Genomic DNA, 125,182 nt, shown 5'->3' with positions numbered 1-125,182 from the left:
ATGTGTGCAGTGATCTGAAATAGTTTTCAATTTTGCCTCTTGACTCCCAGTATTGCTCCATACACAGAATCCATTTTGCAAGTAGTGAAAAGCAAATGACATTTAAGACGCAGCCAGTTTTGAAGGTCACGTGCACAGCAATAGCATTTATAATAGTGGTACCCAGGAAACAGAATAGTGTTTCCAGAATCCTTCTTGTGTCCCCCAAAGGTCTCGAGCAAATGTCTGCTAAACGTTTTTTTCTCCTTTTATCTTTATGTCACAGCGAGACCAAAGCGGCGCCTGTTGCACACTGACGAAGCAGGTTTAATGTCATGTGTTTGAACAGATAACATGGACACTGATTGACAAGAGAAAAAGCTAGAAGTCTATCCAGGTTATCAAGCAGGGGTGGGGAAACAGTTGACCTAGCTGGCCAAAAATGTTATCTTTGTTTTTTTTACATTTCTTATACTTTTTTCTTTGCTATAACTGGCTGCCAAATTTGAGTGGGTGTGGCTAATTCTTCCAAAAGTGCTGTATTTTATGAATGAATCAGTCTACAGTAACCAAACTTGGTGGACATGCGCAAAACATGAAACAGGAATTGACCTGATGGTGGCGCCATAACATCAACAGGTAACAGGTACACTTTGGTAGAATCCAAAGTTAAATGGTTTGTCAGTAGGTTGTCGTGGTGTGACCATCGACTAGTCCATGAACTGTTAAATTAAATAATTGAGAGATGGAGTCATAATTGGACGACGACTGAGCCATGCTGCTTTCTAGTTGACTATTTATGAGCTAAACGCATTTGATCAATGTTAATGGCAGCATTAATGTCAGCTACATCATTGGCATCAGAGATTTCAGGCTTTCAGTCAGGCCATCACCTGGAAACCAAGAATAGACCGAGAGGAAACAACTTCCTGAGACGGCTTGAGGTAACAACACAGTAGAAGCACAAAGCTTTGAGGAGCTGTATTTTAAGCAGGATAAAGGCAGGATCTCTTACGTAACTGGGTGGATTTACTTGTTCTGTGTCATACGTGGGCCCCTCAGTAGGTAGCTGCTCTGAGGAAGGGGTTGAGTTTGGAAACCTCCTGATGCTGCCGGCCAAACACAACAGCCGAGAGTGAGATATTGAAGAACTGGCCCCTCTTATAGGGGAGAGTTAGAAGAGCTGTGAGAGCTTCTCTTAGGTTCAACGGCTCACACTCCAAACTTCAACAGTGATAATATGTTGCCTTTTCACTACAAGAGGTTTTTGTTCTTTGATTTGAGCTGGAGGAGAGTTGAAGAAACCTTACAGAATGAGCAATACATTTAATAAACTCAATCACCTTTAAAAAAATCCTGAAAGTCGACTCAAGCCCCAATGAATGAGAGAAAAAGCTCTCTTGTCGAAAAGGCAACACATTAACTCTGCTGGGGTTCGGAGTGTGTTTGTGGGTATTGGACCAATGGTACAGTAGCAGTGTCCTCGCTCAATGAAGTCGTTCTGGGTGTTATTCCAATTCATCATTTTGGCCTGTCTGAGGCTCATCAAAATAAACTCAGCTGGGCTCTTCTTTCCTTGCTCTTGACAGATCAAAAGCACCAACGGGAGGCGCAGAGACAGTTAGCTGGGGGAGAGGAGCTGCTGTGTTGCTCTGTCGAGCTACAGGAAAGCTGAACAAACAACAGTGTTTGTTCATCACAAAGCAGCATCGTGATAAAGAGATGTGATGAGAGCTGAAGCATTAATGATGCTCTCAAAAGACCAAGTGCCATGAATCAGGCTTCTGTTAGCGCTCAGAGAAATGTTGACCACCGGGGTACAAGTGAGGTTTTGGACAAAATATGTTGAAATCCACTGACAAAATATTCAGAATAAGGACATGGGTCATAACGTGGACTAAACCACATTACTGAGGCACAAGGCTCCAGTGGCAGATGCCAAGTTTGCTGAACCATCGGGAGAAAAACAAGGCACAAGGTCCTTATCAGACTGAAGACTCAAATGTTTCCTCCTCAAACTACAAAAAAGCTGTTTTTTCTCTATTATGACTCTGCTGCCCACGATTATCTGAGGTATATCCGCTGTAACAATAGACCATTGTATGCTTACAGGAAAAAACACAGAAACTTCTTTTGACTGAAGCACTCTCCCCAAAAAACTCCAACAAAATGCAAAGAACCAAATCATCACAGATAAGTTCAGACTGGAGAAGACCAGCTCTGTTTATGTGCATCATACTGCTTCTTTGCATTCCGATTAAAAAAAGAAAAATAGAGCTAGAAAGCTAGAAAAACATTTCTTGAATCATTAAGCCATGTGTACAGAATGTTTGTGTTCATTCACTTGTTCAGTGTTCAGTCACTAAATGCTGAATCAAATTTACTCCATTGCCGTTTACAAAGAAGAGCATAAAACAATACTATGTAACAGGAACATAGGAATGGTGTGCTACTCTCTCACAGTTTACGAAAGCTTTTACATTTAGAACTAGTTTGCCAATGTAAAACAATGCTCTAAATTTGGTGCAGAATTGAGTGATGTAAGCCCAAAATGAATACACACGACTCGAGAAACCTTACTGATTATCCTATAGTGCAGAAAAAATGATGCTCTCTGTTACCAGAAGCTGTGTGAGTAGTCACTGTAGATGAAAAGACAAATTTAACAATGTTTTAGAAAGAAAATTATGAAGTACTGTACAAAGGGGCCGATAAAGATCAAATTTGGAGAGAAGTCAGAACTGTATCAAAATCAGAGTCAAAATAGGACTTCCTATGAGTGAGTTTGTAATCCAAGTCTGGGTTGTGGAGGCAGTAACCCAGATTCCCCTCTCCCTAACCACGTTCCCGCTCTTTCAGAGTCGTTCCAAGGCCAGATGGGATACATAATCTCTCCAGCATACTCTGTCTGCCCCGTGGTCTCCTTGCAGTTTGTCAATGACTAGACCAGCCTCCCTAAAGACCCATCCTGATTATAAGTCTGAACCACATAAGCTGTTTCTTTAGGAAGTCAGCGGGGCAGCATCACTACTAAGATTCCACCTGATGTCCAACCTTCTCCCACATCCGTGAGGGAGAGCTCCATCACTCTGTGAAGGAAATGAACTCAACCTTTCTTATCTGGTCACTACTAAGATCTCATGACCATAAAACAATCATGATAGTAAATGAAAATGATATAGAACATCAAGCAAAAATTCCGACATGGGATCTCAGCTTAATTTTAGACATTTATTTTCCAGATGTGAATTTGCTTCCATATGTTGTGGCTTGAATCATTTCAGTACTGCATGCTGCTGCATGTCCACTCAGTGGTTTGATTTAGGGAGTCAAAGCACAGCACTGTTAATGCTTGTAAAGCTAAATGCACAAGCCGCTGGAAAAACTGTGATCTCATTTGCACAGATATGAAAGAGGGTCTGTAGTAAGAGGGAGACCGGGACTGCAGGCGCTGCAGTAGTAGGTGGGAGTGTGAGGAGGGAAAGGAGGGTGATGAGTGGGTGTGTGCAGGGTTGAACCAGTCAAAACGTTTTTTAAATATACCAGCTAACCAGAAGTCTCCTCGGCTGCTGTATACGTATGAGCGCCACTTATTCTTGTCGTGTTAGTGATGGATTTCAAATACCAAAAACCCTTGTGAGCTTGATTTGTCACGGCCTATGCACGTTTGAGTGCAAATGTGTGTGAGAGGGACACGCACAAGAACATCTAGTATTTCTCTCTCTCCATGCATCAAATTACTTTGATTTGTGGTAAGTGGCAAGTATGTATGAAGTTTATGTATAGTACACAACATGAAATGTTTCTGAAAGTTAAAACTATGGAGCTTTTGCCTTCTAGCTTAGGCATGAATGAATAAGATATTTGTGGTTCAGGGTGCACCCAGGGGTTACCCTCAAAGAATGTTACAGCTCCAACTGCTTAACCAGGAGCGAGAACTCCACTGTACTCCATGCAGGCAGGTCTGTTCATTCTGGAGAGTTCGGCTAATTAACTTTGCTCTTGAAAGCTTGTGAATAACAATTAATTACTTTGGGAAAGCACAGGAAAGATGGTCAAACTGTACTTACTTAACAATAGTGCAGCACTTGTTAGTATTCAGGGCTAAATGTTGGGAATAAATCAGTGATTAAGTACTTTACTAGTATAGGTACCAAGTGGTTCCTTTGGTAAATTCTTTGTTTGCATTGCTGCCATGCTTCAAGTGCTCTGAAAGTTATGAAAATGTAGAGATGTCTCTTTCCGCTACATTTTTGTGAATTTAGATTTTTGGTTTCATTTATCTTTCACTGCTTCGTGTCATGAGTGATACATAGTCTCTCTGGATGCCCTCATGTGCATAAATGGAGGGACTTGTACCTTCTGTTAAGGAAAGCTGCAATAAAGTCTAAGTCAAATAAATACGATGATTGAGGCGTGGTGGAGAGGTAGGTGACTGAAAACAGACAGGAAACGCAAAATCTTAAATCCCCATACCTTCTGTTAATCCTCATCACTTGCTGCATCATCATATGAAACAAGTAAAATAGCATTTTTGTTTTTTATTCAATAAGCTGGTTCATAAATTATAGCACATAAAAGATTCTTTTCAATAGTTACAAAGTGGGTAGCAACTTCAGTTAGCGCCTGGAAAAAATACAACAAATGAAAAGAAGGTTGACAGTGAGGGAGGGGGGTGGGGGGGTTGGAGCTCAATTTGGACCAATCAGGAGGTCATACAGTGGTGGCGACGAGGAACAAACAGGAAATCCAACCACTGCTGGATTCCTGTAACAAATAGTTGTCCTCAGACTAGCAGCAAACAAAACCGTGACATGCGTTTCTTATTTCAAAGCACATGCCGAAAAAGAACAGGGGGGGAAACGCTCGTTTCTCTTCGCCAGTGAATTCAAAATAGTTTGAAATAAAAGTAATAGGTAAGTTAATAAAACAATAAAAACACTAGCTACATGAGAGGCTCACAAAAACATACTAAAATGTGTGAAGTGGCATCTTCTTGGCTTGACTTTTCCTTCCCTTGACTTTGTCACTTTGCAGGAGTGACTGGATGAGCGGCGGCAGGGAGACGACCAGCTGGCCGGAGGAGGTTGATCAATAATTCAGATTTGAACAGGAACAAATCCTCGCCACCTGATCCAGCAGAGTCCTCCTTCACCTCAAAAGGTCAAACCAGAGATGACCAATGAGCTTGGTGGGCAGGGTTGAACAGTTAATAAGGATGTTGGCAGGAAGGGGAGATTACCCACACTTATCGGCACCTCGCTGGGTGTCCGTCAATGGCTAACTCTAGTTTTCAAATCCTTCACTGTGGTTTGAGAATTGTTTACAGCTTTAAAAGTCTCTCTTGGTTTCATGGGAGCCTACTTGGATATTTGCTGCTGAATGTGCTGGAGGAATTCATAGTAGGAGGAAGCGGTTTCAGACCGATCCTCTACCAGGTACTGGAAGAAGGAAGCTTTCATCGAAGCGTCGTCTCTGCAGGAGAACAAAGGAGTGTTAGAGGGATAGAAGGACTTGGTTTGGAGCTTTGACTGATTACTGCTTTGTGTTGAATAAATACACTGATTTGCATTGCATTTCAATTTACAAACTGATGTGTCAAAGTTTCAAAATGAAGAATAAATGAGGCTGCTCTGGATGCATGAATGAACAGTTTGTATTCTTTTCTTGTTTTTATTCTGATTCATGTTATTGATTACTTGAATCTAAATTCCTGTGCCACTAATGGGATTTCCATGACTCGTGTTGAGTGCAATTGGTGGTTTTGAATTGAAAAATTGTTCAAATACTTTAGAGCTTGCATGAGATGACTTTTGTGGTGAACTGCAAAAAAAGTTACAGCTTCATTGTAATGTAGGATATGACGTCTAGTGTTTCCCTTCAGGGTTGGCCATGAGTGCTGTGATGTAATGTGCAGAAGCATGGTGTGTTTAGTTTGTACCTATGAGATTTTCTTGAATTTAATCAGAAAAACAAGTTAAAGGTATACCAGACAGAAAGCAACAGCACATCCTCTTTCCATAGCATTTTCATAACTTTCCCCAAAACAGAAGAATGATGTTTTACACTCCTGCTTCTGATGGATTCTCTCTAAACTCTCTCATCTTCTAGCATCCAAGCTGGATGTTGGAAAATGGAACAGTGAGGCTGGATCCAGAGTGTTCACTATAACCAAATGCGAGTCCAGATGCCAAGTGGTGCTTACTTGAGAATGTGCAGAGTGGAGCTGAACGCTCTGTTGTCCTGCAGCCAGTCCAGGAACGCTCGCACTCTCTCAGACAGAGGAGTCTCCAGTTCAGGAATGTGACTCTGGGATGTACAGAGAAAAAAAGAATCCAAACATCAACAACATTGTTTCTCTTCCACTGGGACTTAAGGGAAGGAAATTCACACATTCACCCAGGCCAGACAATGTGGTTAAAGAGAAATATGCATGTGGTTTGGAATGTGGGGTACGTAGGTGGGATTAGATTAGATTAGATTCAACTTTATTGTCAAGAGCAAGTACAAGCTGATGAAATGCCGGGATGCAGTGACCCTGTCATTCATAATGATACAGACAGCATAAACAAATGCTGTGTGGTAATGACAGAGCTTTTTAATGTCACAGCACTATTAAAAAGCAGGAAAGCTAAAACAACAAGATCTGATTTATTGCTTGGCGTTTCCTTTTTCATGACAATATTACACCTGAGTTTTGTCTTACTGACCATGTTGGCTGGTATTGAAACATAGTCGGGGCAACCAAGCACATCTCGGATAAACATCTCATTGCAGCATTTGCCGATCCACAGGTAAAACACCTGGAAAACCAAAGAAAGAGACAGAATAGAGTGTTAATATATTGCAGACAATCAACACTGCATTTATTGCTTTTGTACTTTGTACTAAGATTCAGGAACAGCGAACACACTTGAACATTCAGTTTCTTCTTAGTATTTTATACTTGTTAGAGTGGAAAATCTCCTTTAACAGATTTAACACCATCATGAGACACTCATGTACCACATTTAACCCCGACTAATGCAAATTATATGAAGAGACAGGGTGAGGCAGATTTCATACACAGACGACATGATGCTATCCTCACCTCTCACAGTATAAGACACTGAATAAGAGACTTCCGTTTTTTAATTAGAGGCAAAAATGTTGATCTACACCCCCATACCTATACCGCGATTCCCTGCGTTGCTTTTAGAGGATTTAACAAATTAAAGACCTTGAAAGAACAACTTTACATGCCTCTACAGAGTGACAACAGATACAGATAACGACAAACACTTACATTGCCACAGTCCAAAAGAAAAGCTCCATCTCTACTCAGTCTCTCAGCAGACAGATGGAGCAGTTGGGGTTGGGGAACAATTGTGTCATTCAGATGGAGGGCCCCCTACAGGTGAAACAGAAGCAGTGCAACATATAAGCCGAAGAAGAGGAGAACACACTTTTATCATCTCAGCCCCTGGGAGATTTCTCTTCCAAATACATGCACTTTTTTTACAACAGCACTTCACATACAATGACAAATCAAATGTATACACACACACACACACACACACACACACACACACACACACACACACACACACACACACACACACACACACACACACACACACACACACACACACACACACACACACACACACACACACACACACACACACACACACACACACACACACACACACACACACACACACAGAATTAGAATATTGTAGTCTTCCCCATGATTGTGTCGCCTACTGAACCAGACAGAGTAAAGTAAAGGCTCAGGAAACCTCAGCAGGTGATTTGAGTTAATTAGCTGATTAGAGTGTGACGCCATAAATCTACAATATTGAACTTTTGCACAATATAACAATTTACTGAGATACTGAATTTGGGCTTTTTATGAGCTGTACGCCATTATCATCTAAATTAAAACAAATAAAGGAAATAAATAAAGAATTACTGAAATAAATTAACTTTTTCCACGATATTCTAATCTATTGAGATGCACCTGTACTGTATTTATGGCTGAGTGTACTACTTTGACGATTGAAAACCAAACAAATCCACATCAGCTAAGCTGGCTTTGTCAAGTCACCCGTTCAGCCAAAGAACAGCTTCGATCTTGGCCGTGTCCTACCTGGTCAGATACGTTGTCCAGTCGGTAAAGGTCGGGATGTACCATGCGCATCATCTGCTGCAGCGGCTGTGTCTTGAACTCACACATGGCGAAGACCCGCTCATCTAGCCGCGTGCTGGTGCCGGTTCGCAAAGCTTTCTGCAAGGAATCACAGACATTGCTGCTGTGTCAGAGACTGAAAGTAGTGGAGGAAACTACAAATGATGTTGTTACAATTCTATAGAAAAGCATGGTGGATGAATACAGCCACTGAACATTTGCTTGAACAACAGCTTTTATTATTATTAGTTTGTGTGAGGACATGGTATAATTGAGGTGGAGGGTGTATTTCAGAGTGCGTGTGTAGGGAGAGGTAGTAGAAATTTAAAGAGTAATGGCTTTGTAGGAGTGGGTTACTCTGTGTGTTTACTGAGCTTGAACATAACTGCTGTTACAAGAAAAACAAAGAAAAAAGCTGACTCCATAAATCAGCACTATACTCAAACATTAACATTATTTCTGCTTCGATGTCAGCTGCTTCTCTAAGAAATGCTGGTCTAACTATAGGTGGTAAGTGTGTGTTGTGTGTTTGTCTATTTAGCTTTCGGGCTTGAAATGTTTGTCTTGGAATGCATAAAGCGCGTGTATAAATGCCTGTGATTATCTATTTGACATGCGAGTGACTCGTGAGGCAGCCAAACCTGTTTGAGGAGAGCCAGGATGTAGAGGGGAAAGAGACACATGGAGGCGGGGACAATGAGGCCTGACTGGAGGTTTGACACATTGCTTTTGTAGGCACTCAGCAAGTCCGTGATTGCGTTGATAAGAGCATCCCGGGCGTCCGATAGGTTGGATGAAACAGACCGGTCGATGGCTAGAAAGTGAATGCAGAAATAACTACATGAAAGAGCGTAGGACACCACAGACTGATGAAAGTCACTAACAGGGTTACAGATTTATAGTGTTCAACATTTTTCTTGCTAAAAAGTCAATTAAATACAATTAAAGTGCTGTACTTGCAAAGGTTTGAGACAATTGATGTCTGTGCTGGAGACTCACCCATGTTGGCTAGCAGACAGGTGATAGCCTGGACATCAGCCCCTGCATACACATCACTCAGCTGGTTGACAACCGGCAAACACAGTGTGTGGACCCTGATACGCCTCTTTCCTGGGGAAATAGATGGGCGGACAGTCCGAGCTTTTAATATGTTCTGTAAAAAACTGGAGATTTAATACAAATATGAGTTTGAATTTAATTCAATAAAGGGAACTCGAGTCAAAAAAATTGCCCCATATTCTACTTTCTTTCACCTAATAACTCAAATGAGGTGGTGAAAACTGCTCCTGTGATCACGATTGCTGATATTATTGGAATGTTCAAGGTCCAGGGGACCGTAGCCAAACCTCCCAGCATGTGGCCGCAAGAGGAAAATTGAACAGAAGAATAGTTCAAATGGTAGAAAGAGAAGCAGGGAAAACTTAAAAACTGTCTGATTGCACCGTCGCGTTCTGAATAAAAGTTGGCTCCATGGAAGTGGACTTAAAAGGGATTTACAGTGCTGTGACAAAGTATTTGCTCCCTTAAAGATTTGCACATTTGTCACACTTAAATGTTTTGGATTATCAAACAAATTTTAATACCAGACAAAGATAACATGAGTAAATAGAAAAAGCTGTTTTTAAATCATGATTTAATTTATTAAGGGATAAAAGCTATCCACACCAACCTGACCCTTAGTGAAAAAGTAATTGCCCGTCTATGTCACTGCTGTTAAAGTGGTGGATGTTGATTACTGATGTTATTCTCAACAGTGTGAATTTTTTATTGGAATGGGGTACCAGAACCTTTAGCCACGTCTGTAATGTAATGAACCAATATGAATGTATTCATCTACTCTAATGCCTCTTTTTGCTACCCCTTACTGCTGTTATACCCGACATTTCCCCGCGTGTCCTGATAAAGGTTAATCTTATCTTATAATTCTAAAGTAATCAAGAATGAGTGTGTGAATGAATGACTGCTGAATCATCATCAATTGTGTTTTGCCAAGGGTTTTTTCTTCTGAGGTCATGAAAAACATTTATTTGATGTGAAAACAAGTGTCCGTGTTGCATTTGATCTTTAACTTCTGTTTGACTAAATAAACAATCTGAAGTAGTTGATCACAACACAAACGTTTACAGCACCGAGCTGGTTCAGATCCTGCAACAGATGAATTCTGCTAAGCTGAACTTACAACAATTAAAATGTGTTACTTCCTGTTATTTCCAATTTATGAGTTTGGATGGTAAATTTCTCTATTTCACATAGTGAGTGTGATTAAAATCCTGACATATTTCAGATAATTTCCTACCCTGGTTTACTGTAATCCATGTGGGAGCACACAGATACCACATCGATATCCTCTCCGTAATTCAAGTGTGTGTGTACCTTTACTAGACGTGTACAGTAGTGCGGCCTGAAAGCAAGCCAGAGATGAGTCTGCCAATGAGTCTTCGATTGACATCTGGACAGCAAAAGCAGAGTCGGGGTTCACATTGGCCAGTGACAGCAGATCAGTGGAACGCACAAAGAAGTTGCCATGGAACGTATGGATGGATAAACCTGAGGGCAGGGATAGGGATAGAAATAAATAAATGTTAAAACGGGAGCAGGAAACCTTACAACTGTGTAGTAACAGACATTATGCACACTCTAGCTGCTTGGCAACAGTGTTTAGCATCAGCTGCCACTCAATATCAGGGGACAGCATGTCTGGCAGCATGTCCGTGAGACCTCTGTCCCCGTTACCTTTAGTGCACCGAATTCTCATGACCGCCTCGAAGCCGATCTTCCTGGTGAGGTAGCGCTCAAGATCCCTCTGGAACTTCTCCAGCTGGGCTGTGTTGTGGATATGGTGGAAGGAGGGGTAGTAAAATATACTACCAGCTGAATACTTGGAGACACAGGCTGGAGAGCAGGAGAAGAGAGAGAAGGGTCAGTTTAATCTGTAGAGCCAGGTACAGTTCAACCTGTGAGTGGCAAGATTTCGGGAACATTCTGCTGTCGGTTGAAGTTTTCATTGACCAAACACAAAGCAGATGACCAGCTTACTTTCTTATTTTTACTTCCAGATAAGATCTCAGAATTTCCCGACATTAAAAGACAGAAAAGGTTTACACCCATTTAACTGTTGCCTCATGCTCCAGGGTTCTGACCTCATCCGGGATGTATTTTAGATTTGCTCATTATTATGACATTTTGCTGGCAATTTTCCAGTGTGCCACCCCATGTCACTGACTCCTCTTGAAGTATACACCCTCCAAGTATACACACCTCAAAAATGTACCAATTCACTGAAAATATACATAAAGTAAACAGACAGAGACTCTTAAATTTGATCTATGGCATTCTTACCCAGTGATGCAAGGTCAGCATACTGGGAACTCAACAAGAACAGATCCACTCCAATCTGTTGCCCTGAGCAGTCCAGTGCAAGTTTCTTATAGAAGTCTGTGGCAGGGCCCAGGTGCTGCACTCCCTGAAAAGAAACAGATTATTAAATCAGAACTATCATCTCATTGTACAGTTTTCTTCTCTGTGGCTAATCCAGTAGATGAAAAAAACAATTGCTCACTGAGGTTTCATCCTCCCTGAGGCTTTCTATGTTTTGGACAGAAGGGTGCACCGAATAATTCACAGCCTGGCTTACAAATAATGATTAGTTGATTGCAGGATTTGTTAGAGATTATAACTTTCTCAACTAATTCCCTACCATCTAAAGCCTACTGAAAGGAGAGGAGCAAAAGAAGAGAAAATCATTCCTCCAACGGCTGCTCACATCTGTTCCTGGTTCCTTTGTTCATGACTTTTGAAAACTATTGCTAAAACTTCTTGGCAGATTCGATCTGCCAAAGCTGGAACGCAGATGATGCCTGGTAGGAATCAGGAACATTAATAAATCACAGTCCCGGGAGGACAAGAATCTAAATTTCTGCTTACGCTGTCTTGCAAATGTGGCGGGTCATAAAACAGAATAACGGTAAGACCATAGATATGACACAATACTGAAAATGGCAAATCCACATAAAATTAGACACATGGTATGTCATATGTTTCAGTCGGGCTTTGTGTACCACCATTAAGAAGTGTTCTGATCAGCGTACTTTCTTGATAAAATGGCACCATTACCGCCTGGTGTCACTTAATTAAGCAATTACCTTCAAAAGTGCACAATAATAGTGCATTTGTATATTTATGTTGTTACATATATGTGGGTATTCAAAGCTCAAGGATCCACACACAGAGCCCCACCTACAGAAACCCATCGATACCTTAGTGCTTGAGCGCTGATTGGGGTCTTCACGAGAATGCAATAGGCCAGCACCCACGGTTGGTAACTGCGTCTGGAACACGGATATGCGGCCCCCGGTCGGTGACATGAGCTTGAAAGCTGCTTGTAATGCGGGACCCAGGGCACTGTGAGTCTCCCTGCTCTGGCTGAACATGGCAGGCAGGGAGGTCAGCAAGTCCGTCACCAACTTAAAATAGAAATAAGAAAGGAGTCAGTTAAAATGTAATGGAGAGAAAGAATGTGACGGTGTGAGCAAAGGACCAGTGGCTGGGGAAAAAAAGAAACATGAATAAACAACCTCGAGCACACACACAAACCAAAAAGAAGAAACTGTCTACCTCTTTGCTTTCTTTCAGGTTCACGATCAGACTTTGATGAGACGGTATGAAGACATCTGAAATAAGCAAAAGGGACATAGAAAACAGAATATGAAGGTCAAATTAAGTCTGTAATGCAGCTCTTTTCCAGCTGCAGAAAAAAACATTTCACAGCAGCATTTCTATAATGGTAGATTGCATCAGATGAAAGTAATTCATATTCTTGGAGGGTGCTGCTGTGCACGGAGTAAAGATCATAAAATTGGTTAAGCCATTGTGTGTTTAGCATGGACCAAACGAATGATGCTGAATTGAACTGTTGTTCCTCTAACTTGGTTAACGGTTCATCTCTCCATTTTATGCCATTATGCCAAGATGACCTAGCTGTTTTAAATTTGAAACATAACTACGGTACTGTATATTCGTGCACCTAAATCTCTAAATAAAACAGAACTGAAATGGGTCATCATTAATGGCATAAATTGGAGATGTGGACCGTTACCATGTTAGAGGAACATACAGTTAGGTCCATAAATATTTGGACATTGACACAATTTTCACAATTTGGGCTCTGTACACCACCACAATGGACTTGAAATGAAACAATCAAGATGTATTATAAGTGCAGACGTTGAGCTTTAATTTGAGGGTATTTACACCCAAATCGGTGAACGGTGTAGGAATGACAACCATTTCTATATGTGCCTGCCCATTTTTAAGGGACCAAAAGGAATTGGACAAACTAACAATCATAGATCAAATTGTCACTTTTAATAATTGGTTGCAAATCGTTTGCAGTCAATGACAGCCTGGACCGTCTGGAACCCATAGACATCACCAGATGTTGGGTTTCGTCCCTGGCCTTTACTGCCACTGTCTTCAGTTTCTGCTTGTTCTTGGGGCATTTTCCCTTCATTTTTGTCTTCAGTAAGTGAAATGAAAGCTAAATTTGATTCAGGTCAGGTGATTGACTTGGCTATTGCATGACATTTTCACTTCTTTGCCTTAAAAAAAACTCTTTGTTTGCATTCATTGTCCATCTGCACTGTGAAGCGCCGTCCAATGAGTTCCATTGGCAGGAGGTGGTATGCTTTGGATCATGAGCAGTTCCTTTGGACCTCATGTTGAGAGCTGACAGCAACAGATTCCAAATGCAAATACCACAATTGAAATGAACTCTTGAACTTTTGACCTCTTTTCCTCATTTCATTCTTTGTGAATGAAATAATGAGGGAATTACACACACCTGGCCATGGAACAGCTTAGCAGCCAATAGTCCAATTACTTTTGGTCCCTTAAAAACGAGGAGGCACATATAGAAATTGTTGTAATTCCTACAGCGATCACCTGATTTATATGTAAATACCCTCAAATTAAAGCTAAAAGTCTGCACTTAAAGCACATCATGATTGTTTCATTTCAAGTCCATTGCGGTGGTGTACAGAGCCAAAATTGTGAACACTGTGTCAATTTCCAAATACGTATGGACCTAACTATATGTATGTGTGTGTGAGTGTGTGTGTGGAAAGCAGAGTCATCAATTGGTGACCAGACTTACCGTCGATGTCTGGCACCACCAGCATTTGTGGTTGGGACAATCCGTCCTGAAGGTTGTAGAAGTGGATGGTGCTGTCGAAGGTGAGGAAACCTACCCTTGTCCGTGTATCCCCGGGCAACCTGAAGCACATACCATCCAAACCCCCACAATGGGTTAACATACATGATAATATATAGGTCATGTCTGCCTGTCGTGAACATACTGTACATATACCGTAAGACCATGAAATGTATTCTACAGAAATAACTATAACAACCACCAACACAAATAGCATATTTTCATCTTCTCTAGGGTTGGAGAGGGATGCCATTTCAAATTCTGTTTAATTTAAAACGTCACTGCTTAGATAAAGAACTTACTTATCCAAATTCTCCAGGAGCAAATCACAGAAATGCTTCAGGTAGCCTGCTTCCACCGCGTTGTGAGACACATCGAGCACAAAGAGGTAGACAGCCGGCTGAGGAGGTCGCAACTAAACAGATAAAAAGCAGAGTCTGACTACTTCACCCTTTGTGTGTGTGAACAAAGTGAGAACTCATTCAAAGTGTGTGTTCATACAGATTCATTTAGTTTTTGAAATCCGCTAATATATCACTTAAGGGATGTGAGCAAGTGAAATATTGTATCGCCAACCACTGCCTCAGGATATTGCGGCACAAAGAGCAAGCCTGCCCTCTAGTGGTACAACAAATCAAAACATTAAACCCACACCCTCCACATGTAGAGGATGTACAACCACTACCAGATAAACAGTGTATGATCTTCAAAAGGGCCTGCTAAATGCAAATGGATTGTCTGTCTTGGAGTGTGAGGGACAAAGTGATTCCTGTGGGAGTTGACATTAGTGTGTGATATGATTTGAGAGTGACAGGACACACATGATTACACCATAACAACAATATGTTTTTATATTCCCAGGCATCATCCTCAAAACCATTTCTTCTTAGGTACTTGCAAGTCAAACACTTTTTCCTTCTAAGGAGAGGAGTAAGCACTTACCATGTAGTCTGAGGAGGCAATAAACTCCACGGTGGAGTTCTGGACCTCTGGTCTCTTGTGGGGCTCACCGTATGACCTCGTGACTGGGTTGTACATAAACTCATCTGGAACTGAAGGAGAGAAACAAAACAAAGAAGGTCTGACATCAGAAGAACAAGTGAGACATTCTACATAGAAACAGATGCACAAGACAGGATAGAATAGTTATTAGGGAACAAGTCAGAGGTAAAACATTAATATGAAAAACAGTTGATCATTCGGCACATTGGTTCTTGCAATTAATTCAATGGGAATTCACTAATTTCAAAAACTGAATACTGAATGGAAGTGGAAAAGGATCATACCATCATTCACTCGGTAACAGAGGTTACACTTCCACCTGCGCTGGTCTAGGAAGGTGACAAACGGATTGATGTATGTGCGACAGGAGCGACAGCGCACTATTGTGTTTGATGTGATCACTGGTAATTGCTGCAGGACAGTGGGGAAGAAGATGGAGAAAATGAGGAACTGAATGGCTACTGGGGCAAAGTTCAAAACAAGTCTCGTGAGCAGATTTTTGACCAGTTTAGTTTTCCCATCTCGCCTCCCTGTAAATGACCTTTCAAAACATTCTTCATGTGTCAGCAGACAATTGAAAGGCTTTGTTTCAGCCGCAGGAAATGTGGTCGTACAAATCTATGCAGCTGGAGCTTTTTTGGACCCACTAATCTACAGTTTTTCTGTGAGCATTGGCTGTCAAGTATCAAGATCAGATGTTACTTTAGATTTTGAAAAATATTTTAGCCCTACTTTTGGTTATTAAATCACACCTGTAAGTCTCTGAAGGGGTGGAGGAGGAGGCCCAGAGGGAGTCTGGCTTTGTTTAGCAGAGCCTGGTTCTGAGGGATGCTGGTCAGGGTACACCTGAAGGTTCTATTTAATGAAGAAACAGGGAGATTAGGCTGTTGACAAAGTGAGATGTTGACAGAGAGAGAAGAGAGCGAGAGAGATAGAGAAATAGTGAGAGTGTGTGCAAAACTGTAAGAAGGAAGCGAAATAAATACTGAGAGAAGAACAAGAAACCCAGGAAGAAAAGGTGTCAGGAAAGACAGAGAGCAATAGAATTTTCTGCCGCAAGCTTAATTTGCTGTCATACAGCCGTTCTCCTGACTTACTGTGGGCTGCAGTTAACCTTCTTAAGGTCAGAGCTGAGGTTGGGTTCAGGGCCCTCCAGGGGCCTGGGGGGCAGAAGGTTTCTCTCCTGCAGCAAGTTGATTGGTCTCAGGCCCTCCACCTCCAGTTCTGGAACCCCACTCAGTCCTCCCAGGGCTGCAGACAGCTGGGACAGGTTTGGGAATGGCTGCAGAGGAAGGAGACGCAGAGATATGAAGGTTTCCTATCATACCCTGGGCTTGTTTAACAACGCTGCTTCTGCAGCTAGAGCAGAGGAGTCAATGCAGAGCTGAGGCTGATGATAATTCAATCATTATTTTCTTATAGATATCTTGTCATGCACAAAAAAAAATGCACAAATTGAAATATTGACCCAGAAGTACACCTTGATAAAAACCAAGTCCAAGGTCATTCATCATCTAGGACATGAATGTCTGTAACCACATTTTATGGCCATCAATCCAATCCAGGTCTTGAGATATTTCACTGTAGAAGTGTTACACTAATAAAGAAATGGACACGGACAACCACTTGAGTGACACTTTTGATATGACTAAAATATAAAGCAGTCATCCACAACTTTGACTTCCTAAGTAGACAATCCCTCAATGGCTAAATGGGAACTATGATGTTTAGAATTAATATTCTATGATGAAACTTCCTCAGTATCATAATTGACAAGCTTAAGATACCCACAAAAAACGGTTATAAATAGAATTAAGATAGGATTCAGACGCTGCAGTTCTCATGGCTGCACATAAAAACACTCATCATTTGCAGTTTTGCATAAGCAGTTTGGTGGCCTCACCTGTGTGTACTGCTGGTAGTTTGACTGGCTGTATGGGCCGTGAGAGGGGGAGGAGTCAGTGCAGGAAGCCGGCCCCTGCTGATAGGCTGGCTGCATGCTGGAGTAACCATAGCTACTGTAGGGCGGAGTCTGGTTGGTCACGTTGTCGGAGGGGGGCATGGAATCTGGTAAAGAGATGGTAGAACATTATTGTAATCTGCGTATGAAACAGCTGAGTGCTTTCAAAGTGTTGACATGATTACAAGGATGATAATGATGATGCAGATAAGCAGAGCATTTAGGAAATATGAGACTCATGTGGGAAGTGTGTTCTTGTGTGTGTGTGTCTTGATTCCATCACAGACTGAAAGTTCATCATTTCAGAACCAATCACAACAGAACATCCAAATAAATCACCTTTATACTCTATTATTTTATTTTTCAGTATTAAATTTGAGGTTTGATTTTCTGTTAAGCTCTTCATAACTTACCCGTCTTAAAACGATGTGCGTTTAATGTTACAAAACACCTCGACATAGGCAGCAGCTAAATCCCGAGAGTAAAATTAGGAAAACTCGGGCAAAAATTGCTTTCCTCTAGTTTCACACCTGTCATCCCTGCCCTCCCCATTAAACCTACTGATCTCCAAAGTATTATAAAAGTGCGAGTGTCAACTGTATGTCAAATAAAACAAAATAAAAGTGGAAATGTCACGGCTGGCCCTTTTGCAAATGTCAGACACTTGCACAATGTTTCTAGTAGGTTTGGAGGCGACTGGAGGGACGGTGCTTGTTGCAACTCAATACGTGTACACACACACACACACGCACATGCAGTAACATCTCCAATTATAGAAGTGTATAAGATAAGATTGGGAACTTTCCCCTGACCCTAAACTTCCTCACCCTCAATAAAAGCTCTCTTTTTCTTGCCGACACTCCTGAAACATCTCATCACCTTCAATGAAAACTTTCCCACAGCTGGCTCTCTTTCCCCTCGAGAAGGCTGGTTGTGAGCAAACAGAGGCTAAGGAGGGGTCGCTGTCTACTCACTCATTCTCTTGAAGCTGACCTTTCTTAATGGTTACTGCAGAAGCCAGCCTGAGTGAGAACTTAGAGATCTTCTCCAACGAGTTCTCAAACCATTCTGTTCCTCCAGTTGCCCTGGCCCGGCACAGCCTTTGAAAGGCAATCCCGACTTACATTGTTCTCCGATGTGGTCTCAAAGAAGTGCGGTGAATCATTCATGATAATGTCATTAACAACTGTGACATAATTTGCGGTGATGTCATCAGCAACCCCGTCTGTGTCATCCATTCATGTCTCCAATCTCTAACTACTATAATTTGCGTAACTTGTTTATTGCAAATAAAAACACAACGCAAAAATTTAAATTACATGGAAAGCTCTCCTGTGTATATGTCGGACCCCTGATCAATCAAGGAGGAAGCCCCGAAAAGAATTTTTGAGGGTAATATGAATGTGAAGTACATTTGTGTAATTTTAACATACAGTAAGTATAAATGTAATGGAGCTATACCTGGATAGCTGCCACCTTCCAGGGAATCATAGCTGTTGGGCACTGGAGAGGCACTGCCAGTAGTAGAAGAGGAAGTGTCACCACCTGAGAGAGGCAGAGAGAAAAAACATGAGAGAAGAACAAGAGCTGAACTGAAAAAACTGAAACAAAGAGCAAAAACCTGTGAGTGAATACATGTTCAACAAACATAAGCAAAAGAAGGGAGAGGAATGTTAAGATTGAAGGCGACTGTAAATGAGCTCAGTGTAGGGGGGGAAGGAGGGGGGGCAGGTTCAAGCCAGGAGACGAAGAACAAAGGAGAAAATAATACAAATGACAGAAGATTGCCGCTTCTTGAGCCTTCAGCAGAGGAAAAGAGAGAAATGAGAGAGAAGAGTGGAGAGAACATTCTTTCGCAAGATACACTAAAGGTTGTGATTGCCGGGGTTGTGTGTAGGATCACACAATTCTTTGATCACCATACAGAGATTCGCCGACGGGTTAGGACTCACACACACACATTTCATTTGTCCTTTTCGTCGCTCTCCAACAAACTTTTTCAAAATAAAAGGGGGGCACAGCTCTCTAGTGGAACGCTCATTTGACAGTTCAGTATCCAATTATATCCAGCTAAATCCCACCTGAAGACTACTAGATAATCTGCTATGGAGGAGGACACCAGCATTGCTCGTAAGCCTACTTACTCACCCTCTCCCACTCCCACCCTCCTTTTCTCTTAGTCATTGAAAAAAAAGGAACTAGGAAGAAAACAGAAGTAAAAAAAAATATTCCTCCCCGATTGAAGGGTGGTACCTTCCTACAGTACAGCACTGATAGAGGCAGAGGCAGAGGGAGCTTGGCGATTGCACAATTTCCTAGGAATTTGAAATGCCCTTATTATTATTGGACCATAGCAACTTGTCTGTTGTTTAAAGCAGTAACTGAGCAGTCATGGCTGAAGCTGGGCAAAAGGTATTGAACTGGGCATGTTTCAAGCTGTGATCTAATCCTGTTTAAAAAAAAAAGCCTGGTCCCTGCCTGGTTTGATCTTGAGAATGTGTTCCTATGACAACTCCAAACACTTCTTGAAAAAGAACGGAGAGATCCAGGATCGTGCCAGGTCGTCCACAATTAAATCACGCTTACTCAACCTAGACTTGTTTGGACTTGTTGCCTCCCAGCTATTGATTGGCAAAACACAACTTTAGCTAATGCGGTGTGAGCAGAGATGGAAACAATGCAATGGGTAAAGTTGAAGAAGTGACAGATTAAAAACAATAAAAATGGTTGTTGTTTGCAACTCTTAACAATCTCTGGAGTGTGACCGTAGCTTTAAGATGCAGTTAGCATGGCATCCAGCGATCAACAATTGGCCTTTGCAGCATTGCAGCAGACAACGTGCAAGACAAAAAAAACACCAGGGAGATCTAAAGGAGAGCACGAGGGAATAACACAGAAATCTAAAACAAGCAATCTGTTTTTATTAAGAGATGTGTTAATGAGTGCAGCCTTCACCCGTGCTCTCCCTGTGGGTGCACCTGCGAGTCCTCACATACACACATTGGGAGCCTGGACTTGCTTAGCTGGTGAGTGACTATATTTGAAAACCTGTTAACCTCTGGATGATGACACAACTCCTTGGGGATGTCATTAGCCTGAGTGGCAATATGGCTATACTTTTTCCACATTGACCATTGTAATTCCTCTGACATGTATTAAATGAAGGAACATACTGTATCTGAAAGAAGATTAGAGAGTGAGAGAGAGAGAGACAGACACACACACAACACATTCTTCCAGAGCCTAATGAAAAGACGTTCCTGAAGGGTGGAAATGTGAAAAGCGTTTGAGTAGGAAGCATGAAGAGGAGGAACTAAATCTGATTAGCCTGTTACAGGGGAGGATACAAATGATAAGTGGCAAACTGTTCGTAATTGGAGGAGTGACAGAAGGCCATCACACAAAATGGAAGGTGGCAAATGTGACACAGGATATTATGACGGGTTTATAAAACTTTGGGGGGTAAGGGATGGATATACATGTAGATAAGTGAGTGTGTGATGGTGAATGAAATGAGAGGTTCGTCAAGAGGTAACGGCTAAAGCAGACCTGCTTCCTCATCCTCATCCTCCTCCTCATCGTCCTCGTCGGAGCTGGATGACGAGGGGTCTGCTGCGGGTGCTGTGACAGGGGCGGAGGTAGAGCTAGCGCCGCTATTAGCAACATATCCATAGTGCAGGCCTGTTTGGGGGAGAGGGAGTAGGAGAGACGCATAAGAAGACAACATGTCTAACAGAGGTATTGGTGCAAGAAAAGGCAGTGAGCTTCAATCCAACTTGTGTGTGTGGGTGTGTGTGTTACAGCGGAAAATACCTTTTAGTTTTAGTGACCGCATTTGTTAGTTGCAACTTACAAGACAAATGACCTTACAGATCGAATCAAGCTTGCAGCCAGTTGCATCATATAAACATGAGATTCAAATCAGAACAAAGGAACTGAAATCTTCTTCTGCATTTGACCACCAGTGGATAGAAAAACAGGCTAAAACTTGAACACAGGCTTTACTTAAAATGATAATGAAAACTGGAATATAAAAAGAATCAACCAGACGGCACTTTGATTATATTATTTCTTAATACAGAAGTATTTGGGGCAGGCGTTCCTCCTCAGTGCTCAAACTATAAACAATGATGCAACCACCACAGGGACCAACCAACTTGCCAATGATCTACATGATTTTTTTTGGATGCCGTGTCCTGAACAGGAACTTGAATTTGCCTAAGAGACACGCCACATTTGCGGTAGTCAACTAGTCTGAGGGCGACATTGTCACGACTTGTTGCATTCACAATGCTTAACCGACACTCTCACTAAACCCACATGGCAAAGTCACCAGGTGAAATACAAACAAAAGCAAAATTTATACTCCACCACTACCAATTTTGAAGTGTGTATTGAAGATCTTTTTGTGCTGTAACTTCATTTGGTAGCAAGAGATTGTGAAAAGGTCAATGTCCTGGAAATGAGTAGTCTGGTTTAAGTTATTAGTGGTGGCACTATGGAAATGTGCAACTATAAAGTCAAATTTTACACATTATGACACAGCACATTTTGTGGAACTTGGTGTAAGAGTTTTCTGGTCTTCTACCTGCCGAGGAGGCTGACTGAGCAGGTAACAGGATGTCAATGCCAAAATTAAACTGCAGCTGCCTGAATGTTGGTGGTGACTTAAAACTTTAAAGCCTCAAGATCATCTGCTTGTTTCAGACAATGCCTGGAGTGGCATGACAAATGGAAATCATTCACACAGAAACCAAAATAAGGCTACTATTCCGCAATTTAATGTTATGGTGTAAGATAGTGGTCATCAGAACCAACAGATTGAATAAACAACATAACAGAATACAAATACACGTTTAGTGATGTCTTTCACCACTCCTTCTTACCTTGGTGGTGGCCCGGTGAGGAATGGACTGAAGTGGAGGGGGTTCCTGAGGGCTGATGGTGTCCATTTGGACCCTCAGTACTGTGAGTAACCCCACTGTAAGGGTCGTACTGCAGAGAAGCCTGGTGGCTTTGGTCGAAATGTTGGACTGTGGTTTGAGGTGCAGCAAAAAAGGAAAGCATAAGTTAGTCAGAGGGGATTCTGAACATAAACATGAATGGGAGGAAAAAAAACACAACACTGAAGAATTAACATTGCAATACTGTGTTTGTTCTTTCAGATGCACCAATATGATTTGATAACTGTTCAAAGCGCATCGACTGACAACATTTAGAAATGTAGGCCTCGTAACAAATACACAAATGCCGGTGTAAAGCATATCTGAATACAACTTGGTGTCTTACTATAAGTTGAAGAAAGTTTCTCCATCTCACAGGGAGAAAAATCCCGAATCATCCCAAACAGAACATTTGAACATTGCTCGCTTTCCTACCAAAACTATTTTCCCACATCAACAAGCGCTACCCACCTGTGCTTCCTTGACCATTGACTGCGGCCAGCTGACCGGCGGGGGGCACGCTGTAACCAGGCTGCTCTGCTGTCGCGGGGGTTGAGGAAGGGGTGCCGTAATGATGTAGGGGTGCACCTACTGAGGTGGGCACAGCGGCATGCGAGGACGGGATCTGCGAGGACCCCATGGTGAAATACGGGCTACCCCCTGTTCCTTCGTACAAAGCGTTGGGGTAGAGGGGAGCTCCGGATACAGGCACTGAAGTGGGCTGCTGTGGAGGGGGCTGCACTTGGGGAGCATGGAACGTCTGTCCATAATAGGTTCCCGGAGTGCCATAGCCTTGCTGCTGTTGCTGCTGCTGAAGAGGAGGCTGTTGGTTATACCGGGTGTTTGTTGGCGGGGGTGCTGAAGAGGGCAGGGAGGCAGGGGTGGTGGCATAGGGGGGCTGGGGGCCACTGTACGGGGAAGAGGGTGCTACATGGTGCTGCTGTTGCTGATGGTTGTGGTAGTAGTCACCGCTGTGGGTGTCTGTGACAGGTGCTTTATTTGGAACAGGCGCACACTGGGCAGGAATAGTGGGACAGGTCTGTTGTTGAGGGTGGGCTCCATAGTAGCCTGGAGGTGAATACATGGATGGACCTGTGTGGAGACAATAACCCTTATGTTATTGAATTCTCAATTAACAACAAAGCTACCAAATTGCCATGTTGGCCATCCATTAAAGAAGGGAAAGATAACTAATGCTAAACAACAAGTGTAGTCTGAAACAGCCATGAACAAGCTTTCTGAGCAGTTGTTATCATGTCAATTAAATCAAATGCACCTGCCATCGTGAGAGTTAATCTCGTTCTTTTGACTTAAATTGACTTTCTGTTTATCAAATGTACGTTTGATGAATGGACACTGTGAAACAACGGTACACAACCTGTGTCATGGCTAATACCTCGCTTATTCTCATTGCGTTAGCTTAGCATAATACAGTTGTCTCTTTTGGATGTCAATGCCGATACCAAGTAAGCTAATATTAGCAGCTAGCTAACCGTACCGAAACCTTATAGTAAACCCTGTCCGCTGTTAAAGAATTACCACGTCATCTTCTTCTAAAATGATTAAATGCTGTATTTATAGTAAATAACAACAGCTACCACTTCACACCAGGTGACAGTTGAACAAATTAATGTGGCGATAACCCGTTTTGAGATCACATAGGTTACCATGCTAACACTAGCACGCCGGCTAATCCCGTCCACCGGCCTGTGTTACCGTTCTGATACTGGGGCTCAGCTCCTCCGTTCGGCGTTGAGTTCTGGCTGTAGCCGACAGAGCTGTTCAGGTTCGTGGACCCCGGCGCAGACATCGCTCGGTCCTCTCCCGTTCCTCTACGCCCACAGACGCGCGGCTGGGTAAACACACATGAGAGTCGCCGTCTGTGAACCTCACGTCCAGAAAGATGCCTTGCTTAAGCGGCCGTTGGTCAGTGCGAGACCCCGGCAGCCCTGACAGGTCTCTCGGCTGGTACTGTCTCAGCTTCAGGAAGGTTCATTGATTCCGAGCAGTAGTATCAGCACTCCCTCTTGTGGATTCTTTCTGCCACGACACCCACTTGTTCCCAGGCGATGAGAGGAACGCCAAGGTTGTTCCTTTTGTGAGTACAATGTAGTGAAAAGTATGAGATCCAGGGCAACTTCCCAGTTTAGGGAGTGAAATATAAATATGTGTGTGTCTGTGTGTGTGTGTGTGTGCTCTGGGGTTTATCTTTTGGCCTAAAGCCTGTTTGTTTGACTGCCCTCTGATTTCAAGGTGAAGGCCTGTTTTAGGGTTGTAATCCTAGGTCTTGTCAATTTTTTTACCATAATAATAACACTGTTTGGACTAATACATGTATGCAAACTGGACTTGATGTTTTTAAAGCTGTTAATGTTACTTTACCTTGAATGAATCTCCCATATCTCTACAGTTTTCCATTTTCTCTAGACCTGCTCAAATTCTTAAAATGTTATTTATATTTTTTTTATATATTTTATTTTATATTATATATGCTTTTGGGTGGGATATCTTGTCTTTGTTCTGCTCTTCTTTTCTTCATCATAGCCTATGATGCAATCTGTAGTTGCCTACACTGCTGTACTTATGAGATCATCCAACATCAATGATGCCAACTGGGCTCTGTGTCCACACTTCTGTGCAATGTTCTCACAACCTTCGACGGCCATGGCTTCCTGCTGTTTCTGTTACAATTTAATTGTACCTCAAATTGCATATTTTACCTCAGGGTCTAAGTTCTCCTTTCTCTCTCTCCCTCTGGCTCTCTGCCTCTCTTCGAAAAAAAAGTTAAACAACAATAATTATACAACCTTTTTTCCTTTTCTCTTTCTCTCTCTCCCTTTCCACCTCTTTCTGTATAAAAAACTATCTCCAAAATGTCCCATAGAGAGAACTGAAACCGTGGAGAGAACTAGGCTATGTTTCCTAAATTGATACCAAATCTGGTAAAGAGTATTGAGAACCACCAACCAGTCAGAGAAAGCCCGGTGAAGCCCGGTTCTGCATTTATGAAAAACGAGGCACTTGTAAAAAACACAAAAAGGACAGTTCTGTTGTTGTTGTCATTGCCTTTAATTTGTTGTTTACCAGTAGCAGCAGCTGCCTGAGGAATTTCAGAATTTCATTCAGATCCCAAGTTAGTGGAAACACACATGGGTCTGTAGAAGGGGCGAGATCAGTGGCAGCCATGTACAGGGAAAGCACCAACGTTTTGTTGGAAAAGGTAATAAACTTCTGACATATTGTTGCACACCTCGCTGTTTGTGGAGGAGGAATCTCACAAGGTTTCTTCCCGTTTACCTGATTTTACAAACACCTAAGGGTCTCTGGGGTCAAAATGACCCCAAATGGTTTGACAAGACTTGTTAAAAGTAGGTAAGGTAAGGGAGGTATTTGGGATACTGCTGGCACCGCATGCTGTCCATATCTTTATTCCATATTTCCCTGGTTTACTCAGGATGTACTGTTTGAATGGACAGCGACCTTTGAAGAGGACCAGGCACTCATCCACAGTCACATCAGTGCCTGGATGGTGCATGAGCGACAAGAGAGACACCCACTTGTCCCATACATCTCGAATGGGAGAAAGTTTGTCTCGTGCACGGCGATCTTCTCTTGTGTCTTTATCATCAAAGCGAATCACTCTTGAGATTTTATGAAACATCTCGAGTGTCGTAGTAGCACGAAAAATTGTCCTACCAGACTCGGCATGCCATAAACTAAGCTGTAGCTTCTTCTGGATCGATACACGCCAGTGTGAATCAACGTACCCAGATATGCCTGCAGATCCATTCTATCCATCTTCCTCCACTTTTTGCCATGCACATGTCACCCCTCCTTGTTTGTCGTGTTCAGCACCACCTCTTCAATAGGCTTGGGCAGAAACATGTCAAAAGACTTTGTCAATGTCAATACAAGTACTTGCATATGTGGTTGGACCGTGGTGGCTTGTCTCTCTGCTGTCATGCGTCGTCCGTCACTGGGAGGGATGGAAGACCAGATCAATGTTTCATCTTTTCACTGGACATATCCTTCTATCTGAGCTGGGTACTCTTCCTCTGGTTCTTTATCATCAGTTGATTCTTCCCCTTCATCATAATATGTACAGTCCTCCACAAATTCTTCCATTTCAGCTTCAGATTCTACCTCATCTTCATGTTCATCATTTTCCTTCACTTCATACCTTTCTTCAATTTCTGCAGCAGGCGCTGTGGGGGCTTTTTCAGAGGAAGAAGTAGCATGTGGTCTGTAGGTTGGATCTATCACCTCATCATTATTTTACTCCTCTTCTGACCCTGAATCCTCCTCATCAGTTGATTCTTCCTCCTCTGTATGTTCAGCATCGTCCTCCTGGTCATTCTTTTCCACAGCGGGATTAAAAATGAGCTCACAAGCCTCCTGTGCAGTATAGCGCCTCTGCCTCATCTTGTGCTGCCTGTCTCTCTCAGACTAAAATGTGAAATGCCCCAACACCTCTTGTTGTTGTCATAACTATTGCTTGAACACACACCTCAAACATCAATGATCAAGTGTGTCATCATGTGTTGGAAAGCAGTATGGTGTGACAATTTGCCCCATTGCACCACTTTGTGCTGCAGGGTCATTTTAACACCCACAATTCAAATTACTTCAAATTTCTTCTGACTATGAAGAGCATTCTCTTACCCCCGGCTTGATTCTAGTGAATTTAATTGATTTTGCTGTGTTTTTATTTGTATGTGTCAAAGAGCTTTCTAGGCTCATGCATACGTCAATAATCATGTGTATAAGCCTCCCTCGTACATAATTCCCAACCTCCAATCCACAATCCACGCAGTATTTCCCAGGAGGCTGTAAGTAGGCGATAATATCCAATGAACACGTCTATTCTAAAACATCCTGAGGGATTCTGGGACGTCCATCGGTGCACTCACACTCCTCTTTGTGCTGTGGAACAGTGGAAGACTCCCTGCTCCGAGCCTTCCCTTTGGTTTGGCAGGTGGGGCAGCAGGCAGTGTGTCCATCCTGTCTGCAGACGGGACAGGACAGAACCAGCTGGCAGCAGAATTCAGTGGAGCACAGCTGGTACCGGTCCCAGGGACAGCCACAGTACCTGCAGTCTAAACAGGGACGTACAGGAATTACCTTCTAAGACCAAATATGAATATAGCAATATTTTGAACGCCCGGTACACACACTAACCCGAGATGATGTCATCATTGGAGGAGATGGCGTAGCGTTCATCGAAGACGAAAAGTTTCCCCCGATAGAAGCCCTCTGGGAAACGCTCCAGGTACTTCTGAATTCCACCTTTCAGCTGGTAAACCTCTTTACACACATCCTACAGGCAGGAGAGAAATAACAAGGTCATCTAAAAACAAACTACTAGCTTTTATAGTGAAAGCAACATCCTATCCTGTCATACCAAACAGGATGCTTTTCATTTCATTACAGTTTTATTTTGTGTGATTTACATTACCTGAATGAAACCACTTCAGAACCCCTATAATGACATCATTCATATGACGTTGGAGAATATCTCTAAAAACGGAAAAAACAAGCCTAATTCCTTTGTTCCTTTCCAAAGATAAACCATTTGCATCTGGTAAATTGGAGCGTGTCTGTCTTGTTTGTCTGTAAATAATGTAACGTTTCGGAACCGGAGGGTTGCCGGTTCGAGGTCCCTGCCGAGGTGCCCCTGGGCAAGGCACCGAACCCTCAATTGCTCCCCCCTCTGCGAAGGGTGGTAATGTAATGTAAGTCGCTTTGGATAAAAGCGTCTGCCAAATGATCGTAATGTAATGTAATGTAATGAACAGACAAATCAACCCACTTTGGAGCGGAGATAGGCAGAGCCGCGCTCGCAGCGGATCCCTCCTGTGCAGTACATCAGGACCTTCTTGTCTCGGAAGATTTCAAGGTTCTGGTCCACATAGTCCGGGAAGTAGCTGAACTTGCGGATGTTAGGGGCCAGGCACTGAGTAAACTGCCCCTAAAGGAAAATTAGGGATTATGTTTGTTTGTGTCAGCAATGGACATCATGACCTGGTTTTAGTGTTGTTATCTAAGGTAGTTCTGTCAAAAGTCAGGTTCAACCACAAAATCACCACTGGTTTAGTTCTGTATCAGAAAACACTTGAAAATTGAAATTGAAATGAAAGCTCTGCTGCTACACAGTACTGGTCATGATTTCTCCACTGCCTCGCTTACAATTTTACTCTCGTAGAAGTTGCGGCAGTCCAGTAGAACGGTGTCATTGCACAGATCTCCTTTATCCATAAGAGCTTCGACTTCTCTGTGAAACTCTTCAGGCTCCAGGTGAATTCCTTTGGCAAAGAAGATGCACAATGTAACTGTTATGGAAACGCTTCAAAATCTGTTAGTGCACTTCATATACTGTACAAAAGTGAAACCTCCAGTGAAGCATTTGAATTGAAATTATATTGAAGACAGAAATACCTAAAGACACCCCCGTCCAACTATAAATAACTATGTATTCACTCAGTAGCATTTTATCATTTAGTGAAGAAGAAACGATTAAACCTTACTTATTTGCATTTGACAGGAATTGATATTAGACATGCACTGAGTTATCAAACTATTCATTTTCACTAATATCACATTTGAAAACTTATTACCAAATACTTGTTTTGCGTAGTAGACACTGATGCTAAAATTGTTATACTTGATGCATTGTTAAAAAGCGGTGTCTAACATTAGCGTTTGGCATTTCTAACCATTTAAATTGAGTCTACAATGCGCCACTGCAAATAACTTCTTCTCAGTGGCTAAATCAAGTTATACCATGTTGTGCCATTTAATAATTTAATGATAATAGTTGTAATATCACTTATAATAATAACAATAATATCAATATTACCTGAATGTCGGTAAGAAATGACATCAGGCTCGACTCCCATGGGGACGATCTCCTTATGGACCCCAACCCTCAGGTCTGAAAAACACTCTGCACCACCATCGCTTGTCTGAACACACAGAAGACGGAGCATTTACACCAAGAGAAGATGAAGAAGAAAAAGAGCAGCGCTTTACTGATCTCATGATGGAGAAATTCCCCTTTTCAGCCACATGCATTCAAAATATTACTTGCACAACACACAATGCAATACACACACACCACCAAAATTGCGGCCCTCCTACACACACATGCACCGGAGGGCATTTGTTGGAATGATTTGCTTGAAATCATAAACACTTTATCTACATATCCTTCATAAAATTGACATTCATCTGATGAAACATAAAGAGGCCACATTGCTTTGATATTCTGTATTCTGTAACAGCCACAGGTTGGTGGAATGAAAGTGTTAAATGTGGATTTATCACAAGGTAATATGTTCAAGCAATACAACAACCCATCTACAGGGGAACCAGTCGTCAGCTTTGTACCACTTCTCACCTTAAAATCCTCTTTAAACATGATCTTGAAAAGAGGATGCGAGCACATGGCCTCAATGTAAATGTCTGTGGCCACTTCAGTGCCGCCAACTGTTCCATTGACACCTTCTCTGGCCACCCTCACCTGATGGAGAACACAGTTAAAATATGAGATTGCAATTCATTTGAGATTTCATTGAATAATCACACACGGTAATGTTTCCTGTTTTCCATTATAAAGCTATAAAGGTTCCAAAAGTGTAACCATGTCTCCCGGTATGTGGGAAATAATGAGTGACTTCACCTTGCCAGTTAAGTGGAGCTTCTCACACAGAGCTCTCTGCCAAGCACAGATGACATGTGGGTCTTCAACGTGACAGTAGCAGTAATACAGAAGAACCTTGCCTGGACCCCTGACAAAAGAGCACAATGCACAAATAATTATACACAGAGGGAGTCACGAAATTGGGCAACTTTTAACTAACTATCTATTAATGGAAATGTATGAATGACACCCCAAGATGCAGCAGAGCACTGACATTCTATATAATTACGTCATCAGGTGATCAAGCAACACTTTTTGGAACATTTCATTAAGAGTATTCAGGACCCTCCAGAGGACCGATCTTCAGTGACTAGGACTTCTTGGAGGGACCTGGATCACAGCTACACAGTCTATGGAGTATCTTCACAAGGACTATAATGTCTGTATCTTTGTTATTTGAGAAGTTAAAACTGAGCTGTGCAATATCATTACAAATACAATTTTGGGTGTCCTTGTACTTTCACACTGAATAAAGCGTGTAAAAAGGATTGACTGAACCCAGGTGGGAGAATCAAAGCTTAACAAGTACTTCTTTAGCTGCTCATCAGAGATGTGACTGATGTCGGGTATCCATGCAAACATATCCACAGGCTCCGTCCCAGGTTCATCCGTCTGCTGTGGTTTAGCTTCTTTTTCCAGCTGGCTTAACAAACACTCAAAGGTGGACTTTGTGAGTTGTTGAATTTCAGCATCATGAGTCCTGGACACGTGTTTGTGAATAGCAGAGTGTTCTTTGAAGATCTGGTCACAGCAGCACCAGGATGTTTGTATGCTTCCTTCCTCCTGGCTGCTGTGCCTCCTGGACACCACAAAAGCACCAAATGTCTGTAAAGCAAGAAGACAAGTCAGGATCTGTGAAGTTACGTTTATACTGCAAAGCCTGCAAAGCCCCACGAGACACTTTAGTGACTCTTATGTCTTGCATACAACAAAAAGACTCCAATTCAAATGACCACGTGTAATTACCCTACTTTTGTTTTCACTCACCTTTCTCCTGCAGAGGCTGTAGTATTTTCTTAATGGCGCAGAAAGTTGTTTTTCTTCTTTTAATCGATTCAACGAAGTGTCAAAATCTAAGTCGATTAACTCCGTGCAAGGTTCAGGTGACGCCATGACTTTAATGGGTTTGGAAATATTTCAAATGTAGCTAGGTGAGCTTAAGACTTTAGCTATTATGTTTTAAGCTATAATTTATCGTCTATAAGTTTATGATGAACTTCCAGACACACCAACAACAATAAATACTCACTGGGGACGAGTACATTTAAGCGTTTACTATCGCAAAACAGTAATTTTCTGTTTATTTTCTGGGCAGAAAACATGCAGCGAAAGTCGGACGAAATAGTCAGTGCACAACTACCTAACAACTTCCGCTTTATATGTACTTGAACCGGATGTGCATCACTTGAATCTGACCGCTGTTATTTTTCTGTAATAACGGCCACTGGGTGAATAATCGAGAAGCTAGTTAAGGAGACTTCTTATTGAACATTAACTTTCATTTAGCTGTCGAGTTACTTTACACTTACATCTGTGCGGCGTCTAAAAATGTCCCGGAGGCGACACAGCGAAGAGAGTGACGGTAAGCGCACCTCGGGGTAGAGGCATGAGTAAATCTGATGCTAGGCTAACAAGCGGTGGCTAGCTAACGTGTTGTTGGGCGCACGTTGATTCACTACTTCGACGTTAACATTAAATTCATCTCTCGTCAGAATTGTTCCAACTACACTCGACAATAAACGCTGTCTATAATATTTCAGCACAGCCATTAGCTCTTTTGGGGATTTGGACTTGTGAAAAGGGAGTTCCAGTAGAATGTCGCGTTATGCGTTTTAGCCGCGTATGGCGTTCGATCCGTTTGTATTTGTTTATTTGAGAAACGCCAATCAAAATAGACGTTCCATTATGGTAGTTCAACTCGGTGATAATGAAAATAATCGCGTATTAATGTCCTACTGTTAATTTAAAGGGACATTTAGTTTCCCGAGTTCAGCCATTTGCGTATGTCAGTATCTTCAATCAATAGCTACATCAATGTTTGTGCAGGTTTTGTCGTGATATTAGAATAGCTGTCATTCTCCATCTCTTGTTCAGTTAAAGGAGAATCTTATTCATTGTCCCAATGCAAAACCAAGCTATAGATTAGAGGACATTTTTGGGATTTCTGTTGTGCAGGTTTTGTCGTGATATTAGAATAGCTGTCATTCTCCATCTCATGTTCAGTTAAAGGAGAATCTTATTCATTGTCCTAATGCAAAACCAAGCTATAGATTAGAGGACATTTTTGGGATTTCTGTTCTGTATGTATATTATCATGTGCTCATAATAACATCAAATGTTTGCGCTAACACTTGTGGTCTGCTGTTTTTGTGTTGCTCCTTAACCTCTTCAGGAGGCCAGGCCCGCAAGAGGAGGAGAACGTCCGAGCCCATTGAGATTGAAGACCGCCTGGAGTCGCTGATATGTCGTGTAGGAGAAAAGGTAAAGAGTCTTGCTCAGCAAAGAACTTCATGTAATGAAATTCGGGATCGGGGCTACAGCGTGGTAGGTGATGATCTTGTGACAAGAAAGTTAGGAAAGGCTGTATTACCCTCTCAATCACTTTCAACAGTGAATTGTTGTGCTGTTTCCCCCGTATACGTAATTCATTATGTGATTAATTGGGGTTGAGATTGTCTAAACAAAGACACACAATGCCTCCCATCTCTTTGACAGGGAGCTTCTCACTCCACTTTCAAGTGTGGACATTCTGGTTACATTCCAACTATCTTGGTACAGATGCTTTATTTGCGCCATATTCATTTCCCTCCAGAGTACATCATCCTTGGAGAGCAACTTGGAAGGCCTCGCTGGCGTCTTAGAGGCAGATCTTCCCAACTACAAAAATAAAATCCTGCGCATTTTATGTGCTGTGTAAGTTGTTTCCTTTGACACTTTAGTTAGTTCTCACCTTTTTTTTTTTTGTGCCTTGAAACAGTCTCTCAGCCTTTAAGATGAGTGTTCTCACTCGGTTGTCTTTGTTGACAGTGCTCGCCTCCTACCCGAGAAGCTGACCGTGTATACCACTTTAGTTGGTCTCCTCAATGCCAGGAATTACAACTTCGGTGGCGAGTTTGTCGAGGCCATGATCCGACAGCTCAAGGAGACTCTGAAGAACAACTTGTACAATGAAGCTGTTCACTTGGTATGTAAACTCACCAGAATCTTCAAGCATTAATCACTACTACGACGACTGTGTGTGTGTTTTTAAGTATCTCCCCCTGCCCCTTTTTTAAAATTCCTAGGTGCGTTTCCTCTCTGACTTGGTCAACTGTCACGTGATTGCGGCTCCTTCCATGGTGGCCATGTTTGAAAACTTCATCAGTGTTACTCAAGAAGAAGATGTACCACAGGTATGTAGAAGGGATACATTTTTAAGTAACGCAGATTCTCTTTATGTTTCATCAGTTGAGTGTGTCAATTTTATGATAGATATATGTATACTGTCTATGATTTAAAGGAAGTTAATTCTATTGACAAGTAGTGTTGATGTGGCCTAGGGAGGGTATGTTTCCCTACCTCTTGTTGATAAGGGTTTGTATGGAGTGTTGCATGTCCTGTCTGTGTCCTCAGGTTCGCTCAGACTGGTTTGTGTATGTGGTCCTGGCCTGTCTACCTTGGGTCGGTAAGGAGCTTTACGAGAAGAAGGATGTTGAGATGGACCGGCTCCTCAGCCAGATTGAAGGCTACCTAAAGTAAGATGCTTTTTCTGTTATGTCTTATTTATTTATCTTTTATCTATTTATCTAAGACTTCTATTTACTTTTTCTGCCTGTTGCTTTTCAGTCTTTGGCATTCTGTCATTTTGTTTTGTCGTCGGACTCATTTGTTTGTAATATCCACATTTATTCGCGTGTCCATGGTGTCACAATCACTTCTCTATAAACTTGAACAAATGTTTTTCAGGAGGCGAGTAAAGACGCACGTTCCCATGCTGCAGGTGTGGACGGCAGAGAAGCCCCACCCACAAGAGGAGGTGAGACACAGGCGGCAGTTTCATTTCAAATGCAAATTACCACCTCATTTTGTGGGTTCCCCGAAAACGAAATGAACAAAACGGTGTGCCAGGACATGTTCACATTTGACCTTTCTACCTGTCCCTCTCCCAGTACCTGGACTGTCTTTGGGCTCAGATTCAGAAGCTCAAGAAGGACCGCTGGCAGGAGCGCCACATCCTGCGGCCATACATCGCCTTCGACAGCGTGCTGTGTGAAGCGCTGCAGCACAACCTCCCCCCCTTCACCCCGCCAGGACACATGCCGGACGCCCAGTATCCCATGCCTCGAGTCGTCTTTCGCATGTTTGACTACACTGATGCCCCTGAGGTATGTGAACCATAAGGCTCGGCAAGCATGTCGGGATGTTACTGATTTCTATTTTTATTTTAAGATATTACAAAAGTATTAAGTGTATGGCCCTGGCTTTGTTCGAATTAAGAAATTACGTTTTGAGTTCTAAGAGCAAATGCATACGTATTTTGCAGTGTATACAATTTACACCTCATCGTTTGTATAAGTTTGTTACTCATACATTATTAAATACATTTCAGGGCATATCAAAGTCAAATTTAAAACACAGAAACTACACAGACATAGAGCATATCTGCAGAAGTTAAAGTAAAGGAGCCAGTGATGATTACCAGTAGTAATTACATCAAACGTTATGCTTGAAAACATTGTTCAGGGGCCAGTATTTGCATGTGGTACTTTTCCTTTAATTTGCATAAAGTTAGCATACATGATAAAGCAAAAAAAAACCCCACAGTGACAAAGTTACATGAGATATAAATGGAACCACCCTAGACTAATGTCAGTAACTGATGTCACAGTTGCACTCATAATGACATGAATGATGTCAGTCATAATAGAAGGAGTAACTGCAACACCAGCGGTGTGCCAGCAGGGGCATAGGGGAGGAAGCAGGGCCGGAGGAAGAAGGGCCAGAGGAGGCCGGTGTTAGGAGTGATAGGTAGGGCTTGGGTGAAATATCAGGGGGCGGGTGTTACAGTAGGGTCAGGTATGAAAAGTTGAAGCGTGGTTGTTGTTTGTGTGGAGTTGCAACGAGCAGCATTCCTAGAATCGCCTCCAACGATCATCACTGTCAGCAAGAAGACGCACCATGCCCGAAATGAGCTTCCCTTCATCTTTGCCAGGTGGCAGCTCCCTGTCAGCCTGGGTTTCGCAGTAAACATTAACAAAGGTCAGGGTCAGGAGAATTACCGAGTTGGCATTTACCCTCCTCAGCCTTCTCTAGGGGAAAGAAAGTTAGCAGCGTGAAAGTTTTCATGAATGTGATGAGGAAAGCGCCCGAAGGCCCCTTTGCCCTAGTTTTCTATTATACAATAATTATAAAGTTTCCTCTTTTATTCTCAGGGTCCTGTTATGCCCGGCAGCCACTCTGTGGAGAGATTTGTCATAGAAGAAAACCTGCATTTCATCATCAGGACTCACTGGAAAGAGAGGAAGACTTGGTATGTAGTGACCTTGATCACACTTCTATTGGTGAAGCATGAATGACCTCGTTAACTCTTGCCTGGATTTTTACATTTTGGTGTTTGTCCTCCCGTTCAGTGCCGCCCAGTTACTCAGCTATCCAGGGAAGAACAAAATCCCTCTCAACTATCACATTGTGGAGGTAAAGAATATTTTTTCACAAATACGAGAAACTCCAAAGCAGGTAGAACATATTAATCAAATTGTTTTGTTTTCTTCCAGGTGATCTTTGGAGAACTTTTCCAGCTGCCAGCTCCCCCTCACATGGATGTTATGTACACCACATTGCTTATTGAACTGTGCAAGCTGCAGCCAGGATCCCTGCCCCAAGTTGTATCCTTTCCTTCCTTCTGAGTCCATTCACTGTCTTAAGTATATTTTAAAGATGTTTGGTATTTTGCCAATGACCTTAACCCCTGACCGCCAGCTGGCCCAAGCCACAGAGATGCTGTACATGAGACTCGACACCATGAACACCACCTGCATAGATCGGTAATGTTCCTGCTCGTATACCGTTTGACCAAATGACCGTCTTGTCTGTGAAGTTTCCTGTCTGACAATGTCATAACATATCATCTTTCTGACATTTTCAGGCTAATCAACTGGTTTTCTCATCATTTGAGCAACTTCCAGTTTCGATGGAGCTGGGATGACTGGTGAGTAGTTCTGTGAAATACTTGTACATTGTTTTACATAAGCAGACAGTGATGTGTGTTATGAACTCCAAAAAGGCTTATTCAGTGAGATCTCAAGCTTTTGTTTGACAATTCTTTCCCAATCTTTTGAGTTTTGAAGAATTGGTAGCGGCATGGTCTTTTCAATATTGACTGCCGTGGTCGCTGGATTTTTGTGTTGATCTTACTTTGGTTCTTTGTGTAACTTAGGAACAGTAAAGTCATTTGGCTTGTTAGTGACTGAGTAGGTTGCAGGATCTTTAAGTATTGTTGTGTAGGGCATATACTGTTTAAATAGACGGTATGCTCTATTTAAATAAGCGTAGAGGGCTCTTGTTAACCTAGCAGGGAGGACTAACATTACACTAACATCCTTGTATGCATAAACATTGCAGCTTACATTATGTATGGATCCTTTTTCCAGCGTTAACTTAGAATATTTTAGAAAATACAATCGTAGAAAGAATGTATGCATGTGGATTTCTTCTCAACACCTTTGGACAACTGTGTCTTGTAATTAGTAGCTTGTTTCCATTTGTTTTCTTAAAACCCAAATGCAGTGAGCCATAACAATGTGATGATGTGTCTCCTCTGTTAAGGTCTGACTGCTTGACCGTGGATCTAGACAAACCCAAGCCCAAGTTTGTCAAAGAGGTTCTGGAAAAGTCTATGAGGTATTCAAGCTCGATGTATTTCTATGTAGTGACTTTTGAATGTTAGATTTTCAAAGCATCGCAAGCCAAGCAGACTGGCAATGTTGATTATTGACCTTGTAATTTCTAGTTAGGATTAGTTTAATCTATTTACTCTGAATCTATCCTTGTGTCACCTAAATTGAACGTTACTTGTGCTATCCTGTCACTTTGTTCTTAAAACCATGCACTTAACGCCTCCTTTGATTAGTTTTGCTTTCCTTTTTTCCGCAGGCTGTCGTACCATCAGCGGATCGTGGATATTGTCCCGCCGACCTTCTCAGCCCTCATTCCAGCTGAGCCCATCTTCGTTTATAAATACTTAGACGAGAGCGCTTGTGAGCACACTTACAATTACTAACTTTAACTTTATTACTACCATTACAACTGCTAATCATCATTCATTACACCTCAGTCCATCCCTGTTCCCATTATCACTTTGTTTAGCACCAAACAGCTCCACAGAATTTTATATGATCACCTTACGGTAGTTTGATCTGAACAGTAACACAACATGTCCCTCCCCCCTCCTAGCTTCATTACCAGGTTACCCAGTATCTATTACGGTTGGAAACGCCATCAAGAACCGAGCCACCAATGAAGAGATCCTGGCGGCCCTCAAAGAAGTGCCAAACCCAAATCAGGAAGACGATGACGGTAGGTCACTTATCTACAGAAAAGTACTGTTTATTCATAAAGTTCCAACTTGTGAGGAAGTTCATTTATAAACCCCTGTTTGTAACAAGACAGAATAAACAAAGACTGGTAGCTGACATTTTCTATCAACGTGGAAAAAAGAATGCGGAAGGAAGAGGCAATGATGTTTCAACTTGTTTTATGTGTGTGTCTTATGTGTTACCCTTGAGCTGTTTGTTACTTAGTAAAGCAATTTTTTCTTTTTCTCATTTACTTGTTTTGCTGAAATATCCATCAAATAGCTTTTTTTGAAAACCTCAGTTTTTTCCCTCTTGTGTCAAAATTCTCATTCCACGTTTGCCCGTGTCTGGATTTGTCTGTTCCAGATGAGGGAGAGAGCTTTAACCCTCTGAAGATTGATGTGTTCCTGCAGACTCTGCTCCATCTCGCCGCCAAATCCTTCAGCCACTCCTTCAGTGCCCTGGCCAAGTGAGTTTACCCGCCATGAATCAATCCGTCCCCGCCAGACTTCCCTCCTCTGACAGTAGCACCAGAATCTCAGTCGTGCCATAGTTAATCTTATTTTCAGGGGGGTTTTAGAGCTTTAGATCTCCAATACATTGACTGGCAGTACAGTTGACCAGCATCCTTGCCCTCTATAATTCAGCAGATGAATGAAAACCCTGGGTTAGAATATAAAGTAGTTAAATTCTACATAAATTCAGCTGATGCCAATCTCGCCCTATTCCAGGTTCCACGAAATCCTGAAGGCTTTAACGGACTGCGACGAGGGGAAGCTGCACATCCTCAGGGTGGTTTATGAGGCGTGGAAGAACCACCCACAGGTATTTAAAGAAAAACCTCCAGTCTGAAGTCTGTCAGTCACTTGGTCCAACATAAAGATGGAAAGAGAGAAGAGAACTAAAACCGTAAAGAGAACCAGGCTGTGTTGTGTTCATGTTAATCGAGACAAGGGGATGACAAACAGAGCGACGGCAGCTAGCCACAGCCAGTACAGGTTATGTTGAAATGACAGAATAATGGAATCGCAGAGTTTTAGGTTTTAGTACTGGCGATATTTCAGAGAATTAACTTAATTAGTTGTAATTTATCCCCTGTGTCATGGACCTCTGTCAAGCCAGAAAGATGTCCCCCGCCTTTTTTCATTCAAACAATTTGGTGTTCTGGCGATTAGAAGTACAACCATGTGTGCTCAATGTTTCATTGCTAGTGTCACTACATGTGAATGGATGTGGAAGAGTTGTTTTAAAATGAACTGTCATTGTTGCCTTTCAGATGATTGCAGTGTTGGTAGACAAAATGGTCCGGACACAGGTTGTCGACTGTGCTGCTGTGGCCAACTGGCTCTTCTCTCAGGACATGGCTCACGAGTTCACCAGGTGGGACCTGATACACAAGCAAATCTCACAACATCTGATATGAGGACATATGTGTAGTTCTAGTCATTGGTAACTATTTTTGTCAGTGTTCTTAGAGCGTTATTGTGAAGGGACATTTGTTTGCCCCCTGCCTTTCACCAATAAAGTCAACCGTCTCTGAACTTGATATAGACTTTTCGTTTGGGAGATCCTGCACTCAACCATCCGTAAGATGAACAAACACGTCCAGAAGATCCAGAAGGAGCTGGAGGAGGCCAAGGACAAGCTGGAGAAACAGCAGCATAAGAGGGTAACTGAAGTTGTTTTTTGTTTTTCTGTTGCACATCATTACCTTTTCTATTTCATTGCCTCGGCTTCCAATCAGTGACCAATATTGCGATTCATGGTGTAACTGGCTATGTAACATCTCTGTACCCTGCTATACCCTACATTTCTGAACGGTGTTGTCATTACCAAAAGCCAAATGAATTATATTGAAAGTAAAGCTCAGACAAATTTGTTGCCCATTGTATGGATGCCGTTAGAAAATCTTGGACTGATTTCAACCTGCACTGTTTAAGAGAAACAAAAGAAGTGAAATTACAGTTAAATTAATGTCAGGCTACAGCGCAGAGATTTATAATGCTTTTTACAATCACTTTGCAGTCTCTTTAATGGAAATTTGTGTGCTATTGTTGTTGTTGAGGAAATTGACTTGCGCTGACAAATTAGACGCTTATTTTCTGAAGTTTCTGCAACATCATTATCTGAACATATACATGTGGAAGACTGCCTGTGTTCCTGGGGAGGTCATTTGTAAATACTCATACTTATAATTTTGTTGTGTGTGTGTTTCTTTGTTTTTACCAACAGAGGGACAGCGGTGATGACGAGGACATGGACAAGAACAGTGAGGACGAGGAGGGCCAGCTGGAGGAGCAAATTGAGAGACTGCAGGAGAAAGTGGAGTCGGCTCAGAGCGAGCAGAAGAACCTCTTCCTCGTCATTTTCCAGGTACTAATGTGTTGCTTTGTTATTTTCCACATTTTTTTCTATTCTATTTTTCTATTAACATCACTTGACACATTGTTACACTGAAGTTGTGCCCTGTTAGTGCAGAGTTCAAAGATGTTTTGTCTGCCACAGCGGTTCATCATGCTGCTGACGGAACATCTGGTCCGCTGCGAGACGGGCAGCGTGGACATCAGCACTCCCTGGTACAAGAACTGCATCGAGCGGCTGCAGCAGATCTTCCTCATGGTAAAACTCAAGACATGCGCACATGCACGTATATATGGCGGCAACAGTGACAGGATGACATACTTAATTCCTGTCTTCGCAGCATCACGTGACCATCCAGCAGTACCTGGGCACCCTGGAGAACTTGCTGTTCACCGCTGAGCTTGACCACCATATCCTGGCCGTCTACCAACAGTTCTGTGCCCTGCAGCTCTGAGAGAGAGAGAGACAAGTGAACGCACGCACCCACATACACAAAAGTACCTACGCTAGATCAAAATTGAAACACTCACGGACACGCACATGAGAACCTACCAGCTCTTGCATCAAGAATCTCATTATACCAGTTTTGTTTTCCTTTTTGTTTTTGTGTAGGTACAATTCAGCATGTTGGCTGTGTGGCCATGTTGAGGACGCTTTGAGAATAGAAACTTAGACAAGAATCTGTCTTTAACTTACTGTAGTGTTCTTTTATTTGTATTGTTTGTTTTTTCTGCTCAGTTGTGAGTTTTGATCATTTTCGTCACGCTCATGTTATTATAAATGGGTCTTTTTTTTTTAAACGATGTGCTGTCTGAGTAGAGATTGAGCTGGAAAAAATGTCCGCATGGAATCTACGACATCTGGTCAATTCTGAATATAGAGAGCCCTCTACTTTTTTACATTTGTTTTATGTGAAATTGGGAAATAATTAAAGCTCTTTTAGAGTCTTTATCCAACTGGTTTGTTTGTACCGCATCATCTTTCTCCCACTTTGACACTGATTATGACCCCAATGAAATATCTTCCTCCGTAGTTTTTCGCATTCTCTAAGGTATGTAAGAATGCTGTCACCTGTGAGGAAATGATCTTAAACGAGTGTTATCTTGGTTGAATCATTTTATCTTGAATTTTCGTGTGACATAGATGCCTTTTTTTTAGGACAAAGAACTGTTAAAGTGATACTTCAGTAATTTTACAAATGGGGAAATGATGGGCAAACTCGGAAGCTGACATTAATATATTTCTAAAAAAGTAGTAGCATCTGACAATATTTGCCATTCAGTTACCTGGTCCATGTCAGACTATATACATACTATTTTGTAGAATGGACACCCATTGAACCACAGATATCAACATTCAGCTACTCTACCTGAAGCTATATGTTTAGTTTGTTGCTAACATCTTCACAGCGGCCTCACAAAGTGTTTTGTTACGATATTCTACCCTACAATTATTAAATTATCAAATGTATTATTATCCCATACTAGCTGCCTTCTCAGTTCACTGCTGGAGTACAATGCAGAGAAAAAATGGCTACCAAAGAAAATAGATTTTAAAAGTCGTTTTAGCACAAAGAAGAAGAGCATGGGATTCCAGGTCCACTTCAAGACAAACAGACCTGGTAAGTGAATTGCAAGTATCACTGAAAATGGTCCAACGTACTAAATAAAATGACGTAGTTGGAAAATAATGTCCACAAAAATCTTTTTATTCAGTATTGGTTATATATCGCAGTAGTATCTTGTTTTGTCTAGTTCGGTTGCGCTAGTTCAACACATAAGTTTGTAACAAAATATCTCAGAGGCTAATGAACATTTATAACGGTCGCCTTTGTATTAATGCTAACATGCTAAATGTTGACATGTTAGTAAACATAACTGCTCACATTTAGGGTATCAGTATGTCAAAGAAAATGTGCTGTATTTGTAATTTAACATTTTGCACAAACACTTTCCTTTTAACATGTTCAGTGTATAACAAGGAACATACTGAGAGCTGGAGTGGAACAATATGTATGTTTAAATCATAAACTCAAATACACTTTTGGTCATGTCCCAACGATCATCTTTTTGTCCAAATCTTGCCCATGCTAACCAAATGCTTCCCACTGCTACTTCATATTAGAGGTCGAGTTCATGGCAGCAAAGTGTTATGATGGTTTGCTGCTTTTTTTTTTTTTTTTTCTTTTTTTTTGGGTGAATATTTTTATTAAAGAAAGCCTTTGATATGAGCATGCAGCTATGAGACATTTTGGAGATTGCTTTTATACACAGAGAGGGGAATATTCTGTTCCATAGGTCCGAGTGTGTAAAACTTGGACCTAAACTTGGGTTATTTTTATACATTCGGAGGGGGAGAAACAAAAACACAAAAAGAACTGAAACAAATAACCAAGCTGTGTAATGTACATCTGAAGGCAAAGGGATGACAAACGGAGCATCTAACCACAGCCAGCAAAGGATATGTTGAAATGACATAATGTAACCGCAGAGGTTCAGATGACATCACTGTGTCTAGTTCAATGATTTCGTAGGTAGGCTTTTTTACAGGATGACAGCATAGAACCGTACGAAACGCATCATGGGTCAGAGAAAAAAAGGGGGAGTCACAGGGAAATAATAAAAGGTTTAAAATATAAGTGAAAGTTTCCTTAAAATAAGACCATTATAAATACATGAAAGCACTGAGTAAAATTGCTGAGCTTTGTAGTCCTTAGTTTCAGAACAGTTGGGATCTCGAGTCATGCGACTCGTACACAACTCTCATGTGACCTGGCAAAATGTGACCTCCCCAACTTAGAACCTTCACAGATGCAGCATATTCATGTCATGACTCACTACCAGCAACCAATAGAAACAAACAGTTGAGGAACGCCACGATCAACTGCTAAGGTCTTGGTGATGGAATAATATCAATGGAGATTCTTTGCTGCATTTGTGTTGGCTGATACATCCTGTACTTTAATATACTTCACTGGTCTGCTATCCTGTGGCTGAAGTTCTCACTATATAAAATAATCAATCTCAAGGCTCAGTCAAGAAAATGACGAAGGCACCCTTTAAATGTACAGTATGCCATTTATTTGCATCAGTTAATTTGACAGTACCATGTTGTCTCCTTTTCCTACATGCAAAATAAAATTCATTTACAGGCAGCAGGCACTCATTGCACTCTTGATCTCTGAAACACATTAAAAACAATACAAAGTATTTCGTATATTTTGTAGAATTGTTTGACTTTGAGGAATATATGTGTTCTTTCTCTTATTTCTTTCATGTGTTCATGGAAACAGACTTGAGTTCAACAGGAAATGAAAGCTCTTATTAGTGAATTGGCCTTTAGATCCATTCAATTTCAATTCAAATTTAGTTCCTAACTTAATTTTTTGGAATTCTTAGACAACCTGCTTCAGTGGCAGAATTCAGTAAACTGTATTCTGTTAGTAAAGTGCAACTTCTAGTGGTTTTGTGAGAATATATAAGGGGGAATCCACCTAAAAAATGTTCTATACTTGAATACATATATGACAGAATTACATTTGGCTTGATTAAAGGATCTAAGCAGGGGTTTTCCTTTAAATCTATCTTACACCAGTTTCTTTGGAGGTGAGTTTGAATTAAAACACATCTGTCAGAAGGCACAATAACTGTTAAATTAATGGCAAAAAGATTAACTTTTTTAACTTCCTTTCAGTGGTTTTTACCACAGAAAACAGGTAGATGGGTTTGTGAGAAAAAAAAACATTCTTGTGGAATTTTTGATCAAAGCCTTTGACAGTCAAGATGATCAATCATTACACATATAATTCCACTTTCTGTGTGTAACATGTACTTTTCTTCAGTTTGTGATCTCCACTTAAGTATGCACTTGGTAACTCCAACCTGAGTTATATAGGATTTACATTTAATCTTGACACTATTTAGTAAGTTAAGTAGTTTTATATATATACCAGCCCAGGTACTGTATTACCTGAAAAAGTGTCTTACACAGGAGATTCTTACATGAAGAAGTTTGATCATCTTATATATAAAAAAGATCATTAGCATTCCAAGCAAATTTGTTGTGAGTTTTACAAATCTGAAGTAACCGTCAGCTTAATCAGAAAGACTTTCACCTCTTTCCTCATATGGACTGGAATGAACATAAAAAGAAGGTAAGACTATGACACAGAAACATTTCTAACCTCACAGTGTGTAAAGTCAACAATCGTCGTTCCAAGTCAGCAGGATTGACATACAACAAACAAACCTCGTACAACAAAATAAACATTTGAACATTTGTGGTCTGTGCCGTAGGGAATGAACTGGAGTCAGGATTGTAATCATACTTTTGTAAGGCTATTTACTTTTGTTAGGCTCTTATCTAATTGTAATGCCCTTTATTACTTTGCACTATCCACTTTGCTGCTCCAACAATTAGAATTTAGGATTATCTTATTTTATCCATAGACATTTCTTCTTATCCCAAGCAGCATCACGTGTCCCCACAGGGTGAAGAGTCACAGGCGGTGGTGCCATTGCTCTGTACGGTCCCATACGTGTTTTTTTCTTCAGCTTCCAATCTTCTGTACCGCGTGTTGAAGAAAATAACAAAGATGCAGATAAAAAAGCTACACAGGCCGGCCATCACCAGCACCGGTACTGTGGAGGAGGAGCACAGGTGGATACGTGAGTACAGAGAATGGATGGCGGGTGGATTTATATAAGGAACATGAAATGATATTAAGGTCGGAGTACGATGAGTAAGATGTTACATACTTCTCCAGCTCAACACCTCCTTCCCACAGGTTGACAGAGGAGAGTAAGCGAGTGGTTTGGTCAGACCCTGGAGCAGAATGATGTAGATAATTGACTGAATCTGTCTGGGAAAGATGACAAGCAAAATATATATGATTAACCTGGAAAGAAGAGTCAAATGATTACTGTAGAATCATAGTGAGTTCTCAGTGTAATGTCCATTCAATAGGTAATTATAGTGCAGAGACTAGGTTATGCTCAGAGGTACCCCGATACGAAGATGAGTCCAGCTGATGTGGCCTCTCCTACTGGATAGGAACACTCTACAGACAGCTCCATGGCAACCGGGTAGGTGGAGAACCCAAAGAAGCCAAAGAGAGAGCATACAGCGGCCACAGCCACTTTCTGTGCCGGCATCTGACACACCTGAGAGGAGGAGGAGTGCAGACAGAGGAGAAGAGGGATTGATTGTTCTGGATAAGCTTCAATAACACAATAGACTCGGAGTATGCTAGAAGTGCTGCGTGTGATAAATCAATACACCGGCTGCATCTTTCTGTTGGTTTTACAGAGGACGTACAAGAGAAGGACAGTGAACGCAATCAAGACCTTTGTCCTGCATCAGTTTCTAGTTTAAAAATCCCCACATAAGAAACATAATGACTTCTTTTTACCCCATATTTGGAAAACACACCTAATTAAGAATATATTATTTGTGTGAGTTAATCTCAAATTGGAACTTTTTGACAACAATCACTACAAATTTACTGCAATTGTACAATTAAAAAATGAAGAACATAACAAAAAACATGTAAGCATTACTTGTATCCTTTTGCACAGCAATTTCCCTCGAGATAATAAAGTTTTATCTTATCTTATATCCCTGTCTCGTGTTCTCACCACTGAAAAGGCGATGCATGCCAAGGCTGTAAGCAAGAGGTTGATCTTGACGGCTTCAGTGAATTTCTTTGTCTTGTCGACGTAGAGGCCCAGCAATGCAGCACCAAGTATGCCAAATGCAATGAAGAGCGCACTGCACAAGCCCGCAAAGTCCTGCCACACAGAGAGAGAATGTTTATTCAATATAAATGTGTACAAAAATAAAGCAATAGAGATCATTTACATTGAAGAGCAACTCATATTCTAATGTTTGATGTAGTGTGCTTACGTTGTCGTATCCTTTCACACACAGGATCTGCTCCAGCAGTGTGGAGAAGCAGGAGATGACGCCGATGCCTGCACCGAAGCTCAGCAGCAGGAGAAGGTAGGCTCTGTTCTTCAGTAACTACAAAGGAACACAAACACACAAACGGAACTTTTTACAAACTCACACCCACAGCAACTACTGTGGTCCTTTCTACTTTAAATGCATCTTTAACATTCGCAATTTTAGCGTTTTTCCTTCAAAACAAAGAACTGCATACACATTACATTACATATCCAAAGCGACTTCCAATTATTGCAGGGCAGCCATTATTCGGCGCCCTGGAGCAGTTGAGGGTTCGGTGCCTTGCTCAAGGGCACCTCGGCAGTGCCCTGGAGGCAAACTGGCAACTCACCAGCTACCAGTCCACTTACTTAGTCCGTACGGGACTCGAACCGGCGACCCTCCGGTTCCCAAGCGGAATCCCTACCTACTGGGCTACTGCCGCCACAGTACACATCTGTGTGTGTGTGTTTTCTGCATGCCCGTGTCCTTACCAGTTTAATTCCCACTAGGAAGGGCTCCAAACAGGCGGACTCGGCACTGGCTGAGGGTGGCGTGGGGGGAATGCTGTTCCGTATCCCCACTGTTGCTAGGAAACAGGTGATGGATGCTGGGATCGCATAGGTAAGCAGCTAGTGGAGGGGCAAAACACATAATGTGGTGATAAATGGATTTCAGCATATTAAAAAGAGACCATTTATCATCATTAGCAGATGAGGTCTGTAGATCTGACACAGATACACAAAGTCTGGCTGAGGCACTTATTTTTATATTAGCATCTGGAACCAAGACCAACCGTCCAGAGTCTACAGCCCGTTTTTGTCATTTTACTTTTCATTTACTTCACTAAACAAGACTTTTTAAATTTCTACCAAACCTAAAAAAAACACAACATAATGCAATGGATCACAAATAGTCAACTGTGGAAATGGTAAATAAAAGTTAACAAAACTTTACGTTCCACTGTGTAACCTGGCTAAAGACACTTATCAATCATCAATTTGACAATATATTGTGTTTAAAATCAACACTGGAGAGTGCTATAAAGTGAAATGCAATCCTAAACAGGACAAGGAACCCTTTTCCATCCATTCTTCACAGGTGCCAGCTGAATCCAAACTGAGCAGGCCCTGTGTGTAGATTTCTGAAGTTTTTAGTGTAGTTCCACTCACCAGGACGGGGATTTGGTTGTAGTTTTTCGCTAACTTAGGAGACAGGATGCCAGTGATGAGGAGACCCAGGGGATTGGCTGAGAGGAGAAAAGAGAAGTGAGTATTCCTTTTAGTTCTCTATTTCAGCCAAATCACTTCTTTTATTTGCACTTTGCTAATGACATGAATGAAATCAAAACCTTACACTAACACCTCTGTACTGAATTATTTCTGCCCTCTAACAGCTTTTTATTGAATAGAATAATAACTTTTAAATAGAGCACTTTTCCTAACAAAGCTTAATACAAGAAACAAAAAAACTATTGAACAGAATAAAATGACAAAAAATAAAATACAGTAAAATGAAAGAGCAATAAAAAGCGATGCAAGAGTGTAATAAAAATTTGGGATAATCATTTGGGTATTATAGACCAAACCTCTGCACAGCAACCAATTTTTTACAGGAACATCATGACATTTCTACCCAGACTACGATGTGTCAGCAAATGCTTCATTGTGGCAAAAAATCTACAAGGAAAATTTGAGGAAATCTGAAAAAATCTAGACAACAAAAGAAAATCGAAAAAGAATTATGAGTCTTTATTCTCAAATTCTACCTGATGACCAAGGAAATTCTAGAAAAAAGGTGTGAAATTGTAAAATTGACTCTAGTTGGTTAAAATTGAATCTTATTCTGATTTGATCTGATTTTCTTTCCTTAATTTAAAGGGGGTTGTAATCCAAAAATCCATTTTTAATTCATGTAGCATTTCATACTGCATTTGGCAGACTTTCCTGTTCTGATACACTTGCTACAATAAAAGTGCAGCTGGGATATGATAGATTTTTATGCAATTGAAATGCAGCAATCACCAGGGGTAGATACAGTATTAAAGTGTAGGTCACTCACACATTGAAGCTAACATGTTAGCCGTGGCTCGCTGGTTGTCGGGGAACCAGAGTGCTGCCAGCTTGGTGGGGGTGAAGAAGATGAGGGGCTGCGCCACACCACAGAGAGTCTGACCAAACATCACCATTGCATAGTTACTGAAACCATTAGAAGGACCCAAACACCCAAAGAAGCGGAACAGGGCCCCTAACATATTCAGCCAGGACCCCAGGATCAGCTGCAATGTCAAGATGACAACAGTCAAAACACCACTTTTACATACTGTATATGTAATACAAACATAATGCACATGATTCTGTAGTCTATTAGTCTGTAGTCTATTAGTCTGGGAAGCAAAGTAGCTTTTCCTTTGAATTGCTTGTCTGGAACTGGACCATCGTTACCAGGTCTCTGAGAATTGGTTCAAAACTGCTTCAGATCATTGCCGAACCATGAAACAAACCACTTCAGAGATCAGAGTCCGATTCAGCTAGAATGAACTATACGAGCAGAAATGCATCCTGAATGTCTGAAAGCAGAAATTGCTCCCCTAAAGATAGTCTAGTTTATGGCTACAGCTGATCATGTAAGAAGCAAGCTTAGTCAAAGCTTAGTTTAAGTTTTGGTCTTTCATTATTGCATTTGATTATAAAACACAAAGGGACAAATCGCCATCTTGATTCACTTTATAATCAGGCTGTGATTGGTTGATATTTAAAGCCAGGTGACTTCTGTGTAGCTGCTGGGTGTCTCTGAATTCCAGCTGGGTACTACCCTTTGGGTTTTAGGTTGCAAAATGTACCGTGATCCGTAGTCCGAGAGTATCCAGCATCCAAGTGCTCCCGAAGCTGAATGGTATGGCCACAACCATGTAGACCATCGATAACCAGTTGATATCCTCCAGAGTGGCGTGTAGGTACTTGGCAGACTGATCTGCTACTGGTGCAAAGCTCAGCCATATCTGGTGGGACATTAGGAAAGCTTTATGAGGAACATATCTAACAGTAGGGGCAGGTCTTAAAAGATAAAATAATTCCTACACTGTGTTGTTTTTTTCAGATTTCTCAAAACTGTACATGGAACTTGATTCGATTATTTTTGCTTTGAATTGTTTTCTTCTATCTGTTGAATTGTTACTAACAATTACTGGGGAACTTTAAAACCTAGTTTTTGCAGTTTTCTTTGCATCAAAATAAAAGCGAACATGAAAGAGTTAAGAGTTAATAATTACGTAATTGTGTGTGAGTTTGTTGTAGTCATGTGACCTGCAGACATGGTTCTAAAAAGAAGGATGTGAAAAGATTGAAGCTGAAAAAATGTCAGTCAGAACAAATTCCCATGACTTGCACATTTTGCTCTCACATGACTCTAATTTACTAAAGCCAACTATGTCCATGAGGGTTTACAAGCTTCTGGATAACTATGAGAAACAACAATGCCACAAAGAAAAAAGTTCTCTACTCAGACAAAGACTACACCACTGAGACAGATTCTTAAGGACTTTATCTGAGAGGCACTGCAGAAAGAGGAAACAAACCTTTTTCACAGCGGGCACGGTCGCTACAGTTTGTTTCAGTTCTGACGCTACTATAGATAGTCTCGTAAAATGCTGGCTTACCATGTGACCCAAGTCTTTCTCTTTTTTCAGTTTACTTTAATCACACCGAAAAAAAACGATGACAATGTTAAAAAAAAACATGCCTGTAAAATTTTACCCAGTCTACAACCTGCTGCCTGCTGCTGTCTCTCTCTCTCTGTCTCTCTCTCACACATACAGTCCTATCCACCATAAAATAGAGTTGATCAGCTCTGATATTACCATTTTGTGTTATGTAAGAGCAAACACCACAACATAAACTAAGTCACGTTGGGAAGAATGCAATAACTGTTAAAACATGGCAAAAACAAAAAGCAAGTAATAAAAGCACTACAAATACAGCAGCACTTATACTTGTGTTATGGATTTGTCTCTGCGTCTTCTAATTCAGCAGCAGTTGTGCCCTGCAAATTGAGTGATTGATTTTGATTGATTGATTTTGGAACTTTCAAGAGCTCTCAAGAACTTTCTTTGGGCTTTGTACCAAACTTGACATGATGGTAAAGGCCCTGTTTCAACTTGACATGATGGTAAAGGCCCTGTTTGAGAGAGTCTGCCAACCTCAGAAGCTCTGTCCTCCCTGCAAACCCTTGTCCATTACCAGTTAGAGGAGACAGTACAGTTTTTGAAAGCAAAACATGAAACCCTGAAATCCTAGACTGCTGATATTCAACGGTACAGCCAAGGACGGTGCCTGAAATGACACAGTACGATTAAGAGAGAGTTGAAGACATCAGAAAGGTGGTAACTATGTAACACCAAAGACAGGTGACAAGCTGAAGAAGTGACTACATCACCAACATGTATCTGCTGAGGATAAAGCTGCCCTTTGATGAAGAAAGCAAGAGTTAAGGGTTAGAAGGTTTTGTGGTGCGGTGGCTTGATCATGCGCTGAGTAATGAAGTTTGTTTTTGTGCCCTGAAAATCAGATCATTCCAGACACCACTAAAACAAATATGTTTATTCTACAATTTCAGTTAAGAGGAGATGTTTTGGAACATATCCCTTCAGGTAATGACAGAGGGTTAATCATAGTGGCAAAACTTGGCAATTCTATCTTTATTGCCTGCATTTTGATTCTCTGCATCACCCAGCAAACAGTTGCACCAGAGTCCTTCAGTAGTCCATGAGGGGACAGCTTTAGACCATGTCCCCTCTGTTCACCAATCTAATCACATAATCTTTCCTTTGCTGATTTTAATCCTGACAACAAGGACTGTAGTTGGTAAATGAAAAGACAAATCCAATCTGAAATCCAGAATGGCTTCGCTTTGTTGCTGGCTCCAACATCATCTGCAAGCTCAACCAGTAACTGGACTATGGCATGACTTGTGAGCCTGTAGATTGATCTCAGAAACACTCTCTCCTTTCACAAACTCACTCTAACACGCTGACAATGTTTCCTCCTAATAAAGGCAACAGCCACCTTAACTACAATCTCGGGCTGCAAAGAAGTTAACGCCTGATTTTCAAAGACGGTGAATCATAGATGCAATGATAAATCAGTCGTAGTGATATGCCATACGCATACTCTTCCCCCATTTTTCTCCAATCTCAGCACACCCTAAGATGCATATGCACTGAGACAGACACAGAAATCCTTCAAAAGCCTTAGTAAATCTTGTCCGAAGGCCTTTACTGAGAAGCCACCTAATCCACTAACCTTCTAATCCTAAACTTGAAACCTTACCCTTTGAATGATGATATTTTTGTCATTGATTAGTGTTCAGGGAAAACACTGGTAAATGTATTACTAGAACAAAATTAGTTTCTGACAAAACTGCAGGTTAAGAATCCTACACCTGTAAATCTCATAAGGTCAAGAATGTGACTGCTGCCTAGATATGAACCCATATCTAAAACAACACAGCCTTCTTCTACTCAAGCAGATTTATGTATGTCCAATAGAAGCTCTAGTAATCTATTAGGGGAAAGTCCAGCATAGAGAGCTCTAACAGGTTTATCCTTTTGTGGATGATAAAGAAAACTCAATATATGCAGCAAGAATGTCAGCTGATGTGGATGCACAATGCCACCACTGTTCCTTGGTCGTGCAAAGCTGGTATTCAAACTTCTCTTATCTCTCAATCAAATGTGATCTAGTCATAGTTCAGGTACAAATCCATTTGACCTGCATCCCAGAGCTTGGAATACAGTTACACGTGGGCTGTGAAATCAATACCTGTGTTACCCTGCCCCGATGTTTGACCCCATCCAGGATTGTCAAGTTCCAACCAACAGACTTTTAATTTGTATTAAAATTCCAATTCAAAGTCAGTTGGTTGATATTCTCAAGTCTACACATCACCAAGAAACATTGAGTTTGACCTGACAGGTTTTGAAATGAGACCCTGAATTCTCACTGCTAATGGCATAGCGATTGCCACATCATATTTCCACCAGCAGTGTATCTTGTGAGTGAGAATACCCCCATCTCAGAAACAATGCCTCCCTCAGAGAGAAGATGAGTCCCATGGGAGCTGCAAATGGGTGAGGGAGGAGCTAACTTTGCATGATCGAGAAAGCCACACTCAATTTTGTAATGGGAAAAACCCTTATTATTATATAATTAACTTTTAATATTATCCAAAGTGCTCCGTTCTCCTTCTACCTCCAAAGACAACTAGGTTAGTTTAACTCAAAACTCTAAATGCCCATAGATGTGAATAGGACTGTGAATGAGGGTGTTTGTACTATGATGAGGACGTGACGTGTCCTCCAGAGTACATAAAGGAGATAGGGAGCAAACCTTCAGCTAACTTTCAGCCGGGGAGCTCTGGGCAGCTCCTTCAGTGACACTGTGGCACTCAAGATGCGTGAAGAAACGCTGCCATCACACTTTACAACCGTCACTGTGCTCAGTGTAAATAATGCCTTATACATCTACATTCACAGTGTAAATAATGCCTTGTTCATTTTGTTCATTGTACAGGGGTTCGGATTTTGCATAGGGCGCTTTTCATTTAATTTACATTTTAAGTTTATGTTTGCATTACCAAATTAGAGTAGTGACAGTAGCAGTAGCAGTAGTAGTAGAAGACCTGGTTCCATTCATGTCTACTACTACTGCTACTGTCAAGCATGTCACAATTGTTAATGCCATCATCACCCTAGCATGTCAGTGTTATTTATGACATCATGACTGGAACCACCTGACAACCGCTCATAATGACTTCATGAACAATGTCACAATTCTTAATGATGATGTCACATTTGACAAGCACACTACTTTGAGAACACAAACCATTTGTATGATGCCATAGAACAGTGTTTATCAATCTTTTTTGAGCCAAGGCACCTTTTTTACATGACAGAAATCATCTGGATCACGTTTAGGTATGTATACCTATTTGTTTTGGGCTGATTTCTTAACCTGTTTGAGGGGGAAAGCTCTCCATTTAAGAACGTGAAACTTGCCTGAGAACATTTGGTGACATTTTGGTAAGTGCAATTCAGAGTGGGGAAGCAAATCATCATGGGACAATTATGATGATTGTCAATACATGCTTGTTACATACAAGGATGCGTATGTCATTTTGCGGGTGATTTGACTGACCTACATAAAGGATTATGTCATATCACACGTCCATTATCGTCCTCAAAAAGCCAGCGTCTATCAAGAAGTGGTGGCCACAAAAAAAAACAACCTAAACAGTTTTTACATTCTTTCTCATAAACATAGATGATTGCCTTTCTGAGCGGATGGCTGTTGTGTGTAAATTGCAGACTATCAAGATTCATTACTCACCGTAGAGTTGGAACAGTTTAACAAGCAGAGCACCAGCAGAACAAACCACCTCCTCTTGTACACTTTAAAAACAAGCAGCCTCTGCAGCTCTGGGTTTGGTTTTGGGGGAGCTTCAGAGGATACTTCACCATGGAGCAAAGAGGAACATTCACTTTCGCTCTCCATCTGAACTTCACAGGTAAACAAACTACCGACACATATCACAGTTTCTGTTTGCAGTCGTCAAGGCGGTATACGCTACTTGTGTGTCCTCTAATCTAAAAACCCTTAATCCATGAGGTATCCTATGGTGGATTGCAAAGTGTGTTAATTCCACAAAATGAATCCAAACGCAATTTCAAACAGAGACGGAAAACATAACCTCACTGTTGCAGTTCCAGTACCGGGAGTGCCATTGTGGTTTCACAAAGATGTTCTACGGGCGGGACGATTCACTCTGACAGGAAGAGTCTCACGCAACATGAATCCGTGTAGAACTTGAACGGGTCCAATGATTCAACTACAACCATACATTACATCATGACTTCCCCTCAGTGGGTAGACGCAAGAACACAACATTTATCATCTATCTGGATTTGAATGGCCTGACTTTACTCGGAAACCTTGAACGCGGCATTCACTCAGGAAATAAAGTGGAAATCCTCAGAATTAGAGCTGAAGTCAAACGATACCGCTGGTGAGTTCAGTTTGTTGAAACTGGAAACAGAGACAGAGTAAGCACTCTTCGTTTCTTTAGCTTCTCTATACTAAACACATACACTCCTCCCTCCATTCAACCCACTCTGACCGTCCTAGCGCCTGTTGTGTTTAATGCAAAACAAGTCTCACATAGAGAGAGACCCATCAAAAGTCAATTGTAGGCATTTTTTGCTTGATTCTTTGCTGAAAATTGGGCAAATATGCAACAAAACAAGCAACAAGACCTAACGCGAAAATGGAATGACATCACAACTTTTCAAACATCTCGCATTTTCTTTAACAGTTTTTTTGTTGTATCCCCATTTTTTTCTGATCTATCCCTCTGTAGTTGAGAACAGAGTTGCAGTGTGGACGTGCATTTGAAGGGATGTATGATAAACATATGTCCAGTAGGATCAAGGATGTGTACAAGTTACACTAGACTGCAAGTCTTTTTTTCTGGAATTGATAATATTTCAGACTCCTAATGTCAGGGTTTGAAGTGTCTCAGTGTCAGCAGATGTATTGGTTGTGCTAAAAAGACTTAAACATGTCGTGCAATATTTTACGTTAGTGGGTCAAGTCACATTTATGTTATGAACAACTCCACTGTTTTGATTAAAAATGCTCCTGTAAGCAAAATTGAAAAGTTATGTCCCTGACAACAAAATAAAGGGCTACATCTCTGGAAAGGATTTGAAACTTCTTCTTTTTTGTGCGCCACACAGAGCATATACTACATAACAAGAACAACAAAGTGCACTGAAATTGTAAACATAATATATGTAACATATATATGTGTATGATACAATATAATAAAGTTCAAACGATGTACCTGATGTGCAATTACAAATGACTGATGTTTCCACAAAATATATCCCAGGCCAAACTCGTGTCTTTCTGTTTCCGGCTCCGATCATTCAAAGCCCACATGCACAGATAATACAAATCATCAATACAAACCTTCTATTTTGCCAAAATTAATAATAAATGAGACACTCAAGCGGATCAATTCTGAAAATTAGTTGCACTCATTCACCCCCCACCCCTCTCCCCCTCCCCTTTCGTCCTCCTCGCCGCCTCCGGTTTGTGTGCGCATGCGTACTTTTGCTCCAAATGTGCCGTTTCGGCCTCTTCCGTGGCTGCTCGATAATTTTCGCCTCTTTGTTTTACTGATAGTGGATTTAACTCGGATTCCACCCAATATCCAGCGGACTGCGCTGCTCCCACACAGGTTAGTTCGTTTAACTGGACTTATTACCTGCATGTTTCCGCCCTTGACGTGTCTGTCGCCGGTTTACCGTCCCGACTTGCCCCCCGCTCCTCATTTTTCGGCTGTCTCTTTCCGCTTGGTGCTGTGGGGCATGCTGCCGTACGTGTTGTTTTATGTGTCTCAGTGCTAGTGTGTGTATGGCGGCGCCGGGCCCTGCAGTTGCACACCGGGTGGGTTTCTAAGGAGAAAAGTGTATCGTTCAAGCGGCTTTAACGCTAACCGGGATGTGCACTGCATGCTGTACCGGAGCAGAGCCGCCTGCATCTCTGCCTGTCTCGTCATGTATAAATGCTGTTGTTCCACCACCACTTCTCTTTCCCAGTGAGCTGGAATGTTCTTGAAAAAACCCACAGTCCACCATTAGGCTAACCTCTTCCTACTGCCGTTCAAAGTTCAATGTAGAGGAGGAGGTCGAGGATTTGCAGCTGCATGAGGTTTGGATGAAACCAAGACAGAAAGTTGGTGCATTTCTCTTCTGGGTGGATGTCTCACCTCGCCAGACTGCAGCAGTGTGTCATTGTAGTATGGAAGGGCATGCATGGAGCAGCCAACAAGTCAGCCCAACTAGAGCTCATATAACTAATATCACCTAATCAAAGCAATAGTCCTGTCAGCGTTGGTCAGAGGACACTATTGTCCTTTTAGTTTAAGGGGTCCTTAACTTTCCCTCTACATGCTAGGGACCCCTGTGTCTACTTCAATCCGAACACCTTCAGCTCAAGCATGCTGGAGGTATCTGTGTTGCTGTGACTCTTGATCGACAAGGATGATGGACAAGACACATCATTCCTTTAAACCCAGCAATTGTAAATTAATGTGAGTTTATTTGTGTCTTGTTGGCTTTGTGGACCAAACTTTTATGCTTCATCCTTGGATTTTATACGAGGACTGTCAGACCCAATACTAACTAAATTAGGAACTCCCTCTCCTGGAACTACCTACAGTAGAAACTATTGTCTCTGCTATTGCCAACTCTTGCCAGCACTGAACGGGTTCAGTACTCACTAGTGAATGTAATGTTGGACCAATAAGAGCATTGCTACCAAATATGAATCAGTTCGGACCCTGGAAAAAAAACTGTTGGATCAGAAGTGGGGGGCAGTGAAGACACCATCAGTTGGTGTGTAGTATTCCGCCCTGGCAAAAGTGCCGTACCAAAGGAGTGGAAATGCAGGCAGGTTTCAAAGTGGCCTGTATAGCTCCTTGAGTGGGTTTTAAGAGCAGTGTCAATTTTTTTGAATGGAAGAAGACTTGTAGCCTGGTGCCAGGATTTGATTTTGGTGAAAATACAGCATTTTTAATTCATAAATGCTGAGAAGTATAATTTAACCTCATTTTGTAACAAATTTACTGGAGGTCGTGCCTGTGAATCCTTCAGAAATATGTCTGGAAAGGTTAAGTGCACTGAAAGACTTCTGGTACCCGTACACCACAAACTGATTGAAGGCTGTTGGTCAGCTGAATGTTACTTGATATATACAGTATTTGGGGATCCCGATCGTCATATGTCTGTTGTATAGGATCGCACATACTAACCCATCATCAGCTTTAATGTCATCTTAGTACTTGATTTTCAGGGAAACCCCAAATAACCCTAATTTTGTCTAGATGACAGGTCTCTGACCTAATTGCCAGCGCATTATAAATACAATGACAATAACAGATCTGTTTATACAATGTTAGTGATGAAATCGTGTTTGTTTGTGTTCCAGGCTGGCTCTAAGTTAAGTCCCAGTATCTAGGGGTCAAACATCCACTCGCACAGTCGAACCAATAGAAAGATTCCACATGAATGTGTTGATTACTTATTGAGACTGGGGCGCACCGTTTAATCTGAAAGGTGCCGGAGTCTGCATGTATCATGGCTGTGTGAGAATGATAGTGTGCTCAGTTCAAAAGCTGTCAAATATTGAGGTGTGGTCAGGACCACCAAAAGGGCAGAAACAAATGGCTTATTTGTAAATTTTATTGTCAAAGTTGAATTTGTACTGTATAAATAGGATTTCTAGGTGACTTGTGCCAGAGTGACTGGTGCTGAAGCCACATTTCCCTGATGTCAAATTGTGCTTTTGTTACACCTTTCCATATTGCAATAATGCCACTGAAAACGCACACACATACTTGATTTGGTTCGCTGAAAGAAAAACCTAGAACGATCACAATTTAAGACAATACCACCACAGCAGATTGACACATGACTTGTGTGTTACGGGAATTGAAAATGTTGACCATCTATGCCTGTGACATTTTGATGGTAATTCAAAGCAATTAATCTCTGGGTTTAGTCAATTTTATGTTGACGGATATTGTACATCTTCAGGGGTCTTTAAGGAATCCTGCACGAAAATCCTTGAATGACTTTTCGATCTAGGTTGTTGCATGGTCCCACTAGACTATTGACAGTCTGATCAGGCTTACAGGACAGTCTAGAAATATAAATGCTGCGTAATATCAAGGGGAAACTGCTGGTTAGATGATCATGATTCTCATTTGTGATCCTCTGCGGTAAATCACTCGCCTACAGAACAAAGTTCTGCTTTTCACGAAGCTGTCCAAATTCCCAGCTCTGGTATTTTCTCCCTCCTCCTCACTATTCATGTAACATTTGATAACCACTGAAAAGTTATATAATAAGACCAATAGAGCTGCTATGAATAAAATCATAGCGGCTCTATACACTGATAATGTGCTTAATGTGAAATGTAGGTCAGATTTTATGATTTTATTATAAACTGTTAGATTAGATAGACATAGACACATTTACATTACATTTACATTAGAAGACACAACATTTTGAATTGAAGTAAAGAGTGATACGACTGTATAAAGGGAACATTTGAAATGAAGCAATATTAAGAACACATGACATAAAACATTTATATGAAGTAGAATTTAGCGCCCATTTCTTCAATAGTTGGACTCCGGTCCATACCTGTCCTGAAAAGCAACTGAATCCTTATTCGGAATCACTGTTTCACCACAACCTGACCTGGCTTGCTTGTGAGTGACAATCATTATCATTGTTCAGCTGTTTATAGACGTAGGAGCTTGGAAAAACTGAAATGCCATGTTTAAGCCAATATCCTAGAAGAAGGTTCATCATGAAAATGGAGCATTTAAGGATGTACAGACTGAAATATATGTTCATTCTACCCAAAAAAAGCTGTTTGTAGTACGTAGTTCTTGAGCTTTTGGAAGTTCAATATTTGTGAACCTTTAAGTAGATGTGTTTTCTTGTCCAAACGTTTGGACCTGACCCAAATTGGCCTTTGGAATACCCATTCCCTGTGGAGCACCCAAACATGACATGCAGTAATTAATTTTAAAAGAGATTTCACCTAAAAGGAACCCAAGGATAATCGAATGTGACCTCCAATAGAGCTCATATTGTGTAATAATTACTGTAAAGTCACAATGACTTTTCTGGAGATATATAATTAAGCAACATTGTTGACATTGCAATGATTTTTATCTGGCCAATTAAGTTTTGTAAAAAGCACCAGACTACTTCACTTCATTTCCATGTCATTGCTGTGCTGCGAGGGATCTCTAGGCTACACAACATAGTCTCATGAGGGCAGGAGAAAGATTGCAAGGTGTGTTGCCATCACACATCACACACATTGTTGAAGACTGCAAAATGCAAGTGAGTCATCCACAGTAGTCTGCATAGTTATAGAAACTCTGATTTGGTGTGAGAACTCTCGCGTTTTCACCGTGTATTGGAGAAGCTGGCTGTCCACTCGACAATGCAAAATTTCCCTAGTGCTCTTGTGCAGCAGACAGTCAGGTACAGACAGACACTGGTCCATCCACATGTGGTGTAACATCGCCACTCTTTGTATGGCTGACAAAGCTCAATGCTATCCGCACAACTGAAGCTGTGACTGTTACACGTTCTTTTTGGACTAGATCTGTTTCATTCAAATGTCATACAAACATCGGTTTGAGTAAAATTGTCTGCCAAATGACTAAATGTAAAGCATTTTATCTTTTGTGTTACATGAAGCTAAAGCTTAACACTAAAGATGCAATCGAAATGGAGAGCCCAACACGCTCACCTGCTCCTGTTGTCTGTCCACTTTAAAACAACAACCCAGCAAAAAATGCAATTTATGGGGGTTTCAAATGGAAGACCTAAACATGTTCATGAATAAAAAGGTGCATTTTCAAATTGATCTTTTGTAAAGACGATCAGCTATGAGACCAGTGCAATATAAGTACCTAAGAAAAACACAAACTCCTTGATTTAGACATGGTTTGGGTTTAAGGGAACAGATCCAGAGCAAACCATGGTGTTTGGTTAAGTATGCACAAAGAATGTAGCTATCAAGTCTGAAAGCTTAAATGACGAAAAGATCTATTCCACATGCCTCACAATGCCTTAAACAGCATCCCCTGCATTACAGAGCACGCATGGAACTGTGTGGGTCAACATCAGCTTCTATCCAGATTGGTGCTGCAACTAATGACTATTTTGATGATAGATTGGTCTATTGATTATTTAGTCCAATCATCGATTAGTTGCATTGTCTGAAAAGAACAACTTCTTTTCCTTAAATGATTTATGATGCATCAAATGTATTCTCTTGAAGCATTTCAATTACGATGAATAATAAATATAGAGCATATTGAGTGGCATTTCAGTTTTTATCACTTTGAAATGAACATGGAGCAGGGCTGGACAATGTAAGCAATAGAAAAACATCTTTGTTGGATAAACGATGACGTCAATATCAAGTTGCTTGATACAGTAAATTAATAGAAGCTGAAACAACCAATAGCTTGTCAGAATTGGAACAAACAAGACAATTTGATGCAGTGTCATAATAACAGCCCGCCTACTTGCTCAACCTTGACAAGTGCGGCCGCCACCACACAGAGATGTTGGAAAGCGATGAAATTCCAGAGGGAGAAAAATCTTACGACAATTACTGTCCCAAAGAAAGGTTAAGTTGTAGATAAGGGAATGCATTCTCCTGGATTTGTCACTCCAGAGGTTTCTTCCCTTTTTCCTTATAATTTATGGTTTTCTTGAGAGCTTTTCATATCTTCCTAGAGAGCTTTGGGCTGGGTCAGGAATATGACTTGACTTGACCCTCTGAGACACCCCACACCAAACTAAAGTCTGCCTTTTCTACCATCACGCTATACCACAACAAAATAAAATGGCACAAAGGCATCACATGTGCCGTAGCTTCTCGTTTTATTGGAAAATATATGCTGCCAGTGCTGACTGTTGAAAAATGCCCAGTAGTTATATAAATGCAGCCTTCATTGTGCACAAATAGGAGCTGCTTTTATTTATTTTGATATCCAGTATGTTACATATGATATACAGTATGTTTCACACTGAAATGCTTGAGCAGTGTTTCTCAAGACATGCTACTTTGTTGTCAGCATTCTGATCTGCTATTTATTGCATTTGGATTGGATAGAATTCATTATTAAGGATGACTGCAATTTATATATAGATATATTCTGTATAGGCTTCCCTTCTAGTGCAGCTTTGCATTTCAATGCAGTTTGGTTTCATTATGCCTGTTGATGCGTTTAATTTTACATTTTTATTTAATTTATTTTTTTGTAATAACAATGGACCAGTAAATCAGTCCACAGTCCCATCAGTCCCTTAAATACATCAGAATGCAGAAAATGCATTTGTGTAATTATACTGGGACAGTATAATGTGTGGCAGCAACATGTGCCAACATGTGGCAGTTGAGCACACAGAGGCATTACAGACGGTGAAGCGGAATTGAGTTGTTGCTGGATCGTATTATTAATGATGATTGGCAAACAGGTAGTTCTAAAAACTACTTCAAAATAGAGAGGAGGTGTTTTCATTGTGAAATTAATTAATGATAATACACACTATTGGAGTATAACTAGTAATCATAAGGTTACTTAGCTTCTTATTTGTCACATTGGTCGCTAATGAATGACTACTACTTGAATTATTCCTCACTTCAAAACACATGTCATGTCATGATGCCACCCATTTTGACAACTTGGCTTTGTTTACTTACTGTGCAGGCTCACCTTCTCTCATACAGCCATAATGTTTTCTTTTGATGTATTCAGACCTGACGTACTCCCATGTTAATTATGCCCACTTTTGTACATTAAAAGTGATGTGTATAAAGTACTCCCGTACTTCTCATGTCGTCAGTCGTCATGCCAAATTTTTCTTGATTTAGTTGATAAGTTGTTGCAGCTCTGAGCCCTACACCGAACATACCCAAGGAGAGCGAGAACAACAACACTGATATCAGCATAATGCTCCAATTATGGCAGAGCCATTTACCTGCACTTGAGCTCACACTCTCTGTCTCCCCTCAAATAACATATTTTCTATGGCAATGATTATGACACATGGCATGATTTGAGCTGACAGGAAATGTTCTCTGTCTGTTCTGGTACAAGACGTAAAACACAGAGATCCAAGACCCGAGACAATAGCTCGGCAATCAACCCCACAGTGAGACAATGTGATTGTACCCGTGCAGATCCCTAATTTAGTGGCCACTTGCATGATAGTTGGTTCAGATCCTGCTTGGAAAAGTTGTGAAATGTTTGGAAATTTATTATCACTCGCTTTATCTGACCTTCCCAGACACCATGGATATGTGTGCACCCCTTAGACCAAATTTAGAGAATATGACACTGAAAATGTATTAAATCCACTAGTGATCATTTTCCCTCCGTTTTTCATGAGGGGGTTGCTAAACGTCCTCACTAAAGAAAATGGTAACAAATTCAGTGTATTAGACTAGTGGACCAGACAATATTTTCACAGACCGGCATTCAAGGTGTGGGGGGATAAATATGACAAAATAAAATGATACGACGGGCATAAAAACAAATATAGAGTGCATAAAAAATACTTGAATGAATTAGTGGGAGCCCTGAGCTTGTGTCTCTGCAACGAGACGGTCCAATCTAGGCATAGTGTGTTCCTTATGTCCAGGCTACTCCGTAATTTTGTTTTGGTAGCTGTCACTGCAGAAAACCCTGCTTCACAAAGACAGGATGTTGGAAATGGAAGCGGGGTTTTCAGTGCTTTTTTGGCGATCTCGGGATATTCTGCCTTGATTTTAATCCAGAATACCGGCAGAGTTGTTTTCTGAAACAAACTTTTAAGGCCACCGTCATTTGCAATCTTCTTCTGGCAAGGACAGGCTCCATTCATCCGGTCTGTTCACAAATGGGTTCGTGGTTCTTTCAGACTCTGAATAGAAAAATATTTTATTTATTATCAGTCTTTCTGTGCGGCCCTGTACCGGATTAGACCTTTTGCTGATGGGATGTAAAAATTCATTTTGATTTCAATACTAATAAAATGGTCTAGCACCAGGGTCTTCAACGTTTTTCAGGCCAAGGACGCCCAAACTGATGGAGAGATGGAGCGGGGACCCCCCACTATATATATTGTATAAATTGTATTTTATTTCAAACTGGGCCTAGTGCCTTGTATAAACACGGATTTTCTCATCAATGTCTATTGACCTTGGAGGGATTTGAGACTCTTTTAAGTGGCTGTGGGTTGTCTCCAAGTGACGCCGCAGCTTTGATGGATTCATAGATTTGTTTGACAGCACAGTTGATCAAATGACACACATTGGTGAAAGATGACATCTTCTGCCTCAATTCATCCGTTCACTACAATATGTTGGATTCATGTTATTGTGTATTTAAAGCAGTGGTCTCCAACCTTTTTGCCTCTGAGAGCTACTTGGACAAAATAAAAGTGTCCGAGAGCTACTTATGTTAAACATTATTCGTAACATTTGTCCACATGGCTGATTCTCCACCCAAACCAGCTGAATAAGCGTCTTCTGTGTGAACATTTACAAAATGTCGACACACATTTTGTATCAAAATGCACTTCAATTCAGCAACATGAGCTTGTTTTTTTCTGTATACATTTTCAGTGTCAAGCTCACACTAATGAATTCACATCATATTTATCTCAAAGAAAACAAAACAATGTTATTACTGATTTTACTTATACTATGCCTTTCATATTTCACATTTGTCTGTCCACATATCACTGTCACTCATCTCTGCTTCTCTCTGTCCTACTCTGTACCTGCAGTAGACCGTCTGCACGCCCCTCCCCGCCCCTCCCTGCTTGATGGTATTATCCTTGTCTGTCTTCACGTAAATTGGTCGAACAGCACAACATCAGTCAAACGTCCAGTCCAACTTATCATTCTGTCTTGTTGCAGAAAAAGTTGTTTCGAGCCAATTCGTTCGCTAACGACACATCACGTCCTGCTAGCAGTCGGAAAGTCCTGTGAAAAGTTGCTGTGGACTTTGGTGAAGTAGCGCTCCACAGACGCGTTCGCTCCGCAAACAAAAACACACACACTTGTCATTTACATTCGTAATTTTTTTCAATTCCTTATGAAAATAGTATGTTTGTTGGCTTTTATCGCGGCTATTTTCCACGGTCGTCCTCAATTCCGGCGTGTGCTTGCTAGCCGATTGTTACGGTGACTGACAGCTGATTGGCTTATAATGGTTTTGTGCCAAAAGGGGGCAGGATGTCTGTGAATTTGGTTGTATAGAAATTTTAGCAGCTTTACCAGGTGACGTGTTGTCAAATGTACGTTTTCTTCTAACCTTTTGCGAGTCACTCAGAAACGCCCGGCGATCGACCTGTTGGCGACCACTTGGCGAGTTAAAGACATTTACATTTGTGGGACAAAACATTTGTTTGAAATTTTTTTTTAAATTAGAAAATATAAAACATTTTCTACTCAACCACAAATTCCGCGACCCCCCCTGCAGTACCTCTGCGGACTCCATAGGGGTCGCGGACCCCCTGTTGAAGACCCGTGGTCTAGCAGCATGAACACCATAGGAGACAAGAACTGTCAATGAAAGCAGTTCAGCAGTTGTTGACTTTGTTTTACTCTGGCTAAACTTTGTGGTCTTGCTGGTACTTTGCTGATCATATCTGTTTTGTGTCAACATCTTGAATAACTGGTTGTCAACAGGTTGTGTAAATTGAATAGCCTGACTTGCTTTCATGTTGATATGAAAACACCCAACGACACACAAAGCCCATTTCGGGATAGAGCACAAGAAAGCCTGTGCTTCAGATACAGGGTTTTCCCTACCATTTAGCTTAGGCACAGTGTTTTGGCGCATTTGGACCAAAAAAGGATTTGGTGTTCTCAGTGCCCCCTAGAAGGGCTACACGAGTTGCACAGAAGAAGAATCCACAAACCAGCTACAGGAATCCAGCAAGGAGGGTAGTATTGGTAAGAATATTGACCATGAAAGACACACCCCGTCATTTGATGTGTGTGGACCTCAATCTGGCAGTGTAGTGTTTTGTGTGTTTTGTATACAAACATTTTGTAAAAAGGTTGTACAACAAGAATAGGAAGGTCTAGTGCTCAAGTTGGCTGTGAGATTTACAAGTGATGTGTCTCAATTTATTTCAATAAAATCTATCTAGGTTGATATGTTTTTGTTGCTTTTTATGCAATATCATGAAATTCCTTTTTATTTCATAGTGTAATGAATTCATTGTCTTGTTTTACCAATGCAAAAAGTGTGAAAATGTTCAACCGAACACCAGTATGCAACATGGGTGTAATTAAAGTCTTCTTATTTCACTAATGTGGTCATGGTGATGAGCCAAAATGTATAGTTTTTAATTTAATAACTTTCTTTCTAGTACTACTTCATGATACGCTGCCTAGCACTATGCATCCTGTTCTCCTGGTTTCCATCAAGCTCAGATTTGTCCCTCAGAGTGGGGTTGTGACAAGTGATTCATCACTCCAGAGAACATGTTTCTTCTGCTCCAGAGTGCGATGGCTTTGCGCTTTACACCACTCCAGCTGCCACATGGCTTTGCTCATAGTGACCTTAGGTTTCACTTAGGTTATCTCATCAGAGCAGAGTATAAAGTATTTGGTGACTTTCTGTGCTGCTTCAAAAGGGGAACTGAAGAATATATCATTATTACAACTCTAGTCATGGTTCATGGTGTATTAACAAATAGGAACTAAAACTGCAAAAAATAATGTTAAAGGCAACTGTGTTGACCGTTTTCATGCCATAAGTGCTTTAAATGCAAATTACTTTTGTGTTTACCAGTTACAACTGAACTGATCAGAATTACAGCATAGCTGAAAGGGCTTGGGTGAATTGACAACATCACTTTCATCATTAGGGCTCTGTGGTCAAATATTGTTGTAGATCTCATTGGAATACTTTCCTTAGAAATACATTTGACATTTTCTGATATCTCTTATTTTAGTAAGGAATGTGATTGAGTGTGTGAAGTCATGTGCAACTTTTTATTTACCCTCACACTTTACTGTGTAATATTGTTGGATTACGTGTTGAAAAAGTTCTTCAGCTTTTTGTGATTCAGTGATTGCGCGGTTTCACTTCAATGCAGCAATTTTCTAGTTTACGGCATGTTTAATACATCATTTGCAAATTTGAGCAAAATTGTTTGAAGAAGCGGAGAAATGCATTCTTCACATAGCAGATTGGCAGGTTTGTTGCTGCTTCTGAAGCTTCTGAAGCTGATTCAGCTCATCGATTCACCCTACCGCCCCTACACATACTGTCTGTTGTTAAAATGGAAGTAATGTGAAAGTGGTGATGTGTATCATGTTGATTGCAATGTAAAACAGCTGTGGTGAAATCGTGTTCATCACTTTCATTTCACTTGGTTTAATAGATGACTTCAGATCCTAAGCTTCAGTTCATGATTTTTTTTAAGCTGTCTTTGGTAGTGGTGTTATGGTGAGTTCTTTTTTTATCTCTCTCACTCAGCTAACTAACTGTAGGTCTACTCTGTTGTAGTGGAGGTTGGTTGCAACATAGCTTGCAAGCCAACATGCTGATTAGGTTGCTGCTGATTATCCACGACAGCATTTGCTACTTCAAGATGCCTTTATGAGCCCTTAAGGGTGTAACAGCAGCAAATGACGTATATATGATACAGTGGCTTGTTTGCACTCGACTGGAGCTGCACTACTTCCATGCACTTATTATACTGCGGCTGGTGGTACTTTTTCTTGTGCTGGCACAAGTTGGTCGTGTGGCTTTGGGAAGTTGCAACAGCTCCGGATTATTCTCCCGTGCAACTCGTGTAGCCCTGCTAGTGGGCACTGAGAACACCAAATCCCTTTTTGGTCCAAATGCGCCAGAACACTGCACCTAAGCTAAATGGTAGGGAAAACCCTGTATCTGAAGCACAGGCGTTCTTGTGCTCTATCCCGAAAGGGGCTTAGTGTGTCGGTGGGTGTTTCCATGTCAACACGAAAGCAAGTCAGACTATTCAAAGTAAAACAAATGGGTCCAGTTCAGGCATGATGCGGCTGGCCAGTCGGAACAGAACATACAGTATCTGTTATAATGGCATTGACATGGTTATCGCAAAAATACATTGTGATAGATACATCTTTTTATATTGAGATGCTATATTGCCCGTCTGTATCTAGTTATTTTAACGACAATAAAAAATCTCTCCAATATAAGATTAAGATAAGTGCTTACTCAATTCAAGTAAAAGTGATCAAGTTTAGTCTGCAGTTAGCGATCCAACAACAAAAGTAGATGAGACTGATGTAATATTCAAGTCACTTTAAGAAGGAATAATTGTGCAACCTCGAGTTTAGCAGCCCAACATAAAATCATCTTGCAGTAAAATGAGTGCAATTTCAGTAACACACGTATAACTAAATCTTGCAATTTGAATCAAACACTAACGCACTAACACAAACACTGAGTTGGGGATACAGTAAGAAGAAAGTCACTCAGCTCACTCATACACGACTGTTAAAATCAACAAAAAATATGAAACCGCCATATAACAACGCATGGTGTAGCGTTACGTTAGCAGCAGTGCAGAAATGACTTTCAACGTGGACAGTGGCATGACAGTGACATGGCTATTACAAACAGAAATACGTTCCGTGTACTGATAATCCAAATATATCGTGCTTGGTAGGTGGGGACAGGAGTTATGGTGCTGTCTTGCTGCTGTCTTGACAAAGCGCTCCTGGATGCTTTCCCTGTAGGTGTTGGTGCATAGCAGTTGTGCTGCTGTGATTAAGCCATTTCTAATTTTCAGATCTTACAGAGCACTATATTGTTCGGTGTCTTTCTAAGATATTCCCACACTTACGGTGATCTTGGGCAAGTTTTTTTCAGCCGCAGCTTGTTCTCCAATAGAATCTATGGTTTTACCTGGAGTAGCCATCTTTTCGTCATTGTAATGCTTCAATGCACATTTAACCAAATTGACGTATTTTCATAATCAATTATGTCAAAGCGATGCCTCAACCTTATTAATGAAAGCTATTACTGCAGATGATAGAAGTTGTAGTCAAATAGTTCTTGACTTCTTCTTACATTAATGAAAGGGGGTTTAACCCTGGATGGTCAAGCTATCCTGGGCTACGCACAGACTGTAAGCCATAGTGCCCAATTCTGTTTTGTTGCTCATATCTGATTTATTTATTTTTGTTAGGTCGGTTTTGCATGCAAAACCAGTCTGAAGAAATCAAACTCCTGAAGTGACCTGCATGTGCAAAAGAATAACATAATGTCACTTGTGACATGCCCGACCAGACATAAACTATGCTGTCACTGGAGCTCTCACTCTCAGAAAACCCACAAATCCCACAGCCCTTAGCCTGAAGACAAAGGCCTATTGCTCAGAGAAATAACACTCGAGTTCAAGTGACTGTTGGTTTTAACACTTTAAAGAACTTCATGAACTGAATAAGCACATTCCTCATATTTTTAATGAATCGCCATTACTCTTGCATTTACTTGCTTCTCCAGTGAACTGTCCAATGTCCACGAATATCTGATCTATCCAAACCAAGTAATTTAACAAACAGTATGGACTGGAGAAGTTCTTTTGAAGTTGTTTCTGGTTGCCTCATAATGCATTGGCGAAAAACACAGGACAACTTAATAAGTCCTTTTACAGATATGTTATGTTAATATTGTATAATATTCAGAAACCCACAATATAGGGTGAATTCACATTCATTCAATTTATGATTTATAGAGGTTAGTGCATTTTACAGCCTAAATGACATGGAAATTCCAAGAATTTTATGTGCAAAGATTTTTTTTAGCAATACTGTTTTTGTCTCTTTCTTTAGCTTACAGTTGGCAGTTGTTCACCCCTCTGGACCGAGCAGCTCCCCTTTAACTGTCATACTGTAACCTTTACTCAATCTGGCCTGATGAGATTGGCTACTCATCAGTTTTTCAAATTCTGATTCTACAAGTGAATGAGTGACATGATATGGCATAGCGTAACCCCAGCCTTAATACCTGCAGACTGAACGTAGCCTTGGCTATCCAAGCAAGACAGGTGACCAAGCCTCTTTCTTTGACGCGCGCAATCTCCTTGTTGGATGGCCACATTGGAGCAAAAGTGGAATAAATAGATGTGATGTTTCCCCCGTTTTTTCTAGTGTTTTCAATTTGTCCTAGGCAGAGAAGGCTGTGGTAACTTCGAAAGAATTCTCTATGTAGGGAAAACCTTACCACCAATCATTCATCAGCTACACCTACAGTATATACCTGACAGAACAGTACAGACCTGTAGAATTGTAGAGAATAGCGTTGTTGATGATCAACTGGTTATTGGAAAACATTAATTTAACCAGTAAAGATAAAATAAACATTTAACCAGTAATGGAATTATAAAGTTATAAATAAATATTACTTTGTGTGTCTCTGCCACGGTTCTCAGCACACATTCACAGGGCCAAGAGATATGGGAGGGTGGCTGTGTGTTAATTTCATTTAATGAACTGCTTATGTGTGTACTGTTATCCACAGCATCATTTAAAAATGTGCATGATTACTAGACAAAGGCTGACTTAAAAGACTTCAAGATTATTACAGCTCACCTTTTATTTAGTGAGTGCAGTGTGTGTTTCCTAAAGATAAAATGTGGTCATGGGTTAGTGAGGTTCTGCGCACTAAATAGTTCCTGATACTGACTCTATAATGGAGCAGGAGGAACAGCAGGAGCTTCATCATCAGTTTAACAAGCCCAGGAAGCTTAGTAAAAGAATGTCACTGGGACAAATCAGCGCTTAATTACTTACTTGCCTTGTAATTGAGCTTGTACTGTCAACAGGTAATAAGTGTCATTTCATGGTCTGTGTGTAACTCATCTCGTCGTGCCTTTGGTTTGTATTACACAGCTTGTGGTTAAAACTGTAAAAGCAAGACAGGCCTGTTAACCAACAAACCCACAGAATGGCTCATTGTGTTTTCTGCAGCCAGCCTCCTCTGCACTACAGGCTCTCATATGTAATATGATCTCATAGCTTTCATATCATGCATTCAAATTTCATTTTTAAAAAATTTTGACTTTATTTAGTCTATGAATGTATAGATTCCAAAAAAAGCTGAAATGATGAGTTGATCAAATATTAGATTAGATTGTTGACAGTTGACAATTTTGAAAATGTGTTAAATTGGTTAAAATAATGTGTCAAATAAAATTACACTCTGGTCATCATTTTGAAATGATTTCGAAATGATGACCATCATTTCGAAATGATGTCTTCATGATCCTGCTTGATCCTGCTGCTGATCAGACAAAAATAACTTGTGAAGATGGTTTAAAAATCTTATCAGAATTCCTAAATCTTTTGTCCTAAATCTTTCACCTTGAAAAGCTTTTAAATTAAGCACTAAGGCTTGGTAGTGTTCAGAAACCTTCAACCCCAGTCTCAACATGTTGATTTGAGACCTTTTATAGATAAGCTTGAGTTTAAAGTCATATATGTTTTGGTTGTTCCCCAGCCCTATGTATTGGTAGGAAAAATAATTTTCTTATTCTTTTTTGTTCATCTCAGTTGTCAGTTGGCGTTTTATCCAGTTAGGTGATCACTACATGACTTCCTCCTTCTACTGCTTTAATGCAACCAGCTCTCTTCTCCCTCATTCTGTCGGCTTGTTGCTGTGATCATTTCAAGTGAAATGACCTTCATTGACCTCTTGCAAGCAGCGCAGGGTTGGTGCACTGCGATGGTTCACTTCCCTAACACCTCTCGCCTCCCTGCTGTCATGACCCTGGAGGTCTGTAGTCCAATAGCTTTATAATAGAGGGCCACTTGGGCCTGAAGAGTTTTCTCTTAGTGTTTTTTGTGTTCATCAGTGGCAGATGGGACTTCAGAAGTAAAAGCCAGACTTGTAAATGAAAAAGATAAAGGTCAGACTGCAAGTCCCTATGAGTAATCGTCATTTTGTAACAACTTGTTTATGTAAACCGGGAAAGGTTTTCTGATGAGCCCCTGGTCCAGATTTGACAGAGATCAAATTTAATTCAGACGGGCTCAGATTATTCTTGGATTGATTTTAGTCTCTGCACCGATTCCATTCCACTCCTTATGGCAGGGGCAGGCAAACTACAGCCCACGGGCCACATGCGGCCTGTTGCACTGTTCAATGCGGCCCATCGAACATTGAAAATCCCCCCATTAACCATAACTTTTATCATTACCCCTGCCAGCATTATACCAGGATTGTAACTTGGTCTTGAGGTGGGATAAACCTGGGACAGAATATTCCACATCAGTTATATTGCATATCAGTTATGCGCCCATTCAAATATCACCCAGGTGTTTTTGGAAGTGTTGCAGGGTCTGGAATAGGGCCTTAGCTCAAGCAGTTTTTAATATAATGCAGGGTCAGTCAAGTCAAGTGGTGGCAGAAGTGGGCTTGTTTGGAGGGGATAGGTGGGAGGCGTGGACATGGCGTAAGTTCATCCAAAACCTCGGTTTAGGTAGTCAACTTAAAATTGTTTAATTGTAACTAATTCCCCCTTTCTAGTTTTCCTGGTCATGTTGTTATGCAGGGGGTGTGTGATGACAGTGTCTGCAGGCACCGTGGTTTCCCTGTGCCCTATTGCACACCCAGCTATTCGTGGAGAGGGAATCTCTCATGGAATTGCCTCCCCCGAGGTTTCTTCCTTTTTTTCCTTATCCATGAAGGAGTTTTTCCTCGTCTTCCTTGAGAGCTTTGGGCTGGGTTGGGTATTTGCCTGATGATGTGGATCTGTAAAGCCCTTAGAGACATTGTATGTGATATTGGGCTATACAAATAAACTTGACTTGACTTGTGGCGTCTCTCACTTTGGTTCTATTTTTGTATTATCATCCCTTTAGTTCCATTTGGTTTATCTGTTTAATACATTCTTAAACGTGTGTGAGCTCCCTCCTTGTCTAAACCCTCAGCCAGTGTGACAGTCCCATTCTTGAAAGAGGCATCAAGCCAATATTTTACATTCTAAAACACAAAATTCATATTCATTCAATTTATACGTGTGTTCAAAATTCATCATTAAGATAATCTCTTGACTAATGTGCAGACACACACACACACATTTATTTTTAGTCACTAAAAACAAGATTTGGCCACAACAGCGTGCGTCATAGATTTAGATTCTGTGTCTAGAATGTGTTCACTGTTGGTGGTTTAAGTTCTGATTTATGATTTCCCCTCCAGTACTAAAGTAGAATATTTGACCAATATTGGCATCACCAAGGACAGGGGGGGGTGCTGTCCGCGATTTCTGTTGGGGGGGGGGGGGGGGGGGGGGAGAAACCGTGCATTTGAATAACAACACTGTCTTGTGCACTCCTCTAGTTTGTTCTCATAGACCATTAGATGAGGGTGGGCCGAGTGTGCCGGTGTCGGCTTACTTTTGACAATATGCTAAAAATATGTTTTTTTTGGAATGCCATGCGATCGACCCACATTACCGGTCGATCGCGATAGACGTATTGGGCACCCCTGCACTAAAGCCTTCGCCACCTGAGCTGAAGTGAGGAAATAAAAGGACGAAAATGTCTAAACCCTGTAAACTGTGCTTTTTGAAAAAGCTCTCAAACAGATAAATCTGTAGATGCTGGATCATTCTTTTAGTGTGGATGAGAAAGCCAAAGATTTTGAAATATGTTGACTTCACACAGCCACATGGTTCACACATGACTGTTGCACGACTGTACCAGAGGAGTGTGCCAAGCTGCTGTTAGTTTTACTTTCTATTTTGATTGCTTGTTGGAGACGGAGATTAATTTAGTTTTCTGTAATCTTCTAGCACAAAAGATTGTTGCGTCATTTTTAGATGTCTGGATGAATCAGCGCCTGGTTGTACCTGACTGTCGCCTGCATATGAATAGTGGGGACATTTCTGGTGTTTTCAGGCACTGTTGTGTGGACAGACGGCTTCTTTGATATGCCGTGAAAATGCCAGTGTGTGTGTACCAACGCCACAATGTGGACACGGGTAAACAAAGTAAATCCTTGATTGAGTGTTGTATGTCAGTACGTGTTAGTAGTAGTAGATGTATCGTTCATTCAAGATGTCAAGATGAAGAGAGCCAAAAGTGACTTCACATTGCTTCTTTTGGCCGAAAGCAGAAAAAGAAAGGATTGTGTAATTAACTGTTGCACAAAACAACCTTTGCTCTGGACCTTGGAAAGTGGAACCAGAAAGTGTAATATTATTAAGGAGTGGTTATCTATCCAGTTGTTTCAAATCTTTTGTCTGAAAACTAGGTAAACCTTAGAGGACGCCATACGGCTGAATGGCATCAGACTTGATCAAGAATTGTTTGGTTCTCTCTGTGTGTTTAACCTTTGCGGCACATACGCTTTAGCTTCACCAACCCTGGCCTTCACAGCTGAAATAGTCACTCACATCAAACCTCAATAATAATTCAGGTTTTGTAGTGGAGTCAGCATCCTGGTCCAACTTAGCCTACTTTGCTTGTTATCACATTGTCGGACTGATTTACCCAGACACAGCATCCTGACTGGAGGTTTGAGAGCCATCAAACATAATTAAGAGCAGGCCCAATAACTGTGTGGGAGTGTGCACATGCATTATTCTTCATGTTGGGTATTTGTTTTTTTTGTGTGGAAATGTGTGTGGCCTGGGTGTGAATGTGTGTATTTGTTAAGTGAAGCCAAAGCTTCCACAACAAGGGGAGTCCTCTCCTCCTGGCTCCATCCAAAAATACAGACCTTCAGTGTCCGTCGCTCCAGCTGGCAGCCAATTTATACTGGGGCCAAACACTCCAACACCCACAGGCAGGCCAACAGGGGCTTTTTGTGATGCCAGAGTGTGTGCTTGTTTGTGTGTTTTCCTTTGAGTGTGTACATATCTGTCTATGTGTGCACTCATCAGCTCCTCAGACAGTTGTTCAGCTCTTTCCCTGGCACTTGTCAGTTTTGACTGCTGTCTTGCTTTACCAAAATTGTGAATTTATGTACAGTATGTTGAAATTACATATTCATACATATACATATTCAGTGCTGCTTGAAAGAATGTGGACCCCTTGAGCAGTTTAGAATTTTCGGTTGTTTTATCATGATTTTGTATTTTATCCCCAGTTTTTATATATGAAATGTCAGGTTTATGTTTATCAATTGCATGTACTTGTTTGGAGGGAAATGTATAAGTAGCCCACAAACTCCATGAAACATGGAATTATGTGCAAAAGTAAGTGAACCCTTTTAATTAGAAGCTTATGGCACCTCTTTTTGCACCAACTAGTCTCTTGCATCTGCTTTTGGGGATTTTTGCCCACTCCTTGCAGAACTCAGCCAGTTGAGAGAGATTGGAGGGACATCTGGCATTAGCCACAACATTTCGAACATTTATCGAATTGAGGTCCAGACTTTGGCTGGGCCGATCCAGTAAACGCATCTTCTTTATCTTAAGCCATTCCTTGGTCGTTGTGCTGGAATGCTCGTTGTCATGTTGCATAACCCATTTTTGGCCATTTTTCTGACTGACGGCAGGAGATTCTGGTCAAGAATATGTTGATACGCCTAAAAATTCATGGTTCCCCAGATAATATGGAGTCATCCAAGTCTAGAGGCAGAAAAGCAGCCCCAGACCTTTACATTTCCACCACCATGCTTCACTGTTGGGAGGAGGTTTTTTTCCTGGAACACAGTGTTGGCTTTTCTTCATACATGACGGCTTTGATTGTGACCAAATAATTCTATTTTGGACGCATCTGTCCAGAGAATGGACTTCCAGAAGGTCTCTGTGTTGTCCAAGTGCTCTCTAGCAACGTTGAAATGGGCAGCTTTGTTCTTTTTTGAGAGCAGAGACTTCCTTCTAGCAACCCTCCCATGAATGTCATGTCTATTAAATCTCCGTCTGATTGTAGACGTATGTACATTTACCCCAGATGCTGCCAGAGAGGTCTGCACCTCTCTCAAAGTGATATGTGGGATGGCCTTCACCTGATTTATTATTAATCTTGGGCTTCTTGGTGACAGTTTTGATGGGCGCCCACTTCTAGGTGGGGTTGCAGTCATGTTGAATGCCCTCCATTTGTAAATTATTTGTCTTACAGTGGATGTATGGCACTGGATGCTTTTGCAGATGGTCTTAAAGCTTTCCCCAGACTGGTGGGCTGTCACAACCTTCTTCCTGATGTCCTCGAATACCTCCTTTCCTCCACTATAGTGGTTAAGTTGATTTTCCTCTCTCTTCTATTCAGTGCTGCCCAAACCCTTTCCCAAAGATGTCTCATTTGATTGGTCTGCTTAATTGATTAATTTAGCACCTAAATGTGTTCACCTGAATCTATTACCTACTGGATTTTACCAATGCAGCAGGGGGTTCACTTACTTTTACACATACACTTATTCCATGTTTTTTGGGCTACTAGCACAATTCCCTCTAAACATGTACACACAATTGATAAACATAAACCTGACATTTCAAATATAAAAACTGGTGATGATAAAATAAGAAAATCATGATAAAACAACAGAAAAGGGGTTCACATACTTTCAAGCAACACTGTGTACATTAAGACTAAGACAATGTTCATTCATCATTGATATCATTGTGTGTGGGACCCTTAAGCTATTACTTTGTTGCACCTTTGAGGCAGTCATACTCTACATTGAAACTAATACATTTTATGCTTAGGCTGCCACTGTCTGCATTCTGACAAGTCTCCATTTACAGCAAGTCTCAACACCCACTCATATCTTTATGAATGAGATCGAGTCTGGGCGTGTACAACTCACTTTTATAAATGAATCTCTCCTGCCAATATGTTATAGTGATCTGATCACAGTCTGAGCCATGTTAAGTAGCAAACTGGATAATTAAGATAAGATTTAATGCAAGGTGTAAACACTAAAAAAGTTGAAGGGTGCTTTGTATTGTCAGTACAAATTGATTATGTTCCTCACACTTGTCTACACAAAGCAAAACAAATGTAAATTATACCTTCAAACTTGGTATAAACGCGTCCGGAAGTCTACCCACCAAGGCACGGATACCTCTTTACATCACTCATGTCATGTGACGATAACATCGGTGTGAAGCTCCTCCGTGTGTAGCTGCTCTCTGTCAGCAGTACAGTGTGTGTCCTCAGCAGCCCCCATCACATTTCATCATACTAACTGGGCTAATTTCATGGTCTGGTGAGCCGACATAAGCAGATCGGCAGACTTAAGGGCTCTGTTCTACTATAATTGTTGTGCACGCATGTTGAGAGGAGGATAAAGCAGGGTGTTTGTTCGCTTGGTGTTCCCTCACTCATTGTGATTACAGTAGCCAGAGTCCTAAAATTAAGAAATTAATCACACACAATGTTTGCATGACTTAACATGACAGTCTGGCTTGGAGAAATCTGTTGTCTTCAATGAATGACATCAGCATTTTTCAGATACTATTATCAATATTTACTCTTGTGCAGTGATAATATATGAGATAGAACTTTTCTTTTCTTTAAATTGTGTTCATGGAAATCTCCCCCCTCGACAGCTGTCTTACTTTCCCTCTCACCTCTTTCCATAGGCTCCAATGAGAGGCTCTCCATAATGCAGAGTTAACATCGCCGGTCGCACAACCACAGGAAGAGACGTGGTCACCACAACATCCACAGCTGACGCATGGCGGTATTAGGGGTAAGAGTCAAACTGTTTGGTTTCCTCTTGTCTTCACATTGGATTCTGACAGTCACACAAAAACCTTCAAGTCTTTAACTGTGTTTTGACAACCTTCAAAACAAGGGCAATGTGTGTTTATGTCAAGCTTGGCAGTTGAAGGTGAAAGTGGGTTCTGCTGTCCCTAGCACTTGAAATCATTTGACTTGCACTGAATTTCGCACAAAACATTTAATTACGGTAAAAAACAGCTGTTTAGGATAAACAAAACACATTTGGTTCTTCAACTAAAACTCAGAAGTGCATGGCTAACAATGTTGGAACAGAACAGTATCCAATTGACTCCATGAATGCCAGCAATAACACAAAAACTGAACATATTTTACAAGTTGGCTTCACTTTTGCTATACATTAATGCTATGAACCTCCTCATTCACCATTTAGAAACAGTCAGAGCATAACACCGCTAAATGACTGCATCAGTGTCTGGCTCAAAAGACACAACCATTATGTGGTTGGTGGTAATTTCACATTTGACCATTTAGTTGCTTGTGCCGTTGCTGTAGTCATGCGGATGAAAGTCTCACTCACTCCCAGCGTCAGTTTTGTGATAGACAGCAACACTGCTCTGATTGGAGAATACGATTTTATACAAATATCACCAAGACACATGCATACCATTTCCATACTATATGCCTTCAGTTTATCCCCCATCCACTGGCATTGAGATGGAAGTTTAACCTTGACCTCTGACCCTGACCTTTGTGTGATTTGAAAACAAATAGATGGAAAATGTCCCGACACTAATACGACCCAACCTGGCATGTTTGATTTAAATCTTGTAAAAATGTCGTTATTGCTGTGTCAGTGAGACACAGGGTGATTACAATACACCTGCGTGCTATCGTGTAGAACAACTGTACCGAGGGATGAAGACAGCTGATAATGATCAAATAATCAGCTGAATTTAACACACAACACAATTAACAATAGTACGTTTTCATCTGTTCTAACTTTGTCTGGTTCTTTCCTCCCCAGAACCCCGACATGCTGACGAGGAAGATAAAGCTTTGTCACATCAATGCCCACATCACATGTCGTCTGTGTGAGGGCTACCTGATTGATGCCACCACCGTCACGGAGTGCTTACACACCTGTAAGCCCCCCGCCCACATACTTTCCATCTCACTCCATCCTCTCTATCCTTCTGTGACCCGGTGGCTGGGAAATTTTTCATTCTGCTCTCTTCATCTCTGGTTTTAATTTGCTCTTGTTGTTTAGTTTCTGTCAACACAATTAGTTAACACCGCCTTCATAATGCAGCAACCTATAAAAGGGCGTAATTAAATAAGGGGTGTATGAAGAATATAAAGCTATAATGACCGCAAAGGGCAACACCACTGCTGCAAATAAGGCCAGAGAGGAATGCTGGCAGAAATTTGCAAATCATGTAAGTGTGTAAGTTGATATGTTTATTCTGCAGGAACGGTGAGGATATTTTGGTCATCTGGTGGTGCTTTATATCAATAGCCGCATAATCCGCTGCATTTCCCTGTGGATATTCTTTACCAATACTACGGATTATCTGCCGAAAGAAATAGGATAAAACACGCACACAAGTTCCTCTGATGTGAATTACACATCTGCACATGACCGTTCCATCTCGTTCCTTTAGATTCGTCTTTGCAGACACATCAACTTTTATGGGAGCGCACAACACCCCTCTTACCCTGATCGGGCTTTCAGTGCTTGTATTAAATGGAATTAAGTTTGGTCTTTTGCTCTGAGTGTGTTAAATTTTAGGCTGTTGTTCTTAAAAGAGTCCATCTTTGAACAGCTAATTCATTGTTAGTATCCCTAATGGCTGGAAATTGTCTTTGGGACATTATTGGACTCTTCTTTTAACTTTTTTGGATTATCTTACATCTGTTGTAAGTCAGATATGTCAGTTGGTTGCAATGTTTTATACAGGTTTTTGCAACAGAATGGATTGATCAGTCTGTGTTGATGGAAATGAATGCTTTCATTAACCAGGCTTTCAGCTAATGGTGACAAGTCAAACATCACCTTTAACATGTGATTCTGTATGACAAACCACCACATAGAATGAGATATGTAGCATATCTATAAAAACAGACTTATTACAGTTGTGCTTCACAGTCAATTTCTAATTTACTTCTTTCTTATTCCTATTATTTCTAATGAAATAACATAATTTCATTCAGTAATGCATATACATGAAGTGAGAGTGGGTATGAACAATTGAAAGTAACAAATGCAAAAGAGAAATGAATATGCTACAATTTATATCTGGGGGTCTCGAAGGGGACATCTATAGATTCCCTTAACATTTTCTTTTTTGCATCTATTTCAAAGCATTTGCTCTGCTAGAATGTGCGTATCTCAGGTTTTGACACTGTGACAATGTTCAACACAAAGTCCCCATTATGCTATAAATTAAGGAAAATAATAAGAATTTCCATTTCCTATTTAGATATAAAATATTAGCCTATTTTGTAAATAATCATTTGTAGGCGTTTTAATGTAAGTGAAGTCAACTTTATCTCTATATAGCTCAATGTTACATACAGTGTCCCGAAGGGCATTTCAGGCCCACATCAGGTAGACTCCAGAGAAAACCTAAATGTATAAAAACAAAATAGGAAGAAACTTCTCAAAGAGATATTCCCTCCTTATCATTCCATATTCCCTGGGTAATTGCCTCATCATTACCTGCTGGTTCCACAGTAAAAAATATGGAACATAACAATAGTGGAACAACAAACACCACATGCCACAATGGTTTCAAGACAAACATGTATGTTGAGAGAGAGAAGCATCATACAGTGCAGTTCTATTTGTGAGAGTCTCTCCCAAAACGTTGAATAAGCATTTGAAATTGTAAGTTATATTCATGAAACCCAAAATGAATGCACAAATTCATAAATCATATTCTACAAACATGTGACAACCCTTCCTCACGTGTCAGCAGACAACCCTTCAATCAACCTTCCTCGTTTGCTTTACTGTACCATTTTTAGACACACTTACTACTACACATACTATCAGAGGATATGAAGTTGTTTACAGTACTTTTAGTTTAGATCAATCTGGCTATAAAGCATGCAGTATGAAGACAGTCTTCAAGTTGGTGTAATACCTCAATGGTTACACCAGGGGGACCTCTTCTACTACAATTGGAAGCCGGTCTGCCCATTTCACATCTAGATGAAAGTGGTTTGGTGTCTTCTGCTCTTCTTATATAGAAATAGGTAGATGTCCCTTTGCAGAAGTAAGATAGAAATTCATATCATGCCATTGCTGCTTCTTTGATTGACGGATCTCTTCTGTATTAACCCTGAGACTACTATGTACTGAACTTAGCCTGCTTGCTCTGAAGTTTCAAGAAGAATAGGGGACGAGGCAGTTGTTACATTGCCAAGGTTTTCAGAATGTGGAAATCTATGTCCGTCATCTTAAAATAGCATTTCAGGCTATTGGAAAAGGCATAAGTTGCTCACTTTGGACCAGCAAGTGAGATAGGATACACAGTTAGGATTCTGTGTGGTAGAATGATTCACTCTTCAAAGCTTTACTAATTAAGCTCATAGAATATATCAAATCTTCACATGTTCAGTATGTTTTCAAATATCTTAGATATGAAATAACCTTATCATACCAAGCTACACAATCAGGAATAAGATCTGTCCGTCTGTTTATCTTTCCCCAGTCTGTAGAAGCTGCCTAGTGAAGTACCTGGAGGAAAACAACACGTGTCCTACGTGTAGGATCGTTATTCACCAGAGCCATCCATTGCAGTATATCGGGTGAGTGAGGATATACCGCAGTGCTGCCCCCACCTCCGCCCCCACCCAGATGGATTGACTTGATGTCTTTCATTCATGTGCTCCTCCTTCCGCCTTCTCCCTCTATATGCTCTGTACCCTCACTCTCTCCCTCCTCCCTGACTTGCACACATGGTATACTCACAGCAGACACGTAAACAAGCACACATCCTCTTTTGCACACACACACACACACACACACACACACACACACACACACACACACACACACACACACACACACACACACACACACACACACACACACACACACAGACTCTTTGAAGGCGTGCCATCGTGTGCAGGGAGCTCATTACTGCCTCAGGGAGCATCAGCAGTGCAGCGCCTGTAAACAGAGTACAACCAAGGAGCGAAGGGCTGCTGGCCTCCCTTTCATTTATCTCTTTCTGCAGGAGAAAATACACTGAAACACTGTGATGACTTGATGCTGGCATTTGTACAAAAAAGTAGATTAGTTTACTAGACAATGTGAAATCACTAATTGGAATCCATGTATCATGCAATCATCTCGTTTATTTAGATGATGGAAAAGAAATGGGTAAGATTTTATTATTTTGTCAAACAAGGGTGCCTGCAAGGGGATAATTGGAATAACAAAACAATCAGTTTGCATTCCATTTCCATTTAATATTTTTCACCAGAATGGCAGGAACATAAATCATTATTGTCAAGATGCAGAATTACAAAAACTAAGTAAGTAAACTAAGCAAGTATTTGGAATAGAAAAGAAAACCTTTATTGTCACTGTACAAAGAACAATGACAAGGGTCCAAGGGGTCCAAGCATGAAGTGCAGGAACCCTATTTTTTCTCTCATTTTTATTTTTTCCCTTCACCAGAATTGACTAATAGCGGCCTCTGCAGCCTTAATGGTGCGCAAATGCAAGATTTGGTGTGATGGAGTATAAGATCTAGCCATTTGACAAAAATCTCACTTGAAAACAATAATACCAATACAGTAACATTGAAACAGCTGTATCAATTTGCATAGGCCGTGCCCATTTCTGCCTTTTTCAAACTAGTTCCTGGATATTTGACTTAGATACATGTAATTGGTGTCAAAAGTTTCGTTTGAATGTCAAATAAATTATCCAAAACATGTTTTGAATTATGACATGATGTGCTAGCTATGTAGATCCAAACTTTTGTCGTAAAAATAGACTTTTTTTAATTATATTTTTCAATACATTCCTCAAATAAGTCATTGAAAAATTATGATAGTTTGATATAGGATTCATCCATATTAAAATTTGAGTTTTTTTATGATTTTTTAAGAATTGCATTAATTTTAAATGAATTTTTATTCCAAAAATATGATCTTGTGTGTGTTGAAGTAGCGTTCCTTAATAAGTGATGCAGAAGGTCATTTTTTCTTAAAATTTTATTTTATAACATATCACTAAAATTTCAATGCCAAGACCCAAGATTTTCTTTTTCGCTCACTGTGGTATCAAATCATTTTACTGTATGTCAAGTCATAACAGTAACAAAACCACTGAAGATGAATGATCAAATGGTAACTGTTCTTTCATAAGAGTTAATAAAGTTTGTCAAGCTGACCTTTTGTAATATTAGAAATTATACGAGCCAGAGCAAGAGAGAGCGAGACCGTCGCCCCCAGAGGGCAGAGTGGCTCCCTAGGCAACCACCTTTATGACCTATGCCTTGAGGCGGCCCGCTGTTGTGGCTGTTGCAGAGTCATCTCTCTGCTGTAATGTTGTTTGATAGAGGGGAAATGATGGTTTAATCTGTTGGGGAGAGATGAAAGAATATCATTGCACATGGGTCACCGGTGATGTAGTATACCACCTCTTTTGTTTTGTAGAAAGAGAGAGAGCCAGGGAGAGAGACTTAATAACCTCATAAATATATAAATCATGATGTGTTCCTGACAACTGTACTTACAGTATATACACTTCTTTGGCGGCTATAACAATGAGCATTTATCCGTTTGACACTAAATGAAAGGAAACAGGATAGAAGTTTGTTACCACCAGTTACCAGTGTTGTGTAGCTCGGTCTGTAGCTTCAATATACAATTAGAACATATAGAAAGAATAACTGCAAAGGGCCGTGGCACGCAGTTATTTTTTCACTTCTGTGGCACGCAGTTATTGTTTCACTTCTGCATCCAGTGTGGCCCCAGTCGATCATGATTTTGCCGGTCCAATGCCTCTTGGTGATTCTGCATCTGGTGTAACCCCTGGGTTACTCAGGGGAAACAACAACCCTGACTGTCTAGAGTCTGACACCAACTATAAATAAAGATTAGGCCATAAAATTATTATAATAAACTTAAACGTGTGCCAGCAATTTAGTCATTACCATCTAACTGTGCTCTCTGCATACTCAATGTTTTGCAAGAAATGCTCCATTTCAAACACTTTAGCTCTTTCCCCCCCCTCCGTTGGATTACATTATTTGCTGGAAATTGATTAGAACAGCTCAAGGGATTTCAAGGCACAACCACTGAACAGATTACATAAATCTCATTTGCTCATGAGAAAGCAAATACCTAAATACAAAAAGATTGTAGAAATGTATATAACCTGTTAAGTTGTAATCGCACTTGCAGAATTAAGTATTTAGAAATGTTTCAACTCCCCTCTTCTCTGACAGCGGTGTCTCTCACATACAAGAGATCATTTTTTCTATTAAATATCCAACATTTGACTGTGCAAATTCATTAGCAGCTTTGTCAAGTAGGGGTTAGGGATTTGCTTTCTAAAAGCATGCAACTCATTTTGGCTTTCAATACAGTCACCTTCCAATAGACAGCAGGTGAAGCAAGCTTTCCACATTTTCCCCAGTTTCTTCTTCCATGACATTGCAGCAAACTCACCGTGTCGCCTCTGTTAGCTGGTGGCCAATGCAGTGTAACAGAATGCATGGTCACGGTTGCACAGTCACGATCACAGCAGACTTACAGCATGTCACCTGCACAGCTTAATAGGGAAAAGCTATTTAACTCTCTCACAGACACAACATATGCTGCTTCTGAGAACCAGAGCCTTCAGTGTTTTATACTCATTTGATGATCCCTAAACATCAATAGTTAAAGACTTAAACATCATCAAAATTCGACACACACAATTGGGATCTTCTCAATGGATTGACATATCTTTTGGTTTGCAAGTACATCTACATATAAGTTATTTTCTTCCATTTTTGGAAAACAGGCCATACGGTTTCAGATACATTCCATTAGGAGCAATTATTAAGTGGAGTGGAGTTCACAATGGCCTTCAGCTGACCAGGATTCCTTCTGTTTTTCTTCTTTTAGCCATGACAGAACAATGCAAGACATTGTCTACAAGTTGGTACCGGGACTTCAAGAGGGTAAGTGGTAATTTTTTTCTGCCTATGTTAATCTGCAGCTATTCTCATTATCACATATCTACCTTGAAGATGATATTATAATAATGTTTTTTCGTGTTGTCATGTTTTGATTATTGTTAATACTAATTCCTGACCTGTTATTTGTGTTCACCATGAATGAAATAAGGGTGTAATCATGTAACTTTGGTGAAATGGCCTTTGCCTAAATATAGCATATTCCTCTCAACTGAGGTGCTGTTTTGCCGTAATTGACATCTGAGGAGGTAGTTGTCAAAAATAGGGCATGAGTGAGCTATTGAGCTAATCTTGGCTCGCTTTCAGGATATGCTGCAAAATGTTGCAAGGATCCACAATTTGCTGATAAATGAATTTCATTCCTAAAGCACTGGCTGGAATGTTGTGACTGCCTCCTGTTGGAATTGATTTTTCAAAAACAGGACTGTACTAGTCAATACATTTTAAATTGAACACTTTTGAGTATTTGTCCTTACCAAGGTTGTGGGGCAGAAACACAATTTCATCTTCTACGTTTACAGAATAAATGGAATTCTGCTTTTCTCACAGCACAGTAGAATACATTACATGTGACATAATCACACTGTGAGATATCTCGGTCCACTGCGGAAATGCACTCACTTGACAGGTTAAGCTTGCCTGAATAATCATAATCAATTGCATAATCAAGGTCTGTTACTCTGAATTATAATGCTTATTTCAGTTGCATTAATGTGTGCACACAGTACCAACGCGGGTTCTGAGACTTTCCCTGATGTTAAAAATGTGTATAGCTTCAACATTGCACCAAAAACAGCATATATGATATGACATTTATTGGAGATTATGGTAAATGTCACGTAGTTATTAAAGGTTTTGGGGATCTTATCAGAAGGCCTTGAACTATATATTGTTTGTGAAGATAAAAACCTCATGTGAAAATGACATCACTCAGGATACACCACGCTCTGATTTTATTTTTCTGTCTGTCTGTACCTTCTGTTCTCTTTTTTTAATTGTCCTTTGCAGCGGAGATAAAGAAGCAGAGAGAGTTCTATCAGAAGTTAGGGATGGAGGTGCCAGGGGACATTAAAGGAGAGCTCTGCAGCATGAAGACTCACCTAGATCAGCGCAACGGTACACTCCACCTGATATCTTGCTATTTTGCTTTTGTCTGTGGCAGAGAGATTTCCTCTTCTTTTAATTCCAAACAGTTGGATTTGGATGATGTTTGCATTGGCCAAGCATTCCACTAGATTTCAAAGCAGGCACTTTAGCATCTCACTGTTTCATCCGGGGATAATAACATTTGGCTGTTGAAAGTATTGTGGGCACCCCTAATCTAAATCCAACCACTATCCCTTGCGGCTTTAGTGCATGCCTTTTTCTGATGCAACATGACACTAAAGGCCTCGGTAGGCTTTATCTAAAGTGTCTGTAGTCACAGTAACAGAAACCCCCTCTCAGACAGTCGAGGGTAACTTCAATTAAAATTATTTGCCATTTCACCATGCACAACCACTTCATGAAGATATTGGAAAGGCGTGTTGAGGTGTGAAAGTGAGTAGAGAAGAGATAAGAAGAGAAGGATACATTTTAATTTCTGTCCACAATCATGTGGAGAGAATACCCACAAGACACAGAAACTGAAAGTGTGCACTGAAAAATTAGAACTAGCTTGAGACTGAAATTGTCAAACGCACTGCAGCATGCAAATTTATGTATACTCACCTTTATATTGTTTGTTTACATACACGCTATGTTTCAATCAGTTTGGGCTCATGAAGATTTCAGATTCGACTCAGAGAAAATGGAAAATGCTTTGACAAAATCTCAAGGAAGCACTTTAATAGGTCATCAAGGGCCATATATACATACATAACTTTTGTAAGATGAACTTCAAAATTGCTACAACAATTGAAATGAAGAGGGTAGACTCCACAGGGTGATATAACCATTTAACATTTATAAACGTCGCAATGATGCTGTAAATATGCTCACGTTGTCACAAACTGCCAAAATAGGTGTCCACACAAATTATACCATGCCCTTTCCTCTGGCAGTGGGAGTGCCTTGTTCCTATATAAGGAATAAAACCGTAAGCCCTCTAATGAATAACATTAACAGCATGACCAAAACTAACAGCGGCAGAGATGAAGGTAATTTAGTCCATCAGAATGAGACCCAGGCCCAGTTGTTGTGCAGAACAGTTTTGTGACCCAGCTCGCCTTTGTGGGCGGGTGTGATTTTCAGCCCAGAGGGCCGTTACAGCAGCAGGCCTAATCGCTCCTTTAATCCCTCTCTTTGATTTTGGTAATTAAGGTTTAAATGGTAGTGGAACTGCTCTCCAGCTTCCTGTGCTGTTCTGCCAGAGTCAGATTTAGCTACAGCGCTTGCACATAAATTCATGCATGCCGTCAAACACAGTAAAAAGGATTGTTTACACAGATGTCAGCATGGAAACTCTTTCCTCTATTGCTCCTTATAATGTCTATGTATGAGATAATGTCTTCAGCTTTGGGTAATCATCAGAATAGGTTGTAACTTTTAACATGTTTGAGGGAAAAAAGAGATACATTTTCATCTTTTTTGGAGGCTCACAAGTGACCTCACAAAGAGGATGTCGTTCCCCATTCTAAGCGGTTGAGCAGATCCTAGCGCTCTTCACTTAGAAATATGACCCTAAAGGGTTGATGGAACGATTCGTTAATGTGTTGTGTGTGTATTATTGTCACATTCAGGAGCTACAAATAATCCTATGGGGCCCATAAATGAAAAAACACCAGTGTCATTATGAAGTAGCACAGATGAGGTACTGACCTAACCTGGAGAGTCATTATTCAAAAGTCCTTAAGCTTTGTCAAATGTTCATTATACTGCAATTAAGGTAATTATCCGACACCCCCCATGTATACACCTTAATGCCACTGAAATGGGCACAAATCAAAGCTTGCTTACAACATAGAATACACATTTGTAAATCAGTTTCACTAGGCATGTAAATGTCTTCATCATTGCCTCAAAGAGATGACTCTTCATACTGTGTTTACACTGCACATCAGTTATACTCTGAGAACAAGAAAATCCCATTAATTGCCTTAATGTACACTACCAGTCAAAAGTTTGGACACACCTTCTCATTCTCTTCTCTTCTCTTCTCAATCCAAACTTTTGACCGGTAGTGTATATGTAAGGGTACATGTGCAGGTGAAGTTCAGAGCAGCTTGTGTCAGTGATATACATGCAGACATTAAGGAATCCACTGGTAGGCAGTGACAGTAATTTTGTCAAAGGAAATTGATAGAAAATCACTGGAAAGGTAGTAAACTAAATTTGCTGTGGTTCATTTCGGTTGCTTGGTTGTGTGTTATGGACAAGCCAACAACTTCCTGTAGGCCGCAAGACATATTCACTCTTTGTCAAATCGAACAATTCAAGTCGTGTTTATTTTTCTAGCGAATATCTCATATCATCTCATGTCTCAAAGGGGCTTTACAGGCCCACACAACAAACTACTCGACCAAATCCAAAGCTCGCTTAAAAGACATGGAAAATCGTCATAAAAAAAGAAAACTAAATGTGATTGTAAAAAATGAAAAAACCAAGGGAGGCAAGATATTCTCTCCTCGAATATCCAGGAGTGCAGTTGGAGCTTTAGATGGGAAAGACATGAACATAAACCGACCAAAAGATGTAATATAGGGTAAGCAAGATAAATTGCAATACAAACAATATTGCAGGCAATAAAGAGAGGAATCATCTTAAGCAATCATTATGACAATTACTATTTTATTATTTTATCATTTTTTTCATGTTCTCATGTTGGCTCTCAAGCCTTAATTTGCAAAGTGTCTACAGTCAAACAAAAAACTACAATATTTCCCCTGAAATATAGCAGTTTAGAATCACAAAATTGAATAAAATGGAAATAGTACATATAACCAAAATAGCTGCGCACTTGAGAAAATGCTTTCAACCGGTCAAGTCTGGCTCAAATCTGTCTGAGCAATTATCCTATTACCTATTATCCCATTAGCTGATGCTGCAACCTCAAACATAATCAAGCCTACAGGTCTACTCACCGAGATACGTCGCGGTTGCTTCTCTGATCAGCAATTAGTGAGGCAAAGTGTAGACAATCCTGGTAGTGACACAGACTTGGGATCCATTCCGGAAAAACACTGTGGAATTGGTTACAGTTAGCCCAAGCAGGATATGGCCACAGACGATGAACACAATCCCAGCTACAGCCTGGGTACACTCACTGCCCACACATAAGTTATTACATCCACTGAATCAAGGGAGAACGGATGGTATTTCTTTTTGGAAGAGTAGGTATTGTTTTCTGTAACCTTTAAAAAGTGACAGTACCACGATTTTGACTTTTGCACTCACAGACCCACATTTTGTATGCTGCACTGTACTAAACACTCATGGAAATGACACAAATGGGCACGATTAACCTGCCACACGTAGAACAAATTCATGACATTTCTAGGATTCACCAGAAATCTCATTGTCATAACTTAACTGAATTAACATAATTGTGAAACCAACAACAAACTATACTATGTATTAATACTATATTACATATTGTAGAAGATCCACTGTGACCCACTATGTGCAGCATCTAGGGATTTGTTCAGAATTGATAACACAGCACTAAATGGTCTTTATTTCTCTTGTTATCAACAGGTGATACAAAGTCAGAGGACACAGCCAATAAAGAAACAGGGGAGGAGAAGCCAGAGGAAGATAATGACTATCACCGCAGTGATGAACAGGTACACTTTCATTTCCTGATGGACAGGAACTTGGTCATATTGCTTCTCATTTCCTGAGCCTCTCTCCTTCTCATCTCCTGAAATGCACCCCATTTATTGTGTTTGAAAAACAGTGGGACACTGGGAATTATCTTGTCTTTGAAAGGTAAAATTATATGGGTTGCACAGTAGTTTATGGTTAAAGAGCAGTCTGTCTGGAACAAAAGCACAATGGAAAAAATTCTGTTGATCATAATTATTGCTACAATTGCATTAAAAGGCTGCACATCCATTATTGCCATTGTGAATGTGCCCGGATGTGATCCAGCAGCCTCTGTTTTGCAATTACTACTATTGTGTTCCAACTGTAAAGATGCAGTTGGTGCTAGACATAAGAGTCACAAACACCAAATGCATTTTAAACTTGGGTTTTAAAAAAAATTGTGTTCTGCTACATTCTCAAGCATTGCCATCTGTTATTAATAATGTAAAGTGAACTACAGAGAGTGTAGTTATTCAAACTCATTATTGTTATTATTTCCATTTCAGTATTTATTTTAAAGAAAAAACATAGTGGGTTGATTTTGACACAAAAGAACTTCATCTCCAATCAACTGGCTTTTCATTGAAATTTAGGGAAAGCAGGTTGCCACAATCAGGGTGAATGTCTTACCCTTGGGATATGCTCTCAGAATAGCTAATACAACAGTCTGTGCGCACAGAATGCACAAACAAGCCTGGCAGTCAAATGTCATCCTGAGGGAGAGGGAAGGAAAAAGAGTCTCGCTGTACAAAGTGACGAATAAAAATGAGGGATTTGCAGGATTGAGATAAACCCTGCAGATGACAAAGGGTCACCACCCCGGGGGATTGGGTTGTATCCATGAAAATAGAAGTAATAAAAAATAAGGAAAACTTCATAAGTCCAATCAAATAAAAAGGCCAAAAGCTAGTCTTTTGGCATGAGTATGACTAACATTTATTGCGATGCTAAGTGTTAACAGTAGTTTTCCAAGGATATTTTTGAGCCATTTTTTATTCAAGGATGGCTATTTCAGATGTCACATGCACATATTTGACTGCTTGCATCTACAAGACGCTGTATTTTCTAATATAATGGTAAAAACCTCTAACATTAGACATGTACTGAATACTGAGTGATGAAGAGGTGTGTTTCAATGCAGGAGTGGTTTGGGAAGTTTCGATTTGATGCCATGGAAACTCATTCTCAATGGGATCCGTTGGAACTGGATGAATTCATGCTGCCTACATTATGGAGTCCTACAAGTGTTTGATACGCGAGATATCTTTTTTTGAGGACACTGATGTTAGATTGCAGCCTAGTGAGGCCCAATATAAATCAGAGATCATCATAAAATAACATTTTGGAGATGTATCTGAATGGTAGAGTAAAATGATGGGAGGAGAAAATCGAATTTTGAAGACAGATGTGTTGAGTAGAATGATATGAGCGGGTTAAAACAGGAACAATGACGATCAGGCAGCAAAATTGTGTCACAAGACCTTCCATCACTAGTGTGTCCCTGAAGACGAAAAAGCCACTTGGATGGTAAATTCGGCAGGCAATGTGGCACGCATGGCTGATCTGCAGAATACAACCCCTTGTCATCTGGACAAATGTAACCATGTGGTGTGAAGGAAGAGCAGAGAAAGCTAATGAAAGCAGAGACACACTTAAACAGGGCTATGAAAACCACAAAAAATGAATTGAAACCTACATTTTTAGTGAAGCATGAGCCAGTCATTTATCAGCTGTTGATATTTTTATAAAAGGTAAAAGAATACAATCCCTTTTTGAACACAATCTCATTTAAAGATTAAATTAACAAGACACAACAATGACTAGACAGTAACAGAAATTGAAATACAATTATGATTAGTAAATGTATGTTTATATCAATAATGTATGACAGGCTTGTCACTAATCATTTTAGGATGCAAAGATTTTTTTTTTTTTTTTGATTCAAAATGTTAATTAGATGTGTATGTACTTATAACACTGATGGATTTGTGTTTCACCGATTTTAAAAACAAAAACAAAAACCTAGATTTTGTTTAGAAGGAACAATACAGTTTTAAGCAATTTTATTAAAGGACCTAAATATTGTTTCAATAGAGTAAATAAATCTAATCTAGCTGCAGCTCAGCATATGCCTCTGGGTCATAGAAAAATCTAAGATGCAAATGAGCTTTTCCTTGTGTGCAACGTAAAAACGTATGTAAAGGAATCCCACCTTGTTCTTTAGTATTCCAAATAAATAAACAAAAAAAATAGATTATATGACCTAAACCTGCCAATTTCATATTTATTGTATGTACTTCACAGTACACAGATTGGGCATAGTGTAGCATATCTGTTTCTTTCTAGAGCTCTTCTAAATACTAGACTTATAAAGTGAATGAGTAAAAAATGACAAAACAAAAAGAAAGGATTAGACCTCTGCTCAGTAATCGGCCTACAAACTAGTGTTAAGCTTTCCCTGCCTGACACCAAAAAGCACATAATGAAGTTAAGTATTTGCATTCTTGCATCAGCCCCATCTGTGAGCGCAGCAGAACTTGATGTTCATTCATGATGACTAATGTACTTTGATGTAATATAACTGCCTTGCAGACTGCTATTGAGGCTTTAATGCCACATTATGAGTCCCCCTCATTGCCAGCACTGCTGGAAATCAGATACAGTACATCATGGTGTTGGTCTTTGGTTCTAGCAAGTCCGGGGGGATGCACTGAAATGCCAATGTTTATTTGAGAAAATAGATGATTTTGTAGCTTAAGCTGAAACCAGAGGGAATGTTAGTTCTTCTTCTTCTTACTGTCTCAAGAAATACAATATATACAGACAGAGGGAGACTGGTAGAAAGAAGGAAATACACCCACACATGTAGATATAATGCTACATTCTACTTTTCCTGTGCTTTTATGAGCTATTTATGAAATTATGAAAACAGCATCATCAGACACTGAGGTAAAAAGGCAGAGGCAGTAATATATTCTGACTCTTGCAATCATGAACACCTACACCTACTGTGTCATCTCAATGGAAAAGCTCCTGACAGTCACTTGGTTGGAGGGAAGACGGTCATTCTGGCAGTACTAAACTCAACAAGCACTGCACTACAGGACCAAAGGGAAGCGAGCAGCTAGAAGCTAAAGACTAGATAAGTAATGGGGGGAAAGTTTGGGAACTCCAGATACAAGTAGAGGGATTTGTTGGCTTGTTCCTCTTTCTTTGTGTTTTTGAAGTAAAAATTCTTCAAACACATAAAATGTGAGATTTAAGTGTCAGCAGAATTGTTAAAATCAGGGGCAAAGAATAATACGTTCTCCATTTTACTGAATATTCACCCGTCGTAGTAGAATTGGAGAAAACACAGCAGTTTACAGTAAAGGGGAGAATCTAGTGGCGACAGCAGCTCAGAATACTGAATATTTCTACCAATAGATAATTTCCACCTGTGTCATTGTGTCATGTTGTGGCTATACTCTAAAATGTATTGCTTGTTGCCTTATTATATTCACAACACTGGTTCTGCTGTAGTAAATGACTCGTATCATCTAGACTACTTTGTGTTGTTGTGTGACGCCATGACATTTTAAAAGGGCAGATCATGTTAATCGATTTTCTGCATTGTGCTTTCCAGAGGGATTGAGGATGGGTCCGATCCACAGATTAATTTTACTTTGTCACAAAAATAAGCCCCCCAGTTCTTCCTCCTCATTAAACATTTTAGAGACTTAGTTCTGGCCTTCCTGGGAGTTAACGGGAGCAAGATTTTATAAGCTGTGACATTGTGGGGAAAAGATGTCTAGACTATGAAAAGAAAACGAACAAAGAAGGAAAAAATTACAAAGATATTACATACATGACCTACAACAAAAACCCCGGATCCAACATACACACCCATACACACTTGAGTAAAGGGAGACACTCACAATGGAAATTCATTAATTAATATTAATTGGTGTTAAAAAGACTCAGTTTACCATTGTGTTACGCAGCCTTCACATGGGAGTGCCGGCATGTAGCCCAGCAAAAAACAAGAATGTTTTATATCTGTAATACAAATACGTGTTGCGAGACAAGAGCCCAGACCTTCCTTCCATTCATTCTGGATATGGTTCAGTATACAGTACATATGACTTAATCAAAATAAAATACAATGTACAAGTGCAAAGTAGCATATTGCATTGTCTATTATTTTACCATTACTGTTGATAGTCTGTTTTTTATATCCTGTAGACAAATTGGAAAACAATTGTCTCTAGCTTCCTAAACAAATCATCAGAAATCTAAATTGGCAAAACATTTTTTGGTAGAGCTACCATCTTGATAGCATTTACATGTCCAACCATAGATAGCTCATCCAATATTATATTGTGCATGTCCATTTATCAATACCTTCTAAAATATTCAATTTGAGAAAGAAAATGTTTTTTGTGTTATTTTGTGATGTAGTCCTAAGTTCACCTCTGTTCCAATTGTTTGTGTATAACCTGAAATTTTGCTGAATAATGTGTCAGAATGTAAGAGTTCAGAGTTCTTCACCAGGGAAATGATTCTTCTGTCATACACCACAGTTGTTTTATGAGGTATTCAGGCTCGTTTGGTGTTGCTGAGCTCACCAGTGCGTTCTTTCTTTTTTAGGAATGTACCTAACAGTTGATTTTGCCACACCTGATGTTTTTTCTATCTCTCTGATGGGTTTGTTTTGATTTTTCATCCGAATGATGGCGTGCTTCACCGATAGTGACAACTCTTTGGACCTCATGTTGAATGTTGACAGCGACTGATTCCAAATAAGAATACCACACTTGAAATGAACTCTAGACATTTATCTGCTCCTTGTGATTGAAAAAAAATGAGGGGAAAGCAAACAGTTGACCATGGAACAGCCAATTGTCCAATTACTTTTGGTCCCTTGAAAATGGGGAGGCACATATAGAAATGGTACATTAGCTTCATAGAGGGAGACTGGAGGTGGTTTTCTTGCAATGGAATCATTTGTCAGCCTATGTAAAACTGGTGTTAAAATCTCATGAAAAGTTTAGTTAAACCATCCCCTAAATCCATCTGTATTAGGGGAATGGTAAAAAAGAATTGTGTGATTTCTAATCTTTGATATTGAAATTTCACCAACATTCCTGGATCTTTCAAATGAACTGCTAATTGAAATAATGTGCCCTAATCAGGCTGTACTATGACACAGATGTTCAGTTTGTGTTTGTTTGTGTGTCCAGGTCAGCATCTGTTTGGAGTGCAACAGCAGCAAGCTTCGCGGCCTGAAACGCAAGTGGATCCGCTGTTCAGCGCAAGCCACAGTCCTCCACCTCAAGAAGTTCATCGCCAAAAAGCTTAACCTGACATCGTTTAATGAGGTACGGACAATTACATGCTCCACTGGAGTGCATAGCAATGTGTTCACTGCTGGTCCCGTCTTGGATTGAATGTACTTTTTAGTGAAAGTGATGAATTATAAAACCACAAAAGAAAATTATTCAGGTAGACACATACGTAGTTTAGGGATTATTCACGTAGCTTTTTATGTTAAGGATTGATTTGATTGGTGCCCACTTGAAGCCCAATATCACAATTTTACCCACAAATGTTCTCTGCAAAGGTACTTTCTTTGCCTTTCTTTCCACAGACAGATGCCACACAGCAGCTTAATATAAGTTGTGATTTTCTGATGTATTTGTGAGCACAGCTGTAAAAATTACTTTCAATTACGATATTTTGACAAACTGAGTTCATCAATATGACTAAGGACTGAGAATAAGATTTACGGTGTTATAATCACCTCCCTGAGTGTAAAGCATAACGTACTGCCTTTACGTTATGCATCAAACTAATTGTGTTGTTCCTTTTCTTTTGTTTTTTTACACCAAAGTCTGCTGCATTTTGGTTTATTTTCTAGTTTGTGTACAGGCTTGGTCAAATTGCAAATGATGCCAATGTCACTGAAATGTAAAATTACAAAAATGAATGAAAACTTTAGCAGGAGTATCTCATATTGCTTTTAACAAAGAGAAGTAAGTTGACATACATTATGTTGTGATAACGGCTACATCGCCCCTGTTAATGAATTCAGTGAATTAAGTGAGCTAGCAAATTATTTCTTTCCTTCATTCCCAGATTGAGCCATTAAAGTCCAGAGTCATCTGTGATTAACAAACAGTACAGATCTACTTTTCTTACCAAATTGATTTGTAACTGTTTGGAATTAACCTGGTTATTTTGTGTTATTATTGTGTACCAGAAAGTGAGTGTAATTGCGATGGAATATCGAAAACCCTCATGTTTATAAAATTCAGCAGGAATTAGATCCTGTAATTTTGGCAGTTATTGTCTATAACCCATCTTTAGAGCAGCGTTGTGGAGGTGGGTGATAATTTGACACATGTATTTTTAGGATGTCATGACTCATCATCTCTGTCGGGGGGCTGCACGCGTTCTGTTTTTTGTCTTTGTTTCTGTCCGTCAGTGGGAGTGGGAAGAGTCCATCATCTTGTCGGCTTCCATAACAAAACTTTTTTGTGGCACCGCCCGCCGCCCCCGTCCTTGCCAGCCATTGTTGTGCTATCTATTGACTATCAAAAATTGTTGTTCAGAGTTCTATTTTTTGATAGTGAGGCAAGTGCTGAGCGTGTCAACATGGCATTTTGTCACAGAACTAAGAGTGAGCCATTAACTCACCCATCGTGTTTGTAAACCCTCCACTGTGGTTCTGTCACCCATCTAAATGTCTTTTCAGCTAACAGCAATGAATGAATGATGAGGCAATGCTTGGACTGAGTGCACCATCCGTGATGATTGCAGATATAACATTTTTGATTGTGAATCTGAGCTAAATTGAAATATATAATCAACAAGTTCGATAGAGAGATGGATGGATGCTAAACTGATTTTTATATTCTTGTATTTTCTATTTTGAAAACCCAGGAAAATTTGATTACAAGGAACGGGCCACAAATAATGGAATTTTACATTAGCAATTCTCAATGTTTCCTTCTTTAGACTTAGAAGGTAAAGTCAAAGTACTGTACATTTCCATTATCAACATGTTGAAAGGATGGCCTGTCCCCAACTTAAATTTCTATTTATTCCTGTTAGTTCCTGCCAAGAGTGTAAGAGTGTGCACTCATGCTCTAAAGCTACTGTACTCTACCACTGCTTCCAAACTCACTGGTTAGGGCAGAATCTTGCCGTAATTTCTTACCTGCATCAGTTGCCTCCACTCTGCTGTGATAGGAAAGTGACAGAGGAATGCACTCGACACTTCAGAAGTCAGTGCCTCTCCTCTCTAGGCAGCCACTCCTTGATATGCAAATGATTATTCAGAGGTGTGTTGTTGTGCAGCCCTGCATATATGTCACGCACATTTTGATGAGCAGGATCCGCTTGCGTGAAGGTTTGGAGTCATCGCCATCTCAAAGATGTGATCTATAACTTTCTGGATGTGCGTACGCTATGATTCCCAGCGTAGAGATTGGGGTACGCATATTCCACGATCTGAATTGTTTCGTCCATATGATTATAATTGATGCCCTGTACTGTTTCCACTGGTTAGTGTTATTATGGTTAGACCCAGCAGGTGGAGCAGTGTTCTTCTCTCTGTCTTTTGATTGGCAGAGGCATGGCTTAGTTCAGCATGTTGACTTTGAAGGAGGAGAGGTGGATTAGCATTGTTAGTATTGGATGCAAGTGAAATTTTTCCAAAAAGTCTCATTGTCAAAATCAACCTCCCCAGTTTCCTTTTTGGAAGTAAAGATGAGAGAGGCTAGCTAGATGATGGTAGGAATAGCTGGTAGTAGGTTGTTTAAGCATTAAAACCTGAATTTTCAAACCCAACATGAGAAAACCAAAAACAGTTGTCATATACAAGCACTGTCATTGTCCAGTTGTGTTTAAGAGTATTTTTGTCAGAAAATTCAAACATTTCAGGCGAGATATTCTTCAACTATTTTTCTTTTCACAGCTCGATATTTTATGCAACGAGGAAATCCTGGGCAAGGACCACACTTTGAAATTTGTTGTTGTGACAAGATGGAGATTCAAGGTAATGATTTGTTGATGATGTTCACAAACATAATGTGGTGTCATTTTCCCGTGTGTGTTGTTGTTGTAGCTCTGTTTTGCGTTTTTCTACTCTTTTTCTCCACTGAAGCTTAAGGTGGTGCCGCATCCACCCATGATGGCAGAGTAACGTTCAGACAAATGCACAGACACAAGCAAAATTATAGGAGGATGCAGTTGGAATTCATAGTATTTCTAGAATCCAAAACTTTTTTTTTTTACAACAGAGCTGTATAATTATTTATTAGATTATATAACATTCTGTGTTAATGATTTTATGAAGCAGAGATAAAGTTGTAGTAGTGTTTTTTGTATTGAATGAATGCATTGATGTTCGGTGTCCTTGCCAGTTCATGGTTGTTTCAAATACTGACTGGTCTTGAGGTTATGTCTTGATTTTTTTTTTCATTCCAGAAATCACCACTCCTGCTCCATTACAGACCCAAGATGGATCTGCTGTAGCTAAAACAGACTTGACGGTTGTTTAGTGCCCGGTGGCCGTGGACTGTGCCGAAACCATTTTATTTATGCAGAGACGATCAACCAACACCAAGCAAACACCCATGGTAAAATGTCTACACAAGCCAGCAAAATGGGATCCAAAGGGGGCAGACGAGAGAAATAAATCAAACCTGGTGACCTCCAGCACAGATTCTGCACCACTGGTGCGTTTTTAGGGACTCACACAACCATTTTTTTGTCAGCTACATCCTAGATATGTGAACATAAAATAAAAAAATGGAGAGAAAGCATATATTTATACTTTTGTACAGAAGAGACATATGGAACCAAGACACTACTGGTGCTCTGTTTACATGCAAACAAGATGTCGGGAACCACATGACTTTTTCAGCTTCATCCTCCTGAGAAGATGACTGGAGAGGAGATAAGAAAGTTTTTATATAAAGGCATTTTCCGGTTTTTCCCTTTCCCAACACACTTGACATGTCTTGGGAGCACACAAAGTATATGAAAAAATTATAAAAGGCATCAACAATTTTACGCTGTTTATCCAGTAAAAATCTTAGTCTCTGAAGTTTTTTTATTTTGTTTTATTTGCTTTGTCTAATTGGTTAATGGGTTCTTGATGATTGTCAATTGTGAATAGGCTAAAAAATTGTGTAGTAATTTATGTTCTATATACCAATTATTGTACATACAGTATAATGTCATTACGAGAGAGAGTAAGAGAGACTTTAGACTGTTAAAGAGGGGATCCCGGAAGTGCTATCTCTATGTTGGTCATGATTTAGGATTTTAATGACAGACTGGCTATCAGTATCAAAATATATAAATGCATCTTTATGTTTTTGTGTGTCCTCAAAACACAAAAACAAATATCAAATCCTGACATGATGTCCATGTGGGGCCTAATAAGTTGTGTTGCTCTGATAGCATTACAAGACTTCAAAACTGTCCGTTCATGTGCTACTCATGTCACCTGCATTCCACGAAATAAAGTTGTTTTTTGTGAAAGTATAATCAAACAAAGTATTTTACAATATATACCAAACACTGATGTCCGGTAATTCAAAATGCAGCCAGGCAGAGAGGAAATTCATTCAAATTTTTTTTTTCATTATGTTCCCTTTATGTATTCTAGCTATGGAGTTAAGTTCTAAATATCCATCCATGTGTTTTGCAATCACTCATCAGCACCTGAGCCTGGTTGGCAAATCCACATCCACCGAGATGTTTACAGCTAACAGATGTTGTTACCACACTATTCCTGCATTCAATCACCTTCCTGTGGACAATTTCAACGTGTGTTGCAAATTTAGTGCAGAACACTCTAAAATACAGAAAACACACACACACACCAGTCTCACTAATCAGCCTAAAACAGACATTATCTGAAACATAGAAAGGCAACGGATCTGTCTGCTAATCTGTGAATCCAGCAATCTCTTGGCAAAAGGCACACTCAAACCTTTTGCTCTGTGGTGCACTGTACTTTGTTATGACTGACCATTTTGGGAAGCCTGAACACACGCACGTTACTGTCACACGATGGAGTGCTGAAGTGGTTGGGGTTATGTAGACTTACAAGAGGTCTTTGCCTTCCTTATTCCTATCCAGCACCACTCTGATGTTATTTCTGAGGTACTGGTTGTACACAAGGTTTTGCTACAACTCTGATTTAGAAAAAAGGTTAAAATGTTAATACTGTAGGTTATGTTATTTCCATCTTTTAAATGCCCCAGTGTTTCTTCAAAGAACATTTAGGTTATTGATAAAAGTCTTGCAATGGACAAAGTTAATGCTGGAACCTGCAGCCACCCCACTTCAATACTCCATTGAGATCCTGTGTGTTCACTTTTCCATTTGCAGCGGAAATTTTACTGCTTAAGAAAAAAAACAACTATCATACAGCTTTACATTTTAAATAAGGTAAAGTTACACTTCTGAAAGTCAAGGGGATTTTTTTAAATCCTCAACTGTTTTGTAACTTGGAATTATATGCAAAAAAGCCAGTGTTCAATATTTTTGACTTGACAACACCCATTTTAACAATTCAGACTTTGCACAGAGATGGAGATTCTTGGAACAATTTGTTAAGAATTCCTGAATTGAGTACTGTTTGGTCATTTGGTGCTTAAAACTGTTTTTGAGGAGGATTGTTCCTCAAGAACTGATCTTACTGTGTGACAAACGAAATGTCTTAAGTCTCAGCTAAAACTGCTAAACTGTGTTAAACGTTAACCACAACTGGATCCCTTAATGCCATGTCAGACCATAGTAGTATTACCTCACTGACTCTCTCTCAAAAATTAATGGATATTTACCTTTGTGTTGTATCTGCCCTCAAAAAGCTGTTTTGTCTGTATGTTCAAATGCAAGATTCCTACGTGTGAAATGGTCCCAAACCTGGAAAGTCTTAAAATTCACTCCAAATACAAGTTATTGTTATGTAGGCCCTCTGCCATATTGTTGTTTTGTATAATGATCTTCAGTTAAGCCAGCAACTACTGTCCTACAATCTCTCCATATTCAGTGTGGGGTAATTCATAAAACACAGCAAAAAAGTTCCCTCCTTCTAAATGTCTGTGGCTGGTCTCCTCTAGCATTTGCATCTAAAGAGGCAATAGAAATGAGTTTGTACGAGTGAAATTTGTCCCTTGCCCCAACATGTCACCTTTTCCATAAGCTTTTCATAAATCACACAGCCATGAACATTTTTAAAACTGAATCAGTCTTTTGATAATCTTGGTATGAAATCCAGGTGATATTTTAGACTCTATTTGGCTTCCATGGGTTCAGTGATGAATAAAAAGCTATGAGCGTTCTTTCAGTCATCCAGGTACAATAGAAGCTAAATAGCTGAAAACTCACATTGGATTTAGATCAGTAGTGGAGACGTTTTGCAATTCATCCGAAAGGGTTCCTCCACAAGACGGGTGGTTTGAGGCACAGTTTGCTGTTGCTCATAAATCTGTTCCTCAGCTTTTCCCAGAAAACACAGGTGATGGCGGTGATGATTACATGGTTGAATTTTGTTTTCAATCTCATCCACATTTCCAATTGGGTGGGTCAGTTTAAGCGGCAGACATGTTTGCTAGGTGAGGAATAGTGGCTCCAATTGCCACATTGATCTGCACTAGGGAAGACTTTCGGATGAAGTCAGAATTCAACATTACTGTAAATCCAGCAGGAGTCTCCGATGGCTTAGCAACAAGCACAGTAATATAGAAGCTCACTCAGTTGATTGATTAGTTTTTGTGCAAACCCCCCGCCCCCCCACCCTCCCATCAGAGCAGCTTTCCGTTATCATAATACTTATTTAGTGTGGCACTGTGGAGCTTTTGTGTTGTAATTATTTTATGAATTACCTCCAATGGCGTGGATTTAAAGATTGTGGTGAATGTTGGAGAGTTAACTCTAGGAGATGAAATCCGAATGTCTCCATTTGAAGAATTCTTGAGAATTGGTTTCTAGACAAAAAACTGACCTGGCAAACACACAGAACAGCAGTGTTTGATTGAACCTGCCTGGAGACCCACATTTTGTGGGATTTGACACATTAGAATAACTGATATAACAGAAAAACATAATGAAGTCAAATTGGTTTCCTGATTAGCTGAACTTTTGGACACTAAGCATAAACAATTACTATGAATCATTTTCAGCAATTAAACCCTAACTTTGATCTTGGAGCACATGTTCAAGTCTGCAAGCATGTCACCCTATAGTTCATCATACATCATCTTTTTCTGCGGGAATAAAGCTGCAAAATTATCCAACAAGGTGCTACTACAATCAGTATGTTTACATGCATGTTAAAACTTGCTAACAGAAATAATTTACTGTGTTATAATCAGTCAGCAAATCTGCCTGGATTTCCTCAGTGGCCAGGCTTCCTCAATGCTCTATGCCTTTGAAATCCATTGGTGTGTTCAACACAAAAATCTCTATAGTATGCATGTAAACATACTGAACAATGACATAAACAATGTTCTCAACACATTCTGATCTATGTGGAACACTCTGCTCTCTACTCATTGTAACAAAGCTGATTGTGAATGGTTTCATGTTTGATTTCCTCAGTTTCCTTTCCTTTCCATCTGTTGTTTCTCTGTGCATACATATCATGTTTTTCATAACATTACATTTTTGGATATTGTTCCCCCAGTATAACACGGTTCTATCAGTCATCTTGGTTGAAAATTTGTTTAGCCTGTTATCCTTAAAGCCCTGTATCTGTATGTAATTGGTCTGGGGCAGAGGGAACCTTCTAATATTAAGGTCAGGATAGGTCACATGGGATAGGTTTGCACTTTTTATGTCCATAAGACTAACTCAGGTGTACACTGCATCAATACTAGAACACATGTATCAAAAGTAATCCCAACAATTAAGAAAATCATACCAAAAAGTAGACAACTGTTGCAACAAGACAAATGGAATGACTTGATTAATGCAAACAATTATTTGACCATCAAACCCTCAGCCTTCTGGTGCTACAGATTGTGTACCTTTTTTTATCGCTATCACCATGTTAAAATATTTTGGGCATCAGTTGGCTTCCTCTTGGATTTCGTCCTTTAACATGCAGGTCTTGTTACGTCTTACCCCTGGTTTCTGAGCTTTGTTCCTTGAATTTTGGGATCTTAGCTTCGGACTGGAGACCAGAGGAAACCAAAGGTTTTCTGTCTTCTTTTTGGATGGTCATGGCTTATCTCTGGCTAAAATGCCACTGGTGCTCTCTATGGTGCTACCAACTCCTCGCTTCAAACGTACTCTAAGAACAATTGATTTAGAAACAGGATTTCACGTGTTAGAAGGTGCTGTCTTTCCTATCAATTTGGTTTTTCCATGCCTGGACATGCTCTGGAAAGCAAACGATAGACTTTTTAATAAGTTGTAGACTTGGCTGGTTGTATTGGGGCTGGTGCTATGAAAAGTAAATTGGTGAGAAACTAGGTGTGCTAGCTGCATTTCCGGCCTAAGAAAGGAACTCGCAGTCATTGCTGGTTCCTCTGCCTGATCTGAATTCTCCTTGCTAGGATGTCGGTGCCTCTTTGAGACAGTCGGCCTTACTCAAACCCATAAAAAAAAAATTCTGCAAGCACATGTGTATAATATTCATACCTGGCAGCAGGTTTTGCTGAAATGTTCAGTTGAACATTTGTTACACCTTCACATTCGTGGCTAAAGTTTTAGTTGGGAGAGTGTGATTCTCAGTCTCCCATCCCTTTTTTTTCTATCAGCCCTAGTATTGAGACATTACTTCCACTTGACATCAAAGCTAAGAGGCTTACAGAAGGCTTGATGCTGATTTGCTGCAGATACACGCCATATCAGCTCCAGCGTTGAGGCAGGGTGAACTGTCAGTGTCAGCCCATACACTCCTCTCTGATTTGACCTTGAACACCTGTCAGCACATTTGTTATCTCCTACTTGGTTCGGTTTGAGGCGAGCTGTGTTAAATTACCCTTAGCTGGGGTCCCACAGGTTCACGTGGACTGCCAGTACCAGTGGATTGTTTTCTTCCCTAGCACTTTGTTGTGAAGACAAGTTAACAATGTACTTTGGCTACTTTGTACACCAATTGCCAGACAGAGAAGTCTCTTAAGGTTGCTCTCTACAGGCAGCAGGATCCATTTTGAGCTTGTTGGCAACAAAGCCAACCAAATCTTTTTGTTTACTGCTCTGTAATAAGTCTCCACCCTGGGAATGTGATGGCTTTTCTTGTTGCCCAGCTCACTCAGACTCCTGTAATGCTTGGTAATCTCACAGGCTGGCTTCTTGTGTGAGACTGTAAGAGAGACAGAGACTTCCAGGGTCACTCAGACAGACAGATTGGGTAAAATACTCTCCACAGGTATGGATTGTCTGGCCGGAGGTGGTGTAGCTGTGTAGGGCTCTGCTCTAAAAGGCTGCTTGGCTCTGAAAAGCATCACACTTGAGTGCCCTGAATCACATCGTCATGGGTGGTGCCGTTTGAAGAGCAAATTACTTGTTAAATTATGGATTGTGTTACCACCTCAGGATCATGGCTGATGCCTTTAGAGTTGCTGTACTGCTGCTGAACACAAGGGGTACGTGATATAAAAGTGAATTTGTTTTTCAAAGATGTAACGGATCAAAACAGCTCCCCTTGACATTTACACTGTCACTAAATTATTAGGTCTACCTAATGCAATATAATGCAATCTGACAGCCCCTTTGTAAAGGTTGTAATGTCCAGATTTTGTTCTCATATGTTCATTAAATGTGCAGTCCATTAATGCTCAGTTCTCCTCATGCTTATGGAGTAAATTCTGACCATTTCTGAACATTACAATCTTGCAAAGCTGCTGTATTGCATTTGCACATATAGGTTTACCTAATAAGCTTGTAAGTCAGTGTATGATCACCGCAGTGAAGACTCTTTAATGGAGATGCCACAGGTTATGGTCTTGTTTTGGTACCACAGGTTGTGTCGTACTTATTGCTGTTGTAATTTAAGCAATAGTTCAGTCGCTTAGATGTCTGACAAGGAAAAAGGACTTTGAGACAAAACCGGAACCTTGCATCTGATAACACTATCAAGGCTTGTTATTGTGAAAAACTTAAGTGAATCTATGGAGAGGAACCCATACTCATATTCATCTTTGAAAGGATTGTATACAAATCATTTAGCACCACAGAGTCACAGTGAATAAAAATAAAGTAGCAAGTGATTTAATGTCATCAAAACAATTGACTAAACATAGATCTGCCACCACGATATTAGTATCACACGACATTGTGACACTGGTAAAATGGTCTATTTAAACTGTTGCTTTCAGATATTCTCTGTATAAATTTGAACAGCTGAATGTCCCCATGAGCCATTACATGACATCAATACATTTGTCCTTTTAAAAACAAAATGGTGAAAAAAGAGTTGTGCTTGTTGGTTTCTGAATTTTTGAAAGAGATTTGCTCCAATTGTTTTTTTTTCCAAACCAATTGATCAAATCGCTCAAATTATAATTTGCAGTGCGATTTATCGTTCATATAGACTTGATGCTCTATGTATAACAAACATAAAAAGGTGGGTTTTTTTCAGTCAAGCAAAAACAAACAAAAAAATCGTAAAAAGTTAATCTGATATTGTATTTGCCAGGAAAACGTGCAATATACTCATCTCAGATTATTCCAGGCTTTAGCGTTGTACTCCAATTTTTATTTGTAGTAATTACTTTTTCCAGTCAAAGCCTCAGGTCACTTAATGCCTTCTGGTCCTGAGGGTAACCAGGAAATCTCAGATCATACACTAATGCAGCAGAAATACATAATGACTGGATTTTTGCCTCTTTTGTCTCCGTTTTTGTTCTTTTCGTTTTGTGACTGTTTCACAGATTTTGATTTCAGGTTCCCACAGGCGCTTTCTCAGGTGCCTTTTTCCTTTCCTTTTGTATTATTTATTGCACATGTAATGATCTGGTTTCCATTGCTACATTTAATTCAATGAGTTTTGGGTCGGGAATGGGGTTAAACTTTCTTACATACAAAACTACAGAAGCTTTTGTCAAAACTCAAGTGTGTATTTCATCAATAAATGCCTTTAAAAGTGCTGCTGCTGCTGCTGTGATGATTGATTTGTTTCTATTATAAGAATATGTTACAGGCACTGATCCCCAAATCATTTTTTTTTAAGTGGCTCATACCTGAAATGACCTGCTTGTGCTAATGCTGGACTATTTTGCAGATTAAAGTTTAAAAATGCCACAATGCATTGAGGACAAGTTACAGCGTGGGCATTTGCAGTAATGATCACTACTACATCATTAATATGCGGCAGAGCATAAGTAGAATGGCATTGCATTTTCTGATGTTCATCAGAATGAAATTTCCTGTTATGAATGTTGCTTAGAACGGATATTAGAATATCACATTTCTGATACTTGCCACATATGAGCAAAACAGTTGTTTTGCCTCTACCTGGTGGTGTATAGGTTTTTGTCTATATATTACACATTTACAGAAACAATACATAATCCACGTTTTGGTATAATCTGTATGCACTTGGACAAATGATAAGTGCAGAGCTCACCTTGTTGATATTGACGAAGACACACACACACCTTGCCACCTCTATTGCTTCTGACATTCCTCTTTTTTTGCTACACCTGTATAGTGTAATTACAATCCAAGAGTAGCAATACATTTTCCATTTGTAAAACTGAATATTCTATTTCTGAAATGTGTATGATTTAAGTGTGGTTTTCTTCTCATTGCCTCTGCAAAATAGGTTATGTTTTTGGTTGTCTGTCTCTCAGTTGGATATCTCAAAATGTTGACACACTTCAAATAAACTTTGTGGGCAGGTTGGACATGATCTAGTGAAGAGCCCACATATTTCGCTTGGAAGCAGAGCAGTATCTGCAGGTAATTCATTGCACATGTTTAATTTATAACAGTATTATATGATTGAGCTTTGAGACACAGGAGAAGATAAATCACCATGGACTATTGGCAGGAATAGTGTTTCACACTGAACAGCTTTCATTCAGAACAGGTGCAGCTTCACTTCACCACTGCTATCAGGCAGTGTAATTACTCTCACAGATTCACAATAAGCTGTAGTTGTTTCTGAGGAAAGTGACAGTAATTGCTGAGAGCTGGTGATTGCTGAGAGCTCTGGCTTGAAAAGTGGTTGCAAGAATAGATTAGACTGCCAGAAACTGTTTAAAGTAAAAGCTGGAAAGAAGAAGTATATTATAATTGAAAAGAGTTGTGTAGTTTGTACACAATACCAAAACAACTTTTACTGATCGAGGCTTACTTTTCAAAGAAGACAAGAAAAAACTCAATTAGGAAAGATTGGGAAAACAGATCAGATATGCCTCCTTCCTCGATGGGCAATCAAAACTTGTGTTGCAATTCTTTCTCTGCGTTTGACCGGCCTGAACTACACCCAGGACCTTTGGGTATAAGGGAACAGCTGCAGGGACTCTTGATCTGGACCAAATTGCACATATTGATGGTATTAGTAATAGTATGCTATTATGGGATGAATACTGTATGTCATTTATTTCATTCAGATTGATTGTTAATTTTTGAAGATGGATAGAAATGATGGAAATGTTAGATCATTTCACAAATTTCTTTATCCACCTCTACATTAAGACACCAAAAATTAATACCTCCACCAGGTTTTTATCAAAGCTGATTTACAAAGGTTGGAAATATATAGTACAGCAAAGGAGCCATTAACCAGCACAATGTGTTATTGTACTTACCACTATATTCTCTTCCAACTATGATGCTATTCCTATGATGTGAGCTTACTGATAGCTGTGTTGGGCTTGGAGGATCACGAATGTGAATTTACACAGAGGATGAACAAGATTTTCCTCGTTGTGGATATGCGTGGATGCCGTGGAAGTCACCTCTACTGCTCTTGGATGTGTCCGACAGCTATGAGGCAGGGGGAGCAACAGTTCGGCAAGAAGTGATGTGAGTGCTACATTGTTTGTACAAACAATGTCAAATAAGAAGACAAGAACTTTTTGGGCAAAGAAAATGCCCGCCAACCTGTTGTTACTGCATTCTACTGGCGTCTGTTGTCAGTTACTGTATGTCATGTTATGAGACCAAAAAACCGCAATCCTAAGTATTACTCTTTACCCTTGTAAAAAATGAAATAAGTGTCAATGTCTATGTTTATAGTTTCCTCTTTCTGTCAATGGTTTGGCACAAATTGGAACAATTTGGAGTTCACTGCACCTCAGAGATTAAATTCTTCCTGACTTATGATTGCATTTGACTTATTATTTATTTATTTTCATTAACTTCAAATTATGTCCCCTACATGGGGTTGGCAATATTGTGGCTTCACATTATTACTGTCCTGTGACACTAGGCATATAAAGACAAAGGAAAGGTCCATTATTCATCAGACAGGACACTGAGTTGTTGCAATTACTCTTCAGCCAGTGGAGAAATATATCAAAGCTTCTTTTCTTATATCTCCCAAAACAAAATGTTTTATGAGTACTAAGGACTTCTGATTGTGTTATTAGTTGTTTTGTCAATCAAAATGATGACCATTTAACCTTTCAAGTTTTTATTTTGTTATTTGCATTTATGATTATATTGTATTAATATAATATGGCTCTCCGAATGATGATGGTTTCTTCTTGGTCAGTCGCTTTCTTGAGCGGTTGTTATAACTCAATACAAAAGTATTTTGCTGTCGTTTCACTTGCCTGATAACTCAGTTACCGAGCGGGCCCACTGCCCACTACTTTTCCCAGTGTTTGACACATTCCCACCAATTTACACATACTGTTCCACATTGGTGTCTTACATTGGATCTTCAGGTAGAGGCAGCCACGCCGTTGTGACCAGAAGACTCAGTGAGTGAGCACTGTGTTCCATTCAGGGCTCCGACAAATGAAAAGGGGCTGAAGTTGCCTAAATTCCTTTATTCAAGTGAGTGCATCCACACAATATGTTGATTGGCTCACAGCTAATAGTAAGCTATGTTAATCCTATTGTTTAGTAACCTATGGTATTGCTTTTCAGATGTCACTGCCTCTGCATTCTCAACATTGTCAGACATTTACTCAGTTACTGGAGAAATTAGGTGAATGAACTTGCATGTAGGGTAGACGGGAATGTATATTAACAATAAGGTGTGTAGGGAGCCCAATGTTACATCTTTGTGGAAAACTAAAGGCAAGAATTAAGGTATCAATTTCTATACCAAAACTGGCTTTAACACAGGGAAGGAGCCTCACCTCACAGGAATGTGATAATGGACCATTATCTCCGTGCCATAATAAAAATGTCAACTCATCTCTGAACAGAATGTAGCTAAACTTCCATACACCTGTGTTCACGATCATTCATTTTCTTCATTTGATTGTGTATTTAAACATTTCAACAGGTCATGGATTTTGCATTCCCCCATTAGTAAGCACTTGGTAACAGCAGCAAGGAAAAATTCCCCTTTAACAGGAAGAAACCTCAGGCAGAACCGGGCTCTAGGTGGGTGGGTATAGAGAGAGAGAGCCACACAGAGAAGCACAGCAACAATAAAGATAGGACAAGTGTAAATATGACTAATGATATTAATACTAATAACAGGACAGGGTCTTCATCTCTACAGGACAGGCCTCCACAGCAACCTGTCAGATGAGAGTACACAGAAAACTCTGGGGAAGAAGTACGGTTAGATAGAGAAGGGAAGGAGGAGAGAGGAGCTCAGTGCATCGTGGGAAGTCCCCCAGCCGTCTAGGCCTATAGCAGCATAACTACGGGCTGGTTCAAGGCAAGCCAGGCCAGCCCTTACTATAATCTTTATCAAAAAGTGTTAAGCCTACCCTTAAACGTAGAGAGGATTGTCTAGAGGTTCTAGTCTCTGTAATAAAATTTGGTCAAATGTGGTGTCAAATGCAGCACTAAGATCTAATAGAACAAGCACAGTTGTAAACACACTTTGTCTGATGCAATCAGAAGGTCATTTGACCTTTCACAAGTGCTGTCTCTGTACTAAAGTGGGCTCTAAATCCGGACAAAAAAAACCTTCGATAAACTATTGTCCATAACTGATTGGCGACTGCTTTTTCGAGGATCTTGGAGAGAAAGGGAAGATTAGATCTAACCCTGTAGTTTGCCAGTTGTGGTATGCCTGGTTCAAGAGTAGTTTTTTTAATAAGAGGTTTAATACAGCTACTTTTAGGGACCGTGGTACATAGCCTGTTACTAAACTGTTATGCCAGCAAAAACACTGCTGCCTCGAGAGCTCAAATTCACAGAATGCGAAAAGGCACTGTTAGCTACTGTATGGGCCGTTATAAACACTACATGGCCATAAAGTTCTCAATAGCCAAAGGATGGAGTTGTGACCCGTGTTGCCTGTCTTGGCTGATGGAGTGTCACACCAAATCAACCAGAGGCAGCAAGTACTTCCTCAAAGTGACCTGTGCTTTCACCAATTGGGTGGAATGTTTGCCAGCGCCAAACGACACAGCCCAAACCACGGCTTACCTGCTGATGGTTCAGGTTCTTGTGGTTCAGGTTACCAATTGGCATTTGACACTTGACAGTAAAAGTCTTCGATTGCAGTATCCTGGAACTTTGCTTTCAGGCCACCGTCGCTCTGAAGGTCTATCAAGTCCATCTAGAGTTGATGGGGCGCGCTGTCAACGTCGGTGGTGAATGGATTGTCAAAGATGGCAAAGCCTGGGTGCTGCGTTTTAAAGTCGCAGAAGAAACATCAAACTCGTTAATTAAACGTCTCACTTTGGTAACCAACCGAGCGCATGAGAACGCACCGGGCACTGAGGCCGAGATGCTCTGACACAGAAAAATGGGCAAGGTTGGGACTACAGTAGTTCCACAGGTGCAGTTTATGCTGGAAAGCTGTGATCATGCTGAACGTCTGTGTGATGACTTGTTTGCGACCCTGCAGCCTGTGGTTCAGTTGGGTGAGATGATCGGTTATGTCACAAAACATAGCAAAATCACACAGCTGGTTTGGATCTGACAGTTCAGGCAAGGGTTTACCTTTCCTGCTTCTTGACCGATAATGCCATGATAGGTTATCAGAGTTGTGTGGCAGTTACTTTTTTGCATTTTGTTCTTCATTAATCCAACCAAGCCTGTTTTTGCTCCACACATTGCAGGTGCGCCATCAGTAGTTAGCCCCACCAACTTTTTCAAGGGAAGTTTATTTTTACTCACAGACTTCTCTACCGCATCAAAAATATTTTTTCCCGTTGTCGTCCCATGCATGGCACCTATATCCAAGAGCTCCTCGTGACAGAGAGGTCCGACTTCACACGAAGTTGGACCAAGAAAATGGATAGCTGCGCTCTGTGTTGTCGGTGATTTGGAGCAGCTAATGGAAAAGCCAGATAATTGCGCGCTTCTTCGGCCAGTAGTGTTGTCAGATTTCTTGCTAGTTCCTTATTTCGGTCTGTGATAGTGTTTCTTGATAAGCTGACATTTTTAAAACTAGCTCGGGCTGAGCTAGCGGCTGTTGTGTCCTCCAGCTTGTGCAAAGCTTGTGATAGTTTTGATGGGCATCCACTTCTAGGCAGAGTTGCGGTCATGTTGAATGCCCTCTATTTGTAAATTATTTGTCTGTGGATGTATGGAGCTGGATTTGAAATGAAACAATCAAGTTGTGCTTTAAGTACAGATTTTCAGCTTTAATTTGAAGGTATTTACATCCAAATCAGGTGAACGGTGTAGGAATTACAACCATTTCTACATGTGCCTCCACCAAAGGAAATTGTACAATTGGCTGCTGAGCTGTTCCAAGGCCAGGTGTGTGTTTTTCCCTCATTTTTTTCATTCACAAGGAGCAGATAAATGTATAGCGTTCATTTCAAGTGTGGTATTTGCATGTGGAATCTGCTGCTGTCAACTTTCAACATGAGGTCCAAAGAGCTGTCACTATCAGTGAAGCAAGCCATAATTCAGATGAAAAATCAAAATAAACCCATCAGAAAGATAGCTAAACATTTGGTGTGGCAAAATCAACTGTTAGGTACATTCTTAAAAAGAGAGAACACACTGGTGAGCAACACCAAATGACGCAAAATGCGAAACGCCTGTTCGAGTCCCTGCCGACGTGCCCCTGAGCAAGGCACTGAACCCTCAATTGCTCCCCCCTTTGTAACGGGTGGTAACTAATGAAAGTCGCTTTGGATAAAATGATCGTAATAATAATATCTCATCAGTGAAACATGGTGGTGGTGGTGTTATGGCGTGGGCATGTATGGCTGCCAATGGAAGTGGTTCCCTTGTATTAATTGATGATGTAACTGCTGACAAAAGCATCAGGATGAATTCTTAAGTGTTTTGGGCAATATTATCTGCTTAAATTCAGCCAAATGCTTTAGAACGGTGGATGGTGCTTCACAGTGCAGATGGACAATGACCTGAAAGCATACTGCGAAAGCAACCATTCTGTGTGAGACACAACTACACAACTTCAATGCCCCGCATTTCCCCGCGCTGCCCAAAATCAAATTTGCTTTTCCAAAGGCCAAGCTTTCTGCTAAAAAGGGGAAATATGCATCTGTGATCACATCTCTCATGGCAGAATTTAGTCAGCGATTCCAAGATTTTTGAGAAAGAAATCGCGGGCGGAAGAGGAGCAATATGAATAAGTACAGCCTCATTTAAATGAATGAGGCGATATGCAGGAGAATGAGCGTCCAGAGCGCCCCTTTGTTTTATATCTCTTCTATCTCTTTTTAATCCAATGTTGGAATTACAATGTTGGATGCCTAATATTTATAGGCACAACATGAACTCCAACTGGAAGGAAAATCCACTACAAATTCAAAGGCTGGAGACTGGCATCTTTACATCGTGCATTTTCTTGAGAGAATGCAGACTTCCTGTTTCCCATCGGTGAAGAAAGCCACCTCCTTTCAACTCCCTGATCCCCCCTCAGGGGGTCTCCTTCAGGTTATTCATATGAAGCACATCAATACAAATAATCTGCTCTTCTATTGACTGTGTGATCTTAACTTCTCATTGATTCGCCTCTCACTAACCTCCTCATCTAACTTGCTCTTCCACACATCTGCTTTTAAACCAATTTACCTCACAGGCTTCCCTACCAAAACACTTCTGCTCATGCAGCTGGCAACAATGGAAACAACAGCACTGAGGCCATTTTGACAGCCAAGGACAGATTGAACAATTGATTCCAATGCTGCTAAACCTGATAGGATTTTCAAATTTTTATTTTAGCAGTTTAGCGGAACAGTTCTAAGCACCACATAGATGAGTCAGCTTATTAGCTTTAAATCTCAATTCAAAACCTACCTACTCTTGTTACACCTTGATTGCAGCTAATCTGCTGATAAACAGAAAGTGAACAGTCTGTAGTGCAGGAGAGTGATTACAGTTTACATTTTGTGTTCAATTTACTTTCCATGATATGTCTTGTTCCATAAAAACAACCAAATAATGTTTTTTGTTTTGGTTTTAGAGTTTAAAATAAAGTTTTTGTGAAGCATCGTGCAACATTCAGGTCTGGTAACTCCTTGGGACAAGGGTGGCAAGGATACCATGAATGATTCAGTGGTTCAAGGCTATACAGGGGCCGTGGAATATGTTGTAAAAACATATGATGTAGGTTTGAACTATTTCAATCCTATAAATATTAACTTAGACATTAACAGTCTGCAGTAAAATTTACATAGTAAGCCCCTTCCTAAATGTACAGAATGGATCAGTCCAAATCTGCAGCTGCTATGAAGCTGCCAGACTAGATGCTATGTCAGCACACCAATGAGAGGTAATTTGCCCACTATGCCACTGACAAAAAAGAAAAGACTGTTCAGGATGTTTTATTCAAGTTTAATTATATACCTTCTTCACTAAAGGCTAAAGTGTTTGGATGCACTTTGGATTTTATTGACTCTGAAGGAGGTTGAAGTATTAAGTTATTTACAGTATTTACTAAACTTAATTGCAGGTGAGTCATGACTGACAGTGGTGGTGGAAATGGCTGAGGGAGCCGCAGAGTCCTGATGGTGGAGACACCCCGGCGTCCCTCTGGGAGAGCAGCCGTCTAACACTGAAATCACGGAGCTGGTAATGTAAGAGGACCAAGCAGAGAGTCCTCCAGCGTGTTCGTTGGATTGGTGAGTTGAATGAGGAAAAGACGGACTGAAACTTTCAGAGAGTTTATTGTGATAAAAACGGAAGCAGCACTGGTCATCTCTCCTGCATGCGATGGAAAACGGCCACGAATTATCTCCGGACATTTGCCTAAATGCTGTGGACTCGGTGCGTTCCCAAGCTCAAGATGACGCTGGGGTCAGAAAGCTGCGGATTGGTGGGCTGGTGGTTGCCATAGCGACGTTACTGCAACCCCTAGTTGTATAAGCTATTTGCTAGCAGGGGTGCACAGGCATGTCATGTCCTGACTGTTTGTAGATGGTCCTCCTCTGGTCATTTTCAGGTTATCTACAGCTGCAGAACCTCTTGGGCTTTTATTGCCAGGTGTGGGCCCCTGCACATCTGTGTAATCACAAAATCTTAGCCCTCTAGCTTTTAGAATGGGCAACATAAGTTTACTGCAGGTAACGTAGTTTTACTACTGGGAGAAGAGTCTGTTTTCTGTCTAATCTCCAGACTTGTCGGGGCCAGACCTGGCCACTGTGTTGACCCCAGCTTCTTCATTCCATTCTAAATGTATTCTACAATAATTGTTCTAACTCAATATTCCTTTTAATTCCATTTATGGAATTAATCCAACATGAGATCAGCGATCTTGACCACCTGTAGCACCAACCAATCCACCCTGTCTGCACCGACATCTCATCACAAGAACTCAATACACATTATCATTCAAGTACAAAAGGTATAAAAATACAATTTACTTGACTTAGATAAAAAAGATTCAGTATATATGACGTGTATACAAGCAGTGCATATGACCCATTAAAAATAGTGGTTACTCCCTACATGGAGTATACTGTTCATACATTCTTTCATTTAATTAACACAAAAAACAACTCAGGGTGCCTTCTCTCTTAGACCCCGCCAGGAGCATATTCTTCGTCCCTCAGTCGGCGATGCGCCTTCCGCAGTCCGGTGGGGGGCTGGTCGACCCATCGGACCCCCCAGCGGCCCGAAGCGCCTCTTCACATTTATAATTTGTAAACATAAGCCCTCTGGTTCCAGGGTCATTCAAGGGATGCTGCGAAGGCGTCCACCCATTGTACAGGCCCGCCGTTACGACCTGGAACTTAAAACCTTCAGTGGCCCTGGAACACAACTCAAGCAAATACAGTTCAATAAATCCTACCCCACAGTAATAAAAACACCTAGTGCTAAATTCATAATTAAAACTGGCGCGAAATCGCAAACGTAAACATGCATTAAAAAATATAAACATTTGTAACCCTGACCAGCCCTGAGGAGTAGGGGAAGGAAGACCTTATTTCACAGTCACTGTAGTCAGGGGAAGAACATCAGGGTCGTCATCGAAATCCTGCTCCAGCAGGAGAGGCTGAGTTAGCATCACCATCTGTTGAGACTCAGGTGTCATCATAGAATTGATCAGGCGAACTGAGAGCTCGGATGCAGGGAACACAACAACACCCACAAACAACCAAGATCCCTGCCATAACCGAAATAGATGACAGGACGGCTGAAACTAATCTTTTATATCTCCCAAATAACTTCTCGAGGGTGTCGGAAAAGAAGTGATCTATCCCTGAGTTTTCAGACAGCTCGTGACTCAGGGATGTCAAACTCGTCAGGGCTTTGGTGACGGAACCGTCTGGTGAGGTATTATTAGGGATGAAAGTACAACATGCAGATCCAAACATGGCACATACACCCCCTTTTTCATCCAACAACATATCTAAAGCAATCCTATTCTGATAGGTCATTCTGGAGGAGGCATCTAATTGGGACCATATACCTTTAACTGCATCCTGAGTGTAGTTAACAAACAGCTGCTGATTATAATACAGGTAATTGATCCAATCTACGTTCTTATTAGTCGTGATCCAGGGGAATAGAGAGGTGAAGCTGGCGGCAAACTGATTCTGCGCTTTGAATTCGTTTGGCACACCCCTCGGGACTCATATCCCATCTATATATATGTTTTCGTCAAAAGAAGCTGCCGGCCCCACTTCCCTTTTTTTGTCGATGGAGTATTTGAGCAGATTGCGCCTGTGCAGTGGCTAGGTCCTTTGTAGAGATGGGAAACACTAGGAAGGGCATTACCAACTGAACTAGGCCGCTTTTACCATTCCAGTTGTGTGGCAAGACCGGCTATAGCGTGCGTCCTCCACAGTACCAATACACATCTGCTCTCCCCATTCTCCCTCATTTTCCCAATGCCTATCGATGCAGCCGTTATGGTAGAATTGCATGTCGCCAGGTTGCCTACTTGGGGGCCTGATGGATCATAATTAAGGACACATGCGTATGCTCCTGGAGCAGAGGCAAAAGTCGGAGGGATCGGGGGGTAGGGGACTCTGGGGAATAATACCGAGAGAGTGGTGCAATTAACCTGACTATCAGCAGAGCTGGTATAGAGGGAGTACATGCATTTCAACCCCTCTGGGTCAGTTTCTTTGGTCAGCGGGAAAGGAACTGGTGCCAGGTTGGGACCCCTCTGGGTCAGTTTCTTTGGTCAGCGGGAAAGGAACTGGTGCCAGGTTGGGACGTGCCTTGGCACAAACCAAACAGGTTTTTGTTTGTTTGGTCGTATATATCAGCCAATGTAACCAAAGATTTTGGTTTGTGTACCCGGTTTCTATTGGTTAGGCCATGGTGTCTTGGACATTTTTCATTTCAGCATATGATACTATCGGGGAAGCACCAGACGGAGCCAATGGATCTGACATAATGTCATCCTGTTGGTCTGGAGCGATCGGGGTGGGCCCTAATATTTCAATATGTAACTGCCCAACTCAGTGATCACTTGAGGCATAGACTGCCAGTGCATACATTCCTGTATCATGGAGCTGGGGGTTCCTTATAGTTAACAGTAGCGGTTACAATTTTCGAAGTCAGGCTGTGCTTTTCCCCGTATGATTTTCATTCTTTGTTTCAATGGCAGCGTGTTACCCGTGGTCTGTTGAGAAAAGGGAGGTGTATATCCCCAGTCTTCTGCCATAGTTACCCATGCGGCTGTGCTCCAGGAGCTACACCATGAATAGCCGTCAACACACAGGTATTTGTGTAATCTAGTATAGACCCCGTGATAGTTACCGCAATACACTACGTCACAAAAATCTAATTTGGCAGCCAGATTATTTCCCCTTGTTCCTTTGATTAATACTAGGGGCCCATGACTCACATCTTCTGTCCTTATTTTTACCTCTCTTTTTACCACATGGTCGGGGGGTCCGGGAGTAGTGGTGTTGCCTTAATCCTGCCTGTTTTTCAACAACTGGAAATCATTCCATACAAACGGTCCCACAATCAACAACGTTATGACCGTCAGAACACTCATGGTTCCTCTCAATCCACATAGGCCTGGCAGGGTCTGAGTGTTTCCATGATTGCACCTGTTATGAAGTGAACTTAGCAAAAATGATGGTTAACCAAATCCAAGTGACAGCTGCTGTTGTTATCAGGGGGGTGAAACAGAGAGTCACTATCATGCATGTTCGGTTTCTACTGGGGAGGAAACACGTTGGGGAGGGGATTTCGTAATCTTCTATTGTCAGTACTGCGTCTGGGTTTACTTCTGGCCGCGTGGGTTCTACTTTCAGTGAATAGGGGGTCCTCTCCGTCACCTGGAATGGCCCTTCCCACCTGGGCTCACTCCACTTCTTCTTGTGATTTTGATCTCCGGGCCACTTGGTGTAAGAGTCCACTATAACCAGCAGGTATCGGTAACCACTACCTGGTTTGCTGTTTTTCGGGTGGTTTTGAGTCTGCTCACATGTGTGGGTCCATGGGCTTCCTTGATAAGGCCTTGGCACAACTAGGCGGCCATCATGTGATCTCCACACCCATCCTTCAGAGACTGTCGCTCCTCTGTCTTTCCACTGACTTTGTTCGTAGGGACATGCATCCACTTGTAATTCGATTACATGTTTCATTGTTATCATGGGTTCTTGTGGTTCTCCTAGCACCATCAGTTGAGTAAGGTATCCACCTGCTCTTTTAGCAGCTTCATCTGTGGCTTTGTTGCCTTGTGCCACGTAGGTATCAGGGGTTTGGTGTCCCTTGCACTTCACTACTCTGGGCTCCATTAATGCAGCTATGAGTGCTTTCAACTGTGAGTGGGGTTTGACGGGGGCTCCAGAGCTTGTCATAAATCCTCTTCTAATGATTTGAACCCCATTATAGTGAACCGCTTTATGTGCATACGTCGAATCTGTGTAGATATTCACTCGCTGGTCCTTGGCATGGCGCACTGCCTCGGTCAGTGCGGTTAGTTCGGCCAGTTGTGCTGAGGCCGGTTGAGGAATCATTCCTGCGATCACGGTGTCAAATCTCACCTCTTTCATCAGGTTTTACTACTACATACAAGGCTATGTTCTCTGAGTCTCCTCTGTAGCAGCAGCCATCACAAAACAGGTCCAGGTCATGGGCAGAGGCTCTGATTCTAGGTTCTTTTCCTGATGTCTTTTGCTGACCATGCTGCACAGTCATGGGGCTGACCTGTGTCACGTGGCATTTTGGCAGCCATGTTAATGGCTCCTGCATGGTATGAGATGTGGGTGGCTTCCATGATGACTTGGATTTAGATTTTTCTGGCAGCTGAGAATGTGAATGCTGCTGTACTAAGGAACGCCATTACTCCGTGGTCAGTCATTACTTGCAGTGGGTGACACTTTACCATATGTGCTGTCTTCTCGATGGCTTTGGCTAGGGCGGCCAGTCCTCTTTCGCAGCTTGTTTTCCCTTTTTCAATGTTGTCCAATTTGGCACTGTAATACATCAACACTTCCCCCTTTTTTCTGATACAACACAGCTTCCACAATACCGCATTTTTCAGAAACATGTAGGTAGAAGGTGGTGGTGTATTCAGGCACTGCAGCCGCAGTATGCGTCATGGCCTGTTTTGTGGTAATAAATGCTCTGTCACCTTCCTCTGTCCAATTGAGGCGGGCATTGAGAGTTCTGTTTCCTGCCGCCACCAGCATCAGGCGGGAAGGTTGAGACATTTCTTCATACCCTGCTACATGGTGTCAAGAGTATCCAGGGAGACCAAGAAATGCCAAAAGCTGTTGCACAGTCTCCGGCCGGGGATGAGGTAGAATAGAAGTTATCTGCGAGGCTGTGAGGGTGCAGGAGTCTTTAGAGAGCCGCCTTCCCAGGAATGTGACTGACACTCTGCAACACTGCACTTTGGACCGTTTAACCTTGTAGCCTGCATGGGCGAGACGAAGGAGCAAGGTCTTAGTGGTTTCGAGACAGGTTTCCGCAGTTGGGGCTGCTAGGAGCAGGTCGTCCACGTACTGGAGGAGCACAGTGCCCTCGGGAAGGGGGAGGCCACGAAGATCTTTCTTCAATGCTTCATGAAACAGAACTGGGCTGTCCCGGAAGCCCTGGGGCATCCTGTTGTACGTATAGCATCGTCCAGCATACGTGAATGCGAATAGCTCCTGGGATTCAGGGTGTAGAGGCAGGCAGAAGAATGCATTGGCCAGATCTATCACTGTAAAATACTTATGGCTAGGCGTGATGTTATTGAATGCCACGTAGGGATTCTGGACAACACCTGGATGAGTCTCTGTGACTTGGTTGATTCTCCTGAAGTCATGTACCATTCTCCAACCTTTGTTTCCTGCTTTGGGAACCGGAAGAATGGGGGAGTTCCATGGAGAAAGCAGAATCGCAAAACTTTGGCCAGGCAGCCGTGGAGTCTGGTGGAATTTTAACTCTAACACAGTGTTGTTTAGTATGACCCACATAGTAGTCACCTGACGTCCAGAGGGAGGGAGGCACGGAGGCAAAGAGCTCTTCTGTAGCAGGATGATCTGTGTCTTCAGCTTGGTGTTGTCAGTCTAAGACTTGGGTTTCCATGACAGCATGGTCTGGAGCATCATGTAAAATCTTCCACATGGTGTGGTCTTGGTGTGATTGGTAGAGCTGGGAGGAGGTTGTGGGCTCCCATGTAGCGGCAGCCGCTCACTTCACCATGGGTCCCAAGGATTTAGATTGAAAAGTGGGTGATACAGCCAGAGTAATGTGAGGGGCTGTAGTGGACTGATCCAAGGCAAAGGGAGTTGAGATGTACTTCAGCAGCTACTCCCTCAGGACCTACATACATGTGTCCCACACGTATGGTTTGGTTGGTTCCTTGGACCTCTTCCGCCATCCATCGTCATATGCTTCGTCTGGGGCAGTGAGGTAGTTGAACGTGACATGGAGAGGGTCTGATGGGGGGCCAGGTCACGACCTGCTGCTGGATCTATCCTTTCCAGAGCATGTAGAGCCGTTGAATGGTGGGGGTGTTCTTCTGCCAGATCAATAGTCGGGCCAAATACACCATGGTCAATGACTGTTGTTGGGTAGGGGTTGGGGCAATAAGGGGAGCCATTAGGAGGATTCGCTGGTCATCCAGGGACGGTTGCTGGCCAGCGGCGTGGAGTGTAGGCCTGCTTCAGCGCATGTGATGGGAGGCAGTAGCTCAGTTGGTAGAGCGCTTGGGAACTTGAGTCCCTGCCGAGGTGCCCCTGAGCAAGGCACTGAACCCTCAATTGCTCCCCCCTCTGCGAAGGGTGGTAATGTAATTTAATTTTGTCTCTTTGGATAAAAGCGTCTGCCAAATGATCGTAATGAAATGTAATGTAATGGTAATGCCTAATTTGGCCTGCTGGTCTCTGCCTGCCAGATTGAGGGGGTTTTGGGTGCTACTAGAAAAGGGTGCATAAGCGTTTGAGGACCCATTTGGACTGGTAGGGGACAGGTGAATTTTTGGAGATTTGTGGTCCCCGAGTACCATATGGTGTGCATCGTACGGTCAGACATGGGGAGGGGACATGTGGGTTTTAAACAGGAAACGGTTGCACCTGTATCTACCATCAAATCAGTGGGAATTCAGTAGACGAGACATTGTATCATGGGAGCCTGGGCTATGGGAATTGGGGACAGGGTTGGATGCGCGGTCTACGGGCCTCGTCAGTAGTGGCCTGGGTTATACTGGTCATCTGCGGGTTGAGCGTACATTGGCATTGGATCACTCTGGTAAGGGGCGGAATACATCAGGGGCTGTGAAGCATAGGGATATACTCCATATGAGGCTGGAGGGGGAGGGGCCCAAACCTGGGGTGCTACTGGTGGAGGGGGTGCTAGCTGGGTGGGGATGGTTGGTTTTCTTGCCAGTATTGATCTGGGCAATCTGCCTCTTCAACAGAGTTTTCTAGAGTGTGTTGATCTCTGAGATGTCTGAATCTTCTGTCTGAGAGTGCTGTTCAGTATAATGAGCTAACACGGCCCGCCATTTGTCGTGGGTTTCTTGGTCCCGTCCTACGACGTCTTCCAATTTAGCCTGGACTGCTTGGGGTAGGGAGCGTATCACCGCTGCTCGGAACATTTGCACTGTGGCGCTGTTTGGTAACTCAGTGTGGGGCATTGTCCAAGTGGTGTCAGCCCACTTTTCAGCACAACTGTTAAGGAACACATGGAAGGATTTTCCCTTGAGCCAATCAAATCGCTGCAGGTTGGAGACCTTCAGGATCGGGGGGGAACGTTGTCTCAGTTCCGTCCAATATTCAGTCCTTCCTCTATTCAAGGGCACAGAGTCTGCTATCAGCATGAAGCGGAGCCGTTGGTCGTTGTCATTGACTGTTTCTCGCCCTAACATGGCCCGAATGTCTCCCACAGCCAGGAAGTCGCCTGAGGTGAGGGACTCGAACTTTCGGATCCACAGGACTGCTCCATCTGCCAGCGGGGGCAAGCTGGATGTGAGCCAGCCGGAGTAGGTTGGCCAAACAGAGGCGTAACTTTCCTTTGTTTAATTAGAATGTTTTCGCGCCCTTGCAGGGTGACATGAAATGGGATAATTATGTTTTTGTTTGGAGTAATCATTTTGAGTAACAAATGACTTGTTTTCATTGCTGAAGAATGATATAAAAATCGGGATGATTTGTTTAATTTCTATTTGAGTTTAAGGAAGCTATGACTGCTGTGTTGTGATTAGAAATTGTGTTAATCGTTTTGTGAAATTGTTTAAGCCTATTGGGAGGGGCTACGGACATAAAAGAGACTGCCTTCAGCCTGGGAGCCGGCAGTCGTGGTCTGGTTGCAACGAAGGTAACATTGATGTTGATGCTATGTATTGGATCGAGTTTAGTTTTTGGAAAACTGTTAGAGTTAGTGAGGCTGTCTTTGTGCATTTTTGTTTTGTATCATGAATATTTTCATGATTTGCACCTTGGAGGCTGGTAATAAAATATCAACAATATCTTCCGACTACGCCTGGTGTTTGTGGAGTTTGGAGAAAGAACCCTGCGACACTCGTTCAGCCTGTTCGCAAGGCACAGATCATTGAAAGACTGAGGGGGTTTACAATAATAATAGTGGCATATTTTATTTCCACGGCATTGCATTGTAATGATATTAATATAACTACAACAGACCCTCCAGGGGGTCTAGAAAAAAACTAGACTTCAAAAGGACCCAAAAGGACTGCTGCGTCACAGATTAATCTATTCACTGTATGTGTAATATTAGTTTTGAGCAATTCCTCACCGGCCTTTAAAGTACAGTACACAAAACAAAATGGCCGAAGAACTCATGGTGCAAAAACTACATTTACAATCAACCCATTCAATCAATTTCTGTCTGCGGTCTTCACAAGCTCTCCATGATGCTTTCTCTTCGAGTGTTCCAGCATCGCAGATGTACTGCACTGAAATGCCATTTCTATCTTATAGAGTTTACAGAGCAACAGATTTGATAACACTATAAAATATTTTAGATTTTTCTTCACCGCAGCTTGTTCTCCAGTTGCATGCATGCTTCCACCTTGGCACAGTGATCTTACGCCATTGTGCAGGGCTATGCAAATCGATGTATTTCCATAATCAGTTACGTCGACACGTCACCCCACCCCTAGTCCTGACAGCAGCAGCACTTGATGGGAACCATCGGCCTCATATAGCCTGCCACTGCTACTGACGTGCAGCCCTAGCACTGTACAGGAAATTTGCCCCTCAACCGTCATCAAAATCTGAAACATAACAAATGCTTTAAAATACCTCTATTTACCTACTCCATTCATTTGCATGCTATAATATCAGGTTAGCTGTTAAAAAGAGGTCATGAAAATAGCTGCAACTGCACAAGCCCCCTGCATTAGTTATCATTTGGTATCTCCCGGAACCTTTAAAAGGGTGCTTATGTTCCCTTAGGACAGTGAACAGACCACAAACATTTCATATTTACACAGCCTAGCCCACATCAGCATTAGCTCCACTCTGTCATTTTGACTAGATGACACTTGACAGTTGTCCAGAAGACAGTCTTTTGAAATATTCTATTTTTCTGAGTTACTGAATTTGGAGGTTTTGTGAGCTGTAAGCCACACTTCAAATCAGAATTATTACAAATAAAGGCTTGAAATGTTTGTGTGTAATGAACTTTTCCACGGTATTCTAATTTATTGAGCTGCACCTGTATATTCTCACAAGACAGATGACAATGGGGAACAGGTGAGGCTGATACAGTGGATGAAAATAATCACAAATGCAAGACGGGAAACACAACTCTGCTACTAGGAGCGTATGTTAAAGGGTAGACAGAGTACGATCAGAAGTGAGGCAGCTTTGTGACATCGAAAAATTGGATTTGAGACTGAATTGTGCAACCTAACCCCTTAATCTTGTGTGGTAGAAAAGGCCTCTGCTTCCTGGCTGATTGCACACACCTGTCTTCCATCAAGCTCAACATCCTACATTATACCTAATCCATATAACTCCTCCACTCTTCCCCAGATCATTTTGTCAACCATAGCCATTTGCTGTCTGCGATCGACGTGTAGCGTAAGTGCACCGTATCGTATCATTGGCTGGACACCTGTCACTCACTGAGTTACATTGCAAAATGGTACAGAAAAAAAGGTTATTGGTCTAATTCATTTACAGTTTATGTCGAATCTGCCTCAGCCCACATTAGCCCTGCTCCATCCACCCCTATTCCTGATGTACGTGTGGACATTAAATTGAAATGTTCCATACCTCATTGCAAATTATAACATGTTTCCTGAGTACTTTCAGCTCTCCTAGACGATGCTCCGTGCAGACTATAGACACCAAAAGCAGAAGGTCCTATCTTCATTTAAAAAAATAAAATAAAATCCCAGATGAAAGGTGTATGCTTATTACACATATTTGGACATGAATTAGAATATGACAGTCTTACTCTGAAGACTTCACTTTATAAGGGTGTCCCCCCCCCCTGTTTTGAGGTTTTACATCACAAAAAACATTTAGCATTTTACTGTTGTCTTTTGATATCCTGTGTATGTGTTTGCCAAATGATATTGTCCAGGGTGTAACACTCCTCTGGCTGAGGATTAGGATTGTGAAGTGATCTATCAGCATAAATTGGAATTGTCGCCAGCATGTTTAAATAAACCTAAGATCATTTACTTTACATTTTATAGCTTTAATATGTTAAGTTGTTTTATTATATTGTGTTTATTTTATGCTCTTGTCTATCAAGTTATCATTTTTGCTGCAGGTTTTGTGTACTGAGGTTAGGTCATTAACTCAAAGTTAATTGTATAACATGTTCCATCCCACACAATGGCCTTCAGTGTTTACTGAATTCAATGTATCAATGGATTGTGAAAGTTGATTTTGGCTGGTTGAAGACTCACAATGCACAGGTCAACTAATTTTCCATTCCAAAGTGGTTGCTATGCAACTACACGCTGGGGAACTGAAGGCCCAAAGTAAACAGGCTTTATTCTATCTTTGCGATGAGAATTCTAAATGGCATACAGAGCTGAAAGCATCATTCAGTGCTGTCATCTCCTGTTCATTTGCCTCTATTTATTTAAGCCTCACAGTTGATGGTAAATATCTCAGTATGTCAGGAAAACTGCTTCTAATCTGAAGGCTCAAGGTCTGTTACTGTATAAATTGATGTTTTAGCTAAATATAGCTAAATTCATCAGATTGAATTATAACAGCCCAACCATTCAAATGAATCAAATGAAACCTTATCCTTAATTTTTTCCCCCTCTCTAGACCAACCTCTGCATCCTTCAGAAGATTCTGCCTTTTTAACTACACTACAACTGCAACTGCACTTTTACCTTCCCAGCTTTTACCTGCCTCTTCTCTAGTTGCAAACATTGTTAGAACAACAGGTTACCTGTATGAAATTGTGGACATACAACACCTGCAGTTGGTAGCTCTGCAGACACAGCTAAGCCCTCAACTATCTCGCTCAGGCCTCCTCTAACTTAGACCAGCCTAAATGTTTGGCCAAATCAACTAGATCTGCCTTAGCAAATTGCTTCAAAGTACCACAAGACGGCTGATTCAAACACTCCTCGACAATGGGATTATTATATTTACTCATGAATGAAGAGAGAACTTTAGACCAAACAAAGCAACCAGAAAAAGTAGTGCCTCCCCTCCAATAAACAATCAGGACAAATGGAAAAAGGAGCTTTCCCCTTAAACTACCTACTTAAAACTTGATAACTCAACCCTAGTCTTCATGGAGATTAGCGGTGGGTAGTGATATGACATTTGAAGCGAGGCTCCGAGGCTTGTGTCGAGCAAAAAGGGGCGTGCCAGATGAAGCCCCGGTTCGAGGCTTGTGTCGTCACTGTAAAAATAACGTGACTGATGACAAACGAGGCCTCGGATTCTGTGGGACACGTCATTGGTTCATTTTGAGTGTCGCTACCGCGTAAAGAGGGTTCGAGCCTCGCAGTACTTCTCATGGGTTTTGAGTCGGCGTTTGGTGTTGGTGAGAGGTAGGTTGTGCGTTGGTTAAGTGTTAATGGTTAAAGTTCAGTTACTATATCATAGATTATATCAGTTATTATTATTATTATACTGCATTAGATTAGATTATTAGGTTAGAATAGTGTTTAGTCAACTAGCCTACTAAACACTATTCTAACCTAATAAGCAACTAGTGTTGCTATATTATATATTATTATTATCTACATTAGTATATTATTATCTACATTAGTATATTATTATATATATTATTATTATAGAGTATAGACTAATTGCAGACTACTTGTGGTTAATTTGGTTTTTGCACAACAGGTGTCACTAGTGAGAACGATTCAATGAGGCCTCGGGTAATGAACCTTTTGGTGAACCTTTGGGCTGGAAAGCCTCATTGGTTCATGAAGCCTCATTTTGCCATCACTAGCGGTGGGCTCTTTGCACACTCAACCCAGTAGCCTGGTTAAGCACCCAGCAAGCTGGTTACCCACCTTGACAGCTCTGGATGGACAAGACTAATGCTCTAAGTGCACACCACACAAAAATAATAAACCAGTTGAACAAAAAACAATGTCCCTCAACAGTGACACATTAATTATACCTATCAGGGAAATTACTTAGCTCCAGCCAGCTATTACAATGTTACAACACAAAACATATTCATCCCCCTGATTGCACATTGACTGAGAAAAACACTTACCCATTGTCACTGTGGCGCTCCCTTGTCTCTTCGCAATATAGAATTGCCAATTAATCTGAATGGTAACCAGATTTAAGGGTCTTTGTTTTAAAGAAAGTATCAAATTGAAAACTAGGTCCACCGAGAGAATGACAATCCAAATGGAACGAGCCCCCATTTGTTAAGCCCACTTGTCTTGATCATTACAATAATCGGGCACACAGTACAGGGTTTGATTTAAACAAAAGTTTTAATTTAAATTAGCCAAAATAAGCAAAAACATAATAGTATAGGGTGTGGCAGTTAGTTGATCAGTCTGGAGCAAGTCTTTGGGTGCAATGCTAAGAGTTAGTGATGTGACATTTGAAGCGAGGCTCCAAGGCTTGTGTCGAGCAAAAAGGGGCGTGCCAGATGAAGCCCCGGTTTGAGGCTTGTGTCGTCACCGTAAAAATCACCTGACTGATGACAAACGAGGCCTCGGATTCTGTGG

The 125,182-nt window shown here is 40.9% G+C and overlaps 5 protein-coding genes across 8 annotated transcripts; 2 read left to right on the top strand and 3 right to left on the bottom strand.

Moving 5' to 3' along the window:
* Positions 1-4,667: 4,667 nt before the first annotated feature.
* Positions 4,668-24,251, bottom strand: sec24b (SEC24 homolog B, COPII coat complex component). Of its 3 annotated transcripts, none has more exons than XM_076149133.1 (24): positions 23,979-24,251; positions 22,734-23,354; positions 22,206-22,352; positions 20,869-21,000; positions 18,781-18,864; positions 17,263-17,426; positions 16,457-16,641; positions 16,112-16,214; positions 15,644-15,770; positions 15,300-15,409; positions 14,660-14,772; positions 14,301-14,419; positions 12,764-12,819; positions 12,406-12,612; positions 11,489-11,612; positions 10,883-11,041; positions 10,523-10,696; positions 9,149-9,259; positions 8,791-8,963; positions 8,111-8,248; positions 7,265-7,369; positions 6,690-6,782; positions 6,185-6,288; positions 4,668-5,454 (listed from the first exon to the last, which is right to left on the bottom strand). In XM_076149133.1, exons 1-24 carry the CDS (start codon positions 24,070-24,072, stop codon positions 5,340-5,342), a joined length of 3,558 nt encoding a protein of 1,185 aa, XP_076005248.1. In that variant the 5' UTR covers positions 24,073-24,251; the 3' UTR covers positions 4,668-5,339. The 3 variants fall into 3 exon arrangements, with proteins under 3 accessions (XP_076005248.1, XP_076005249.1, XP_076005250.1); XM_076149134.1 differs by having other exon boundaries at positions 23,930-24,013; XM_076149135.1 differs by lacking the exon at positions 20,869-21,000.
* A 1,056-nt stretch (positions 24,252-25,307) lies between these two features.
* Positions 25,308-31,318, bottom strand: tstd2 (thiosulfate sulfurtransferase like domain containing 2). Its single transcript, XM_076149190.1, has 9 exons — positions 30,949-31,318; positions 30,491-30,786; positions 29,941-30,049; positions 29,659-29,781; positions 29,119-29,224; positions 28,449-28,564; positions 28,072-28,230; positions 27,441-27,579; positions 25,308-27,358 (listed from the first exon to the last, which is right to left on the bottom strand). Exons 1-9 carry the CDS (start codon positions 31,072-31,074, stop codon positions 27,123-27,125), a joined length of 1,410 nt encoding a protein of 469 aa, XP_076005305.1. The 5' UTR covers positions 31,075-31,318; the 3' UTR covers positions 25,308-27,122.
* Positions 31,319-31,358: 40 nt separating this feature from the next.
* Positions 31,359-41,920, top strand: ncbp1 (nuclear cap binding protein subunit 1). The gene is made up of 23 exons (XM_076149126.1): positions 31,359-31,543; positions 32,354-32,442; positions 32,774-32,874; positions 32,989-33,145; positions 33,246-33,353; positions 33,574-33,695; positions 33,907-33,976; positions 34,110-34,325; positions 35,373-35,470; positions 35,571-35,634; positions 35,715-35,825; positions 35,920-35,984; positions 36,086-36,148; positions 36,766-36,840; positions 37,093-37,196; positions 37,393-37,515; positions 37,881-37,983; positions 38,246-38,339; positions 38,791-38,894; positions 39,066-39,183; positions 39,747-39,887; positions 40,020-40,133; positions 40,216-41,920. Exons 1-23 carry the CDS (start codon positions 31,510-31,512, stop codon positions 40,327-40,329), a joined length of 2,388 nt encoding a protein of 795 aa, XP_076005241.1. The 5' UTR covers positions 31,359-31,509; the 3' UTR covers positions 40,330-41,920.
* Positions 41,921-42,940: 1,020 nt separating this feature from the next.
* Positions 42,941-55,445, bottom strand: slc49a3 (solute carrier family 49 member 3). Of its 2 annotated transcripts, none has more exons than XM_076149129.1 (10): positions 55,143-55,445; positions 48,661-48,819; positions 47,880-48,096; positions 46,991-47,067; positions 46,313-46,450; positions 45,780-45,896; positions 45,512-45,664; positions 44,880-45,037; positions 44,633-44,736; positions 42,941-44,515 (listed from the first exon to the last, which is right to left on the bottom strand). In XM_076149129.1, the coding sequence occupies exons 1-10, from the start codon at positions 55,146-55,148 to the stop codon at positions 44,349-44,351; spliced, it is 1,296 nt and encodes a 431-aa protein (XP_076005244.1). In that variant the 5' UTR covers positions 55,149-55,445; the 3' UTR covers positions 42,941-44,348. The 2 variants fall into 2 exon arrangements, with proteins under 2 accessions (XP_076005244.1, XP_076005242.1); XM_076149127.1 differs by lacking the exon at positions 55,143-55,445 and adding an exon at positions 53,204-53,624.
* On the top strand, positions 54,978-104,206 carry pcgf3 (polycomb group ring finger 3). The gene is made up of 10 exons (XM_076149130.1): positions 54,978-55,115; positions 76,015-76,124; positions 77,142-77,259; positions 79,834-79,930; positions 83,252-83,307; positions 84,331-84,438; positions 87,997-88,085; positions 93,330-93,467; positions 96,068-96,148; positions 96,580-104,206. Exons 2-10 carry the CDS (start codon positions 76,110-76,112, stop codon positions 96,625-96,627), a joined length of 750 nt encoding a protein of 249 aa, XP_076005245.1. The 5' UTR covers positions 54,978-55,115; positions 76,015-76,109; the 3' UTR covers positions 96,628-104,206.
* The last annotated feature ends 20,976 nt before the right edge of the window (positions 104,207-125,182 follow it).

The sequence above is a fragment of the Genypterus blacodes genome, unplaced genomic scaffold, assembly GCF_046128005.1.
Source record: "Genypterus blacodes isolate CSIRO-AG114 ecotype Tasmania unplaced genomic scaffold, CSIRO-AGI_Gbla_v1 ptg000044l_1, whole genome shotgun sequence".
NCBI classification, from domain to species: domain Eukaryota; kingdom Metazoa; phylum Chordata; class Actinopteri; order Ophidiiformes; family Ophidiidae; genus Genypterus; species Genypterus blacodes.
This window is presented reverse-complemented; position numbering and strand designations above follow the sequence as displayed.

Coding starts and splice junctions, on each gene's coding strand:
- tstd2 (XM_076149190.1), bottom strand. CDS start 31,074: ATGGCGTCACCTGAACCTTGCACGGAGTTAATCGACTTAGATTTTGAC. Junction 29,225..29,658: donor TGTTTAAAGAGGATTTTAAG/GTGAGAAGTGGT, acceptor CTGTGTGTTCAG/ACAAGCGATGGTGGTGCAGA. Junction 27,359..27,440: donor CAATGATGACATCATCTCGG/GTTAGTGTGTGT, acceptor GTCCCTGTTTAG/ACTGCAGGTACTGTGGCTGT.
- sec24b (XM_076149133.1), bottom strand. CDS start 24,072: ATGTCTGCGCCGGGGTCCACGAACCTGAACAGCTCTGTCGGCTACAGC. Junction 22,353..22,733: donor CAATGGTCAAGGAAGCACAG/GTGGGTAGCGCT, acceptor CTCAAACCACAG/TCCAACATTTCGACCAAAGC. Junction 8,249..8,790: donor TCCTGGCTCTCCTCAAACAG/GTTTGGCTGCCT, acceptor GATTCCTTGCAG/AAAGCTTTGCGAACCGGCAC.
- pcgf3 (XM_076149130.1), top strand. Junction 79,931..83,251: donor CATCCATTGCAGTATATCGG/GTGAGTGAGGAT, acceptor TTCTTCTTTTAG/CCATGACAGAACAATGCAAG. Junction 96,149..96,579: donor TGACAAGATGGAGATTCAAG/GTAATGATTTGT, acceptor TTTTCATTCCAG/AAATCACCACTCCTGCTCCA.
- ncbp1 (XM_076149126.1), top strand. CDS start 31,510: ATGTCCCGGAGGCGACACAGCGAAGAGAGTGACG. Junction 35,471..35,570: donor TGGAAAGAGAGGAAGACTTG/GTATGTAGTGAC, acceptor CCTCCCGTTCAG/TGCCGCCCAGTTACTCAGCT. Junction 38,895..39,065: donor ATGGCTCACGAGTTCACCAG/GTGGGACCTGAT, acceptor AACTTGATATAG/ACTTTTCGTTTGGGAGATCC.
- slc49a3 (XM_076149127.1), bottom strand. CDS start 53,368: ATGGAGAGCGAAAGTGAATGTTCCTCTTTGCTCCATGGTGAAGTATCC. Junction 44,737..44,879: donor GGACTCATCTTCGTATCGGG/GTACCTCTGAGC, acceptor CATCTTTCCCAG/ACAGATTCAGTCAATTATCT. Junction 44,516..44,632: donor GGAGGTGTTGAGCTGGAGAA/GTATGTAACATC, acceptor CCTCCTCCACAG/TACCGGTGCTGGTGATGGCC.